The sequence below is a fragment of the Mytilus trossulus genome, chromosome 12 (genome assembly GCF_036588685.1).
Source record: "Mytilus trossulus isolate FHL-02 chromosome 12, PNRI_Mtr1.1.1.hap1, whole genome shotgun sequence".
NCBI classification, from domain to species: Eukaryota; Metazoa; Mollusca; class Bivalvia; order Mytilida; family Mytilidae; genus Mytilus; species Mytilus trossulus.
The window spans coordinates 139262-261157 of NC_086384.1; the positions used below are offsets into that span (position 1 = coordinate 139262).

The 121896-nt window shown below is 35.2% G+C and overlaps 4 protein-coding genes across 5 annotated transcripts; 1 reads left to right on the plus strand and 3 right to left on the minus strand.

Annotated features, from left to right (window-relative positions):
- Nucleotides 1-68418: 68418 nt before the first annotated feature.
- LOC134693508 (uncharacterized) lies at nucleotides 68419-73671 on the minus strand. The gene is made up of 6 exons (XM_063554345.1): nucleotides 73453-73671; nucleotides 72463-72933; nucleotides 71923-72258; nucleotides 69943-70458; nucleotides 69313-69603; nucleotides 68419-68973 (listed from the first exon to the last, which is right to left on the minus strand). The coding sequence occupies exons 1-6, from the start codon at nucleotides 73669-73671 to the stop codon at nucleotides 68419-68421; spliced, it is 2388 nt and encodes a 795-aa protein (XP_063410415.1).
- An 8272-nt stretch (nucleotides 73672-81943) lies between these two features.
- Nucleotides 81944-83053, minus strand: LOC134693510 (uncharacterized). The gene has a single exon (XM_063554346.1). The coding sequence runs from the start codon at nucleotides 83051-83053 to the stop codon at nucleotides 81944-81946; it is 1110 nt and encodes a 369-aa protein (XP_063410416.1).
- A 122-nt stretch (nucleotides 83054-83175) lies between these two features.
- LOC134693511 (uncharacterized) lies at nucleotides 83176-84759 on the minus strand. Its single transcript, XM_063554347.1, has one exon. The coding sequence runs from the start codon at nucleotides 84757-84759 to the stop codon at nucleotides 83176-83178; it is 1584 nt and encodes a 527-aa protein (XP_063410417.1).
- A 1966-nt stretch (nucleotides 84760-86725) lies between these two features.
- Nucleotides 86726-121090, plus strand: LOC134692132 (E3 ubiquitin-protein ligase MIB2-like). 2 transcript variants are annotated; one of them, XM_063552555.1, is made up of 19 exons: nucleotides 86726-86763; nucleotides 90145-90358; nucleotides 90702-90873; nucleotides 92844-92959; nucleotides 94645-94851; nucleotides 95123-95250; nucleotides 96793-96903; nucleotides 97197-97301; nucleotides 97646-97862; nucleotides 104769-104914; nucleotides 105436-105584; nucleotides 106961-107117; nucleotides 107633-107796; nucleotides 113975-114098; nucleotides 117884-117989; nucleotides 118496-118575; nucleotides 118927-119078; nucleotides 119423-119665; nucleotides 120280-121090. In XM_063552555.1, exons 1-19 carry the CDS (start codon nucleotides 86755-86757, stop codon nucleotides 120698-120700), a joined length of 3021 nt encoding a protein of 1006 aa, XP_063408625.1. In that variant the 5' UTR covers nucleotides 86726-86754; the 3' UTR covers nucleotides 120701-121090. The 2 variants fall into 2 exon arrangements, with proteins under 2 accessions (XP_063408625.1, XP_063408624.1); XM_063552554.1 differs by lacking the exon at nucleotides 86726-86763 and adding an exon at nucleotides 86953-87026.
- Nucleotides 121091-121896: the final 806 nt, after the last annotated feature.

Sequence of the window (121896 nt, forward strand, 5' to 3'; positions counted from 1 at the left end):
TGATAATTCATGACAGCACAGAAACTTTATCAGAAGCATATATATGCATCCCCCTGTTGTAAATACCTATATAGCCTACGCCATTTTTTAATTTTAGATTTGCACAAGCGTTTTTGTTTTTGTGTTTTTAATTGTATAAAACTCAAGATAGTATACTTAACTCAGTTAGATTGGTATGATTCATTTTAAATCATAAAATGCTGATGAAGGATATATCCGTAATCCAAATTATTGTTGAAAAACCTATTTCAATGGTTTGATGTTAAAAAAAATGTTTTCACCTGAATCATGGCAGACCTTGAAAGTTTCTATAACTTCAAAAATGGTCATTGCAGAGTAGAATTGTAAAGTCTGCGTATTGCTGTATGACTCGTCTGTGGTTGTTGCCTAGAGTGGTTTCATTAAAAATCCGTCGGACTGAAGAAAACATAGTGTATGCAATATTGTAAAATTCAAATAAAAGTTCTAAAAGATTGATTTTGATACACATTACGATCCCCATCATACATTAGAGGGCTTTAATATAAAAATAGCACAAAGTAACCATAGACACAACTTGTATTGCTACATTCGTAACTAATCAGTTTCTATTAGCCTGATACCATTGATCATTGTCTACGTAACCCTGTATTCCGGCCAATTATTCTCAATGTAACAATAACGTTTTTGATTATTGTGACATTTCATTGTAACCGTCGCCATTTTAAAAAAAACTCATCAAAGAAAACTGGACTAAATTTTGTATATACGCCAGACGATCGTTTCGTCCACAAAATCCTAAAAAGTTCTAAAGGCCATATAAAGTACGAAGTTGAAGAGCTTTGAGGACCAAAATTTCTTAACTGCCAAATACAGGTAAAATAATCTATGCCTGAGGTAGAAAAGCCTTAGTATTTCCCAAAAAATCCAAATTTTGTAAACAGTTAATTTATAAATATAACCATATCAATGATAATTCAAAAAAATACAAAAATACAAATTTTATATGATTTGAATTTATATTATTTTTTTTTGCTTTTGTGCTATACACTATGTTGTTGCGAATTTACCCCCCCCCCCCCAAAAAAAAAAAAAAAAAAAAATAAATGTTACCCCTTTTTTGCTTCTGTGCAATAACACTATTGTGTTGCGTATTGACCCTCCCAAACAAATTCTTTAACCCCATCCTTTTTTTTGCCAAAAAAAATTATATAGGAAGAAATTGTCTTGTTAATTATTATCTTGATATCTTAAATGAGAAAAAATGTCCCCCCCCCTACAATTTCTTCTTTACTCTACCCAAATTTTTTTCACTTCCCTCTTTCAATTTTTCCAAAAAAAAATTCTTTCCCTCAAGATATAGTCTTAATCTCAATTCAAATTTTAATGGAGGTTGCAACCATAATTACCGATTCAAATACATCAGAAAGTCTTATAATAGAAAATGACATACATAATCAGGGCTAAAATTAACATTAATTAATAATACCTTAAATAAATTGACAGCTTATAATCTCAAGGCAATACAACATTTCTTTATACATAATATACTGTCGAGAAGACCGCGGGACCGGTAACTTATCGGAAGTCATTGTATCTAAGGTCAACGTCACATGGCGACGTGACCTTATCTAGGGTTGGTAACTAGTAAACGTCAAACTACAAAGCTGTTGTGTATTTTATCAGAGTTATATTATAAGATATCGTCCCCACATTTATGGTGCTGTGACTAATGGAGCTACCAAAGCTGTAATCAAGAAGAACGGGCAATCGTAGTGCCGTTACCAGACTTTAAGAACATTTGCCGACGCAAAAGAAAGTTCTGAATTCGACAGAGAGGAGCTGTTAGCCAGATATGAAAATCTACAACAGAAGAAGTTACTCGACACACTGAATGAACAAATTGAGAACGCATCGGAAACAGAGGATATAGAGACGGAAATCGAAGACACAGATGAGTATACTACAATTTTTTTTACTAAACTGAGACATTTTAAGATATTCATAGATAAAACATCACAACCTATTTCCAATCAACCATCACATTCGTCTTATCAAGTTTTAAATGTAGACAGTCCACCGTTCATCCCTACTAGTTCACCCGAAATTGTACAGACAAGTTATGCCGCCCCGTCATTGCCACAGTCAAATGATACTGCTCGAATTTTAACAGAGACAAGCCAAATTGCCACATTAATTCCTACGTCAAGCTATGCTATCCCGTCCGCTATATCCAGCAATCACCGTTTGCCAAAATTAACGTTACCTACATTTAATGGCAATATATTAGAATGGCCAAGCTTTTGGGAGTCTTACGAATCAGCAGTTCCTTACAACCCAACATTGACAGATGTTCAAAAGTTTGATTATTTGAAGGCCCAATTAGAAAACGAAGCCGCTCAGACATTTGCCGGATTTTCTCTAACTAACGCTAACTATGCCGAAGCCGTAAATATTCTGATAGAGAGATTTGGACAGACTCATAAAATAACACAAGCACACCTACAGGCACTGCTTGATATTACGCCACCCCGGAATGACCTCAAAGTACTGAGAATGTTTTATGACAAAATGGAGAGTTTAGTTAGAGGACTTGAATTGCTTGGACAGACACAGGACTCATACGGTAATTTATTAGTTCCGATTATAATCAACAAACTGCCCGGAGAAATCAGAAAACATCTCGCGCGGGAGCATGGTTCGACAAATTGGCTATTGCGAGATCTAAGAAAAAGTATACTTAAGGAAATACAAATTATGGAAGCCAGACAAGTTTCACAGACGACAAGTGATATTTCGACTTCAACCTTTTTCGCCGGTGCTAAATCACAAAGAAAACACAACGCAAGACTAGAAATGCAAATCACCATTTCACAGCTAAGGCGTGCATTTTCTGCAAAGATATTCATTCGCCTGCCAATTGCCCAATAATACGCGATTTAGATAAACGCCTCGCTATCGTTAAACAAAACCATTTATGTTTCAACTGCCTCGGTAAACATCACATAAATGAATGCAAATCAAAAGGCTCATGTCGTAACTGCAGTAAAAGACACCACACTAGTTTATGTAGCGAAGTTAAACACACCGCAGACCCTGAAAAGAGAAATAACTCTGACACGAACAATTCTTTAAACAGTTGTAATAAGAACGAAACTAAGAATCTTCAATTGAGTTTCGAGACCACAAATATTACGCAAAGTTACCCCTGGAAAACCGACCACGATGAGTTACCATTAAACTATGCTGTAACAAAGAAAAGAACAGAAAACGTTATAAGAAGACTGCGCCAAGGACCAGGTATGCCATCGTTTTCATATTTGCCATGAAAGAAATTCCATGGAAAGGATGAAAATATATGGCAATCGATGGCAAAGACTTAATTTTTTGGGGGGATGGAATCGATAGCAAATTTGGACTTTGAAATTTTTGAGAATGGCAAACGATGGAAAAGTAGCACTTAGAATGTTTCTAAGATGAAAACGATGGCGAATTGGACTCAGAATATTATGAAGAAAATCAACTGAGAATATTTTGATGATTTGAAACATAAAAAGTTACTGAAAACATTATAAAAAAAATGGGCATATTTTAGGGTTGTCAATAAAAAAAATTAAAACAATATCAAATGGAAGACATAACTAGTTTTTTTAAGGTGTAATTATAATGACTATTGCAAACAGATGCATAGTTCGATCATAAAAGCAAATAGTATCCAGCGCATGATATACATATTTGATCTTTGTCCTGAATATTAACAGAAATTTAGAATACATGTTTGCTTTTAAATGATATGAACATGTATATGCACATTTTGTATCTATAACTCTTTTAAATATGTTGGAAATATAGTACTTCAGAAGAAAAACAATAATATTCAATTGAAATAATTATTCTAGTACATGAAGTAACTGACATGACTAATGTCATTATATTCCAATCCACTCATGAATGGATATTGCATGAATACCATATAACAAAGTGTAGTTTATACGCCATGGTACAAGGGCATTAAGTTCGGATCTGCAAAACTTCAAATTCTTTCCATAGTATTCGGCATAATTGATATGTAGTCCTTTTTGCCTATTGTTGTTTTGACCATAACATCCTGAAGTGTTTCAACCTTTTTCACAATTCATCCAATCCTGAAAAACAAGTCAATTGTATAATATTCATTATGGTATCTTATCAGATACATATACATTGTGCAAGGAATTAAAATTTCAACTGAAAGGTTGGAAATTATACAAAGTATATGTGTGTTTGTCAATGACTTAAACTGTAGTTTCGATTTTGTCTTCCTTAGCATTTCGGTTGCCTTTTTGTAACTTACATAGTCATATACTGTAAAACATTGATGATGCATATTCTTGCTTCATTTAGACATGCAAAGAAGAAAATTGGTTTACAATGCTCACCGTTCCAATTTAACCTGCATGATATGTGGAACTCTGTTATCAAGAGCGCAGTTAAGTTATTTCCAACAGCAAACGCACGGCTGGATGCAGGGTGGAGAAGATAATACTCAACTTCCATGTATTTGGGTGTATTTGCCTCAGAAATCCTAATGCAAAAATAATTTCTTTTCTTCACTTTTGTACAAAGTTTGCTACATGACATAGCCATTCCTTATGACTTTAGATGCCTTCATACAATCATCAATTGATTTGTCTCCAGTAATATCAGCAAGGTGGTTACAAATGTCTTCAAAATGAGGCAACTGTGTATCTTTTTTTTTGTTGCAAGAAGCACATTGCACTGATTCGCTTGAATACTTGATTTTTCAGACATTAAGTATCCAGAGAAAAGGTGCTTCAGAAATTCGTTGGTGTTTGTTTTCCTGGTTTTCCTGGTTTTCCTGTTTGTAATCCTGGTACTTTTGATAACTATTTACTATATGTATCATCATGACCCATCATACTATGAATGTACCTCTCCGCATGAAAAGACCAGACAATTCCTCTACAAACATTGCCTGAGCCATGAATGCTTTTTTTTTTATTTCTCCGTCGAACGATTCAAAACAGAAACAGGACCATGCCCACAATGGACCCCATTTCTTCACACATCCAACAAGATAAAGGAGATGTGCACATTGAGTCCCATAAATGCCTTACCATAAAGACCTTCTGCTGATTTTACAAACATAGTTAAAAGGAAGATTAGCTCTTTGGAGATCTTCAGATGAAATTCCTTCTCCAAAAGTACGTTAGTAGCTTCAACTAATAAACTAAAATTCTTAAGATACACATCAGGGGGAATGTCACTCAAACATGGGAGATAATGAAACAGGAGCCATGATCTCAACTCTGATGCCTTCCAATGATGTAGTGTATTTGACAACTTTCTTGGGAGTCAATTAATAAGGCATAGTGGTTTTAGTCTTTTCCATAATTTATCAACCTCTCTGATCTTGCTTCCAATATAAATAAGGTTTTTGGCTGATGTTGCATTGAACCACATGCCCAACAATTTCTTACAGATTCCTAACAGGACTCCATGCATGTACTCAATCACTATATATTCGCAGATTAAGAAATAATGCAAGTAACTTAACACACTGATTCCCATCATTCCCTTTCTCTTTTTCTGCTATTTAGTAAAATTGAGAATGGAAATGGGGAATGTGTCAAAGAGACAACAACCCGACCAGATAAAAAAAACAACAGCAGAAGGTCACCAACAGGTCTTCAATGGAGCGAGAAATTCCCGCACCCGGAGGCGTTCTTCAGCTGGCCCCTAAACAAATATATACTAGTTCAGTGATAATGAACGCCATACTAATTTCAAAATTGTACACAAGAAACTAAAATTAAAATAAAACAAGACTAACAAAGGCTAGAGGCTCCTGACTTGGGACAGGCGCAAAAATGCGGCGGGGTTAAACATGTTTGTGAGATCTCAACCCTCCCCCTATACCTCTAACCAATGTAGAAAAGTAAACGCATAACAATACGCACATTAAAATTCAGTTCAAGAGAAGTCCGAGTCTGATGTCAGAAGATGTAACCAAAGGGAATAAACAAAATGACAATAATACATAAATAACAACAGACTACTAGCAGTTAACTGACATGCCAGCTCCAGACTTCAATTAAACTGATTGAAAGATTATGATTTCATCATATGAACATCAGGCACAATCCTTCCCGTTAGGGGTTTAGTATAATACCATCATAGCATATATGAGAAGAACATAACCCGTGTCATGCCAACAACTGTTTTTATAATAAATGTGTTTAGTTCCGACGCAAAGACCTTATCAGTGACTCAATATTAACGCCAAAATATGCAATCTTTAATGACTTGACAACAGTATCGTAATTATATCCCTTCTTAATTAGTCTATTCAAATGTTTTGTAAGTTTCTGAGGTGAATACTGACACCTTTGTGCTTTATAAAGAATATTTCCATAAAAAATTGGATGTGAAATACCTGAACGTATAAAAAGTCTGCATGTTGAGCTATATTTACGAATGATGTCTTTATACCGATGATAAAATTTAGTAAATGTTTTGACTAGTTTGTGATATCGAAAACACTGGTGTAATAATTTTTCAGTAATACATAAATTTCTCTCGTTAAAATCTAAAACATTGTTACATACACGAGCGAATCGTACAAGTTGAGATATATACACACCGTAAGATGGTGACAAGGGAACATCACCATCTAAAAACGGATAATTAACGATAGGAAATGAAAAATCATCCCTTTTATCATAAATTTTAGTATTCAGCTTTCCGTTAGTGATATAGATTGCTCACCGTTTCTTTTGGTTTCCATTGTGGTTCTCTTTGGTTCATCTTTATACGGAAAACTACGACAATGTCCCTTTCCTGATCTTACTATAACTCCAGGGTGTAGGCAAAAAATACATGAACATTCACCATTGTACTGAGTCACATTTAGAACTCCAGCTCGTGCAGGCAAATCCATAGTTCCAACTAATAAAATGACCTTGCTGCATATAGGTCTGACTTCAATGTGAAATAAATGTCCTTCACAATAGAGCTTTTGTAGATCTAATACAAGATATTTTAGAAAAAAACAGTCATGTTTGGTTTTCCTGATCCGTGCCAAATTCCCCAAAGTACCATGTGTTTTCTTCAGGAATCTTTGCTTTCCTGGTAATTCATTTATCAAAAGATAGACTGCCATACAGAAACCCCAGAGCTTTTGAATAATGGAATACCGTCAGTAAAAAAGGAAACTAATATGTTGTTATTGTCACTGAGAAACGGGCCTTCCTGTTTCAGTTTCCTGTACTCACCTCCATATATTTACATGTATGTGAACATAATCCACATAACGAAATGCCATCTCAATTCCGGTGCAATTAAAACAGCAAGATGTGAATCACATTTATGAACAATGTTTTGGAAAACATCCATCTTGTAATTTGATACATGTATATGCATTTCTTATGTGAAACAGAGACTTAGATTTTAAAGTCAAAACGTAGATCTATTAACTTTTTCATATTTCCAGGATTGCGTAACGTGGCAAAGCTGTCTGGGTGTGTGTTTAATGAAAAGTAAATTTTAAAAAATGCATTTTCCGTATTTTAAACAAGTTTTGTGGGGACTAAACTAGGACTATATTTACTGTTTTATACATTTTAGAGACAATTGTGTCAAAAAATACATGGCCATAAAACAAGATTTAAAGAACAGATCGCAAATCGAAAATTTCTTTCAAGGCCTCATTGATGTAAAAATACTTGCTATTTTCGAACAATATGTTTTCCCTTTCAGTACCTCAGTGTGTGTGAAACTGTGCGCGTGCTCAGTCTTGAATATTAGAATTTGAATCGCACGTTTTAATCTGCTCCAACATGGATGACAAAATCTTTAGTTTGTTCATTTGGCCGGATGATCGCCCAATTGGAGGGGACGTGTTTTATTCAAGCGTAATTCACCGCCACAGAAAAGGTTATGAGGACTATTTAGAAGGGGATAAAGTTGATGTTAGATATCCTTAATTCGGAATAGTGCCGGGAATAATCGCTATGATTTCAGGTAAGAAATGAGATTTTGATTGTCATTAACGTTTTGTTTGTCATATGTCCTGTCTTCCCGGTTATTTATTTTCGTTCAATAGTCAATGCATCAAGAGTAGGATATAGGCCTAGTATTTCTTCATCTTTTATTTTATTTTATTTTTTTGTGCCAAACCATGAAAAGGCTATTTTACATGCTGTAAGTCCGTAAATAGATCAACCATGAAAATATAAGCAATAGGTAAACTTTATTTAGTATATGATTGCAAGGAGTACATGTATTTCTCGTTTTGATTTATATGACCATGACCTGATTTTTGTGGATCATGTTAAGTTTATGTGATAGTTGTGGTAAAGTTTTATATTTAGGACTATCAACATAATATCAATGGTGAGTAAAGACATGTGCACTCTAGTTTATTAATAAAAAATGAGTGATTTTTCCTGTTTTTGGTCAATATCCTTAAAGTGCTCTGAGTTGTGTTGATGAACATTTGGTGACAAGTTTATATCTATTGAAATAACCTCCCTTTATTTTTTTTTATAAATTTCTGACATGCCATTGAGAAGTTATTAAACTTTTTTCGTTGAAAAAGCGTATCAACTATCATGCGCTCATGGCGCAGCTGATTATTTTGTTTCGCCATGACGAAGTTGAAAGGTAAGACTTGGGCATGCTGTTTCTGACAGTGTCGTAAATAATGTATAAGATTGTGATTAGGTCAATTTAAGGGAATCCTCTAGTGGTAGGTCAATTTATTTTTTGTGCAGTTGTATTAGCACAAACACATCTCATTTCCAAATAGATCATTTGCCATGGTCTTCAACTTCGGCTAAAACTTTAAAAAGTTAGACAGGTGATACATTGTCATAAGGTCAGTTTAAAGGGAACCACTAGTGGTAGGACAATGATAATCATATTTGGTTTGCAGTTATATTAGCACTGGCACATCTTATTTCCAAGGAGATTTTTTAAATACAGTAATTGAATTAAGCTTCATTGGCATTTATGCAAGGTTGATTTATTTGTCAGCAACTATTAAGCTACACGTTACATATGACTTTTCAAAAATTGGTGAATCTGACTGGTTGGTTCTTCAGGAAAAAAATATCTCATGAATGCTTAGATGGAAGACAAAAATAATTGAAAAATCTTGTTGAGTAATTGATTTTTTTTGGATATAAATCTAAGAACTTATCTTTGTGTCAACCATAAAAAGTGACATTGCATTTCATTGTTACATGTAGCTACTTTCTCTCTTGATTATTGATATAACCGTGAAAAAAGTAACCTACTAAATATCTATTATGTAACATTTGTTTGGATACAGATTTCTTGAGCGTGGCTATGTATTATTAAATTTCCCATGCAAAAAATTATTTCACATAAGTAAACAGAGGTACAAGATTTCTATAGTGATCTTATTGTTCAAACTTCACTTTTGTGTTGTGTCAACATTAATCAAAATATTATGGTCAATATTGTAATATTTAGTTCATGTAAAATTTAAAGAGAGATGTATTTATGCCACCTGTTTTATAAATAGATAAATTCCTCTATTATTTATTTATTTTTTTAACTAATGATAATACTTTTTTTTGATAAAATGTTTTTATTCATTGATTCTTGTTTCCTTTTTTTAATACATAGAGGAACACACAAAGTCATAGAATTGACATCCTAAATATGTATGAATAAAATGCATGAACAAATATGATCTTTTTATTTCAATATTTCTACATAAACTCGAAGAAAATTGAAGAAAAACCCAGAACATTATAAAGTTAAAATCCTAAATTAGTATCTTCAGCCATCTCCCTTCATTCTTTTGATTAACTTTTTGGAATTTTTGATCCTCAATGCTCTTCAACTTTGTACTTGTTTGGCTTTATAAATATTTTGATATGAGCGTCACTGATGAGTCTTAAGAAGACGAAGCGCACGTCTGGCGTACTAAATTACCTTTGATAATTATTTACACCACTGGGTCGATGCCACTGCTTGTTGACGTTTCGTACCCGAGGGTATCACCAGCCCAGTAGTCAACACTTCGGTGTTGAAATGAATATCAATAATCTGGTCATTTTTAAAATTGCCTGTTTACAAAACTCCAAATTTTTTGAAAAACTAAGGATTTTCTTATCCCAGGCATAGATTAATTAAATTTTCAATTACAAACGCGTTTTGCAGGATCTCGATATTGACGACTTCAAGTCTAAACCTCCTGATTGCACTTGTGCTAGTTCCCAATTCACATATAATCCTGCTGGCCACGTTATTACCGGTGACCTTAACATTGTTAATAACACTTCTCTACGAAACGTGTTATCGAAATGTCCGAAATATCATGAGCCTAAATCCATCAATTGGAAACACAACTTTAAAATTTTGATGGATTCAGTCGAGGATTATTCCAGGCAATGGGCTAAGCGCGAGAAGGAAGACGTAGACACTCTATCCGAATGGATTAAGGCAGTGAGGTCGTTAATACAAATCAGAATTAAGAAACTGAATGGGTCCATCAATGCCCATGCTACGTCAATCTTCAAAGATCCAAATGTTGCTAAACACCTATCTGATCTCCATGATGAATATGTTGTTGTCCCCGCAGACAAAGCCCCAAATAACATCGTTTTTATCTGTAAAAGTCATTACATTAATTGCTTGATAAACGAATTAGGTATAGACAATTCACTTGGAAACCCAACATATACCCTCACGACACTTACCAAAGAGGAAATCCTGGATAATCATAGATCTGTTCTTTGTTCCTTTGGTATTTCAACCAAAGATGAAGAACTAGATCTTCCATCACTGTATTGGATACCTAAACTACATAAGTGTCCTTACAAACAACGGTATATTGCTGGGTCTTCCAAGTGCTCCACAAAACCCCTTTCTAAATTATTAACATCCATTTTATCAGCAATCAAAGACGGGCTTCAAAGTTATTGTGAAACTGCCTATTCTAGAGGTGGCGTGAATCAGATGTGGATACTTAAAAATTCCAAAGATCTTTTAGAGTACATACAATCTAACTCTCTTTCATCTTGTAACAGTATTAAACCATTTGACTTTTCTACTCTTTACACAAGTATTCCACATTCCAAACTAAAAGACAAATTAAAAGAGTTGGTATTACTTTGCTTCATAAAAAAGAATGGCCAACGTAGATACAAGTATCTTGTCTTAGGGAGGGATAAATCATACTTTGTAAAGAACCATTCTGATTCAAACAAAAAATTCTCTGAAACCGATATTATCAAGATGCTTGATTTCTTGATTGACAACATATTTGTTACGTTCGGAGGACGTGTTTTTCAACAGACTGTCGGCATCCCAATGGGAACAAACTGTGCCCCTCTACTTGCTGACTTGTTTCTTTATTATTATGAGGCTGACTTCATGCAGGAACTTCTTAGGAAGAAAGATAAGAAGTTAGCAATATCCTTTAACTCTACTTTCCGCTATATAGATGACGTTCTTTCACTAAACAATTCAAAATTTGGTGACTATGTGGATCGCATCTATCCCATCGAATTGGAGATAAAGGATACTACAGATACAGTTAAGTCGGCTTCATATCTTGACTTACATCTAGAAATTGACAATGAGGGTCGGTTGAAGACAAAACTTTACGACAAAAGAGATGATTTCAGCTTTCCAATTGTGAACTTTCCATTTCTAAGTAGCAACATTCCAGCAGCACCTGCATACGGGGTATATATCTCCCAATTGATACGATATTCCCGTGCTTGCATTTCCTATCATGATTTTCTTGATAGAGGGTTACTGCTCACAAGGAAGCTTTTAAACCAAGAGTTCCAAATGGTGAAGTTGAAATCATCCCTTCGTAAATTTTACGGACGCCATCACGAGTTGGTTGACCGTTATGGAATAACCGTTTCACAAATGATATCGGATATGTTCCTTACGTCGTAGCTACAATCCCCTTCCCTTTCATGAATTTGATCTACCGAATTAGACTATTTACTGGATTTGTAATCACATAAGCAACACGACGGGTGCCGCATGTGAAGCAGGATCTGCTTACCCTTCCGGAGCACCTGAGATCACCCCTAGTTTTTGGTGGGGTTCGTGTTGTTTATTCTTTAGTTTTCTATGTTGTGTCATTTGTACTATTGTTTTTCTGTTTGTCTTTTTCATTTTTAGCCATGGCGTTGTCAGTTTGTTTTAGATTTACGAGTTTGACTGTCCCTTTGGTGTCTTTCGTCCCTCTTTTATTACCACTGGGTCGATGTCTCTGCTGGTGGACATTTTGTCCCCGAGGACATCATCCGCCCATTAGCAAAACTACAATTGCATGAACTTACGAAGAACTAACAGGAAACTGGCTCGGACGTCGCCCAGTATAAAAAGGTCCGAAACAGACGTCACCATGGACACGGTGTCGTCTGATACGGCAGGTGTCCCCTCATCACCAGACATGACAAATAACCCAAACACGACTCATTCAGATCATCGTCCTAGTGACAACAGCAATATTACACATATACAGCCTTGTTCAGTTCTCCTTAAAGACATTTTGGTTTTTGATGACACAGTACAACACTGTCGCATTTCAAAATGTGAGACCAAAGGCTGCAAAACTTGTGCTATTTTAATTACAGATGCTGAATTCACTAGCAATTTGACCAAGAAGTCATATTTTACCAGAAGTTACGATGATCTGAATTGTAAATCGATAAATGTCGTCTACGGATTAGAGTGCAACCTTTGCGGCTTGGTATACGTCGGTGAAACGAAAGGAAGGCTAAACAAACGTATGTGCGGTCATAGATCAGACATTAACCTCAATGCTAACGACATTCTATACCAGCATTTCAATCAGCCCGATCATTCCATCGTTTCTATGACAGTTCGAATTATTGAAAAAATATACCATAGCTCGAACAATCCTAATCTTTCAACGACTCTCCGTAGACAAAAAGAAGACTACTGGATTAGACAATTGGGAACTGCAACACCGTATGGCTGCAATGACAAAATTGATGGTATAGGTATTCTATCTAGTCCTTCGTGTAACTCGGTGAATGTGATGAATATTTTCAACACGACTCCTCGACGTAGACGTAGTCATGGCCATCGTCATTATACATCACCCTCTCTGCATGATGTCTCTATTAATGACTTGCTGCCATGCATACAAAAACCGTTAGGTATTCATCACATTCGCACGAAACTTTATTCATTACCCCTTTCAAAACTTCATTCTCTGTTCAATTTATGTTTGGAATCCACTGTAACAAACCCTCATTCAAACCAATACAAACTACAAGCTATAATTTCGGATATTGCTAGTCACAGACTTTTCAAGCCAGTTCGCATTGGAAAAGATGAAAAAGAGAAAAGATCTTTTCTAAATCTTTCCTTTGCCAACAAAGGTCTCGATGGCGTCAACCTAGGCAATATCCTTCATCATAAATTAGTTCAATCGAAAATACCTCCTTATTTCAAAGACCAGTCTGTACCAATAATTTCTTATACCTATACCAAACCTATTGCAACTAAAATTTTCAATTACAAACGCGTTTTGCAGGATCTCGATATTGACGACTTCAAGTCTAAACCTCCTGATTGCACTTGTGCTAGTTCCCAATTCACATATAATCCTGCTGGCCACGTTATTACCGGTGACCTTAACATTGTTAATAACACTTCTCTACGAAACGTGTTATCGAAAGGTCCGAAATATCGTGAGCCTAAATCCATCAATTGGAAACACAACTTTAAAATTTTGATGGATTCAGTCGAGGATTATGCCAGGCAATGGGCTAAGCGCGAGAAGGAAGACGTAGACACTCTATCCGAATGGATTAAGGCAGTGAGGTCGTTAATACAAATCAGAATTAAGAAACTGAATGGGTCCATCAATGCCCATGCTACGTCAATCTTCAAAGATCCAAATGTTGCTAAACACCTATCTGATCTCCATGATGAATATGTTGTTGTCCCCGCAGACAATGCCCCAAATAACATCGTTTTTATCTGTAAAAGTCATTACATTAATTGCTTGATAAACGAATTAGGTATAGACAATTCACTTGGAAACCCAACATATACCCTCACGACACTTACCAAAGAGGAAATCCTGGATAATCATAGATCTGTTCTTTGTTCCTTTGGTATTTCAACCAAAGATGAAGAACTAGATCTTCCATCACTGTATTGGATACCTAAACTACATAAGTGTCCTTACAAACAACGGTATATTGCTGGGTCTTCCAAGTGCTCCACAAAACCCCTTTCTAAATTATTAACATCCATTTTATCAGCAATCAAAGACGGGCTTCAAAGTTATTGTGAAACTGCCTATTCTAGAGGTGGCGTGAATCAGATGTGGATACTTAAAAATTCCAAAGATCTTTTAGAGTACATACAATCTAACTCTCTTTCATCTTGTAACAGTATTAAAACATTTGACTTTTCTACTCTTTACACAAGTATTCCACATTCCAAACTAAAAGACAAATTAAAAGAGTTGGTATTACTTTGCTTCATAAAAAAGAATGGCCAACGTAGATACAAGTATCTTGTCTTAGGGAGGGATAAATCATACTTTGTAAAGAACCATTCTGATTCAAACAAAAAATTCTCTGAAACCGATATTATCAAGATGCTTGATTTCTTGATTGACAACATATTTGTTACGTTCGGAGGACGTGTTTTTCAACAGACTGTCGGCATCCCAATGGGAACAAACTGTGCCCCTCTACTTGCTGACTTGTTTCTTTATTATTATGAGGCTGACTTCATGCAGGAACTTCTTAGGAAGAAAGATAAGAAGTTAGCAATATCCTTTAACTCTACTTTCCGCTATATAGATGACGTTCTTTCACTAAACAATTCAAAATTTGGTGACTATGTGGATCGCATCTATCCCATCGAATTGGAGATAAAGGATATTACAGATACAGTTAAGTCGGCTTCATATATTGACTTACATCTAGAAATTGACAATGAGGGTCGGTTGAAGACAAAACTTTACGACAAAAGAGATGATTTCAGCTTTCCAATTGTGAACTTTCCATTTCTAAGTAGCAACATTCCAGCAGCACCTGCATACGGGGTATATATCTCCCAATTGATACAATATTCCCGTGCTTGCATTTCCTATCATGATTTTCTTGATAGAGGGTTACTGCTCACAAGGAAGCTATTAAACCAAGAGTTCCAAATGGTGAAGTTGAAATCATCCCTTCGTAAATTTTACGGACGCCATCACGAGTTGGTTGACCGTTATGGAATAACCGTTTCACAAATGATATCGGATATGTTCCTTACGTCGTAGCTACAATCCCCTTCCCTTTCATGAATTTGACCTACCGAATTAGACTATTTACCGGATTTGTAATCACATAAGCAACACGACGGGTGCCGCATGTGGAGCAGGATCTGCTTACCCTTCCGGAGCACCTGAGATCACCCCTAGTTTTTGGTGGGGTTCGTGTTGTTTATTCTTTAGTTTTCTATGTTGTGTCATTTGTACTATTGTTTTTCTGTTTGTCTTTTTCATTTTTAGCCATGGCGTTGTCAGTTTGTTTTAGATTTACGAGTTTGACTGTCCCTTTGGTGTCTTTCGTCCCTCTTTTTTTAACATAGCCGTATTTGGCACAACTTTTTGGAATTTTGGATCCTCAATGCTCTTCAACTTTGATAACTAATTCCAAATCTCAAATATGACTACCATTGATTTTGATAGTTGGAAGTACTAGAGTTATGCCAAAAAAGTCTGATTTAACCACTTATAACTTGTACTATTGTTCTATCAGTTCATAAATAGGTAATGTATGCTTTAATGGGTTTTCCTGTTTTGTGCCATTGACTTTAAAATATCTTTGTTTACTTTTGTAATTAGTTATTTTCTTTTCTTCCAATCATTTTAATGGTCCTTTGCATAAATATAGTCAACTGAACAATATTTTCTAGAGAGTTCACAATTTGGACACTTTTCGTGCTCATCATTTTGAATTTGAAAAACATATTCAGCCAGTTTTCAATTTTGAATAAAGCAGTTCATGGAATATATGCTACAGACTAGAAAAAAGTCTTTTTGTGTATATAGAAGTTTACCAAGAGGTAATATTGGTTACAAATATTTGGGCACACTCACCCTGCATTACCTATAATATTGCGATAGAAATGTAGGTTGTTTCAAAATTAAAAGTAAAAAAAAATCTTATTCAAGTTTTATGTTTACATGTATATACATTGATATATTATCTGTTCAAAATAAGGATTCAAGAAATTTTGTTGTAGATAAGTTCTAGAAATCAAGTACTGAACAAAAATGGCAGATAATGGTAAGTAAAAATTATTAGATAAATTAGTGTTACACATGTTTTATCATAGGAATGCACTCTCTATTTAAAAAAAATGATGCTGCATAATCTTGTCTAAAGTATTTATTGCCAATACAATTTTCATGCATTTGATGGGTGGACACAAAGTGGGAATTCCCACTTTCAATGGTTTGTTTAACAATAACACAAAACTTGCAGACAAGTTCACTTATTTCATTGATGTAAGAGCCAAGTGAAAATTGCCAGCAATAGTGCACCAGATATTGGGAGTTGTCAGGTTCCCATTGGCTGTTGATTGGTAACCAATTCAACAAAAGAATAAATGGAGAAATAGAATTGATCATTGTCATACGGAAGGAAACACATACATTATGCTTTGAGGTGTCGTCAGATCCAGGTGTTCTCACAACCAGATAAATTACCTGTAACACAGCTGAAGTTGTATGTTTCTAATTAAGGATGCTGAAGTGATTTTAGACAGGTTAGTTTAAATTGTAAAGTTCACTTTGATATTACTCATCAATACCGTAATAGGTAAATCTATATCATGTTACACCTGTCCAAGTGAAAATTTGTATCATTTTGGCAAGAAAAGATTTAATTGCATCCCTATTTATTTTAGTTTTGTATATTATTTTAAAAATGTAAGAAAGTCTTAAATTAAAAATAATTGATGTATTTTTTTTCTTTTCTATTCCATTCTATTAAATTTTCTTATTCATTGTAACCAGTATGTACAAGCTTTCTAGTGATTTGTATGAATTAGAGCAATTGTTATAAATAAATAATGGAAATTTTTCAATTATTGAAATCCTTTTAAAGTGCAGGATTTGATGTGGAACAAACTTGGGTATAACAATAACTCAAATTGAACTAATTTAAAGATAGCTATAACTGCTCAAAGAAAAATGTATACAATTGATCATTTATAGCTTTTTGAATATTTTAATTGGCTTTAACCATAAAAGACCATGAATGAACTAATGACTTTGTATTAATTATATTTTTGTCGCTTGCTTTCTGTATCATTTTCTTTGAAGTGATTTTTCCTGGTTAAGTTTTTTATGTGATTACATTCCCCGTTGCGTATTATTTAAGAAATAAAGAAGGACAATTTGTATTTGATAGATATTTATAAAATTGTGTTAAAGAACTTTTTTATACGACCGCAAAAAAATGTTTCAGTCGTATATTGATTTCACGTCGTCGTCGTCGTCCGAAGACATTTGGTTATCGTACCATTACTTTAGTATAAGTAAATAGAAATATATCAAACACAAGGTTTATGACCACAGAAGGAATGTTGGGATTGATTTAGGGGTTTATGGTCCCAACAGTTTTGGAATAAGGGACCAAAAAGGGTCCCAAATAATCATTTTTTCTAGTTTCCAGACAATAACTTGTGGAAATGGTGTATGGATCTCCCTGAAATTATACCACAAGTTTCCATACCACAAAGGGATGATAAGAATTGGCTTTAGGAGGTTATGGCTCAAACCGTTTAGGAATTAGGGGCAAAAATGGCAAAACAAGGGTGTCCTGGTTAATGGACAATTACTTAAAACCCATGCCCATGTCCATGCTTCAATACAAAGAATCAGACAAAGCTCAGTTCTACTTACTTTTAAAAACCTCTGGATTTGTAATAGTAATACTCACCTTTAGAAATTTCATTGGCTAATGTAATAAGTACTAGAACAGAAAGTAGAAAGTAGGGTTGCCAGATCCTTGTTAGCTAAACATGGACACAAGATCTATATTGTAATCAGATAGATGATGTTTTAAATGTTTCTTCACATGTAAATGTTATTTATTTATTTAAGAGAACATCAGAGCTACACAATAGCTATTGTTCGTATTAAATTTTTACTTTGTTCACTCTTTTCTGTGACTTCCGAAGAAGTAACAAAAGAAAATATCACTTATAAATAACGTTTTATGAGTATCAATGTGCAATCTTGTTTGGAGTTGTTTAGTTACATTATTAATTAGATTCGAATCATTCAAAAGAATTTTGTGTGCAAATAAAGATAAGCATAGCTACTTCATTTTGTTTAATTAGTCTGTCAACACTGAGGTTGTGAGTTCAAACCATGCTCTTAGCAATGTGTGATAGACTTTGGTCTCCATTGACTAGGAGCAAGTGAGTTAAACAGAGATTCAACTTTTTTATCTAAGAATTTACTTATAAAATGAAGGAATAATTATGTCATTGATTATTCTCATTGGACATTTCACAGTTGTCTCTGTCATGAACTGTAAGGATATGTAGGGAATCCTATATTGTTCTCAATTTATAAAGAATAATATTTATAGACATGTCGTTGACTAATCATTCTCATTTTTGATCAAGAAAGACCTGCATTTTCGAAAAAAAAATCTTAAGAGCACAAAATTTGTTTGCCTTATTATAGATAAGACATTTAATATGATCATTCTGTTTTGCAAAAATGTTTTGTGATACAAACTTTAAGGAGTATGTATAAAGGCATTTTAATGTATATGAATGAATGTGGAATAGATTTGTGTGAATATGTGTGTTAATATGCTCAGTTTTGATTTTCATTTTTCTGTATTACATAGAAATTGTTCAAGTTTGATACTAAATATATATATTCATTGGTGGCGATCCGATGGATACATCTGTTGTAGGGTTGTCACTGACTCAGACGTACTTATATATATATATATATATTTATCATATACTTAGCATTTATATGATAGCTTTTGCATATGTGTAACGAACGGAAGTACACAAGCCATAATTTCCCACCCAGGTTGATAACCCATATCAGCCCGGTCTGATAACCCATATCAGGGGCGTCTCGTGCAAGTTACTTCTGGTGTTTCCGGTATCGGTTGTTTATGTTTTCCATTGTGACGTCAGATATTGATGACGACGTCAAAATTTACGGGAACTTTTGTGGGGATAGTTTAGTACTTGCTAACAAATGCCATTGGCAATTATGAATCATTTTATAGTACAACAAACATGGAGTAATAATGGAGCTACCATGTGATTTTTAAGGGGGGGGGGCTAGGATGAAATTTGAAAAAAATAGGCAGGACAGGAGTTTTGAGTAAAACAAAAGTCAGGATGAGACACTTGCAAAAAAAAAAGTCAGGACGACAATTTAGGTAAAAAAAAGTTAGGATAAACTAAAAAAAAAGGCAGGACCCCGAACAGAGTGAAAAATAAAATGCAGGACAGAGATTACAGCTAAAAAAAATGCAGGACAAAAATTTTCATCAATTGAATCTCTTCATGGATTTAAATGATTATCATCACATGTCTAGTCTATTATTATTTGATACACCCGGTGTTTCGGTTTAGGCTTTTGGCTTTTTAAAACACACGGCAAAGGTCATTACCCTGGCTATATATAATGGTCAAAGGAAATAGGCATTGTAATATTCAAACAAAAAGGAAACAACGTTTAAAAAAATGAAAAACCGAAGCATATATTTCAAAAACAAAACTAGAGAAAAAAGGAAAAAGCAATATTTGAAAAAAGTTGAAGAAGCTAGGAAATTTGTTGACATACTTTCCTGCAAACACTTTAGTGATGCAGAACTTCTTATTTTATTTAAGGGGTTAACATTTATAGCTACCCCTACAGACAAATACATAAAACAAAAACTTATGAGGGATTTTGATGAATTTGCATGCAAAATGAGATGCAAGTTCCATTTCGAAACAGGAGTAAAAAAATTAAGACACATCCATTCTTGATGAAATCTGGATATAAACCAACTTTTGAAAACAATGCCTTTGAAATTTACATCTTTGCAACTAAAATTGAGTTAGACAAAATAAAATTAAAACCATTCAAAGATAACGTTGACAGAGCAGAAAGGCAAGGATTAAAATCTCTACGCGCGAATAAAGATTTCGTTATTAAGAAAGCTGATAAGATTACAACGACAGTAATTCCAGACAAACAAACGTACTTAAATCAAGCAATAAAACAGCTCAATGACAACATACATTATACGCAACTGTCAGAAGATAACGCATTGGTAATATCAAAAATAATTGAAAATAAAATAAATGATATGCACCTGAAGGGATATGTTGATGACACAACACAAAACTATATAAATTCAAAAAAGGAAAAACTAACAGGTAGACTATACCTACTGCCTACATTCATAAAATAGACATTAAATTGAAAGAAAATATCCATGGTTAAACAACTAGGCAAAACCATACGACAGCACTGGCTCTTCATTGAAAAAGACGAAGCTGCTAAACAGCATTTTCAGAGACCACCCATTATAGCCTACAAGAAGCAAAATAGCTTGAAGGACATGCTAACATCATCAAAACTCAGATCATTCGAATAAAACAAAGCTTATACTTTAAACCATACTTTGAAAATCTAGGAATACGCCAGGTGTCGTGACCCAGTAATATGATTCAGTATCTTATGTATATAATCATTAAAACTAGACTTTAAAAATACGGATTAGGGGTACCTGATGAGGAATGCCTTGGTCAAAAGCCTAAACCGAAACACCAGGTGTATCAAATAATAATAGACTAGACATGTGATCATAATCATTTAAATATATGAAGAGATTCAATAAATCAAACATGCATATGTACCAATACGGATCAATTAAGCCTCTGCATGGTTCATTGGATTGGTGCAGGACACGTCTTATATTTAAAAGTTTTGGTGGTCAAGTCCATATCTCAGATACTTTAAGCAATAGGTCTAGTATATCTATACCCCATGCGACAAAGCTGCGGAGAGTAATGTCTTTGACCCGTCCGTCCGTCTGATCATCAGTCCGTCAGTCCTGTTCTTGTCATCGCAACTCCTCTGAAACCGCATAACAGAATTTCAAGACCTTGAATATAAAAAGAACATACTATGTAAATGTGCATATCGACAGGAAATTACGATTCAATTTTTTTTCAAGGAGTTACGCCCCTTTGAACATATTTGCCTTAATATACTACTGCAACAGTTTGTCATCGCAACTCCTCTGAAACCACACAATAGAATTTCATGAAACTTTGTAGATAATAAGGACATACTATGTAGATGTGCATATCGACAGGAAATTTTGATTCAATTTTTTTTCTTGGAGTTATATGTGACCCATTTGACTAAATACACTACTGCAAAAATTTGTGGAAAATCTATCTTTTCTCTGAATCTACTTGTCAACTTGTTGAATACGAAAGTATGTGAGCGTGCTCAGAAAGGTTTTTTAATTGGTGAATAAAGGCTTATAAGGTGTACATGTCCATCTGGCAGGTGTCATCTGACCTTGATCTCATTTTCATGGTTCAGTGGTTATAGTTCAGTTTTTGTGTTTTGGTCTGTTTTTCTTATACTGTTTGCAATATGTCTACTATATTTGGTGTATGGAATGATTGTGAGGTGTACATGTCCAACTGGCAGGTGTCATCTGACCTTGACCTTATTTTCATGGTTCAGTGGTCAAAGTTAAATTTTTATTTTGTTGTCTTCTTTTCTGATACTATATGCAATAGGTCAACTATATTTGGTGTATGGAAATATTTTATGATGTACATGTCAGTCTCGTAGGTTTTATTTGACCTTGACCTCATTTTCACGGTTCATTGCTCAGTGTTAAGCTTTTGTATTTTGGTCTGTTTTTCTTAAACTATAAGCAATAGGTCAACTATATTTGTTGTATGGAAGGATTGTAAGCTGTACATATATGCCTTGTTTGGTTCATCTGACCTTGACCTCATTTTCATGGTTCATTGGTCAATGTTTAGTTTTCTTGGTTAAGTCTGTTTCTAAGAAACTATCAGCAATAGGTCAACTATACTTAGTGTATTGAATGATTTTAAGGTGACCATGTATTTCTCATTTGGTTTCTATGACCTGACCTCATTTTCTTGGATCATGTAAAGTTTGCATATGTGTGTTATAGTTGAAGCTTTATATTTAGGACTGTCAACATAATAGCAATGGTAAGTAAAGAAGGCGACACATTTCAACGTGTTAATTCTTTTTGTGTTAGCTTTGCTTTATTGACTGTCATGTGAAAACATGATGGAAGCTTGACATATTGATCTAAAAAGTCAAAAAACAAAAGTCAAAAATACAGAAGTGGTACTGAAAATTCAGAATGCAAAGTCCTTTATCAAAAGGAAAAATCTTAAGCACAAATAGCTCAAAGGTACCAGGATTATAATTTAGTCCGCCAGACGCGGGTTTCGTCTACATAAGACTCATCAGTGACGGTCATATCAAAATAGTTATACCCAAACAAATACAAAGTTGAAGAGCATTGAGGATCCAAATTTCAAAAAAATTGTGCCAAATACGGCTAAGGTAATTTATGCCTGGGATAAGAAAATCCTTAGTTTTTTCGAAAAATTCAAAGTTTTGTAAACAGGACATTAATAAAAATGACCACATAATTGATATTCATGTCAACACAGAAGTCTGACTACTGGGCTGGTGATACCCTCGGGGACGAAACGTCTACCAGCAGAGACATCGACACATCAAACGAATGAATAACAACTGTGATAATACTGACTTGGTACAGGCATTTTCTAATGTAGAAAATGGTGGATTAAACCTTGTTTTATAGCTAGATAAATCTCTCACTTGTATGACAGTTGCATAAATTTTTATTATATTGACAACGATTGGTGAACAAAGCAAACAGAAATGATAGGTACAAATGTCAACAAACGTTATTTTGGCCTCATCAATATTTTGGTGTTGCTCTTTCAAGAGATGAATTATTGGTTAAAATTTACTTTCACTGTTTAGCTATATCCAAAATACTTAAATGAATTAACTTTCAATTAAATTTTTAATTGACAGCAATAATCAAAATACTTGTTCCATCTTATTTGTTCAGCATCAATAAAATTACTTGGTTAAAGTAAACTTCCAAAGTTCAGAACCAATCCAGAATGTTTGGTCCAGCTAAATTCCAAAGCTTAGGACCAATCAAGAATACTTGGTCCATCTTAATTCAAAGTTAAAAATACCGACATAGCTAGATAATACAATTAATTATCTAATTACTAACACAATTTTATATTAATATGTATTATAATTTTCATTGTTATTAAATACATGTAATATCATTATTACCAACCTAATCTTGAATTATATCCTATTTTTTTGGAATTGTTTAGAATTTTACCTGTGACGTCACTGTTGTGCGTCGATCAATTCGGCTGACATACAATGCGTTGTTCGGCTTTGCTGTTTTAATGTGCTGATCTAGGTTGTTTTACGTATTCCTTTTTATTTTGTAGTTAGTCACCACTTCGGTGTTAACATGTATATCTATTACATGTGTATATAATCATTTTTATAGATTTATAAGGATTGTCTTATCCAAAGCAGATTTGGCACAACTTTTTGGAATTTTGGGTCATCAATGCTCTTCATCTTTGTTTGGCTTTCTTTGCCATTTTGACCTGAGCATCACTGGTGAGTCTTGTGTAGACAAAACACGCGTCTGGCGTATTGAATTATAAGCCTGGTACCTTTAACAACTATTAGTTTGTCGTAATGTTCTTTGTTCTATTGTATTGTTTATTTGTGTGTTTATCTGTCCTGTATGTTCTTCTATTTATTTGTATTGTAGTCCTGTCATGTAATGTTTTCATTTTAGTGTTATATCTAACATTGCCATTAAAGCGGGAGGTTTTGCTAGCCACAAAACCAGGTTCTACCCACCATTTGTTCTCAAAATGTCCTGTACCAAGCCAGGAACATGGCTATTGTTATCTTATAGTTCGTTTCTGTGTGTGTTTCTGTTGTGTCGTTGTTCTCCTCTTATTGTTGATGTGTTTCCCTCAGTTTTAGTTTGTAATTAGTAGTTATCAAAAGTATAAGGATTATAATTTTGTACGCCAGACGCGCGTTTCGTCTACATAAGACTCATCAGTGACGCTCATATCAAAAAAGTTAAAACGCCAAATAAATACAAAGTTAAAGAGCATTGAGGACCCAAAATTTCAAAAAGTTGTGCCAAATACGGCTAAGGTAATCTAATCCTGGGGTAAGAAAATCCTTAGTTTTTCGAAAAATTCTAAGTTTTGTAAACAGAAAATTTATAAAAATGACCATATAATTGATATTCATGCCAACACGGAAGTGCTGAATACTTGGCTGGTGATACCCTCGGGGACGAAACGTCCACCAGCAGTGGCATCGACCCAGTGGTGTGAATAGTTATCAAAAGTACCAGGATTATAATTTTATACGCCAGACGCATACAATTCTCCAATCGTGGTATTTATCACATTTAATTAAGAAATGTAATAATTTTCTATCTTTTCCCCCCTCACTTACAACAAATTCTATTTTCTTCTGATATATCAATATTTGCAGGTCACCAAACTCATATGCAGACATTTTCATTCTCAATATCATTCACCCCAAAAATTCAAATCGCATGGAATGAAATAATGAAATCATGTTACAACTTGTTTAATTTAAAATCAAAAAATCAAAAAACAAGGAGTTGAAGGTAATGTAGCCTGCATTTATGCTATAAGGGGTAGGTTTCTTATTCGTGAATTTTAAGAAATTGTAATTCCAATGATTATGATGTATCTACTTGAAAATAGATTTATTACGATTTTGAGACTAAACACGAGTGGCTCCATGTCTGAGTCACATCAAACTAATGAAAAACTTTGTTTAACTTATTTGAATATGAAATGCTACGGAAAATTACTTCTACTGAAGAATGAAATATATTTATCGTATATCAATTAGGCTACTGGCATCCATTTTAAAATCATTTCAACAATTAATGTTTGTATTAGTTTCATTTGAACATAATATTATATTATGTCTCAGGTTTACCAAAAATAATTAATTAACCATCAAAAAATATTCTTGATTGATGGTTAAATACATCATTCTATTATTTTACCATTTTAAGGATTATATTAATAATATCAGACAAAAATTGTTACTGGTTACATATAAGTGTCATGTGCATTGTGAGAAACCATTAACAATCAATCAAATCAATCACGTGTTCCATAGCCTCTATAAGAAGTAATGAACTTTAGTCTCTTGATGCCTTACACATTTGTCGTGTTAGTCTGAAATGTATCAGTGCTATGTGGTTGACGACAGGCAATATATAGTAGGAGTTGGAAGTAAACATTACATATAAAAAAGGGATAAGCATTAGTGTAAAAAAAACTATTCTTTTCAATTGATTATGTTCATTACGTCGTAACTACAATCCCCTTCCCTTTCATGAATGTGACCTACCGAATTAGACTGTTTACCGGATTTGTTCTCACATAAGCAACACGACGTGTCTCACATGTGGAGCCGGATCTGCTTACCCTTCCGGAGCACCTGAGATCACTCCTAGTTTTTTGGTGTGGTTCTTGTGGTTTATTCTTTGGTTTTCTATATTGTGTCATATGTGCTGTTGTTTGTTTGTCTTTTTCACTTTTAGCCATGGCATTGTCAGTTTGTTTTAGATTTATGAGTTTGACTGCACCCTTTTGATATCTTTCGTCCCTCTTTTACACAAAAGTCATCATTTGAGAATATTGTATGATATTAAGAAAGGTTTTGAAACACAAAAGTTTAAAACTTAATATGTTTAATCGAAGTATTAGTGTTTGTTAAAAAAGATTAAACGCATTAAAAGACAAAAACTTGCATCACTACTTTGTAGGCCAAAAGAGATGAACATTTGATATATTTGTATTGTTTTGCATATATATACGTATAATAATCTTACAAGCACATTCACATGTTTGTAGTCTTCTTCCAGCACCTAACAAGTTCAGTATTCATCCATAAAACACAAGAAATTTCTCCAGCCTAAAGCTGAACCAATTGTTATTGTTTTACCAGCGGATCACAGACGTGTGGAAATCATATTGTAAGGGAAAAAAGAAATGTTAGTTAAAGGATTTTTTGTTCTACTGATGTGGAAGTTAATTGGTATGTATTATACAATTGAATTATATTTATAAAATAGTCAGTGTTTACCAGGAACATAACAAATTCAATAACAAAAATACAAGCCACTTTACATTAAAACAATATTTATTAAAAGAAAGTAAAACTCACAAGCACGGATATGAAGGACAATTGTGATAGATATTGATGATAACTGAATGAAATACGCTAAATACTTCGTTTTCGAGTCTGGATGGCATGTTGTTTAATAAAGTGCAGACGTCAACATTTTCTCAAATTCAATTTCAATGCAAATATAGTATCATCATTTGAATGAACATCGTAAATGCCTGTACCATGTTAGGAATATAACAGTTGTGATCCACTTGTTTAATTTTGCCAATTGTTAGATCTTCCGTTTTGCATTTCTTTTGAGTTCGGCATTTTTGTTGTTAACAATTTTATATTACAGTCTGTAGAAGTACATGGTATATCATACAATGAAAACCAGTCTAGGAAAAAAACTCCTTTCTTGGCTTATCAATAATCAGTACCATTTATTTGGGTCATATCTATCTAGGCATCTATCAGAATGTTAGACAAATGTTGAGCGGTATAAGTTCTTCAAATGTTTGCAATAAGATTGATATTTAACAATGTCTTGCTCAAACAAAATTTAATGCTAGAATAACTTTTTCAGTATGCATTCAAGATATGAGATTTAAGGAACTGTATCCGTCCTCATCGTGGATTTTCTCAGATACATCATTCTATCTTTTCCAACAGCCATCAACTACTTTAGAGGAATGTACAGTAATTTGTGTACAACACCCTACTTGTAGAACGGTTTTTTTTTACCAGGACATCTGTTTCGGAATATCCACGTTGACGCCAGACACAAGTATGGGTACAAAAGTACGAGCATTTGTTAAGCAACCAAGTAACGGTAGGTATTGTTTGAAAGAAATTCATATGATAGGCAACAAAGAGGTTGACCGATGTCCCCGCCAATAGAACATGCATAAAGAAAAAGTTTAAATTGGAAAAATAAATGAAAGAGCTTTACTAAAGTCTTATAGACGGCATGGTTTACAAAAGAGACATAGTATAGTCTATGTTACAAAAAAGCTATTAAAAGAATAAAACGAGAATACAATTAGTTGAATAAAGCAAAAGCAAAAAGCAAATAAAAACGTAAAAGTATGGCTTATTAAATAGCTTTTTAACTATTTTGATCTGAGCGTCACTGATGAGTCTTATGTAGATGAAACGCGCGTCTGGCGAATAAAAATTATAATCCTGGTACTTTTGATAACTATTATTACTTCTACGTCATTTGATCTCTGGTAAAAAAATGTTTTATCGGCCATTCGATGATAAAAAATAGTAAATATTTTTGAAAAATAGTTATCAAAGGTACCAGGATTATAATTTAATACGCCAGACGCGCGTTTCGTCTACATAAGACTCATCAGTGACGATCAGATCAAAACAATTAAAAAGCCAAACAAATACAAAGTTGAAGAGCATTGAGGACCCAATATTCCAAAAAGTTGTGCCAAATACGGATAAGGTAATCTACTCCCGGGCGTAAGAAAATCCTTAGTTTTTCGAAAAATTTAAAGTTTTGTAAACAGAAAATTTATAAAAATGACCATATAACTGATATTCATGTCAACACCGAAGTGCTCACTACTGGGCTGGTGAAAACATATTTGTTCTTACAGCCATGTCCATTTAAGCTTAAACGTTTTTTGAACTGGCTGAAAAGGCAACGTTTACCATGTTTACCCGCTGTACCTCCTTGTGTAGTGTATGTAATGTAATTAGTTTTTGTTTGATTTCTTGATGTATATCTCCTTTTGGATGTATTGAATTTGAACATCGGTAGACTTCTGCTGCCAAGATTTTATCAGACTGCTGTTATTTAGCTCCGTGTTGAAGACCGTACGTTAACCTATAATGGTTTACTTTTAAAATTGCTACTTGGATGGAGAGTTTTCTCATTGGCACTCACACCACATCTTCCTATATCTATAGGTATGTTATATAGATATAGGAAGATGTGGTATGGGTGCAAATGAGACAACTTTCCATTCAAGTCACAAGTTATAAAAATTAAACCATTATAGATCAAGGTACGCTAATAATCACGGAGCCTTGGCTCATCCCAAACAGTAAGCTATAACTATTAACCCCCACAAATTACTAGTGTGAAACCTTTCAAACGGGAAAATTAACCGTGTAGTCTATATAAAGAAAGAGAAACGAGAAACACTATTGAACAACATAAACAGGCGATAACCACTGAACATCAGATTGGTAAATATGACCTCGACCTCATTTTCTTGGATAATATTTATGTGATAGTTGAAGTTAAACCTTTAATTTAGGATCATCAACATGCTATCAATGATTAGTAAAAGCAGGCGTGACATTTCAGCGTATGCACTCTTGTTTGTATGTTTACTGTTTCTTGCTTACCCAATCAAATCCTGTTTCCTGTCTGGTCGAAAAAATCCTCGGAGTTCAATAATTGTATGATTTTACTTTTTATGATACTTGTTTTAAAAGATCTATCTAAAGGGTAAAATGACGTAAATACTGCACTCCGAGGAAAAATTCATACGGAAAGTCCGTAATCAAATGGCAACATCCAAAGCTTCAGGTAGCAATACACAGTTAGGAAAAAAACTTAAAATTGACATTCATAATTTTTAAACACCCTCTTTCCCCTCCTTTCAAGCAAATAAGGCTTAATATTTGTGATATGCATGTATACATTTATAGAAAGAGAATCTTCATTTCTTTAGATACTAAATATAGCAAAAAAGGGGGGTGAACATGTCACAAAAGTCTCCAAAATTTGGTCCAAAGGAAAATTTTAATCAATTACAGTGATACCTTTCCTAAAATCACAGGTTTTTCTGCTCGTTTATCCATAAAATTGAATTGAATAGAACTTCTAACTGTGAATTACTACCTTAAGAATTAACATTTTTTTTCCAATTCAATTTTAAATGGATTTCTGTTTTCTGCTAGCTCAAACGAGAAAATTGGCCTGCTAGTTTGAAAATAGGTTCAGAAATAAATATTTAAGGAAGGTTAGCAGTTGACACTGAAATGCAACAAAAAAGTGATTTTATGAAACATGCCATTTTAAAGTGCATTTTCTCCTTTTTAGTCAAATTTCTAAAACTATACTTTCTGTGCCTGTCTTTTCTTGTTTAAAGACTTAAATTAACCTTAACAGTAGACAAATTTTACAAATTGAAGCTATTTCAAAGCTCTAGAATGTCAATTTTGTTGTGTATTAGCATACCACAACCTTGGTTAAAATTAAGTAAATACTGAATTATTTATAACAGCGGGAAAAAAAATAGACTTAATTCATGCTAAATTGTGTCTTTATACTTGCTAAAATAATAAATTTGATTTAGTCGCATGAAAAAATATAAAGCGTTCCCTTCTTAGGTTTCTACATAACGCGCATTCTTTTCCAAGGAGTAGCAAATAAAGTATCAATTTATAACCGAACCGAGTCTTTGTGTCAAAATGTCTATATTGGTTGCTAAGAACAATTAACAACAAAACTAACATATATTGTCATACTAAAGGATGTTTCTCCCTCGGAATTGGATCTATAATCTAAATTTAGATTTGTGGTATGATTTGTCTAAAACTAAGCAATTCTGTGCTTTGTCAAATGTCATAAAGTAGCAATACACAGTTAGGAAAAAAACTTAAAATTGACACTCATAAGTCACTGATGAGTCTTATGTAGACGAAACGCGCGTTTGGCGTATCAAATTATAATCCTGGTACTTTTGATAACTATTTACACCACTGGGTCGATGCCACTGCTTGTGGACCTTTCGTCCCCGAGGGTATCACCAGCCCAGTAGTCAGCGCTTTGGTGTTGACATAAATATCAATTATATGGTCATTTTCATAATCTTTCTGTTTACAAAACTTTGAATTTTTTCGAAAAACTAAGGATTTTCTTACCCCAGGAGTAGATTACCTTAGCCGTATTTGGCACAACTTTTTGGAATTTTGGGTCCTCAATGCTCTTCAACTTTGTATTTGTTTGGCTTTTTAACTGTTTTGAACTGAGCGTCACTGATGAGTCTTATGTAGACGAAACGCGCGTTTGACGTATTAAATTATAATCCTGGTACTTTTGATAACTAATTAAACATTCTCTTTCCCCTCCTTTCAAGCAAATACGGCTTAATATTTGTGATATGCATGTATACATTTATAGAAAGAGAATCTTTCATAGATTTCATTTCTAATGGTCATAATGGTGAAATATAACTCCTTATTGGTGTAACCATGATAACAATCTGCATTTCTTTAGATACAAAATATAACAAAAAAGGGGGTTGAACATGTCACAAAAGTCTCAAAAATGTGGTCGAAAGAAAAATTTCAATCAATTACATTGATAACTTTCCTTAAACCATAGGTTTATATCTATCAAGTGGTCCAAAAAAAGTCATATGCATTTCTGCTCTTTTTTCCATAAAATTGAATTGAAAAGATCGAGCGCAAAATCTTTGTTGATAAACACTTCAATAATTTATGGACTTATGGGCGGTACGGATAGGAAAATGCGGACTGTCAAACAGATAAATGGCCAATAAGACATGCTAAAAACAATCTAAATGGTCATATAAACCCACTAAGAAGGCTATATTATTCCTCAATTATCTAAAAATCAATTTTATTGTACAAAAACTTTCATATTTAAAAAATTCACCGTGGCGATAATGCGAAACTAAACTTCTAACTGTGTATTGCTACCTCAACACACCAAACGAACGGATAACAACAGTCATATTCCTTACTTGGTACAGGAATTTTCTTATGTAGAAAATGGTAGATTAAATCTACTTTAATAGCTAGCTTAATCTCTTAAAAGATTTTTCATATTTAAGCTTGAATTGGAGCGTTTTTAATGAGTAAATCAGTTAAAATCTTTCATATAAACTAATTGAATCAACTGAAACAGACACTTGTGTTTAAAAAGTGTTCAAAATCTTGCGTCAGATGAACCTGAAATTGGTGGTTAAAATCGGCCCTTACCGCACCTACTCCTTTCCTTTTCTATGTAGCAACATTCAAGCAGTGATATGATATAACATTGCGTTTCTGATCGTGATGTCCTTAAAAGAGAGTTACAGCTGTGAAAGACGACGGATTCGTAGTATTTAGAACTGTTCTTTGGAAAATTTTACAGACGACAAGACAAGTTTGGTGGACGTTATGGAATAAATCACACATGACGGTGGATATTTTCCAATTGTCATTACCACAATCCCAATCTTTTTTTCTTGAAAAAGAGGGACTAAAGATACCACAGGGACAGTCAAACTTATAAATATAAAATAAACTGACAAGTGACTGATTTGACTGTCCATCGAGTTTTGCTATAAAACAGAGGCGAAAGTTAAAAATGAGAATTAAAAATCATAAATCGAGAATTGATGACAACACCATTGAATAACAAGAAAGAGACCAAAAGATAAATAACTGTATATACAAAACATAGAAAACTAAAGACTGAAAGACTGAGCAACACGAAGCCCACCAAAAAAATGATCTCAAGTAACACGACTTGTACCACAGAGTCACACGTGGAACAGGATCTACTTACCTTTTCTGTGTACTTGATATCATCACCGACTTTTCAAGGGGTTCATGTTTCCAGTCTTTAGTTTTCTGTGGTTTTTTTGCTGGTTTTTTGTTGTTGTTTTTCATTTTTGACATGTGTTTTATCAGTTTGTCTTCGACTAATGAATGTCATTGATATCTTCCGCTTTTCTATTCTATTGAGCTTTTAAACAAATCTACTTGTCAGTGTCGTTTGCACAAATCAAACTTACGGGCAAGTATTCTGAGTATGGCTATATATATGTGTGATGGCTATAACGGATGATTATTTGATATGTATACTCAGAATGTGATGGCTTAAACTTCGTTTAACTAATATGGGATATGTATGACGGTTAATACTGATGATTATTGTATTTTTATCTTCAGAATGTTTTAGGAGTGACTTCGTTTATTATGACGGGCTATGTGTGATGGCTAGTACTGTTAAACTGAACTGGTATGAAGCACGAAGATATTGTGAAAATAAAGATGGTCACTTACTGGTCATGGATTCCGAACAAAAACTGAACAGCGCAAAGGAGTTTCTACAAACCTACTGTATGTTATGACAATTCTAATGCTCATTCAATTCAGTCAAAATAATCCCAAAAGAGTTAAACTTTAATATTACCCTTATCAGACCACATTCAAAAGGTGCTACTGCAGATTAAACAGCAAAACGATAAACATATGTATTTCTTTCTCTCATGACAATATATATCTGCTAGCTTCTAGTGGCTTATCATTAATTTAAGGTAACAGTAGTTTATCGATTTTGACAACATATTTGTTGAATTTGGAGGTTTGGTCTTCCAACAGACTATTGGAATCCCAATGGGTACCAATTGCGCTCCTCTATTTGCAGATTTATTTTTTTATTCCTATGAAGCAGAATTTATCCAAGGGGGAGAAAAGAAATTAGCCCAATCTTTTAATTTCACCTTTCATGATGTACTGTCTCTTAATAATAATAGATTCAGTGATCACTTATATTCAATATATCCAAGTGAATTTGAAATTAAAGATACTACCGACACAGATAAATCTGCTTCATATTTATACCTTTTTCTCGAAATGAATACTGATGGTAGGTTGAATACCAAAATTTATGACAACCGCGATGATTTTAATTTTCCTATAGTCAACTTTCCATTTCTGTGTAGCAACATCCTAGCGGCACCAGCAAATTGAGTATATGTGTCCAAATTGATACGTTACTCTAGAGCTAGCTGAAAGTATGTTGATTTTGTTGAACGAGGAATACTGCTTTCTCAAAAGTTGCTAAGACAAGGCTATGAATCAATCAAATAAAGGTCATCACTCAAGAACTTTTACGGTCGCCATCATAAGCTGATTGGCCATTAGAACAAAAGTGTGTCAGAAATCATATCTGATATTCTTCCTCAGTCATAATAACCTTCCATCATTACCGAACTGAACAAAGAAATAACACGACGGGTGCAGTATAACATGCAGGAAATGCTCATCCTTCCGGAACACCTGATTTCACTCCCGGTTTTTAGTGGGGTTCGTGTTGTTTCTTAATTATCATTTATAACTGTTGATGTAAATGTCCTTTGGTTTTGTGAGTCTTTGTTTACTCCTTGGTTTTGATTGTTATTGTCTTTCAAATCTCATAAATTCATTTGGACAATAAAAATCACGGTAACTTCAAACGAAAGGATCACCTAATATGCATTATGGTCTAGATATGTTGTTGCAATCAGTGTGGTTCTTCCCAAAGTAAGATTTTTCATTTCTTCAAACAATGAATTGATATTCCAATGTTTAAACGCGCGTCTGGCGTATAAAATTATAATCCTGGTACTTTTGATAACTAATTATACAACTGTGATTGAGAGTTTATGGGTATAACTTTTAAGTATGTGATTGACACCTCTCTCTTAGTAACCCGGGTCACAATATTTTGAAGGCCGTATTCTACTGTAAAGAGTATGGAAATAAGAAATTTATTAAGATGCTCCGCTAAACATCTTGACGTCAAGATTATTTAATCGTATTAATACGAAAGATGAAGTTTTAGAATAAAAATTCCGTCCTTCCATTCTTTGGTGTTAACATACAAAAGGATGACAAAAAATCTCCTGTTTTAAACTGTGCGACAAACTTTCACAATAATTCGTATTAATACGATTAAATAATCTTGACGTCAAGATGTTATTTTCATGGTTTGCTTCAGTTTCTTTTTTTGGAAATATATCACTTTTGCATTCTTCAATAGTTAAGTTTACAGCAATAAACCTCTTAATCTGTAATTATCAGTGTTATTAATTTTTTTTTCCTGATCCTTTTTAGTTTAAGTTTTAATGATCCTCTTTTTTTTAGTCTTGATAATAACCAAATCTCAAATTATTTAAGCCATATAAAGTATGTTGCCAAATTTATAATGCTTAATTGTTTATTGTGTGCATTGGATATCCGTTTACCTGTATTCATTTCTTTAAATTTTTTTTTATTTTTCTTTTTTCGCTATGTGTACCCTGTTTGTATTTTTTTGTCAACTTGTATTATATTGTTTGTTTATGTATACGTTTTGCTCAGTGATCCATAATCCCGCAACATTCCACTTGCTTACCTATGATCGGGGTTGATCAGTATAGAGCGTGTATCGGACGATTTCATACTACTATTGTATCAAAGCAATTACGAATAAACAGTTCTCAATTTTTGAATAGCACCTTGTCACACTCTCGTTACGTGTACGTCTTTTGTTCAGTTATTACTGTTCTTTCTTTTTCTGTTTCACTAAACAAGCTAGCAATGATGATATTTTTATTACTAGTCACATCGGGAACTATTCATCCTAATCCGGGTCCGTCCGGGGATCTATCTGTATGTCACTTAAATGCACGTAGTTTATATTCTTTTGATACCGTATTAAAGTCCAACCGAACTAAGCTAGATGAAATTGAGTTCGTCCTGTGTAACGAACTCCAATATGATGTGATCTGTATAAGTGAAACTTGGTTAAAACCAGATATATCATTTGAAGATATTCAGATTGATAATTATAATACTTACAGGCGAGATAGGGCTGACGGGTTTGGTTACGGTGGTGTAGCCATATATGTTTCCGACCGACTATATTATATGCGCCGTCAGGAGTTAGAAATACAGGGTCTCGAATTCTTATGCATTGAAGTCAAAACCAAGGATAAGTCTATCCTTGTTAGTGTTTGTTACCGACCGCCGAATATAACGGCAAATGAACGTAAAAAAATCACTGATAGCTTTACTGCAGTCATTGAAAATATGAAATCACACAGCCCAGATGTGTGTCTGATTCTAGGGGACTTCAACGACCGGTGTGTTTCATGGTTTGATAGTCATAGTCACAGCGAGCTCGGTCTAACTCTTTTTAATCTGGCCCATAGGTATGGTCTATCACAATTAATTGATGAACCGACCAGGTATACGGATAGCAGTGCGACATTGTTAGACCTTATATTAACTGACAATGAACGTTGTGTATGAGACCTCGGAGTTAGCCCACCCCTACTTAATCTCGACCATTGTATTATTTTCTGTAAACTATCCCTCAAAGTAAGTAAATCACGTGCCTTTCAGCGTCGTGTTTGGGATTACAAGTCAGCTGATTTTTATAGTCTGAATACCGCATTATTAAACGCTCCCTTTGATTCCGCATATGAAATTTTTGACGATGTAAACGACATTGCTAGTTATACGAGTGATCTTATCACCTCCGCTTGTTCTGAATTCATACCGAATAAAATAGTAACTATTCGTCATAGGGATAAACCATGGATGAGTAACGAGGTTAGGCGAGCGATTCGCAAGCGTGATCGTTGCTTCAAAAAATATCAACTGACTCGAAGAGACGAAGACAAGTTATATCACATAGTTGCTAGGAGAGAGGTCAATCGCTTAAAACGAGACGCAAAGCAAAGATATGAAATTAATATCATTCGCTCATTTTCTAGAGAAAACCTCAATCCTAGGAAATTTTGGTCCCTTAGTAAATCTGTGTTAGGTTACAATTCAGATAGAACTATCCCCCCTTTAAAAGATAACATGAATCTGATATCTGATGATCTTGAGAAAGCAGAACTCCTTAATTGTTATTTTTCTGCTCAGATGCACTTGGGTCAACATGAAAATGACTTGCCCGCTCTACCGCCATTATCTTTTCTTACAGTAGAGCGTCTTCAGGATATAGTAGCTGTCGAAGATGTTCTTAAATATTTACGCCAATCTAACCCCCATAAGTCATGCGGCCCAGATGGTATATCAAACCATATCCTAAAGTACTGTGCTCATTCTCTGTATTAACCACTCACTAAACTCTTTAATTTCTCACTCCATTCTGGAGTATATCCATCTCTCTGGAATGTATCTAATGTGTGCCCAGTGTACAAAAATAAAGGCGATAAAAATATAATGTCTAATTATCGACCAATTGCTCTACTATCATCTGTGTCCGAGATCCTTGAAAAAGTCATCTACAAGGCTATCTATGAGTTCTGTGAATTTAATGACTTACTCATCAGTGAAAATTCGGGCTTTAAGAAAAACGATTCAACAGTGAATCAACTAATTACTATTACTCATGAAATTTACAAGTCATTAGATAGCGGTAAAGATGTATGTACAATCTTTTTAGATGTTTCAAAGGCCTTTGATAAGGTTTGGCACAAAGGTCTGATTTTCAAACTTAAACAATTTGGCATATGTGGCTCACTTTTGTCTCTTGTAGAGAATTACCTCTCAGGTCGTACTCAAAGAGTCGTTATTAATGGTCAGACATCATCGAGTCAAAACACCTATGCTGGTGTACCCCAGGGCTCTATACTCGGTCCTTTGCTTTTTCTTATATATGTGAATGATATTAAAGATGGAATTGTCAGCAATATCAAACTGTTTGCTGATGATACGTCCCTTGTCAAACAAATTGATGACATCTCTGATTGTTTCCAAACTCTGAACAGTGACCTCGTCACGTTGAACACATGGGCCCAGCAATGGTGTGTAACATTCAATGCAGAAAAAACTGAGTATCTTATTATTTCTAAGAAGAAGCAAATACCACACTACCCTCCATTGATCTTAAATAATGTAAATATAAAGAGAGTTACATGCCATAAACATTTAGGTCTTATCTTGAATGATAAACTTTCTTGGACCGATCATATTGCTGATATTTGTTAGAAATGTCATAATAAACTGAACACTATCTTGAGGATGCGACATATATTACCTAGATTATGCATTGAAAAATTATATAAAACATTTGTTCGTTCATTGCTAGATTATGCAGATGTCATCTATGATAACTGCACTAGCGCCGATTCTGCAAACATTGAACATGTACAGAGACGTGCCTGCATTATATCTACTGGGGCAATCAGGGTCACAAAACATGTCACGTTATTGAAAGAGGTTGGTCTTGAGCTTCTCAAAACACGCCGTCAAGTTCATAGACTTCCATACTTGTACAAAATTAAAAATCATCTTGTCCCAGATTATCTCTGTAATTTTCATCCATTGTTCCATCATAATACTGAAAACTATAACTTAAGACGACATGCTAACCTGATACCCATCAGGTCAAGAACAGTAGCATACTATAACTCTTTTCTTCTAGCTACGATTAGAGACTGGAATAGTTTGTCAGCTGAACTAATTACAGCAACATCTTTGGCGAGTTTCAAAAGGTTGTTAAAAAAGAATCTCAATTTGTGTAGTAAAAAAATATATTCACGAGGACATGGTTATGAGAAAAAGATTCATACTAGATTACGCTTAGGGCTAAGTGCTCTTAATGACCACTTGTATAAATATAATCTAACATTAAATAGGTTTTGCGATTTCTGCCCAGGTAACTGCATTGAAAACACTGAGCACTATTTAATTCATTGCGCCCGTTACACGAACTATCGGATTACTCTTCTACTTGGAATTAAGAATCTGCTCTGTCCAGATATAAATATAGCAATGTTGCGGGATCTATGTCCCAACTATCTGAGCAAAATATTAATAGAAGGTAGTGATGATTTGTCTGATGATACTAATTTAGAGTTGTTTGAGTGTGTGTTTCGATTCATTAAATCTTCGAACAGATTTTCTCGATAGCTTAAAAACTTTTTTGACCTGATTGTGCTCAAAATTGTCTTTCCATAATCACTATTTTATATTACTGAATCATACATGTTTGTTAATTCGTGTGCATGTGAGTAAGAATGAGCGAGTGATTGGATGGGTGTGTAGTATTTGTATGTCTTGTCCTGTACATATTGTCTTGTCTTGTGTTTAACATGTTTGTATTCAAAACTTTGATAATTGTGAATCTGTATATATCCATGTTGAGGAGATCCACGCGTAGCCTCTGGCTGTTGGCAATCCTCTTTAAATAAATAAAGAATTTAAATTAAATTAAATTAAATCTTTCGTTAATAACGCAAGTGTATATGTAATATTCCCGGTTTTGCTGTTAATCAAAAGCCATAAGTATTTTTGACTACACAACAATATTGTCTGCTGGAGCAAAATCACATGTGTTGTGAAGAAAAAATCCTGAAATTCTTATAATTATAAATTTTGCCAGATGCAGAGGTTTGTCTGTGCACCTGGAGAGATTTTTGTTGTGTACACACAGCCATTGTAGCCAAAAGGGTCCACATGAACCTTAATAGCGTTCTTAGATGGGACAAACATTGAAAAGATCCAGAGTTCAGTGTTTTTACGGGGGAGATAATATTTTGACACTAAATTTCCATCTGTGCGACTCATACAAAAGTATACATTATTGTTGATATGTCTAATTAATACTCCCTCACTCTACTAAAAAACAAAGATAACAAAAATACTCATCTCCAAAGCAAATTCAACTAGAGGTTCTAAAGATCATGTGTTGCTTACCTTGGTCTTGTACATATTTAACAAAGTACAATAGACTTACTTACAAAAATCTCTATTTTGTAGATCTTGTATCAGTGATTAGTAAAATCACAAAAATACTGAATTTAGAGGAAAATCAATTCGGGAAGTCCATAATCACCTGGCAAAATCAAATAAAACAAGAATGTGTCCATAGTACACGGATGCCCCACTCGCACTTTTCTATGTTCAGTAGACCCTGAAATTGGGGTCAAAACTTTAATTTTGAATTAAAATGAGAAAGATCATATCATAGGAAAAATGTGTACTAAGTTTCAAGTTGATTGGACTTTAACTTCATCAAAAACTACCTTGACCAAAAACTTTAACCTGAAGCGAATGGAAGCACGGACGCACAGACGGACGAACGGAGGCACAGACCAGAAAACATAATGCCCCTCTACTATCGTAGGTGGGGCATAAAAACGAATCAAAAACGAATGGACAAGAACTGTCATATTCCTGACTGGGTACAGGCATGATGGTATGATACTAAACCCCTAACGGGGAGGATTGTGCCTGATGTTCATATGATGAAATCATAATCTTTCAGTCAGTTTAATTGAAGTCTGGAGCTGGCATGTCAGTTAACTGCTAGTAGTCTGTTGTTATTTACGTATTATTGTCATTTTGTTTATTTTCTTTGGTTACATCTTCTGACATCAGACTCGGACTTCTCTTGAAATGAATTTTAATGAGCGTATTGTTATGCGTTTACTTTTCTACATTGGTTAGAGGTATAGGGGGAGGGTTGAGGTCTCACAAACATGTTTAACCCCGCCGCATTTTTGCGCCTGTCCCTGTCAGGAGCCTCTGGTCTTTGTTAGTCTTGTATTATTTTAATTTTAGTTTCTTGTGTACAATTTGGAAATTAGTATGGCGTTCATTATCACTGAACTAGTATATATTTGTTTAAGGGCCAGCTGAAGGACGCCTCCGGGTGCGACAATTTCTCGCTACATAGAAGACCTGTTGGTGACCTTTTGCTGTTGTTTTTTCATTTGTTCGGGTTTTGTCTCTTTGACACATTCCCCATTACCATTCTCAATGTTATCAAATGTAGAAAATGGTGGAAAATCTGGTTCTATAGCGCTAACCCTCTCACTTTAATGACAGTCTCATCAATTTCCGATATATTTACATTGATGCGTTAATTAAACAGTGATTTTTCTGTCTGTTTAGTTTCTTTTCTTTATTAAATAATAGATCTTACCGTTCTGAATATTTTTTATGATTTAAATTGTTAACTATCTATAATAATTTAAATCATATAAGGCATAATAGAAAAAAGGAATGTTTCTCTCTAAATGTCATAGTTTGCATTATAATAGACAAAAATGGAAAAAGTGAACAATGACTGTCATGAGAATTTGTCTAATAGTTTTAAGGTAAATGAACAATGGGAAGCGCTCATTATTATTACCATATTTGCTCCTAAGAGTTTTTCTTATTATCTCAGTTAAACAATAATAGACAAACCTTACATTCTACCCTTATGTTCAATTTTAAGCAATGTCAGCCATGTTGGTTGATAAGCGGGGTCATCTGATACATTTTAAAAAAAAACTAGATACCCTTATGATGATTGTGGTTAAGTTTAATTAAAGGAGTAGGTCCGGAAAGGACCGATTTTGGCCTCAAATTTCAGGTTCATCTAACGAAAGATTTTGGACACTTTTTAAACACGTAAGTGTCTATTTCAATTGATTTGATTAGTTATTGTGAAAGATTTTAACTGATTTAGTCACTAAAAACGCTCCGATTGAAGCTTAGATATGAAAAATCTCTCAAATACGCCAAAAAACGTCACTTTTCAGATGGTTTTTGTCAAAAATGAAAGTGGCCGCATCCGTCTTCATCCTCAAACTTGACATACGTTATGTTCTATCATCAAATACAACTTAGGTAGCAATAAACAGTTAGAAAAAATTTGCCCTTATAGATTTTACCATGCCTTTTTCATTGCTTTCTTGCAATATCAAGCTTACTATTTGTGTCATATATGTGCATATGTATGTAATCAGAACCTTCCATAGATTTTATATCCAGTATATAAAATCGTAAAATATCATTTCTTTTAGGTGTATCCATGGCAACAATCTGCATTTATTTGTTATAAAATATTGCAAAAAGGAGGAAAAAGATGTCACATATTTCCCCAAAATTTGGCTAAAAGTAGAATTTCAATCGCTTGAAGTAATACCTTTTCTGAAACTGTGTACATATATCATTCAGCAAATTCAATGAAAATCATTTGTCTTTCGTGTCATTTTTTTGTAAAATTGCGTCAAAAACTTCGTGTAGAAAAAAAAGTGTTTGTAAACATTACTTTAATTTCTGAACCGATAGCCGTTCTAGCTATGAAAATACGGATTGTCAAACAGAAAATAGTTTAAAATTTAACTAAAATGCTAAAATAGTGAAGATTTCAGTAATTTAGCATGACTTAATGCCCGCGTCACATTGTCCCGATTTTTTTTGCCGATGGCAACTCGATTATGGAAATTTTCAAAATCGGGACTGATCGTTTCAAGATCGGGCTATTCGTAGTGCCATCTTTAACCATCGTAGAACCATCGGCCATTTTTTCTAGCCTTCGGGGACAACTTCGGGAAGGGTTCTAAATTTTTTAACATGTTAAAAAATCCCCGAAGGTGCGTCCGATGTTGATGGTTCGTATTTAGTTCGTATCACCATCCTCACCATCGTAATGTCACCGGGAATGCATCTTTGAACATCGTATTGCATTCGTGTTTCCATCGGGCAGTATTGACATTACGATGTCTACACGAATGAATCACGAAGCTACCCGAAGGTCTTACGATGGCAACATGACTTCGTGAAGACCTCATAATCCCGTCGTGTTGCCATCGAATAAAAGTACGAAGGCGACAAGATGGAACCACGACGGCAATAAATCCACTAAATGTAAGTTAATTTTCGCGCTAAAATACATTTAAAGTGCCATGCGAAATATGCACTGGTCAGTCTAATACGACAGTTAAGAAAGAGGTTCACAAAACATGGAGCTCATATCATATGATTCTATGAGAACAAGAAAGGCGACAGCGTTGCTTCTATTAATTCAAATGGAACAAGAAGAGCAGCTATTACAGGCTCAGGATTTACTTTTACCAGCGACATATAATACAATGTATTATATGTATCTGCTTTTACAAGTAAAAAGTAAAATCACAAAAAAACTGAACTTAGAGGAAAATCAATTCGGAAAATCCATAACCACATGGCAAAATCAAATAACAAAACGCATCAAAAACGAATGGACAAGAACTGTCATATTCCTGAATTGGTACAGGCATTTTCAAATGTAGAAAATGGTGGATTAAACCTGGTTCTATAGCGCTAACCCTCTCACTTTAATGTTAGTCTCATCAAATTCCGTTATATTTACATTGATGCGTTAAATAAACAGACACAAAAAATAAAATAGTCAAAATATGGGTACATCAGTCATCATCGTATAACAATTTTAAAAGGAACAATTTAACAGAACACAAAAAAAATCTACTACCTACAAATATTATTTTTTGTCAATTTTCCATATCAAGTAACATATTAAAAATCATAAACGCGCCTCGTACTCCAACACTGCAGGTATATAGGGAAACCAACTTTTTCTTCATTATTCTGATTTTTTATGTATCGTCTAAGTTGTTGTCACACGAATGTTTACTCCATATCCATTTTGTTTTCTATATGTCATATTTTGCCGCATTTGTCGCTTTCCCCACCTCCTTCCTTTCGTCTATATTATTATGATATTCTCCTGGAAAGAGCTCTTTTTGAATAAAAGGGATCAACGAACCTATTACCTTACCTTTATATAAGAAAGATCAGTAAACATGGGTATAATTATGGGTGATTATTCAGACTAGTGCACACATTTTACAGTTCAAACAAGGCAATGCCGAGCGGGTCATCTCCTCGTATGTAACATATTGGGGACAACTATGGACACTATATTGTATATGACACATGCAGAAAATAGTGAATTGAATATAATGTTTTTTTAGAAATCAACTAAAACATTCAGTAACTGGAAATACCTTTAATATTGTCTTTAGAACCAGCAGGTAAAAAAATGAGCAACCAATTTCCTGTGTATTTTGCTATTACAGGGAGAAAAAAACAAGTCCATCTGCATGACCTTTACCTTTGGCCTTGAACGTAAAAAATGTCAGATCATTACAAGGAGGAACAATATACAAAATGTGGTTAAAATCTTTTGAAGCATATTGGTTTTAGAGTGTCCATAAGAGTGATATTGCCTTGTATTACAACTGCCACTGTGACCTTGACCTTTGAACTTAAAAGTCAATAGCGCTTAAGATATTCTGAACAGTAACACCATACTAAGTTTTGGGCATTTTGGTTCTAGAGTGTCAATTACAATTTTATCTACACGCAACTTACAATAATTTAAATGCATCGTAAGCTGTACACGACGTCTTTTAGACATCGTATGGCCATCGCGCCATCATCGTAATTCATCGTGTAGCCTTCGTGATCCATCGTGTAGGCTTCGGCTGAGATATGAAGCTTAAATACCCGTCTTCGGTTAACCTTCGTATGTCCATCTTTTGCTATCGTATATAATTTCGGCGCCATCGTATAGACTTCGTTATTCATCGTGTTTGCTGCTGTCTCTTTTTGGTATTTTAACGAGATCCGGACCAACTTCGTACGAACTTACAATTTTCGCATTCGGGTGTCCATCGTATATAAAAATCGGGACAGTGTGACGCGGGCATAATGACGCTAGTACCCGATATATGTACATTGTATTGTAAAAAACAGCCTATATTTATGTAGCAGAAGCATTCTACTTTTCAATAAATAGCTAAAATATAGCAATTTCACAATTCTGTAAAACTGCTATATTTTGGGACCAAAAAGGGGTCCTACTGGCCCTACACTTTGTCTCAGTAGTTTCAGAGAAGAAAATTATGTAAAAGATTACGAAAAAATTACAAAAAATAAAAAAATATTAGCTATGAAGGGCAATAATTGATTAAAGGGTCACTTGATTATGTTGGTCATGGTGACTTATTTTTATCCATGGCGGTCATATTAGTTAAAAGGTGGGGTCAACTGATATATTTTTAAAACTAAATACCCTAAGGATGATTTAATCAAAGTTTGGTTCATTTTGGCCAAGTAGTTTTAGGGGAGAAGATTTTTGTAAAAGTTTCCAAAAATGTATGAAATAATGTGAAAATGTACTTTAAAGGACAATAACTCTTAAGGGGTCAATTGACCATTTTTGGTTATGTTTGCCTTATTTGTAGATCTAACTTTGCTGAACAATTTTGCTTTTTTACAGTTTATCTCTATCTAGTATGACATTCAAGATAATAACAAAAAACTGCCAAATTTCATGACAATTACCAATTCAGTGGCAGCAACCCAACAACGGGTTGTCTGATGCGTCTGAAAAATTTTGAGGGAAGATAGATCTTAACCTGATGATCATGTTTACCCCATGTCAGATTTGCCCTAAATGCTTAAGCTTCTGAGATATAAGCAGACAAATTGCATTTCACCCCCATGTTCTAGTTTTAGCCATGGTGGCCATCCTGGTTGATGAGCGGTGTTATCGGATACCTTTTGTTAAAATAGATACCCTTAGGATGATTTAGGCCAAGTTTTGGTTTGATTTGTCTTTGTACTTTCAGAGGAGAAGACGTTTGTAAAAGTGAACGGAGAACGACTGACGACAGCAGAAAAAAAGCTAACTTGACCCTTTTGGGCCATGTGAGCAAGAAGGGGAAGGCAAAAAAAAAAACTGGCAAAATCACACGTTATCAATCAACAGAACAAGTGAAAAAAACAACTGCCTTATTGAGATGACAAACATTGACCTCCAAAAAAATTAACATCCATGATATGTTTTGGGGGTATTAAAATAATGCTGATGTAAGTTGAAATTTTGTTTTTTCCATGGGCATTTCTTTCATAACTGTTCCTGAGGATCTTAATATTTTTTATGGAATTAAAATGTTAAAATTATATTAAACTGTTTACATTTTGATGTTTTAGATCGATACTTTGAGTTGTATGTTGGAGCATCTGACGGATCAACGGAAGACGAATGGAAATGGGTTTCCGTGACAACGGCATCAGATTTTTTCTATTGGCGTATAGGACAGCCAAACAATGACGATACTCAATATCCCAATAAGACGGCAAACTGTGGAGCTGTTTATCCTTATAATGATCTGAAATTAAATGATGTATACTGTTACGACGAGAAAAGATTTATTTGTGAAATGTAATCACTTAAACGACTATAGTAGAAAGAGATATGGGAGGTTTCGAATAAGATGACCATCTAAAAGAATACAAATGACATGGATTTAAGAAACTTTAATGAATAATTTAATCCAATATATAAATGTCTGCATTTTCTCCCTCTTTTGCTTTCTTCTGTCGTGCAAATCCTCTTGTTTTTATTCTTAAAATTTTAACAAAAATACTGAACTCCAAAATACATTTTAAAAAGTAGGAATTCCATAGCACCTGACAAAACCTAATTTTAGCCTGGCATTCCGACCAAACCTCTTCTTTGCGTCGAGCATTCAACCAGGGTTCCAGGCTCAATCAAATGATTGACTATATAAACCAACCAAACGAAAGGAAACCTACTGCTTTTTTCTATTTTGGTACAAGATTTTTTCAAAGAAAATACAGAGTTTTAAAACATGGTTTTATAGCTAGCTTAACCTCGCACTTGTTTAACAGTTGTTTATTGAGACAATCCCATATGGGTATGCATTCACATATTTCTACGAATTTTTTTTCTTGGTGATATCTAAGGCTAAATCAAGCGCAATTTTACCAATCTGCTTGTGTGTCAGTGTTCGATTAGACGTTAAAATCATTGGTAACTTAATTCACCTCGGATATTTTTTTTTGGAATTCTTGTAGGACATTTATTTTGTAGCGTTTTTTTTGCACGTAATTTTCGTTTTTTTCATTTAGGCCATCGGGTTTATTGTACATGCATTTTTCTAGTGTTTGTCCATTTGTAGTTTTCATATGTATTGTGTTTAAATCGTTGTAAATTTGCTTTTGTAAATTGTAACTATATCAAACATGGAGTATGTGTAAATGAAGTGCATGTGCTTCGATGGCACCCAAAATAATAACATATATATATATATAGTCGTCAAAATGTTTCACATAGCTCTTCTCATGACTGATGTACATGTTCAAGTATACTAAATAGTCGTCCAAATGTTTCACCTAGCTCTTCTCATGACTGATACACCAGGACAGGTATACCAAATAGTCGCCAAAATGTTTCACCTAACTCTTCTCATGACTGATGTACCTGGACAGGTATACTCAATAGTCGGCCAAATGTTTCACCTAGCTCTCCTCATGACTGATGTACATGTACAAGTATACTAAATAGTCGTCCAAATGTTTCAACAATCATATTTCTGAAATATGTAAAAAGGCTCAAGACAATTAAATATTCTAAAACGTATGGGTAAATATTTAAACAGGCTAGGTAGGTTAACAGCATACTACTCATTCATACTTTCGAACTTTAACTATTGTCCAGTAATTTGTCACTTCTGTAGTGAAAAAAATCTTTTAAAATGGAAAAATTCAAGAAAGAGCTCTAAGATTGATTTATGAAGATTATGATATTCCTTACGAAAAATTGCTAGAAAAATCTAAACTACCATCTTTCAAAATAAGAAGAAAACAATTGCAATAGAAACATTTAAAATGATTCACCAAAAAAGTCCGAGCTACCTTCATGATTTGATTGATATAAAAATTAACAAGTATGATTTAAGATCACAGGAAACAGCAGTACTCCCAAGAGTTCGAACTACTAAATATGGCTTAAGATCGTTTCGCTATAATGCTACACAAATCTGGAATGAGCTGCCGAACCATTGTCGAGTGGAAACATCTTTCGACCAATTCAAAAAATTGGTACAAACATGGGATCCAAGTAACAGCTCATGCCAAGGCAGTGCTTGCATATAGTGTTTATGCCTGTTTTATTTTACTTTTATTTTCATGTATGTGAAGTTAGCAGCCGGTTCGTTATTCGATATTCGATATTCAATATCCAACCGGCTGCTAGCAGTCGGTTGGATATTCAAAAATTTGTTGAAAATCTTGAAAAAAAAGAAATACTTGATAACATTAAAAACATGATTTTCATAGTTATAATGGCTGATAAGATACGTAGGAAATCGTAAAGTGACCTCTCCAAGCTGTTGTAAGTTCTCGTTGTCCTCGAATATAAACCCTTTTCTATGTTGCATATTTGTCTTTATATAATATAGATTGTTGTCAATAAAACAACTTCAAAGATCTACTTTTATACATGATATTTCTTTAAACAAAAAGAAAAACCACTAACTCTAGAAAACATTATGAATTATAAATAGAAATATTTATGGAATGCCCAAAAAAGAAATATATAGACAAGTGAAAACCTATCTGAGACCGCTTAAATGATTGTGAGACCCCCCTGGTCATTCAATGTTCATAAAATTTAATTAAATTATAGACTCTGTATATATAAAGGTTGTATTAGAAGGATTTCCGAGAATATTGTTATATTCGATATCTATGGAGGGCTTTTATTGTCACTTTTCAGTTAAAAATTATCAAAATTTTAGGACAAAGGGCACAGGGCAATGGTGATAGCCCCCTGATCGTTCAATCTGCCTAATATTAAGCAGACATCTAGTCAATAGGTAGATACAAACGTGACTAAAAGGAATTTGGGTACACTTCCTGTCTTTCATGTTTACGGAGCGCCCAAAGTTCCAGTTGGATATTCAAAATATATAGCGAAAACCTACCCGAGACCGCTTAAATGAGGTTGAGACCCCCCGGGTCTTTCAATGTCCATAAAATTCAACCAAATCATTGACTCTGTATATATAAAGGTTGTAATAGATGGATTTAACAGAATAACGTCATCTTCCATATCTACGGAGGGCTAAGATTGTCACTTTTCAGTTAAAATTTTTAAAATTTTAGGACAAAGGGCACAGGGCAATGGTGATAGCCCCCTGATCTTTCAATCTGCCTAATATTAAGCAAACATCTAGTCAACAGTTAGATACAAACGTGATTAAAAGGAATTTGGGTACACTTCATGTCTTTCATGTTTACGGAGCGCCCAAAGTGCCAGTTGGATATTCAAAATATACAGTGAAAACCTACCTGAAACCGCTTAAATGAGTGTGAGACCCCCTGGTCGTTCAATGTCCATAAAATTTAATTAAATCATAGACTCTGTATATATAAAGGTTGTAATAGAAGGATTTCCCAGAATATTGTTATATTCGATATCTATGGAGGGCTTATATTGTCACTTTTCAGTTAATAATTATCAAAATTTTAGGACAAAGGGCACAGGGCAATGGTGATAGCCCCCTGATCTTTCAATCTGCCTAATATTAAGCAGAAATCTAGTCAATAGGTAGATACAAACGTGACTTAAAGGAATTTGGGTACACTTCATGTCTTTCATGTTTACGGAGCGCCCAAAGTGCCAGTTGGATATTCAAAATATATAGCGAAAACCTACCCGAGACCGCTTAAATGAGGTTGAGACCCCCCGGGTCTTTCAATGTCCATAAAATTCAACCAAATCATTGACTCTGTATATATAAAGGTTGTATTAGATGGATTTACCAGAATAACGTCATCTTCCATATCTACGGAGGGCTAAGATTGTCACTTTTCAGTCGAAAAATGTCAAAATTTTAGGACAAAGGGCACAGGGTAATGGTGAGAGCCCCCTGATCTCTCAATCTTTCTAATATTTGACAGACATTTAGTCAATAGGTAGATACAAACGTGACTTAAAGAAATTTGGGTACACTTCCTGTCTTCTATGTTTCCGGAGCGCCCAAAGTGCCAGTTGGATATTCAAAATATATAGCGAAAACCTACCCGAGACCGCTTAAATGAGGTTGAGACCCCCCGGGTCTTTCAATGTCCATAAAATTTAATTAAATCATAGACTCTGTATATATAAAGGTTGTAATAGAAGGATTTCCCAGAATATTGTTATATTCGATATCTATGGAGGGCTTATATTGTCACTTTTCAGTTAATAATTATCAAAATTTTAGGACAAAGGGCACAGGGCAATGGTGATAGCCCCTTGATCTTTCAATCTGCCTAATATTAAGCAGAAATCTAGTCAATAGGTAGATACAAACGTGACTTAAAGGAATTTGGGTACACTTCATGTCTTTCATGTTTACGGAGCGCCCAAAGTGCCAGTTGGATATTCAAAATATATAGCGAAAACCTACCCGAGACCGCTTAAATGAGGTTGAGACCCCCTGGTCTTTCAATGTCCATAAAATTCAACCAAATCATTGACTCTGTATATATAAAGGTTGTAATAGATGGATTTAACAGAATAACGTCATCTTCCATATCTACGGAGGGCTAAGATTGTCACTTTTCAGTTAAAAATTTTCAAAATTTTAGGACAAAGGGCACAGGGCAATGGTGATAGCCCCCTGATCTTTCAATCTGCCTAATATTAGACAGAAATCTAGTCAATAGGTAGATACAAACGTGACTTAAAGGAATTTGGGTACACTTCATGTCTTTCATGTTTACGGAGCGCCCAAAGTGCCAGTTGGATATTCAAAATATATAGCGAAAACCTACCCGAGACCGCTTAAATGAGGTTGAGACCCCCTGGTCTTTCAATGTCCATAAAATTCAACCAAATCATTGACTCTGTATATATAAAGGTTGTAATAGATGGATTTACCAGAATAACGTCATCTTCCATATCTACGGAGGGCTAAGATTGTCACTTTTCAGTTAAAAATTTTCAAAATTTTAGGACAAAGGGCACAGGGCAATGGTGATAGCCCCCTGATCTTTCAATCTGCCTAATATTAAGCAGAAATCTAGTCAATAGGTAGATACAAACGTGATTTAAAGGAATTTGGGTACACTTCATGTCTTTCATGTTTACGGAGCGCCCAAAGTGCCAGTTGGATATTCAAAATATATAGCGAAAACCTACCCGAGACCGCTTAAATGAGGTTGAGACCCCCTGGTCTTTCAATGTCCATAAAATTCAACCAAATCATTGACTCTGTATATATAAAGGTTGTAATAGATGGATTTAACAGAATAACGTCATCTTCCATATCTACGGAGGGCTAAGATTGTCACTTTTCAGTTAAAAATTTTCAAAATTTTAGGACAAAGGGCACAGGGCAATGGTGATAGCCCCCTGATCTTTCAATCTGCCTAATATTAGACAGAAATCTAGTCAATAGGTAGATACAAACGTGACTTAAAGGAATTTGGGTACACTTCATGTCTTTCATGTTTACGGAGCGCCCAAAGTGCCAGTTGGATATTCAAAATATATAGCGAAAACCTACCCGAGACCGCTTAAATGAGGTTGAGACCCCCTGGTCTTTCAATGTCCATAAAATTCAACCAAATCATTGACTCTGTATATATAAAGGTTGTAATAGATGGATTTACCAGAATAACGTCATCTTCCATATCTACGGAGGGCTAAGATTGTCACTTTTCAGTTAAAAATTTTCAAAATTTTAGGACAAAGGGCACAGGGCAATGGTGATAGCCCCCTGATCTTTCAATCTGCCTAATATTAAGCAGAAATCTAGTCAATAGGTAGATACAAACGTGATTTAAAGGAATTTGGGTACACTTCATGTCTTTCATGTTTACGGAGCGCCCAAAGTGCCAGTTGGATATTCAAAATATATAGCGAAAACCTACCCGAGACCGCTTAAATGAGGTTGAGACCCCCTGGTTTTTCAATGTCCATAAAATTCAACCAAATCATTGACTCTGTATATATAAAGGTTGTAATAGATGGATTTAACAGAATAACGTCATCTTCCATATCTACGGAGGGCTAAGATTGTCACTTTTCAGTTAAAAATTTTCAAAATTTTAGGACAAAGGGCACAGGGCAATGGTGATAGCCCCCTAATCTTTCAATCTGCCTAATATTAGACAGAAATCTAGTCAATAGGTAGATACAAACGTGACTTAAAGGAATTTGGGTACACTTCATGTCTTTCATGTTTACGGAGCGCCCAAAGTGCCAGTTGGATATTCAAAATATATAGCGAAAACCTACCCGAGACCGCTTAAATGAGGTTGAGACCCCCTGGTCTTTCAATGTCCATAAAATTCAACCAAATCATTGACTCTGTATATATAAAGGTTGTAATAGATGGATTTACCAGAATAACGTCATCTTCCATATCTACGGAGGGCTAAGATTGTCACTTTTCAGTTAAAAATTTTCAAAATTTTAGGACAAAGGGCACAGGGCAATGGTGATAGCCCCCTAATCTTTCAATCTGCCTAATATTAGACAGAAATCTAGTCAATAGGTAGATACAAACGTGACTTAAAGGAATTTGGGTACACTTCATGTCTTTCATGTTTACGGAGCGCCCAAAGTGCCAGTTGGATATTCAAAATATATAGCGAAAACCTACCCGAGACCGCTTAAATGAGGTTGAGACCCCCTGGTCTTTCAATGTCCATAAAATTCAACCAAATCATTGACTCTGTATATATAAAGGTTGTAATAGATGGATTTACCAGAATAACGTCATCTTCCATATCTACGGAGGGCTAAGATTGTCACTTTTCAGTTAAAAATTTTCAAAATTTTAGGACAAAGGGCACAGGGCAATGGTGATAGCCCCCTGATCTTTCAATCTGCCTAATATTAAGCAGAAATCTAGTCAATAGGTAGATACAAACGTGACTTAAAGGAATTTGGGTACACTTCATGTCTTTCATGTTTACGGAGCGCCCAAAGTGCCAGTTGGATATTCAAAATATATAGCGAAAACCTACCCGAGACCGCTTAAATGAGGTTGAGACCCCCTGGTCTTTCAATGTCCATAAAATTCAACCAAATCATTGACTCTGTATATATAAAGGTTGTAATAGATGGATTTACCAGAATAACGTCATCTTCCATATCTACGGAGGGCTAAGATTGTCACTTTTCAGTTAAAAATTTTCAAAATTTTAGGACAAAGGGCACAGGGCAATGGTGATAGCCCCCTGATCTTTCAATCTGCCTAATATTAAGGAGAAATCTAGTCAACAGGTAGATACAAACGTGACTAAAAGGAATGTGGGTCCACTTCCTGTCTTTTATGTTTACGGAGCGCCTAAAGTGCCAGTTGGATATTCAAAATATATAGTGAAAACCAACCATAGACCGCTTAAATGCGGATGAGACCCCCCTGGTCAATGTCCATAAAATTTAATAAAATCATAGACTCTGTATATATAAAGATTGTTTTAGAAGGATTTCCCAGAATTTTGTCGTATTCGATATCTTTGGAGGGCTTATATTGTCACTTTTCAGCTAAAAATTATCAAAATTCTAGGACAAAGGGCACAGGGCTATGGCAATAAATCCCTGATCTCCCAATCTGCCTAATATTAAGCAGACATTTAGTCAACAGGTAGATACAAACGTGACTAAAAGGAATTTGGGTATACTTCGTATCTTTTATGTTTGCGGAGCGCCCAAAGTGCCAGTTTGATATACAAAATATATAGTGAAAACCGACCATAGATCGCTTAAATGCGGATGAGACTCCCCTGGTCTTTCAATGTCCATAAAATTGAATAAAATCATAGAATCTGTGTATATAAAGGTTTTATTAGAAGGATTTCCCAGAATATTGTCATATTCGAAATCTATGGAGGGCTTATGTTGTCACTTTTCAGCTAAAAATTCTCAAAATTTTAGGACAAAGGACACAGGGCTATGGCGATAGCCCCTGATCTCTCAATCTGCCTAATATTAAGATATATGCAAAAATTATAACCTTATGTTGGAAGGGGGCAACTGTCCCCAATTGGGATTGTGAGAGATTAAACAAGCAGCTGACCACCGTCTTGGCAAAGAGAGAGACCAATTGAGCTCTGCAAATTGTGAGCTTTGGGATGAAAAAACAGACGCACCGGCTATGATTACCACGAGTTTTATACTTTTTGAAAACCCATTGAATTGGGGATACTAGTAGTTGTTTTGGGTGACCTAAAATGATTTTATTTTGGATGGTTAGGATAAAGACATGGATCCTATAGCTTAAAATAGCTGGAATTAGTTGTTGAAAACGTTAGTGCCCTGAGAGGTATTGCCAAAATGAACCACCTCCGATGGTACTCCCGGATGAGGAAGGATCAGTTGGTTCAGTTGATCGAAACGAAGATCAACATTATTTGAGCTTTGTCCCAACCCTATACGAGGGAGGATATTATCACCCAGGCCAAAAAGGATGAGTTGATAGGGGTTAGCAGGATGTCGAAAGATCAACTACTGGAGAAGTTACAGGAAAATTCAGAGAAGATAGGAAAGCCATTGGGGATAAAATTGAGGTACATCCACCATTTGTCCACTTAAGAAGGTATTTTTAAAACTACTTGAAAAATGACCCCATTATTGATATAGATGTGACGACCTACCTTGAGGTCTCTCGGGTGTCAAGAGTGGAACTTATAGACGATTGTGCATTGAAAGGATAAAAAGGATCAAAAAGTCAATGTAATGCTGCACAGTGAAAATTAACCAAACAGGTAAGATGGATGATGAGAACGAGGGATACTTTCACTCGGGAAACCAGGTTTTCACCTTAACCACGGACTTGCTTGAAACCTAGGCCTTGAGGAGATGGATGAAAAGATCGGAGAAAAGATTGCACAGTGGACCTCTGAAAAAAGGGCTGGACATCGAAGGCAATTGTAAAACTTCAAGTCAATATTAACAAACACCGACCGCTGGGTGAGTCCTATTAATTGATTAGCCGGTGTGGATCAGAAAAATAGGCAGAAAAAAGGTAGACCCAAAACAAACGGACAAGGTTACACAGAGCTCAATCGTGTTAGCCTTAAGGATATTAATGAATTTGAGAAGGCAAATTCCACCCTGGCGGTTACTGTATCTAGAATAGATGATAGTGAAGTATACCCGCTCCACATTTCAAACGTTGGTAAATAGCGGGAGAGAGAACTCAACTTATTGCTGATCGAAGGCTACAGGTGCTCGAAACCCTTTTATAGCAAGAAAGTCCTGGAGACCAACAAAGAGTGTTGCGTCAACCGTAAGGCAGTCAAGATCGAGCTGCCTAAAAAGGGAAATACCAGCTGACCTTTGTCAACACCACCCATTCGATGAGAGTCTCTTTCGTGGTGTACGCGGACTTTGAGTGCTTTAATTTACCGATAAGGTTGAAACCAAAAACGATAAGGTAGCAATACACAGTTAGAAGTTTAGTTACGCATTATGGACATGGTGAATTTTTTTAATATGAAAGTTTTTGTACAATAAAATAGATTTTTAGATAATTGAAGAATAATATAGCCTTCATAGTGGGGTTATATGAACATTTAGATTGTTTTAGCATGTTTTATATGGCATTTACCTGTTTGACAGTCGGTATTTTCCTATTCCTACCACCCATAGGTCCATAAATTATTGTAGTATTTATCAACAAAGATTTATCGGTCGTTCTTTTCAATTCAATTTTTTATGGAAAAACGAGCAGAAATGCATGTACACATGTATTTTTTTATTTTTTTTACCTTTCGATAGATTTTTGCCTATGGTTTCAGGAAAGGTATCACTGTTCAAACCAACGCTTAGGGACGTTAAAACAAACGCTTAGAGGTGTCCATACCATCGCCTAGGGAAGTTCACGTCAACGCTGTAAATAAATAACGTTTATAAAGATTACAGACCCTAAACAGTGTGAGGCGCTTGCCAGGGAGTTGCAAGAGATCAAGCGAATGATTTAAGCCAGTTATATGCAGCATCGCCTCGAGAATATTGAACTCAACCGGGACCTTTCCAAGGTGTTAAGCATGTGGTTGAGGCTCTGCGAGAGGCAGCTTCACCGATCACCAAAACGATCGTATACCTTCCTGCTGCAGTGACAGCCATCCCTCCTACACCGCCCAAGTTTGACTACCCACTACCCATAGCACCACCTGCAGACATCATCCTCGGACTGCGAGCACAGCAGTATTTGCAGATCAGTAACAATCCTTCCGCCGACCACACCTGAAACCGATGGTATCTTCATCGGAAGCTAACCAGCATGCAGTTACTTCTGACGGCGATGATATTTTCGTGGATGGTGTAAGGTACAAAGGAACCCTTGACCTCTGGGAACTCATGGTGAAAAAGAAACCAGAATCGTTCTAGCCCGAAGTTTTTAAGACCTTGTCGACTATGCAGAGATCCTGAACAGTTCCGGTGCCATGTATCAAGGCAGTTAAACCTCTCGAGAACCCAAAGGCAATAAAGAATATTGTGTCGCACATCTAAAGCAAGATGAGCAATGTAGCGAACTTCAAACCTTATTTCTACCCTCCGACTTTGACCAGCTACTCCCTCGTTTGCATCTGTGCAACGCTGCCTACAGTGCTGGAAACAATGGTGTGCGCAACGCAATTTTAGCGATCCTCGATGCCATGAAGAAAGGTGAACACATCAGTATCAAGGAATATAAGCAACTCCGTCGTAATATCATGAGTTAAGAAAGGTTTTGCTCGAAAGTATGCATACGGTGGTAGAAGTTTGTTTGACACTATCTGCGTTATCTATCGCTGGTCGCATGTTCACCTCCTTTGCTGCCAAGACCTTGGAAAGTAAGGCTATGAGCGCTGCCACCAATGCAGCAATGATAGGAGTTAAAAAGGTGGTAGGCAAAGTCGTCGACCATGTCGTTGACAAAGTGACCCGCCCTCGAAAACCCAGTGTCCAACGCAGCAAACCCAATCAACAGCTAATTTTTAAACGCAGTAAGCCCAACAACTAAACCCAGTAAAGCAATCTCATCTCTGGTTGTGGCATCGCTATCATCCACAACTTTCTCCAACGCTATAAATAAATACATAATGTCTGACATCCTTACAATCACAGAAGTGTTGACCTTCGATGAAACTATTCAAAAATATAAATACCAAGTTCACGTATTCTTACCTTGAGCCGGCGCCCAACTAACCAACTCTGGAGCGGAGACCCGAATCAACATCGAAACGCAGGACCTGTTCCTCCACCAAACCGAGCGTTATCTCTTGGTAGGAGGGCGACTTCAAAAGCACGACGGCACTCCATATGCAGACGTTGATCTCATTCACAATGGTGTCATGTATCTCTTCAAAACTATCTGTTATCGACTCTCCGGCCAGCAAATTGAACACATTAACGACCCCGGAATCGCCACCACTATGCTGGGAATGTTAACCTACCCCGACGACTTCTCAAAATCGCAGGGTCCCAACTGTAGCATAAGGATTCTTCCACCGATACCGAGACTGAGAACACTGGATTTGCAGCCTGCCATGGATTCATTATCACCAAGATCACCAACAAAGGATCATACTCGTTTGCCATCCCTCTGAAATATATGATGTGATTATTCCAACAAAATATTGTACAGGCACAAACTCCCGCTCGTTCGCAATTTAGATGCAAATGTCATTCTTAGGGCAGCCGCCGTCAATAACGTGGCAAAAATAATCCTGATTTAAATCTCTTGGTTCCTCCCTCACGTCACTCCTGCAGACGAAAACAAGATGCAACTGTACAAAACCATCCAGAATAAATCCAAGATCCACTGTGGATTTTGCATGAGACATCGCGATTTCATAGCCGTTCCCCAAGCCGCACAGTTTAAGTGCTGCCTAGCTGCCAATAGTGGTCGCGAAAAGCCTAGATATACCACCACTGCCTTCCAAACCGACAGAGATAATGACAAAATCCATAATGCTTCCGTGTTCGATCACTGCTCAGTCGTCCACTTTAATGCCGGTTTCTCACAAAACAAGGTTGCCATAGTGTTCAAGAAGGCTGTAGACTTCAGAAAGAAAGTCTACAACATTGACACCCTCCTCAGTAACGGTGGCGTCAACCCTTCTGGTTTCATTGACTTATAGCCGCTGTTTGTCATTGATGTAAGTCATCAGTCCGAGTGGACATCCAGATTCGAGCGGAATTCGAGCGTCATGTTCCCGCCAACACCGAAGTATTTGCACTTGCAATGTCCTTCAGTTCGAATCGAACGGTCAGAAGTTGAACGTCGTGTTTTAATAAATAAATGGACACCATACTGTTGCAACAAATCGTCAACAACACAGACCCAAAACAAGGGTTTTCCATTCTTGTCTCTGGAAACGATAGTCGCATTCTTACCTGGTTTGACCCCCTTACCTAACTACAATTTTAGGAATCGAACACCATATTGGGATTTAAGCGACATCTCTACACATTTGATCGGGCAACAAAGGTTACAAAGAGGGTGAATACATTGTTAGCATCAGAAGCATCAACAGCATCCTGGTGAACAGTAGCATCATCAATGGAAGCTACGTACACGTCACCCAACAGTCCACTATCTACAGCTTTTCCTCCGCAATCGATCCCGGGATCAAGATCATTCAAAAGCCAAAAAGCATGGTGTACTTTCCCGTGACCTTGAGAACCATCAATCGCATGCAGACATACCTCCCCGATCAAAACGGCGATCCTATCAATCTCCGCAGTGAACATCTCACCATCCGCTTCCATTTTCGCGAGGTATGCATAAATAGTCTATCAAAATACCCTGCGACAGACTGAAAAAGCTCCTAGAAAAGGTTCTAGTGGTATGACTCTGAAAATAAACACTACCCAATTGAAGAAAAACATTCAAAAAGAAACGGGATTCCTACCCAAGTCAGCGGGAATGCCTATGCGAGCCCTTCTTATGTTGGCGAACACAATTCTGCCAGCATGAATTGTTGGAGCCCTTATAAGTTGCCTGTGTGAAATATAGCCGTCAATAACGCATTTGGACCTGGAATTTACATCAAACGGGGTGGTTGTGTAAGCTGTGTGAAGGTGCGTGGTATAGGTCTGCATATCTTCCCCCGCCAAGCTAACTTCAACCTATGGTGACGGTTTGTACTTGAAACAACTCGATTCTACTAGGGTTCTGGTTTGATCTGATCTGGATCAGACAGTCCGTTCAAGAACATCCCTCTTTTAATAAAATCTTTATATATATAGAATCTATGATTTGGTTGAATTTTATGGACATTGAAAGACCCGGGGGGTCTCAACCTCATTTAAGCGGTCTCGGGTAGGTTTTCGCTATATATTTTGAATATCCAACTGGCACTTTGGGCGCTCCGGAAACATAGAAGACAGGAAGTGTACCCAAATTTCTTTAAGTCACGTTTGTATCTACCTATTGACTAAATGTCTGTCAAATATTAGAAAGATTGAGAGATCAGGGGGCTCTCACCATTACCCTGTGCCCTTTGTCCTACAATTTTGACATTTTTCGACTGAAAAGTGACAATCTCAGCCCTCCGTAGATATGGAAGATGACGTTATTCTGGTAAATCCATCTAATACAACCTTTATATATACAGAGTCAATGATTTGGTTGAATTTTATGGACATTGAAAGACCCGGGGGGTCTCAACCTCATTTAAGCGGTCTCGGGTAGGTTTTCGCTATATATTTTGAATATCCAACTGGCACTTTGGGCGCTCCGGAAACATAGAAGACAGGAAGTGTACCCAAATTTCTTTAAGTCACGTTTGTATCTACCTATTGACTAAATGTCTGTCAAATATTAGAAAGATTGAGAGATCAGGGGGCTCTCACCATTACCCTGTGCCCTTTGTCCTAAAATTTTGACATTTTTCGACTGAAAAGTGACAATCTTAGCCCTCCGTAGATATGGAAGATGACGTTATTCTGGTAAATCCATCTAATACAACCTTTATATATACAGAGTCAATGATTTGGTTGAATTTTATGGACATTGAAAGACCCGGGGGGTCTCAACCTCATTTAAGCGGTCTCGGGTAGGTTTTCGCTATATATTTTGAATATCCAACTGGCACTTTGGGCGCTCCGGAAACATAGAAGACAGGAAGTGTACCCAAATTTCTTTAAGTCACGTTTGTATCTACCTATTGACTAAATGTCTGTCAAATATTAGAAAGATTGAGAGATCAGGGGGCTCTCACCATTACCCTGTGCCCTTTGTCCTACAATTTTGACATTTTTCGACTGAAAAGTGACAATCTTAGCCCTCCGTAGATATGGAAGATGACGTTATTCTGGTAAATCCATCTGATACAACCTTTATATATACAGAGTCAATGATTTGGTTGAATTTTATGGACATTGAAAGACCCGGGGGGTCTCAACCTCATTTAAGCGGTCTCGGGTAGGTTTTCGCTATATATTTTGAATATCCAACTGGCACTTTGGGCGCTCCGGAAACATAGAAGACAGGAAGTGTACCCAAATTTCTTTAAGTCACGTTTGTATCTACCTATTGACTAAATGTCTGTCAAATATTAGAAAGATTGAGAGATCAGGGGGCTCTCACCATTACCCTGTGCCCTTTGTCCTACAATTTTGACATTTTTCGACTGAAAAGTGACAATCTCAGCCCTCCGTAGATATGGAAGATGACGTTATTCTGGTAAATCCATCTAATACAACCTTTATATATACAGAGTCAATGATTTGGTTGAATTTTATGGACATTGAAAGACCCGGGGGGTCTCAACCTCATTTAAGCGGTCTCGGGTAGGTTTTCGCTATATATTTTGAATATCCAACTGGCACTTTGGGCGCTCCGGAAACATAGAAGACAGGAAGTGTACCCAAATTTCTTTAAGTCACGTTTGTATCTACCTATTGACTAAATGTCTGTCAAATATTAGAAAGATTGAGAGATCAGGGGGCTCTCACCATTACCCTGTGCCCTTTGTCCTACAATTTTGACATTTTTCGACTGAAAAGTGACAATCTTAGCCCTCCGTAGATATGGAAGATGACGTTATTCTGGTAAATCCATCTGATACAACCTTTATATATACAGAGTCAATGATTTGGTTGAATTTTATGGACATTGAAAGACCCGGGGGGTCTCAACCTCATTTAAGCGGTCTCGGGTAGGTTTTCGCTATATATTTTGAATATCCAACTGGCACTTTGGGCGCTCCGGAAACATAGAAGACAGGAAGTGTACCCAAATTTCTTTAAGTCACGTTTGTATCTACCTATTGACTAAATGTCTGTCAAATATTAGAAAGATTGAGAGATCAGGGGGCTCTCACCATTACCCTGTGCCCTTTGTCCTACAATTTTGACATTTTTCGACTGAAAAGTGACAATCTCAGCCCTCCGTAGATATGGAAGATGACGTTATTCTGGTAAATCCATCTAATACAACCTTTATATATACAGAGTCAATGATTTGGTTGAATTTTATGGACATTGAAAGACCCGGGGGGTCTCAACCTCATTTAAGCGGTCTCGGGTAGGTTTTCGCTATATATTTTGAATATCCAACTGGCACTTTGGGCGCTCCGGAAACATAGAAGACAGGAAGTGTACCCAAATTTCTTTAAGTCACGTTTGTATCTACCTATTGACTAAATGTCTGTCAAATATTAGAAAGATTGAGAGATCAGGGGGCTCTCACCATTACCCTGTGCCCTTTGTCCTAAAATTTTGACATTTTTCGACTGAAAAGTGACAATCTTAGCCCTCCGTAGATATGGAAGATGACGTTATTCTGGTAAATCCATCTAATACAACCTTTATATATACAGAGTCAATGATTTGGTTGAATTTTATGGACATTGAAAGACCCGGGGGGTCTCAACCTCATTTAAGCGGTCTCGGGTAGGTTTTCGCTATATATTTTGAATATCCAACTGGCACTTTGGGCGCTCCGGAAACATAGAAGACAGGAAGTGTACCCAAATTTCTTTAAGTCACGTTTGTATCTACCTATTGACTAAATGTCTGTCAAATATTAGAAAGATTGAGAGATCAGGGGGCTCTCACCATTACCCTGTGCCCTTTGTCCTACAATTTTGACATTTTTCGACTGAAAAGTGACAATCTTAGCCCTCCGTAGATATGGAAGATGACGTTATTCTGGTAAATCCATCTGATACAACCTTTATATATACAGAGTCAATGATTTGGTTGAATTTTATGGACATTGAAAGACCCGGGGGGTCTCAACCTCATTTAAGCGGTCTCGGGTAGGTTTTCGCTATATATTTTGAATATCCAACTGGCACTTTGGGCGCTCCGGAAACATAGAAGACAGGAAGTGTACCCAAATTTCTTTAAGTCACGTTTGTATCTACCTATTGACTAAATGTCTGTCAAATATTAGAAAGATTGAGAGATCAGGGGGCTCTCACCATTACCCTGTGCCCTTTGTCCTACAATTTTGACATTTTTCGACTGAAAAGTGACAATCTCAGCCCTCCGTAGATATGGAAGATGACGTTATTCTGGTAAATCCATCTAATACAACCTTTATATATACAGAGTCAATGATTTGGTTGAATTTTATGGACATTGAAAGACCCGGGGGGTCTCAACCTCATTTAAGCGGTCTCGGGTAGGTTTTCGCTATATATTTTGAATATCCAACTGGCACTTTGGGCGCTCCGGAAACATAGAAGACAGGAAGTGTACCCAAATTTCTTTAAGTCACGTTTGTATCTACCTATTGACTAAATGTCTGTCAAATATTAGAAAGATTGAGAGATCAGGGGGCTCTCACCATTACCCTGTGCCCTTTGTCCTAAAATTTTGACATTTTTCGACTGAAAAGTGACAATCTTAGCCCTCCGTAGATATGGAAGATGACGTTATTCTGGTAAATCCATCTAATACAACCTTTATATATACAGAGTCAATGATTTGGTTGAATTTTATGGACATTGAAAGACCCGGGGGGTCTCAACCTCATTTAAGCGGTCTCGGGTAGGTTTTCGCTATATATTTTGAATATCCAACTGGCACTTTGGGCGCTCCGGAAACATAGAAGACAGGAAGTGTACCCAAATTTCTTTAAGTCACGTTTGTATCTACCTATTGACTAAATGTCTGTCAAATATTAGAAAGATTGAGAGATCAGGGGGCTCTCACCATTACCCTGTGCCCTTTGTCCTACAATTTTGACATTTTTCGACTGAAAAGTGACAATCTTAGCCCTCCGTAGATATGGAAGATGACGTTATTCTGGTAAATCCATCTGATACAACCTTTATATATACAGAGTCAATGATTTGGTTGAATTTTATGGACATTGAAAGACCCGGGGGGTCTCAACCTCATTTAAGCGGTCTCGGGTAGGTTTTCGCTATATATTTTGAATATCCAACTGGCACTTTGGGCGCTCCGGAAACATAGAAGACAGGAAGTGTACCCAAATTTCTTTAAGTCACGTTTGTATCTACCTATTGACTAAATGTCTGTCAAATATTAGAAAGATTGAGAGATCAGGGGGCTCTCACCATTACCCTGTGCCCTTTGTCCTACAATTTTGACATTTTTCGACTGAAAAGTGACAATCTCAGCCCTCCGTAGATATGGAAGATGACGTTATTCTGGTAAATCCATCTAATACAACCTTTATATATACAGAGTCAATGATTTGGTTGAATTTTATGGACATTGAAAGACCCGGGGGGTCTCAACCTCATTTAAGCGGTCTCGGGTAGGTTTTCGCTATATATTTTGAATATCCAACTGGCACTTTGGGCGCTCCGGAAACATAGAAGACAGGAAGTGTACCCAAATTTCTTTAAGTCACGTTTGTATCTACCTATTGACTAAATGTCTGTCAAATATTAGAAAGATTGAGAGATCAGGGGGCTCTCACCATTACCCTGTGCCCTTTGTCCTAAAATTTTGACATTTTTTCGAATGATTTGTTTTTGTTTTTTTGGCTTTCCATATATATTTCTATTTATAGTTATAAATATTTCTCGAGTTATGGGTTTTTCTTTTTGTCTTAAGAAATATTATACACAAAAGTACATCTTTGAAGTCGTTTTATTGACAAAACTCTATATTACATATAGACAAATATGTAACATGAAAAAGGGTTTATATTCGAGGACAACGAGAAATTACAACGAGAAATTACGACAGCTTGAAAAGGTCATTTAACGATTTCCTACGTATTTTATCAGTCTTTTTAAATTTGAAAATCATGCTTTTTATGTTATCAAGTATTTAATTTTCTTATATTTTTTTTCACTAAATTTTGAATATCAAACCGGCTGCTAGCAGCCGATTGGATATTGAATATCGAATAACGAATAACGAACCGGCTGCTAACTTCACATACATTTTATTTTCTGTGTGACTATTTGATTTGTGCAATCTTACTATTAACTTGTGCTATATTCTAAGTGTACTATATGCTTTTAACATATATATGTCATTATGGTATCTTACTATGCATTATATGTGTTGTTTTCATGACTTTTGTAAGTGTGTGTATTGTATTGTGTGTGTGTGTGTGTGTGTGTGTGTTTATTGTATTTTGTTATTAAGTCGATTTGAAAAGCTCACAAGAGCTTGTGTTATGTAGTTTATTGAATATCGACTCTAATCAAAACTTTGAATCTTGAATCTTGAATCTGGACAGGTATACTAAATAGTCGTCCAAATGTTTCACCTAACTCTTCTCATGACTGATGTACCTGGACAGGTATACTCAATATTCGTCCAAATAGTTCACCTAGCTCTTTTCATGACTGATGTACATGTACAAGTATACTAAATAGTCGTCCAAATGTTTCACCTAACTCTTCTCATGACTGATGTACCTTGACAGGTATACTCAATAGTCGTCAAAATGTTTCACATAACTCTCCTCATGACTGATGTACCTGGACAGGTACACTCAATAGTCGCCCAAATGTTTAACATAGCTCTTCTCATGACTGAAGTACCTGGACAGGTATACTCAATAGTCGTCCAAATGTTTCACCTAACTCTTCTCATGACTGATGTACCTGGACAGGTATACTCACTAGTCGTCAAAATGTTTCACCTAACTCTTCTCATGACTGATGTACCTGGACTGGTATACTCAATAGTCGCCCAAATGTTTAACATAGCTCTTCTCATGACTGAAGTACCTGGACAGGTATACTCAATAGTCGTCAAAATGTTTCACCTAACTCTTCTCATGACTGATGTATCTGGACTGGTATACTCAATAGTCGCCCAAATGTTTAACATAGCTCTTCTCATGACTGAAGTACCTGGACAGGTATACTCAATATTCGTCCAAATGTTTCACCTAACTATTCTCATGACTGATGTACCTGGACAGGTATACTCAATAGTCGTCCAAATGTTTCACATATCCAATCTCATGACTGACACACCCGGGCAGGTATACTCAATAGTCGTCCAAATGTTTCACATAGATCTTCTCATGACTGATGTACCTGGACAGGTATACTCAATAGTTGTCCAAATGTTTCACATAGATCTTTTCATGACTGATGTACATGAACAGGTATACTCAATAGTCGTCCAAATGTTTCACATAGCCCATCTCATGACTGACACACCCGGACAGGTATACTCAATAGTCGTCCAAATGTTTCACATAGATCTTCTCATGACTGATGAACCTAGACAGGTATACTCAATAGTCGCCCAAATGTTTCACCTAACTCTCCTCATGACTGATGTACCTAGACAGGTATACTCAATAGTCGTCCAAATGTTTCACCTAACTCTTCTCATGACTGATGTACCTGGACAGGTATACTCACTAGTCGTCAAAATGTTTCACCTAACTCTTCTCATGACTGATGTACCTGGACTGGTATACTCAATAGTCGCCCAAATGTTTCACCTAACTCTTCTAATGACTGATGTACCTGGACAGGTATACTCACTAGTCGTCAAAATGTTTCACCTAACTCTTCTCATGACTGATGTACCTGGACTGGTATACTCAATAGTCGCCCAAATGTTTAACATAGCTCTTCTCATGACAGAAGTACCTGGACAGGTATACTCAATATTCGTCCAAATGTTTCACCTAACTATTCTCATGACTGATGTACCTGGACAGGTATACTCAATAGTCGTCCAAATGTTTCACACAGCCCATCTCATGACTGACACACCCGGGCAGGTATACTCAATAGTCGTCATAATGTTTCACATAGATCTTCTCATGACTGATGTACCTGGACAGGTATACTCAATATTCGTCCAAATGTTTAACATAGATCTTCTCATGACTGATGTACATGAACAGGTATACTCAATAGTCGTCCAAATGTTTCACATAGCCCATCTCATGACTGACACACCCGGACAGGTATACTCAATAGTCGTCCAAATGTTTCACATAGATCTTCTCATGACTGATGTACCTAGACAGGTATACTCAATAGTCGCCCAAATGTTTCACCTAACTCTCCTCATGACTGATGTACCTAGACAGGTATACTCAATAGTCGCCCAAATGTTTCACCTAACTCTCCTCATGACTGATGTACCTCGACAGGTATACTCAATATTCGTCCAAATGTTTCACCGAACTCTTCTCATGACTGATGCACCTGGACAGGTATACTAAATATTTGCCCAAATGTTTAATTTAGCTCTTCTCTAGTCCGAATGCAAGTTTTTCTACGGGCTCAAAAGACATTATAACATGTATTGTTAATGTTTGTCCAAAATGTATTTGGACTTTTTAACACATACTTATGCAGCACAACTTGCATGTCCAAATTCGAAGCGAAAAGTCACACAAATCAAGACACAGGTTTGAATTATGAATATTTGATTTAACTATTTTTAATAAAGCATATAGTTCAAAGAAGATTTCATTATTTTTATTAACCAAATAAACTGATCCTTGTAATAGTTTGCTTATCTCAATATTTAGTGAAGTGCAATTCAGAAGAACATGAAATGCATTGTCAAATTTATTATTCAGAGCTTGAGCATCTGGAACTAGCTATATCATCGAAGAATACCTTGATATTATTTTTTTTTAATCTTAAGAGCTTTTTCTGATGCACACAATCTGTTCAATTTGTTTTCTATATATAATATGCTGTGAATTAAAGTTGTAGACATGGTAATATTATCAAAGTCAAAGTCACTTTTGATCAGTTTATAAAAACACATCTGTTCCCATTCTTGTGAGAATTGATATGTTAACTAATTTTTTATGAAAACTGATTTATTTAAAGATTGAAATTAAAAGAAGTGTATGTATTTGTCTGAATCTATACGATACAATAAACTCTCTTTTGGTTTTTTGTCTAAGTCGTTGGGTTTGTCTCATAAATTATGAATAACACATCGCCTATATTTATATTCATAATAGACATTATGTGGCAGTGTTATTTTTAAAATGTAACTCATCCCCAGGAAATTAACCACAGCAATGGTTTTATATCCAATACTACATCAGTATTAAATACGCTATGCGTCAGGAGAAATATATTTTTACATACACTTTAGGCTCAGTTCAGTTCGTTTCATTTTAGATCCGTGCATGTAAAATTGTATTAGTGCACATATAAAATTAACCTCTGTTTAGTCTTGCAAAACATGCATTCTGTTTAATTTGATGTTACTGGCTATGAACTTTGAACTAGCTTTCAGTAACTGTGAGTATTCTTGAGTCGCTACTTTGTGTCTTTTGTTTTTATGTTAGTTGTTTTTGTGTTTCGTGCCAATTTGACGATCGAGTCAATCCATTTCCAACTTATTTTTGTGTCGTGTCAATCTGTCGAGATAAGCCATTTCCAACTTATTTTTGTGTCGTGTCTATCTGTCGAGTAAAGCCATTTCCAACTTATTTTTGTGTCGTGTCAATCTGTCGAGTAAAGCCATTTCCAACTGATTTTTGTGTCGTGTCTATCTGTCGAGTTAAGCCATTTCCAACTTATTTTTGTGTCGTGTCTATCTGTCGAGTAAAGCCATTTCCAACTGATTTTTGTGTCGTGTCAATCTGTCGAGTAAAGCCATTTCCAACTTATTTTTGTGTCGTGTCAATCTGTCGAGATAAGCCATTTCCAACTTATTTTTGTGTCGTGTCTATCTGTCGAGTAAAGCCATTTCCAACTGATTTTTGTGTCGTGTCAATCTGTCGAGTAAAGCCATTTCCAACTTATTTTTGTGTCGTGTCAATCTGTCGAGATAAGCCATTTCCAACTTATTTTTGTGTCGTGTCTATCTGTCGAGTAAAGCCATTTCCAACTGATTTTTGTGTCGTGTCAATCTGTCGAGTAAAGCCATTTCCAACTTATTTTTGTGTCGTGTCAATCTGTCGAGATAAGCCATTTCCAACTTATTTTTGTGTCGTGTCTATCTGTCGAGTAAAGCCATTTCCAACTGATTTTTGTGTCGTGTCAATCTGTCGAGTAAAGCCATTTCCAACTTATTTTTGTGTCGTGTCTATCTGTCGAGTAAAGCCATTTCCAACTGATTTTTGTGTCGTGTCAATCTGTCGAGTAAAGCCATTTCCAACTTATTTTTGTGTCGTGTCTATCTGTCGAGTAAAGCCATTTTCAACTGATTTTTGTGTCGTGTCAATCTGTCGAGATAAGCCATTTCCAACTGATTGTGGTGTCGTGTCTATCTGTCGAGTTCAGCCATTTCCAACTTATTTTTGTGTCGTGTCTATCTGTCGAGTTAAGCCATTTCCAACTTATTTTTGTGTCGTGTCTATCTGTCGAGTAAAGCCATTTCCAACTTATTTTTGTGTCGTGTCAATCTGTCGAGTGAAGCCATTTCCAACTGATTTTTGTGTCGTGTCTATCTGTCGAGTAAAGCCATTTCCAACTGATTTTTGTGTCGTGTCAATCTGTCGAGTAAAGCCATTTCCAACTTATTTTTGTGTCGTGTCTATCTGTCGAGATAAGCCATTTCCAACTGATTTTTGTGTCGTGTCTATCTGTCGAGATAAGCCATTTCCAACTTATTTTTGTGTCGTGTCAATCTGTCGAGTAAAGCCATTTCCAACTGATTTTTGTGTCGTGTCTATCTGTCGAGTAAAGCCATTTCCAACTGATTTTTGTGTCGTGTCAATCTGTCGAGTAAAGCCATTTCCAACTTATTTTTGTGTCGTGTCTATCTGTCGAGTAAAGCCATTTCCAACTGATTTTTGTGTCGTGTCTATCTGTCGAGTAAAGCCATTTCCAACTGATTTTTGTGTCGTGTCAATCTGTCGAGTAAAGCCATTTCCAACTGATTGTTGTGTCGTGTCAATCTGTCGAGTTAAGCCATTTCCAATTGATTTTTGTGTCGTGTCAATCTGTCGAGTTAAGCCATTTCCAACTGATTGTGGTGTCGTGTCTATCTGTCGAGTTAAGCCATTTCCAATTGATTTTTGTGTCGTGTCAATCTGTCGAGTTAAGCCATTTCCAACTGATTGTGGTGTCGTGTCTATCTGTCGAGTTAAGCCATTTCCAACTGATTTTTGTGTCGTGTCAATCTGTCGAGTTCAGCCATTTCCAACTGATTGTGGTGTCGTGTCTATCTGTCGAGTTCAGCCATTTCCAACTTATTTTTGTGTCGTGTCAATCTGTCGAGATAAGCCATTTCCAATTGATTTTTGTGTCGTGTCTATCTGTCGAGTAAAGCCATTTCCAACTGATTTTTGTGTCGTGTCTATCTGTCGAGATAAGCCATTTCCAACTTATTTTTGTGTCGTGTCTATCTGTCGAGTAAAGCCATTTCCAACTGATTTCTATGTCGTGTCAATCTGTCGAGATAAGCCATTTCCAACTGATTTTTGTGTCGTGTCTATCTGTCGAGTAAAGCCATTTCCAACTGATTTTTGTGTCGTGTCAATCTGTCGAGATAAGCCATTTCCAACTGATTGTTGTGTCGTGTCTATCTGTCGAGTTAAGCCATTTCCAACTGATGTTTGTGTCGTGTCAATCTGTCGAGATAAGCCATTTCCAACTGATTTTTGTGTCGTGTCTATCTGTCGAGTAAAGCCATTTCCAACTGATTTTTGTGTCGTGTCAATCTGTCGAGTAAAGCCATTTCCAACTGATTGTGGTGTCGTGTCAATCTGTCGAGTTAAGCCATTTCCAACTGATTGTGGTGTCGTGTCTATCTGTCGAGTAAAGCCATTTTCAACTGATTTTTGTGTCGTGTCAATCTGTCGAGATAAGCCATTTCCAACTGATTGTGGTGTCGTGTCTATCTGTCGAGTAAAGCCATTTTCAACTGATTTTTGTGTCGTGTCAATCTGTCGAGATAAGCCATTTCCAACTGATTTTTGTGTCGTGTCAATCTGTCGAGTTCAGCCATTTCCAACTTATTTTTGTGTCGTGTCTATCTGTCGAGTAAAGCCATTTCCAACTGATTTTTGTGTCGTGTCTATCTGTCGAGTAAAGCCATTTCCAACTGATTTTTGTGTCGTGTCTATCTGTCGAGTAAAGCCATTTCCAACTGATTTTTGTGTCGTGTCAATCTGTCGAGTAAAGCCATTTCCAACTGATTTTTGTGTCGTGTCTATCTGTCGAGTAAAGCCATTTCCAACTGATTTTTGTGTCGTGTCAATCTGTCGAGTAAAGCCATTTCCAACTTATTTTTGTGTCGTGTCTATCTGTCGAGTAAAGCCATTTCCAACTGATTTTTGTGTCGTGTCTATCTGTCGAGTAAAGCCATTTCCAACTGATTTTTGTGTCGTGTCAATCTGTCGAGTAAAGCCATTTCCAACTGATTGTTGTGTCGTGTCAATCTGTCGAGTTAAGCCATTTCCAATTGATTTTTGTGTCGTGTCAATCTGTCGAGTTAAGCCATTTCCAACTGATTGTGGTGTCGTGTCTATCTGTCGAGTTAAGCCATTTCCAATTGATTTTTGTGTCGTGTCAATCTGTCGAGTTAAGCCATTTCCAACTGATTGTGGTGTCGTGTCTATCTGTCGAGTTAAGCCATTTCCAACTGATTTTTGTGTCGTGTCAATCTGTCGAGTTCAGCCATTTCCAACTGATTGTGGTGTCGTGTCTATCTGTCGAGTTCAGCCATTTCCAACTTATTTTTGTGTCGTGTCAATCTGTCGAGATAAGCCATTTCCAATTGATTTTTGTGTCGTGTCTATCTGTCGAGTAAAGCCATTTCCAACTGATTTTTGTGTCGTGTCTATCTGTCGAGATAAGCCATTTCCAACTTATTTTTGTGTCGTGTCTATCTGTCGAGTAAAGCCATTTCCAACTGATTTCTATGTCGTGTCAATCTGTCGAGATAAGCCATTTCCAACTGATTTTTGTGTCGTGTCTATCTGTCGAGTAAAGCCATTTCCAACTGATTTTTGTGTCGTGTCAATCTGTCGAGATAAGCCATTTCCAACTGATTGTTGTGTCGTGTCTATCTGTCGAGTTAAGCCATTTCCAACTGATGTTTGTGTCGTGTCAATCTGTCGAGATAAGCCATTTCCAACTGATTTTTGTGTCGTGTCTATCTGTCGAGTAAAGCCATTTCCAACTGATTTTTGTGTCGTGTCAATCTGTCGAGTAAAGCCATTTCCAACTGATTGTGGTGTCGTGTCAATCTGTCGAGTTAAGCCATTTCCAACTGATTGTGGTGTCGTGTCTATCTGTCGAGTAAAGCCATTTTCAACTGATTTTTGTGTCGTGTCAATCTGTCGAGATAAGCCATTTCCAACTGATTGTGGTGTCGTGTCTATCTGTCGAGTAAAGCCATTTTCAACTGATTTTTGTGTCGTGTCAATCTGTCGAGATAAGCCATTTCCAACTGATTTTTGTGTCGTGTCAATCTGTCGAGTTCAGCCATTTCCAACTTATTTTTGTGTCGTGTCTATCTGTCGAGTAAAGCCATTTCCAACTGATTTTTGTGTCGTGTCTATCTGTCGAGTAAAGCCATTTCCAACTGATTTTTGTGTCGTGTCTATCTGTCGAGTTAAGCCATTTCCAACTGATTTTTGTGTCTTGTCTATCTGTTGAGTTAAGCCATTTCCAACTTATTTTTGTGTCGTGTCTATCTGTCGAGTAAAGCCATTTCCAACTTATTTTTGTGTCGTGTCTATCTGTCGAGTAAAGCCATTTCCAACTGATTTTTGTGTCGTGTCTATCTGTCGAGATAAGCCATTTCCAACTTATTTTTGTGTCGTGTCAATCTGTCGAGATGAGCCATTTCCAACTTATTTTTGTGTCGTGTCTATCTGTCGAGTAAAGCCATTTCCCACTTATTTTTGTGTCGTGTCTATCTGTCGAGATAAGCCATTTCCAACTGATTTTTGTGTCGTGTCTATCTGTCGAGATAAGCCATTTCCAACTTATTTTTGTGTCGTGTCAATCTGTCGAGTAAAGCCATTTCCAGCTGATTTTTGTGTCGTGTCGTTCTGTCGAGTAAAGCCATTTCCAACTGATTTTTGTGTCGTGTCAATCTGTCGAGTAAAGCCATTTCCAACTTATTTTTGTGTCGTGTCTATCTGTCGAGTAAAGCCATTTCCAACTGATTTTTGTGTCGTGTCTATCTGTCGAGTAAAGCCATTTCCAACTGATTTTTGTGTCGTGTCAATCTGTCGAGTAAAGCCATTTCCAATTGATTTTTGTGTCGTGTCAATCTGTCGAGTTCAGCCATTTCCAACTGATTGTGGTGTCGTGTCTATCTGTCGAGTTCAGCCATTTCCAACTTATTTTTGTGTCGTGTCAATCTGTCGAGATAAGCCATTTCCAACTGCTTTTTGTGTCGTGTCTATCTGTCGAGTAAAGCCATTTCCAACTGATTTTTGTGTCGTGTCTATCTGTCGAGATAAGCCATTTCCAACTTATTTTTGTGTCGTGTCTATCTGTCGAGTAAAGCCATTTCCAACTGATTTTTGTGTCGTGTCAATCTGTCGAGATAAGCCATTTCCAACTGATTTTTGTGTCGTGTCTATCTGTCGAGTAAAGCCATTTCCAACTGATTTTTGTGTCGTGTCAATCTGTCGAGATAAGCCATTTCCAACTGATTGTGGTGTCGTGTCTATCTGTCGAGTAAAGCCATTTTCAACTGATTTTTGTGTCGTGTCAATCTGTCGAGATAAGCCATTTCCAACTGATTTTTGTGTCGTGTCAATCTGTCGAGTTCAGCCATTTCCAACTGATGTTTGTGTCGTGTCTATCTGTTGAGTTAAGCCATTTCCAACTTATTTTTGTGTCGTGTCTATCTGTCGAGTAAAGCCATTTCCAACTGATTGTGGTGTCGTGTCTATCTGTCGAGTTTAGCCATTTCCAACTGATTTTTGTGTCGTGTCAATCTGTCGAGTTAAGCCATTTCCAACTGATTGTTGTGTCGTGTCAATCTGTCGAGTTAAGCCATTTCCAACTGATTTTTGTGTCGTGTCAATCTGTCGAGTTAAGCCATTTCCAACTGATTTTTGTGTCGTGTCAATCTGTCGAGTTAAGCCATTTCCAACTGATTTTTGTGTCGTGTCTATCTGTCGAGTTAAGCCATTTCCAACTGATTTTTGTGTCGTGTCAATCTGTCGAGTTAAGCCATTTCCAACTGATTTTTGTGTCGTGTCAATCTGTCGAGTTAAGCCATTTCCAACTGATTTTTGTGTCGTGTCTATCTGTTGAGTTAAGCCATTTCCAACTTATTTTTGTGTCGTGTCTATCTGTCGAGTAAAGCCATTTCCAACTTATTTTTGTGTCGTGTCTATCTGTCGAGTCAAGCCATTTCCAACTTATTTTTGTGTCGTGTCAATCTGTCGAGTTAAGCCATTTCCAACTGATTTTTGTGTCGTGTCAATCTGTCGAGTTAAGCCATTTCTAACTGATTGTGGTGTCGTGTCAATCTGTCGAGTTAAGCCATTTCCAACTGATTTTTGTGTCGTGTCAATCTGTCGAGTTAAGCCATTTCCAATTGATTTTTGTGTCGTGTCAATCTGTCGAGTTAAGCCATTTCCAACTGATTGTGGTGTCGTGTCTATCTGTCGAGTTAAGCCATTTCCAACTGATTTTTGTGTCGTGTCAATCTGTCGAGTTAAGCCATTTCCAACTGATTTTTGTGTCGTGTCAATCTGTGGAGTTAAGCCATTTCCAACTGATTGTGGTGTCGTGTCTTTCTGTCGAGTTAAGCCATTTCCAACTGATGTTTGTGTCGTGTCAATCTGTCGAGTTAAGCCATTTCCAACTGATTTTTGTGTCGTGTCAATCTGTCGAGTAAAGCCATTTCCAATTGATTTTTGTGTCGTGTCAATCTGTCGAGTTAAGCCATTTCCAACTGATTGTGGTGTCGTGTCTATCTGTCGAGTTCAGCCATTTCCAACTTATTTTTGTGTCGTGTCAATCTGTCGAGATAAGCCATTTCCAACTGATTTTTGTGTCGTGTCTATCTGTCGAGTAAAGCCATTTCCAACTGATTTTTGTGTCGTGTCTATCTGTCGAGATAAGCCATTTCCAACTTATTTTTGTGTCGTGTCTATCTGTCGAGTAAAGCCATTTCCAACTGATTTCTGTGTCGTGTCAATCTGTCGAGATAAGCCATTTCCAACTGATTTTTGTGTCGTGTCTATCTGTCGAGTAAAGCCATTTCCAACTGATTTTTGTGTCGTGTCAATCTGTCGAGATAAGCCATTTCCAACTGATTGTGGTGTCGTGTCTATCTGTCGAGTAGAGCCATTTTCAACTGATTTTTGTGTCGTGTCAATCTGTCGAGATAAGCCATTTCCAACTGATTTTTGTGTCGTGTCAATCTGTCGAGTTCAGCCATTTCCAACTTATTTTTTTGTCGTGTCTATCTGTCGAGTAAAGCCATTTCCAACTGATTTTTGTGTCGTGTCTATCTGTCGAGTAAAGCCATTTCCAACTGATTTTTGTGTCGTGTCTATCTGTCGAGTTAAGCCATTTCCAACTGATTTTTGTGTCGTGTCTATCTGTCGAGTAAAGCCATTTCCAACTGATTTTTGTGTCGTGTCTATCTGTCGAGTAAAGCCATTTCCAACTGATTTTTTGTGTCGTGTCAATCTGTCGAGATAAGCCATTTCCAACTGATTGTGGTGTCGTGTCTATCTGTCGAGTAAAGCCATTTCCAACTGATTTTTGTGTCGTGTCTATCTGTTGAGTTAAGCCATTTCCAACTGATTTTTGTGTCGTGTCTATCTGTCGAGTAAAGCCATTTCCAACTTATTTTTGTGTCGTGTCTATCTGTCGAGTAAAGCCATTTCCAACTGATTTTTGTGTCGTGTCTATCTGTCGAGTAAAGCCATTTCCAACTTATTTTTGTGTCGTGTCAATCTGTCGAGATGAGCCATTTCCAACTTATTTTTGTGTCGTGTCTATCTGTCGAGTAAAGCCATTTCCCACTTATTTTTGTGTCGTGTCTATCTGTCGAGATAAGCCATTTCCAACTGATTTTTGTGTCGTGTCTATCTGTCGAGATAAGCCATTTCCAACTTATTTTTGTGTCGTGTCAATCTGTCGAGTAAAGCCATTTCCAACTGATTTTTGTGTCGTGTCTATCTGTCGAGTAAAGCCATTTCCAACTGATTTTTGTGTCGTGTCAATCTGTCGAGTAAAGCCATTTCCAACTTATTTTTGTGTCGTGTCTATCTGTCGAGTAAAGCCATTTCCAACTGATTTTTGTGTCGTGTCTATCTGTCGAGTAAAGCCATTTCCAACTGATTTTTGTGTCGTGTCAATCTGTCGAGTAAAGCCATTTCCAATTGATTTTTGTGTCGTGTCAATCTGTCGAGTTCAGCCATTTCCAACTGATTGTGGTGTCGTGTCTATCTGTCGAGTTCAGCCATTTCCAACTTATTTTTGTGTCGTGTCAATCTGTCGAGATAAGCCATTTCCAACTGATTTTTGTGTCGTGTCTATCTGTCGAGTAAAGCCATTTCCAACTGATTTTTGTGTCGTGTCTATCTGTCGAGATAAGCCATTTCCAACTTATTTTTGTGTCGTGTCTATCTGTCGAGTAAAGCCATTTCCAACTGATTTTTGTGTCGTGTCAATCTGTCGAGATAAGCCATTTCCAACTGATTTTTGTGTCGTGTCTATCTGTCGAGTAAAGCCATTTCCAACTGATTTTTGTGTCGTGTCAATCTGTCGAGATAAGCCATTTCCAACTGATTGTGGTGTCGTGTCTATCTGTCGAGTAAAGCCATTTTCAACTGATTTTTGTGTCGTGTCAATCTGTCGAGATAAGCCATTTCCAACTGATTTTTGTGTCGTGTCAATCTGTCGAGTTAAGCCATTTCCAACTGATGTTTGTGTCGTGTCTATCTGTCGAGTTAAGCCATTTCTAACTGATTTTTGTGTCGTGTCTATCTGTCGAGTTAAGCCATTTCTAACTGATTTTTGTGTCGTGTCTATCTGTCGAGATAAGCCATTTCCAACTTATTTTTGTGTCGTGTCTATCTGTCGAGTAAAGCCATTTCCAACTGATTTTTGTGTCGTGTCAATCTGTCGAGATAAGCCATTTCCAACTGATTTTTGTGTCGTGTCAATCTGTCGAGATAAGCCATTTCCAACTGATTTTTGTGTCGTGTCTATCTGTTGAGTTAAGCCATTTCCAACTGATTTTTGTGTCGTGTCTATCTGTCGAGTTCAGCCATTTCCAACTTATTTTTGTGTCGTGTCTATCTGTCGAGTTAAGCCATTTCCAACTTATTTTTGTGTCGTGTCTATCTGGCGAGTTAAGCCATTTCCAACTTATTTTTGTGTCGTGTCTATCTGGCGAGTTAAGCCATTTTTAACTGATTTTTGTGTCGTGTCAATCTGTCGAGTTAAGCCATTTCCAACTGATTGTGGTGTCGTGTCAATCTGTCGAGTTAAGCCATTTCCAACTGATTGTTGTGTCGTGTCAATCTGTCGAGTTAAGCCATTTCCAACTGATTTTTGTGTCGTGTCTATCTGTCGAGTTAAGCCATTTCCAACTGATTGTGGTGTCGTGTCTATCTGTCGAGTTCAGCCATTTCCAACTTATTTTTGTGTCGTGTCAATCTGTCGAGTTAAGCCATTTCCAACTGATTGTGGTGTCGTGTCAATCTGTCGAGTTCAGCCATTTCCAACTGATTGTGGTGTCGTGTCTATCTGTCGAGTTAAGCCATTTCCAACTGATTGTGGTGTCGTGTCTATCTGTCGAGTTAAGCCATTTCAAACTGATTGTGGTGTCGTGTCTATCTGTCGAGTTCAGCCATTTCCAACTTATTTTTGTGTCGTGTCTATATGTCGAGATAAGCCATTTCCAACTGATTTTTGTGTCGTGTCAATCTGTCGAGTTAAGCCATTTCTAACTGATTGTGGTGTCGTGTCTATCTGTCGAGTAAAGCCATTTCCAACTGATTTTTGTGTCGTGTCTATCTGCCGAGTTAAGCCATTTTTAACTGATTTTTGTGTCGTGTCTATCTGTCGAGTTAAGCCATTTCCAACTGATTGTGGTGTCGTGTCTATCTGTCGAGTTAAGCCATTTTTAACTGATTTTTGTGTCGTGTCTATCTGTCTAGTTAAGCCATTTCCAACTGATTGTGGTGTCGTGTCTTTCTGTCGAGTTAAGCCATTTCCATTTTATTTTTGTGTCGTGTCAATCTGTCGAGTTAAGCCATTTCCAACTGATTTTTGGGCAAATGTAGTACAGTAATATTCTGCCATATAATGTAACCTTATGTGCATGTCTGTTTACAGGTCAAACTAAAACAAAATGATATTCGTCTTCAACAACGTTCATTATCTCAGCACAGACATATAATCGTTATTCTCTTGGATTATTGGTAAATCTACAAACTTCGATATTTAATTGAAGTGTTCCGCCACGTCGATTTGTAAGCTGAAAGCGAAAATCTGATTCACACAAAATTTTCAAGACATAAATCTATCCATACAAAGTTTTCTCAAATCATATAACCTTGTTGAACACTTTTATAAACATTTATCAATAATTAATTTTGGATGTAACGCATTTTCTAATCGGGTGACGTTGTTTTGTTTATAAGCTCATATACATGATTTAGTCATGTGACCGTGACGTCATCAACGTGTTTTTTCATGGTTTACTCTGGTTTTAAATGTAATTTAGAATTAGATTATAAGAAATAACGGTAATACGTTATCTGTCTATACGCGGGTTTTTCAGTGTGCACCACATTTTGTATGTGATTTCTTCATAGACAGACAAAATATTACAGTCATTCCTTTAAAAGTATTTACGTTTTTAACAATATTTAAAAAAACAAATACAAGGCAAAGCCGTGGCTTTAACTCTTCATAAAACATAACCAAGTATTGTCTGACCAATTTAGAACATATTCACACTTTCGAGTGACCTTACAAAATTAGCCTTTTCCATTGTAACATTCAAACCTAAATAAGAGTTCACTTTTAATAATGAAGTGAATGTAAAACATAGGTAGTCATCATTTCAATGAATGGAATAGCACTGACATAGTTTGTGAGGACAAAATATTTTTTTGCCTCTGCTTCTGGTAAAATTCAAAATTTGTATATCTTATTCTTTTAATTTTAAAAGGCACACAATGTAATATAATTCCGTTTTATGAAATTTGATTTCTTTTATAATTATAAAACTTACTGTATAAATATTTGAATTCAAACCATTCGACATTAGATGCTTACATTTTTATTGATAAATGTAAATGTATTGACTTTTTCGTAAAAAAAAATCCTATGCTTTATGTCTGGCATTGTTTTCTTGAAAGAAAAAATATCTATTTTCTCAAATGTGAGGTATTATACATTAAATAAATATTATCTTACGTACATCTTTACCTCCCCACCCCCTCCCCCTATTTCATTTTTTGTTTATTCTATATATGTGTACCATAACAAAATGAATAAAAATTTGCGTTTTTTTTTTTATTATTATTCTTTTCTGTTTCATCTTTGATCGATTGGATATGTTTAAATATTCCTCACAGTTTAAATATTTGAATTCAGACCATTCAACATTAAATGCTTACTTTTTATTGATAAATTTTAAATGTATTGTGTTTCTCCAACAAAGAAATCCTTTGCGTTATTTGGCATTTTAATCTGTTTTGGATTCGAGCGTCACTGCTGAGTCTTTAGTAGACGAAACGCGCGTCTGGCGTATATACTAAATTTAGTCCTGGTATCTGTGGTGAGTTTATTTACAACCACTGGGTTGATGCCACTGCTGGTGGAGATTTATTTCCCCGAGGGTATCACAAGCTCAGTAGTATGCATTTTTTGTGTTGACATGAATTGTCATTGATATGGTTATATTTATAAATTCACTGTTTACAAATTTTTGATTTTTTTTTTTTTAAATACTTAGGATTTTCTACCTCATGTATAGATTAACTTAGCTGTATTTTGCAAAACTTTTAGGAATTTTGGTTCTCAATGCTCTTCAACTTGAGTTCGTACTTTTTTTGGCATCTTAAACTATTTTGGATTCGAGCGTCACTGATGAGTCTTTAGTAGACAAAACGTGCGTCTAGCGTATATACGAAGTTAAGTCCCGGTATCTATGATGAGTTTATTTATTTATCAGCAGTCTGGCATTGTGTTTTTGTGAAAGAAAAAGATAATAATTTTCTCAAATGTAATTAAGGTATATAAATTAAAAAAATATCATTCTATTTATCCTTACCAATTAGAAAATGCATGAAATTTTTCAAAATTCAAAACGTTTTTATTCTAATATTTGCTCTGTCATCTTTAATCAGTAGGCGTTTTTCACAATGAAAATGCCTTAGGTGATTGTACACTTCATTAGTGCAGCTATTAAGAGTTCACTTTAATAATTATCTGACAATGAAAATTTATTAATGTATAGCATTTCATAGTGCATGAAAAACCATGTACTATGAAAATTAGAGGGCAAAACACTGACTTGTCATTGGACGAGAAGGGGTGAGTATGTTCTAATTCAAATTATAACACGCCTTGAAATAAATAAAATACAAATGTCGTTCCGTGAGACCAGTTCATCGCATAGAAAAGTAAATAGGTATTTTGATTTAACTCACTTTAACAAACATTTACAGAAACGATTAACCAAAGTGTTTCAGCTTTTGATTTTTTAATTTGCTGGGGACTTACTGTTTTCATCGGAGTTCAGTATTTTTTTATGATTTTGCCTTTTACTATATATAAATGATAAAAAGTGTATAGTTCAACACTAATAATAAAAAAAGGATAAATATAATGAATTTTCTATAAATATTTTGGATAACAGATATCCTTCATCAATGTTTATGATTTCAAATTAATTCTGATAACTATAACACTCTTGAAATTTATACAATTAAAACCAAACACAAAAACGCTTGTAAAATTTCAAAACATGACTTAGGTTATATAGAATAGATATTTACAACATCAGAGACTGCATAATGATATATGCTTCAAATTGAAAAATAATGTGCGATATGAACTGGTTCAATTCTAAATTTCAGAAGTGACGACAGATAAGATGTTACAATAACGACTGCGTAGAATTAGATTCCCAATAAACAACACTGACCAATCTTTAATATCTAGTCATATTTAAAAATTTGACAACGGTAAAATATTTACAACAGAGGTAGTATATTAAAATGATTTAATCATCCAAATGAATAGCAGTAAGATAATGATTAAATTAAATAATAATAAACTTTGACAAAGATTATAAATAATTGAACGTGGCTGCGTACTTAAAAAAAATGAATAGAAGCCTAGCTGAGAGTTAACCTGGTATAATTCAAGAATTTTAGATTTGACAAAGATAAAGAAACAGTAACATGGACTGTGAAGTAATACGTAATATACCCCCAGATGAAAAGCATTGCTTGAATTAGAACTACATCTTTTCATTTATGATATTTGATGCCAAATTTTTTAATTTGATTACCCAAAATCTTTCCCGAGTGGTTCTATCCTCCTTAGACCGAAAACTATTGTGGTCTTTGGTTGTAATAGTCAGTCGATTGAGATAGGACTTTGTGTGGTCATGTTATTTCATATGCCGACTGACAGGTAGGTCTGGATTGCGTTCATTATCAGCCATTCGTTTGTGAAATGGCTGTTCTGACTCGCCACCATATTGTTCTACACATTGTAGAAGCCTGTGATACCCAGCATTTGTAGTCTTTTATTAACATTGCAAATTATGTTGTGTTCAGTACCAGTGGATTGACTGTAAACGTCTGGGTATTCAGTTTTTGTTTGCAAGTCAGACATCCTTTGTTTCCGCATCCCATTCAAGAGCCCACTGCTTGGTGGAGGATATACTCACTCGGGGGAAAGATTTTGTATAAGAAAATTAAAAAACTTATGCACCAAATGGAATAAATAAAAATGTGTAGTTGTAATTCGCACAATGATTTCCATTTGGGTTATATAAATATTACTACACACTCTCTATTGCTATTTTTTTTACCTTTATTTATTCTAGAATTCTTGAACTGTATCAGTTTGAATAGCTAGATTCTATTCATTTTTAATAGAACAAGTATGAAGTCGCGATCAATTACTCAATCGTTGTCAAAATTTAATATTTTTGAACCAGTTCATTATTATCAAATTGTTATTTATTTGGATTTAAATATGCAGCCTCTATTGTGATTGATTTAACGTCGCCAAATTTGAAATAATATATCATCTTAGATCAGTCAGTGTCGTTCTTTTGGAATGTATTCCCACGCAGTCTTTGTTGTTTAGTCTTCATTGTCATCACCTTCAAAATTTCAGAAATGTACCAGTTTGTTTCGCACATTGCAATACTCATCATAGATACCAAGATTGAACTTTGTATTTACGTCAGACGCGCGTTTTGTCAACAAAAGACTCACCAGTGACGCTCGAATTCATAAAAGTTAAAGAGGTCAAATAAAGCAAAAGTTGAAGAGCATTGAGGACCAAAATTCCTAAATGTTTTGCCAACTACAGCTAAGGTAACTATTCCTGAGGTAGAAAGCCTTAGTATTTCAAATATTCAAAAGTTTTGTAAACAGTTAATTTATAATTCTGACCATATAAATGATAATTTATGACAGCACAGAAACTTTATCAGAAGCATATATATGCATCCCCCTGTTGTAAATACCTATATAGCCTACGCCATTTTTTAATTTTAGATTTGCACAAGCGTTTTTGTGTTTGTGTTTTTAATTGTATAAAACTCAAGATATTATACTTAACTCAGTTAGATTGGTATGATTCATTTTTAATCATAAAATGCTGATGAAGGATATATCCGTTATCCAAATTATTGTTGAAAAACCTATTTCAATGGTTTGATGTTAAAACAAAATGTTTTCACCTGAATCATGGCAGACATTGAAAGTTTCTATAACTTCAAAAATGGATATTGCAGAGTAGAATTGTGACGTCTGCATATTGCTTTATGACTCGTTTGTGATGACTGCCTAGAGTGGTTTCACTAAATATCCGTCGGACTGAAGAAAAACAGTGTATGCAATATTGTAAAATTCAAATAAAAGATTTCAAGTTTTATTTTGATACATATTACGATTCCCAGCATACATAAGAGGGCTTTAATATAACAATAACACAAAGTAACCATAGACACAACTTGTATTGCTACATTCGCAACTAATCAGTTTCTATAAGCCTGATAGAAATTAATAGTTGTCTACGTTACCCTGTATTCCGGCCAATTATTCTCCAATGTAACAATAACGTTTTTAATTATTGTGACATTTCATTGTAACCGTCGCCATTTAAAAAAAAACAACAGAAACCTGGACTAAATTTTGTATATACGCCAGACGATCGTTTCGTCCACAAAAGACTCATGAGTGACGCTCGAATCCTAAAAAGTTCAAAAGGCCAAATAAAGTACGAAGTTGAAGAGCTTTGAGGACCAAAATTTCTTTACTGCCAAATACAGGTAAAATAATCTATGCCTGAGGTAGAAAAGCCTTAGTATTTCCAAAAAAATCCAAATTTTGTAAACAGTTAATTTATAAATATAACCATATCAATGATAATTCATGTCAGCACAAAAAGTTCTGACTACTGGGCTTTTGATACCCTCCCGAAAATAAATCTCCACCAACAGTGGCATCGACCAAGTCGTTTCCTTTTTATCTCACCTGGCCCAAAAGGGTCAAGTGACCTTTTCTCATCACTTGTCGTCCGTCGTCTTTTAACTTTTACAAAAATCTTCTCCTCTGAATCTACTTTGCCAGGTTACTTACATACAGTACTGGTGGAATTACTGCAAACACCGCCAATGTCCTCAGCCGAGGCCATCCATCATCATGTGTTTCGACCCCTAGCTCGGTACACTCTCAGGATGGGGGGGTCCACAATGGTGATCAATCACTGCGCATTGGTGGTGGGTTTCCAGCTACTACTATCTCTCTTCATCCACATCCAGCAAGATGCTTTCTCTGCTGCTTGGTCCAGTTTCTGTATTGCTGTTCTTCTTTGCCGGCCAGTCACTCCTACTGCAGAAAACATTCTCCACACTGACTGTGCAGGGAAGCCTCTGCAGCCAACCTCAACAGGAAAGTTCCATGTTTGCCATCCTCTATCTCTGCACTCTGCCAACAGTCCATCATATTTTGCCCTCTTTCTTTCATTTGCTTCGCCACATCTCTCCTCCCAGGGAACTGTCAACTCTATGATTACTACTTTTTTACTGCTTGTAGACCAAAGTACCATGTCTGGTCTTAGGTTAGTTGGTACAATATCAGGAAATTGCATCTTCTTTCCTAGATCAACTTCTAACTGCCAATCCTTCGCCTGATTAAGCATTCCTGATATGTTCTTTTTACTTTTCTGGCCTACTTCACCCTCCTTCACAAACTGGATCTTGATAGGTTTGTCTCTAATGTGTTTCGCATCTTTCCTCTGTTTCTCTATAACTTCAGCAAGTTCCCGGAGTACTTGGTTGTGTCGCCATGTATATCTACCCTGTGTAAGAGCGATATTGCACCCTGAAAGAACATGTTGTAGAGTTCCTCTGTTTCCGCACAAGGGACAGTCTGGTGTTTCTGATAGTTTCCACCTGTGCAGATTTGAAGGTGTCGGTAACACATCATACACTGATCTCAGAAGGAACTGCAGTTGGTATTGCGGATAGCGCCATATATCTGACCATGTAAGGGATCGTTGTTCCAAATCCCATCTCGACCAAGCACCTTGGCTCCCTAATTCTACTGTCTTTGCTTGTCTGTTTTCTTCTTCTCTAGATTTTATCTCTCTTTGGACAAGACTTCGTCTTTCTAGTGTGTTAGCGTTCTTCCAGTAGCAACTTTTTGATGTACCAAGGCCCTGTCGTCCTACTGCCACTGTTCCAACAATATATTTATGCCTCAATCTACTCTCTGCCTCTGAAACTGATTTTGATGCTGACCATTTTCGTCCTGTTCTTACTTGGACACCTGCTGTTCTTACTTTGTCATCTCTAGATTCTTTCAGTGTCATCACAAGGCGACTTTTGCTAACTTTAAATTCTTCCACTAGAGATGTAAATGGTAGCTGCAACTTTGCGGTCCTGCTGTATAGTCCTACAGTTGTAAAACTTGGAGGGACACCTAACCATTTCCTTAGATGTCTGTTGATGGTTCTTTCAAGCTTCTCAACTGTTTCAACGTTATTTCGTACAGCATAAGTGGCCATGATATCCTTGGCAGGAGTCCATGTTGGTATATCCATGCCTTTAATTTCCCTGGTAGACCTGTCTTGTCGATGTTCCTCATTCCCTCTGAAACCTGTTGTTCTATTCTCTTGATATTGTTTTTGTCACTTAGAGAGTCATCATACCATTTTCCTAAGCACTTGATGGGATTGTCTATTATTGAAGGAATGACTTCTCCTTGCACCTTCAGTTCGACTTGGTGTGTTCTCTTCCCTTTCCTTATAATTAGAGCTCTAGACTTCTTTGGCTTGAAAGACATCCTTGCCCATGTTACTGTCTCTTCCAAGGCCTTTAACACCCATCTAGCCTGGACATGGGTATATGTAGTGATGGTTAAGTCGTCCATGAACCCTCTATTTGGTGGTTGCCTGATGTCAGTTGATGTTTTCGGGCCTCTAGTTTCTCTCTCACCAGATTTAATAATCATATTCATTCCCATGACAAACAAGATAACTGAGATGGTACATCCAGTAACTATTCCTTTTTGTAGTTTCTGCCATGTTGTTGTAAATGTGCTTGTTGTAAATCGCAGCTCAATCCCACTGAGATAACTTCTTATCACTTTCTTAAAGTGGTCGGGAATATGGTAATGATCTAGTGATTGTTGTATCAGCATGTGAGGAACAGTACCATAGGCATTGGCCAAATCTAGCCATACTACTGTCAGATCTTTCTTGTTCACTTTGGCCTCTTGAATAAGTTGTGAAATGATGCTTGTATGTTCAATACATCCTGAGAAACCTGGTATTCCGCCCTTCTGTACTGAAGTGTCTACATAGTTGTTATCTGTCATATATGATGTCATCCTTCTAGCCATAATAGAGAAGAAGATCTTTCCTTCTACATTTAGGAGGGAAATTGTCCGAAATTGTGTGATGTCCTCCGATTTTTCTTCTTTTGGAATAAAACACCCCTCTGCTTTCTGCCAACATGATGGTATCTTCCCTTTCCTCCAAACTACTTTCAGTAGCCTCCACAGGTGTTTCAAAATTTTTGGGCACTTCTTATATACCTTGTACGGGATGCCATTTGGTCCTGGTGATGATGCTGACCTGGCTTTCTTCACTACATCTGACACTTCTTTCCATGATGGTTCCTTAGTGTTCATTGGTATTTCTGGTTCTTGTACATTTTCTATCCTATCGCAGTTACCTAGATGTTCCCACTGCCTTTTGTCGCTGTGTGTCTCTGATAGATGTTTTTCCACTTCCTCTTTCGTGCTTTTTACTGAACCCGCCTTTGTTCCGTCCAGTGTTGCTTTGGTAAACTTGTAGGGGTTGGCAACAAACATTGCTCTCTTCTTCCCTCTTTCTCTCCTTGCTTTTCTGATTCTGTCTGCTCTTTGTAGATTGTTTCTTCTTTCCCTCAGTATTGATCTTAACTCATTCAATCCTTCTTTTTCCTCCTCATTTGCTCTTTTATACTGCTTTGTGACATCATTTATTTCGGTTCTGAGTGTTTGTATTTCTTGTTGACGTCTGTTGTGTTTCATGTTACCCTGAGTGCCTTCTATGGTTTTTGGTGTTACTAACTCCAAATCTATCTTGTCCTACTGCATATACAATTGTTGACAATGCTGATATTCCTTTGTACGTCTCCTGTAAGTGTGTTATCCAAGATCTTGTCTAGGTCTTCATCAAAGATCTCCCATCTCCTATCATCTGTTGGTGGCCATTGTATCTTTTCTTTCCTGCTGTCTGCTGAAGGTGTTCTCGATGTTCTCTGCTGGTTTTGATTCCCTTGCTCCTTCTCAATGTTGATCTGAGTAGCTTCATTATGTAAAAGGTCCTCAGCACTGTGGTGTGCTTCCTGGCTGTGGTCCTCCGTCGTCTCATCAGTGTTAACTGTGCGTTCCCTTTGCTGCTTCCCAGATCCACACTTAGTTCTTGCCTGGTGTATCTTCAAACCTTTTAAGTTCTTGCAAACCTTCCCACAATGACACTTGGTTTCTGCCGTTGTTCCAGTCAAAGTCCGTTGGATTAGCCGAGTTGTTACCGTTTTGTCCTGCTCAATGGGTCTCTCATCCTCCCCCCTCTCGGAAGACCCTGGGGGTATTGCTCTTTATTCTGTTCTGTAGCTTGATATGGTGTTCCTTCACAGGAACAGTGTTGGGATGCCAACCCTTCACACCCTGATTCCAGTCTTCCCTGAATGCCATCTGTCTCTCCAGACGTCACCATTCTATTCTTGGTTGTCAGCTAGTCTTGAAACCAAATTGAACCAAACTTTGCCTCTATCATCCTTAGGGTATATATGGGTTTAAAAATGTCTGATGACCTCAACAAAGATGGCCGAACATGGGGGGGGGGGGGGGGGGGGGTAAAATGCAGGTTTTGCCTATATCTCTGCAACTAAAGCATTTAGAAGAAAGAAATGTTCATCAGGTCAAAATCTATCTGCCCTGATATTTTCAGAGGCATCAGACAACCCGTTGTTTGGCTGCTGCCCCTGGATCGGTAATTTAAGGAAATTTTGCAGTTTTTTGTTATCTTTTTAAATATGATATTAGCTAGAGATAAATTGTACTCATTAAAATTGTTCAGCAAAGTAAGAACTACAACTAAGTTAGCATGACCAAAATGGTCAATTGAGTCATGTAGGAGTTAATTATTGCCCTTTATATTGATTTGTTAACAACTTTTTGTAAGTTTTTGTAATCTTTTACAAAAAAACTCCTCTGGAACAACTGAGACAAATTTAACCAAACTTGGCAACACTCACTCATTTTGATATCGTGTTTAAAATAAGTCAGATGACCTGGCCTACCAACCAACATGGTTGACATGGCTAAAAATAGTAAAGGGATACAATGCAAGTTTTATCTGTTATTTTTTTCAGCCGTTATGAATAGAGAAAATCTAAAACGATGTAAATATGTTCAGAATAATGATCAATAATGAATAATTAGAGCCTACTGTATATATCCTTATAGAAGACACATTTTTACCATTTATTTTCATGTTTGCCTATTATCATCAAAACTATGATATTTAAAGAGAAACATTTGTTTACGTTATACTTTATGATTTTCCTTTATACAATATAATTATAATAGATATATATATAAACAATTTATCTTACAAATAAGAATGTGTCCCAAGTACACGAATGCCCCACTCGCACTATCATTTTCTATGTTCAATGGACCGTGAAAGTGGGGTAAAAACTCTAATTTGGCATTACAATTTGAAAGCTCATATCATAGATCATCATAGGGAACATGTGTACACAGTTTGAAGTCGATTGGACTTCAACTTCATCAAAAACTACCTTAACCAAAAACTTTAACCTGAAGCGGGACAGACGGACGGACGGACGAACGGACGCACAGACCAGAAAACATAATGCCCCTCTACTATCGTAGGTGGGGCATAAAAATGATCAGAAATTTGTTATCATATTTGTGTAATTTGTATTTACCGCCAAAAAAAACTCATTGTTAATGCGAACTCCTCGGGTTTTATCTTTCGAATGGAATGAGGAAGAAATGAGTGAGGTTTGTTCTGTTTGTTGCTAATATAATATCTATAAGTATTTTGTTCCCCATGGTTCACTCAATTTTTGTTTAAACTTCCTGGAATCTAATTATTGATTTTACGAAGAACTGATATAAAAATGACAGTTAACAAACGTACGAAATAACCTAAACTAAATTTGACAAAACAAATCAGTCATGTCAGTATCTATGTTCTAAAATTATTAGAAAATTAAAACATTTCTATAATAATGAGCTCTGAGAGTGAGGAAAAGAACTTTAAAGTGAGTATTGGTGTATTTCTAAGTCTGCTTTTGGCTATAACAATATTCTTTTTGGGCAGGTCTGATTTAATGGAGAGTTATTTCTCAGGCTAATGCAAACCCAATGGAAAGTGAAAGTAGAAATTTTTGCTCTTAGAACTAAAACTTAAATTGCATGATCCCTATTAAACATATTTTTTCTGTGTATTGTTTAATAAGACCCCAAAAAATAAAAATTGAAATGACAGTTGGCAGGTATGAAGGTTGGGATTGACTTTGGTGCTTATGGTCCCAAAGGTTCAGGAATTAGGGGCCCAAAATAAGCATTTATCTAGTTTCAGGACAATAAGTTGTGTATAAGTATTTCAATTGCTCTGAAATTGTGCCACAATGTTTTAATGCCATAAGTAGAAGATTTAGATTTATTTTAATTTCTGAAATCTGAAATGAGAAAAAATTACTGAAAACTACAAAAATGCTTATTTGGTCCAAATTGTGGCCCCTAATTCCTAGGCTGTTTGTCCCATAACCCTCAAAATAAATCTAAATCTTCTACTTATGGCATTAAACATCTTAAAAAAGAAGATGTGGTATGATTGCCAATGAGACAACTATCCACAAAAGATAAGTTCATTAGACCACATTCATTCTGTGTCAGAAACATATGCTGTGTCAACTATTTAATCACAATCCAAATTCAGAGCTGTATAGTATAAAGTTTGAATGTTTGCATTGCGAACAATGAATATTTCGTGATTTTCCTTGTTTTTTCATCAAATTTTAAGTATATTTTAGACTCAAAAAGTATGTGCGCACCCAAGAAACAACTTTATATTTGGTGCGATAATGCCAATATTTATAATAAAGCTTTTGTTAAATTATTTTGTTGTTTCTATGCTGCGCAGGATGTTTCCACAACGGAAATTAAGTCAGAAAACTGCATAAATTCTGTATTTTTCATCGTTTTTGTTAAAACAGTACCTTTCATGACATAATTGGGACGTCATCAGATAAAAATCTTAATGTTTTCCATTTATATTTCTTGACCCCATGCATTTCTAAACATTATGTGCCAATTTGAAATAGTTATCAGACATTTATTTTTTTGGGGCCAAAACTAGGCCTTAATGCCCCCACTCCTTTCAGAGAATCTCTGAATAAAATAAAGTTTTTGCTATTTCATTTTAAAATAAAGTTTTTAAAGTAGGTGCTATTTCACCTTAATCAAAATGTATGTTGATTTTTTTCAAACATGTATGGATTTAAGAAAGACAATATAGTGCATGTAGTGTGTAACTCTTTAGTTTTGAAAAATCAAATCATTTTATTGGTGTTTAATCCAAAAATGACATGTCAATTGTGTATTTGATGGTTAATGAAAACCATTTAACAAAAATGAAAACATTACTAAAGTTTGTTAAATAATAGCACTGTGGTCATATACTGCCATGTCTGGTGTTACTTAGGAAGCAGTTTACCAACAACTTTATATTTAGTTTACACTTTCCATTGTACAGAGATCACACCATTCCAGTGACTTAGATTGTACTGTACCATATAAAAACTTAGATTGTACTGTACCATATAAAAAGAGAAAAGTTACCACAGAAATTTGGTTGAAAGTTTCTCAGGTAAACTGTCACCACACATGCCAATATTGGTGGGTGGGCAGTAGAGGTAGGGAAACAACAAACATGCCAAACACACAAGTTTTAGTAGAAGTTTTGTAGAAGTTTCTGAGGTAAACTGACATCAAACATTGTCAAACAAGAGTAAGGGTCACACCAAAACATTGCAGACACACCAGGTTTAATATAACGCATGTAGAGTAAGGGAAATACAAGAACAAAAGAATAAAGTTATAGTCATACTCAACACTTATCAAAGCTGGTATATATTAAAGATAGAGAGAGGAGATATAACCCCAAATAAGTAAACATTAGATAACCAAAATAACTTACAGATTGTATCAACAGGTCAAATTAACAGGAAAGTACAATTTGAGGAAACTCCCAGTAACAGAAAGCCAATTAAAATAAAGTCAAAAACAATTAATAAAAAAATCATGCATCAGAGACTATGTTCATGTAAGATATAATTCATGCATGTGGGAGTTTGTTACTTCACAGTAACATGTGATATACTTTTCAGATAAAACCTGGGTCTCGTGTAGTAACAGTAACATGTGATATGTTTTTCAGATAAAACCTGGGTCTCGTGTAGTAACAGTAACATGTGATATGTTTTTCAGATAAAACCTGGGTCTCGTGTAGTAACAGTAACATGTGATATGTTTTTCAGATAAAACCTGGGACTCGTGTAGTAATAGTAACATGTGATATGTTTTTCAGATAAAACCTGGGACTCGTGTAGTAACAGTAACATGTGATATATTTTTCAGATAAAACCTGGGACTCGTGTAGTAACAGTAACATGTGATATGTTTTTCAGATAAAACCTGGGACTCGTGTAGTAACAGAAACATGTGATATGTTTTTCAGATAAAACCTGGGACTCGTGTAGTAACATGTGATATATTTTTCAGATAAAACCTGGGACTCGTGTAGTAACAGTAACATGTGATATATTTTTCAGATAAAACCTGGGACTCGTGTAGTAACAGTAACATGTGATATATTTTTCAGATAAATCCTGGGACTTGTGTAGTAACAGTAACATGTGATATGTTTTTCAGATAAAACCTGGGACTCGTGTAGTAACAGTAACATGTGATATGTTTTTCAGATAAAACCTGGGACTCGTGTAGTAACAGTAACATGTGATATGTTTTTCAGATAAAACCTGGGACTCGTGTAGTAACAGTAACATGTGATATGTTTTTCAGATAAAACCTGGGACTCGTGTAGTAACAGAAACATGTGATATATTTTTCAGATAAAGCCTGGGACTCGTGTAGTAACAGAAACATGTGATATGTTTTTCAGATAAAACCTGGGACTCATGTAGTAACAGTAACATGTGATATATTTTTCAGATAAAACCTGGGACTCGTGTAGTAACATGTGATATGTTTTTCAGATAAAACCTGGGACTCGTGTAGTAACAGTAACATGTGATATATTTTTCAGATAAAACCTGGGACTCGTTTAGTAACAGTAACATGTGATATGTTTTTCAGATAAAACCTGGGACTCGTGTAGTACGAGGTCCTGATTGGATCTCAAAGAAACAAGATAATGGCGAAGGCTTCCTGGGAACTGTGATATTTGTACCTAAACCTGGGTCAGATGACAAAAAGGTTACGGTCATATGGGACTCTGGACGTGAGCTGAGATATAGGGCTGGGGAAAATGGAAAATATGACCTACGAGTGTTTGACACAGCACCTTCAGGTAATAAAGATAGATACCCAGGGCTGGGGGGAATTGAAAATATGACCAGGAAAGTGTGGCTGTTTAGAAAAAAAGTCTGGTCAATGAAAGATCCCATTTACTTCAATTTTTTTCTGAATTATGTTCAGACTGACAAACCATGTCAAATGTCTGTTTCAGGCTCAGCATTACAAGTCAAATATATGATTTTTTGGTCAATTCTGGACTTAACAACCTTTTATGACATTTCAACTTGTATAAAATAAATGATGATTTTTACATTAGTATGTATATATGCAGTCTTAATATAACTTGTAATGGTAATGTTGAGGAAGGAATTATTATTAGTTGAATTTGTTTGCAGGAGTTTGTCATCCTAACATAACATGTGATATTTGTGGGGAGAATGGAATCCATGGATTGCGATGGAAGTGTTGTGATTGCCATGACTTTGATATGTGTAGTCCATGTTATATGGCTGATAAACATGACCTGAAGCATGCATTTGTTCGAGTGGACACCCCTAACTCAACAGCGTAAGTACTGATTGTTTTACTTGGTGAGTGATTAAAGCTCTCTGGAGCATCTAGTTTATTTTACATAAAAAAGAATGAAAACAATAAATTCAGTTTTTTGTCGAGCCTGTGACTTTTGTTGCAGAAAGCTTGACATAGGGATAGTGATCCGGCGATGGCGCTAGCTTACTTCTTAAATGCTTTATATTTTAGAAGGTGTGAGACCTGGAAGCTTCATACTGTGTATATGTATGCCTCATGTTACCAAGTTTCCGTCAGTCAGATGTCCAATGTCAGGGTTTAGTGACTACTTATAAAAAAAAAGTTAAGATTTTTTGTAATGTAAAGTTCTCCCTCAATATAAGTAATAAGATAACTATATTTGGTATGTATGTACCTTGCAAAGTCCTCATACCTTTCAGACAGTTTTCACTTGACCTCGACCTCATTTCATGGATCAGTGAACAAGGTTAAGTTCTGGTGGTCATGTCCATATCTCAGATACTATAATCAATAGGTCTAGTATTATATTTGGTGTATGGAAGGACTGTAAGGTGTAAATGTCCAACTGGCAGGTGTCATCTGACCTTGACCTCATTTTTATGCTTCAGAGGATATAGTTCAAGTTTTAGTGTTTTTTGGACCGTTTTTCTTATAATGTATGCAATAGGTCTACTTTATTTGGTGTATTGAATGGTTGAAAGGTGTACATGTCTTGCTGGCAGGTGTCAACTGACCTTGACCTCATTTTCATGGTCCAGTGGTCAAAGTAAAGTTTTTTTAGTTTTGGTCTTTTTTTTCTAATACTATAAGAATAAGAATAAGAATAAGAATACTTTATTAATCCAATTATGGACCCTTGCGGGTTTTAAATTTCATACAATGATTACAATGATTTGTTATAACAATGAAATAATAAAATGAAATACATGACAATAGAACTCTGAACAGTTATTGCATGCACGTGGAATAGAAAGTAATATGGGAGACAATCAATCAATTTCTGTAAGGATTATTCCCCTTTAAACAGATATGGTGTTTTGAGTTGCATACAAATGATATGCAGCCCCAACTGATTAGATATAAGGGTATTTTTCTCCCATGTACACACAGCAACCAATTACTAGATATTTATGTATATAATTATATTTTTTGACAATTGCAGGAATATGATAAGCACCTTAGAGTTTTACTGCAGTTTGTTTATAAGCATTTACATATTAATAGAAGAAATATGCATACACATAGAGAAATGTGCACTTAAATTAAATTTTTGAATTTAAAATATATATATATAGATAAACTAAAAGAGATTTAGCCATTAACAGAATTTGTGGATCTCAATTGAAAACTCTGGATAAGAAAAATGCATAACTTTTTCAGTATATGTTGATCTTCAGTGGTCATTAACCATAAAAATTTTGATTTGCAGTCCAAGTTATTGAAATTTTGACAGTGTTCATGAGCTTGTGCAAACAGTGATTCTCTACATTGATTATACAATGGACAGTTAATTAAAAAATGAAACTCATCTTCAATATCAAAATGCAATAGGTCATCTATATTTGATGTATGGAAATACTTTACGATCTATATGTCAGTTGCTCGGGATTTATTTGACCTTGACCTCATTTTCACGGTTCATTGCTCAGTGTTAAGTTTTTGTGTTTTGGTCTGTTTTTGTTAAACTATAAGCAATAGGTCAACTATATGTATTTTATGGAAGAATAGTTAGCTGTACATGTCTGCCAGGCATGGTTCATCTGACCTTGAACTCATTTTCATGGTTAATTGGTCAATGTTTAGTTTTCTTGGTCAATGTTAAGTTGATGTGATAGTTGTGGTAAAGCTTTAATTTAGTACTATCAACATAATATCAATGATTAGTAAAAGAAGGCGAGACATTTCAACGCGTGCATAGAACCATACCATTCAATACAAGCTAAACTATTTTATTCATGAGAACTCATTTTCTCTTTGATCTTTTCTAGTTTCAATGTACCTACCAGATCAAAAAGTGGCAGTAGTAGTAAAAGGACAGCCAAGGGTATATTTCCTAATGCTGAAGTAATGAGAGGTCCTCACTGGAAATGGAAAAATGATGATGGTAAATATACATTGTTATTCACTGATATAATGGGTTCATAATATCTCCCTTGATGTAGGGGGGGGGGGGGGGGGGTGATAATGGATCCTCACTAGAAAAGAAAAAAAATTATAGACAAAATCATACACTTTATAATGGGTTATCTCCCCTATTCTAGGTGATAAGGGGTCCTCACTGGAAAGGGAAAAGTGATGATGGTTAATAGACAGAATTATACACATGTAATGGGTTATCTCCCCTATACTGGAATGAACAGGAGTCATAACTGGAAACGGAAAAGTGATGATGGCACGTAAATATATATTATATACACTTATAAAATGGGTTATCTCCCCTTTACTGGAGTGATAAAGCATCCAAATTGGGAATTGAAAAATGTTGATGGTAAATATACATTATTGAGGGGACTCCAGGATCGGGTGTTTTTAAGATAGGGATTTCGCAATTGACCCTTTCTGGATCCGGGAATTCTTTTTTCGAATTTTGGGATGTCGGGATTGAAATTTATTTAAATAAAGGACCGTGGGATTTCGTGATTTTAAGCCATGGATTTTTTGGGATTAGGACCCCTCCTTACCCCCCCCATTATTGTAGACTAAAATAGTTGGTTAGCTCCCCCTGATTCTTATCATAAATAGACAATTCAGCACAAGCTATATCAATTATATACAATTCAGCACAAGGTATATATCCATTATCTGAAGTAAATATGAGGACCTTATTTTCAGGTGGTGAGGGAGGTGTAGGCCTTGCAAAGGCACTGGAGACCTGGGGTATATAATGGGTTATCTCCCTTTAGCACAAGGTATATACCCTCTCTGTAGTAAATATGAGGACATTATTTTTCAGGTGGTGAGGGAGGTGTAGGCCTGGTGAAGGTACTGGAGACCTGGGGTATATAATGGGTTATCTCCCTTGAGCATAAGGTATATACCCTCTCTGTAGTAAATATGAGGACCATATTTTTTAGGTGGTAAGGGAGGTGTAGGCCTTGTGAAGGCTCTGGAGACCTGAGGTATATAATGGGTTATCTCCCTTGAGCACAAGGTATATACCCTCTCTAGTAAATATGAGGACATTAATTTTTCAGGTGGTAAGGGAGGTGTAGGCCTTGTGAAGGCACTGGAGACCTGGGGTATATAATGGGTTATCTCCCTTGAGCACAAGGTATATACCCTCTCTGTAGTAAATATGAGGACCTTATTATTTTTAGGTGGTGAGGGAGGTGTAGGCCTTGTGAAGGCACTGGAGACCTGAGGTATATAATGGGTTATCTCCCTTGAGCACAAGGTATATACCCTCTCTGTAGTAATTATGAGGACCTTATTTTTCAGGTGGTGAGGGAGGTGTAGGCCTGGGAAGGCACTGGAGACCTGAGGTATATAATGGGTTATCTCCCTTGAGCACAAGGTATATACCCTCTCTGTAGTAAATATGAGGACCTTATTTTTCAGGTGGTGAGGGAGGTGTAGGCCTTGTGAAGGCACTGTAGACCTGGGGTATATAATGGGTTAGCTCCCTTGAGCACGAGGTATATACCCTCTCTGTAGTAAATATGAGGACATTATTTTTCAGGTGGTAAGGGAGGTGAAGGCACTGGAGACCTGGGGTATATAATAGGTTATCTCCCTTGAGCACAAGGTATATACCCTCTCTGTAGTAAATATGAGGACATTATTTTTCAGGTGGTGAGGGAGGTGTAGGCCTTGTGAAGGCACTGGAGACCTGGGGTAAAGATTCATACAGAGGAGCTGTAAAGATTTCATGGAAAGCTGATAATTTGGTTAAGAATTATCGTGTTGGCGGAGAAGGTTGTGTAGATGTGATTTACACACGGATGACAGAAACAGCCTCTGGTGGCAATTACTATGCAGATCATCTTCCAATTGTTGGTAAGTAGTGTAGGGTTTAAGAATTCTTCTTCCTAGGAGAGGAATTTAACATTATTTATACATTCATTAATGAGTGGATGATTTGTAATAAAGAGAAAGCATTAAAATAGAGCATTATAAATATTGTTTGTAACTTTTCTTTATCAAAAGAAACTTAAAAACAAGTTGGATCGAAATTAAGATTTTTCAAATTATCTTTAGTCCAATAATTTACAAAAATTTATAAAGCTTTGTGATGATTGCCATCTCATCATTGTCAAATTTATTTCAGATGTGGTCAATCCTGGACAGATTCTGTTGAAGATTGGTGACAAAGTAGTTATCACTTTGCCATTAAAAGGATTCAGACAGTTACAGGACAACCAAGCCTATGGGGGATGGGATGATGATATGAATCAGGTAAATTCACTGTGTATGCTAAGTGTCTAGACAACCATGCCTAGAGAGGATGGGAATATGATATGAATCAGGTAAATTCACTGTGTACGTTAAGTGTCTAGACAACCATGCCTAGAGAGGATGGGATGATGATATGAATCAGGTAAATTCACTGTGTACACTTAGTGTTTAGACAACCATGCCTAGAGAGGATGGGATGATGATCATGATGATATGAATCAGGTAAATTCACTGTGTACACTTAGTGTCTAGATAACCAAGCCTATGGAGGATGGGATGATGATTTAGTTCAGGTAAATTCACTGTGTACACTAAGTGTCTAGACAACCAAGCCTATGGAGGCTGGGATGATGATATGGATCAGGTAAATTCCCTATGTACACTAAGTGTCTAGACAACCAAGCCTATGGAGGATGGGATGATGATATGAATCAGGTAAATTCACTGTGTACACTAAGTGTCTAGACAACCAAGCCTATGGAGGATGGGATGATGATATGAATCAGGTAAATTCACTGTGTACACTAAGTGTCTAGACAACCAAGCCTATGGAGGATGGGATGATGATATGAACCAGGTAAATTCACTGTGTATGCTAAGTGTCTAGCCACAAAAAGATGATGGAACAGACAACTAAATAAACAACAGTGTATAGAAGTGTACTATTTTTTAATACATTTGGTAACCTGCTGGTTTAAAACCAGATAGGGTGAGAAATTCAGAGGTTTTCGTAAATAATTTTACAGGAACTCTTTTTTGTAGTATGTGTAATGGCAAATATTTTTATGCCCCACTTACAATAGTAGAGAGGCATTATATTTTCTGGTCTGTGTGTCCGTTCGTTCGTCCGTCCGTCCGTCCTTCTGTCTGTCTGTCTGTCCCACTCCAGGTTAAAGTTTTTGGTCTAGGTAGTTTTTGATGAAGTTGAAGTCCAATCGACTTCAAACTTAGTACACATGTTCCATAACAAACAGTTATATTCCTGTTAACAGAAAAAGGGTTCAGATTAGACTGGATTAGAATATGTGCTAGCATTTGTTAAAACATGGCTTTAAAAACATTATAATTCTTATTATCGAAAGGGTAATTATTTTTATGCCTCACCTATGACAGTAGGAGGGCATTATGTTTTCTGGTTTTTGCGTCTGTTTGTTCGTCCTTTCATCTATCTGTCCCACTCCAGGTTAAGTTTTTGGTCAAGATAGTTTTTGATGAAGTTGAAGACCAATCAACTTGAATCTTTAATAGTACACGTTCCCAATGATATGATCTTTTTAAATTAAAATGCCAAATTAGAGTTTTTACCCCAATTTCACGGTCAACTGAACATAGAAAATGATAGTGTGAGTGGAGCATCTGTGTACTATGGACACATTCTTGTTTTCCTTTCATATGAAATAATTTATATATGTTGCGTATATGGAATGTCTACACTCCCAAAGACGGGTTACAGTGCTAACTGACAGTAACTGGTCCTTGACCAGTAGTATTTAGAAGAAACAAATACACATTGTACAGTAAAATTATTTTTTCTGATTTTAGTGTTTGGAAGAAACAGGAACCATCGTTGGCTTCCTTTACAATGGGATGAGTGTTAAAGTACAGTATGAAGACAGTAAAACTTGGGTCATCAATAAAGTGGCTTTAACCAGGGTAAGTTAACGTTTAATGAAATCTTAGGTCATCAATAAAGTATAATTAACAATAGTGAGCAACTTAATGACATTAAAACTTGAATTTTTATAAAGAAGGGAACTAAGTGAACAAATAAAAAAAAAGGTAAAAAAGAAAAAGACAGGATTAGACACTGCCTTTAGAATAAGATGAAAAAAATAACACTTGCATCATTTGCTTTTTTTGAACAAAATAATATTTGTTTACAGAAACACACCTTTAATCAATATTTGTTTACAGAAACACACCTTTAATCAATATTTGTTTTACAGAAACACACCTTTACCCAAGGAGATCCTGTTACGATTCTGGATAATTATAATGCTGTCAAAGAGCTACAGAAAGGTCATGGTGGATGGAATGATGAAATGAAGACTGTAAGTCAAGGTCAAAGTTTACAACATAATAACTTTGAGAGAAGTCGTATGGTTGAAAGATAAAATGACGACTATGTCAAGGTCAAAGTTTAAAACATTATAACTTTGAGAGAAGTCATTTGATTGAATGATCAAATGAAGACTATGTCAAGGTCAAAGTTTACAACATAATAACCTTTAGAAAGTCATTTGATTGAATGATCAAATGAAGATAAAGTCAAAGTCAAAGTTTAAAAAGATAACCTTTACACAAGTCCAATGATAGAATGATGAAATGAAGACTAAGTCAAGGTCAAAGTTTACAACCTTCAGATGTTATTAAAAGATTATGGTTTTATTTCTAGGCTCTTGGAAAGAATGGTAGAATAGTTCGCCTTGATAGTGATGGTGACATGAGAATTAAGATAGGAGATAAGACCTGGATATTTAACCCAGCCTGTATAATGCCAATAGACGATGCCAGCACAGCTAAATCAATACCAGTCTTGTCTAGACAGGACACTAGAGATCATTCGGATGATGAATCAGAGACGGGATCTGAAGGGGATGAGGGTGGACAAGGTATGTGTATAATACTGTATAGCGGGTAATTTTGTGTTGTGTTTATTTTTAGGCAGTTAAGGGTGCAATCAACAGTTTTTTTCTATGACGTCATATTTTGAGGGACCATCTATAATTGACCCTTAGTGGTGTTAATGTTAATGAAGATACTTGTATAAAACTAGATATCATTAGAATCAGAATTTTCTCTAGTTTAGAATGAAATAAAAATAAATTGTACTTTTAATAGTACCAAAAAGTTTTATCCAGAGAAAATGGGGAAAACATTGCCTAATCTATGCATAAAAAACCTGAAATCAGGCCATGTGCACACCCATGCAGACATGATACATGCACATTTTTCATATTCAAAACTGTATGAATTTCATAGGTTTTTACCTGGTCTTTCTAAAAATTTATGCTTCAGGCTACGTTCGCCTGCTCCGAAAAGAGCTACATTGGGTGCAAATAAGTTTTGCACTTTTCACTGCCAAAAAAACAGGATGTTTACAGTTTGTCTCCCCTTAAAACATGTGTATTTAATCTAATTTTTAAAAATTATTTTAATCATTCAACCTGTTTTAATTGAAGCTAATTAACTTATTTTTACAATCAAATATAAAAAACATGATACTTTTTTACCAATTATGTTGATAAAAAGGGACTTCCCTCCAAGTCTATTTTTAGTTGGGGAATAACCCCTAGTTTTTTATACGAAACTGTTTATAGCACCCTTAATTAAGCAAAACCTTGTATGCGATATATAAAAACTTCTCAGCTTTTATGAATCTGTACACAATACCGATTAAAATGATGTCTTACTTTAAGGATTGTGACCCCGAATGGTGAAACTACAGCTAATTTTATATGTTGCATAGTTGTGGTATTTTGGCCAGTGGCAAATAGTTTAACTGGCATATTCCAAACTTTTCCTGTATTCTATTGTCATCAGTTTATTTAAAAAGAAAAAACATAAAATTGGGTTTCTTTTGAATAAATAGAATAAAAACTGTAAAATAAGCATAAATAAAGTTACTTTAAACATATTTTGTCCCTATTATTATATGAGCTAAGTTGTAGCTGAGTTGAGAAAAATATTGAAATAGTGTATTTCTTATATATGATACTTGGAGCCTTTTAACTATAAAAAGTACAAAAAATATAAATTAATGAAAAAAAATCCATGTTACACTAATCAGTAGTACAGGCCAAAGAAGAAAAAATCAACACTTTGCATGTGCAACTTTTGGTTCCATATATAGGAGAGAATTAATAAAAGTATCATCACGTCGCAAAAAGCTGAAAACTTCAAAATTTGAACAGAGTCTGGTTTTCTTATATCTGGTTGCTATGTACAAATCTGTAATATTTGCATTAAATATACCAAACTGATGCTTTAAAATTAATGTACACATGCTATACAATATTTTTCAGAATTGTTTTAGTCCATTCACTAACACATTTCTATGTGAAAACCTCACTATATTATATGTTTGTCCCTTTAAGGGTGCAATCAACAGTTTTTTTCTATGACGTCATATTTTGAGGGACCATCTATAATTGACCCTTAGTGGTGTTAATGTTAATGAAGATACTTGTATAAAACTAGATATCATTAGAATCAGAATTTTCTCTAGTTTAGAATGAAATAAAAATAAATTGTACTTTTAATAGTACCAAAAAGTTTTATCCAGAGAAAATGGGGAAAACATTGCCTAATCTATGCATAAAAAACCTGAAATCAGGCCATGTGCACACCCATGCAGACATGATACATGCACATTTTTCATATTCAAAACTGTATGAATTTCATAGGTTTTTACCTGGTCTTTCTAAAAATTTATGCTTCAGGCTACGTTCGCCTGCTCCGAAAAGAGCTACATTGGGTGCAAATAAGTTTTGCACTTTTCACTGCCAAAAAAACAGGATGTTTACAGTTTGTCTCCCCTTAAAACATGTGTATTTAATCTAATTTTTAAAAATTATTTTAATCATTCAACCTGTTTTAATTGAAGCTAATTAACTTATTTTTACAATCAAATATAAAAAACATGATACTTTTTTACCAATTATGTTGATAAAAAGGGACTTCCCTCCAAGTCTATTTTTAGTTGGGGAATAACCCCTAGTTTTTTATACGAAACTGTTTATAGCACCCTTAATTAAGCAAAACCTTGTATGCGATATATAAAAACTTCTCAGCTTTTATGAATCTGTACACAATACCGATTAAAATGATGTCTTACTTTAAGGATTGTGACCCCGAATGGTGAAACTACAGCTAATTTTATATGTTGCATAGTTGTGGTATTTTGGCCAGTGGCAAATAGTTTAACTGGCATATTCCAAACTTTTCCTGTATTCTATTGTCATCAGTTTATTTAAAAAGAAAAAACATAAAATTGGGTTTCTTTTGAATAAATAGAATAAAAACTGTAAAATAAGCATAAATAAAGTTACTTTAAACATATTTTGTCCCTATTATTATATGAGCTAAGTTGTAGCTGAGTTGAGAAAAATATTGAAATAGTGTATTTCTTATATATGATACTTGGAGCCTTTTAACTATAAAAAGTACAAAAAATATAAATTAATGAAAAAAAATCCATGTTACACTAATCAGTAGTACAGGCCAAAGAAGAAAAAATCAACACTTTGCATGTGCAACTTTTGGTTCCATATATAGGAGAGAATTAATAAAAGTATCATCACGTCGCAAAAAGCTGAAAACTTCAAAATTTGAACAGAGTCTGGTTTTCTTATATCTGGTTGCTATGTACAAATCTGTAATATTTGCATTAAATATACCAAACTGATGCTTTAAAATTAATGTACACATGCTATACAATATTTTTCAGAATTGTTTTAGTCCATTCACTAACACATTTCTATGTGAAAACCTCACTATATTATATGTTTGTCCCTTTAAGGGTGCAATCAACAGTTTTTTTCTATGACGTCATATTTTGAGGGACCATCTATAATTGACCCTTAGTGGTGTTAATGTTAATGAAGATACTTGTATAAAACTAGATATCATTAGAATCAGAATTTTCTCTAGTTTAGAATGAAATAAAAATAAATTGTACTTTTAATAGTACCAAAAAGTTTTATCCAGAGAAAATGGGGAAAACATTGCCTAATCTATGCATAAAAAACCTGAAATCAGGCCATGTGCACACCCATGCAGACATGATACATGCACATTTTTCATATTCAAAACTGTATGAATTTCATAGGTTTTTACCTGGTCTTTCTAAAAATTTATGCTTCAGGCTACGTTCGCCTGCTCCGAAAAGAGCTACATTGGGTGCAAATAAGTTTTGCACTTTTCACTGCCAAAAAAACAGGATGTTTACAGTTTGTCTCCCCTTAAAACATGTGTATTTAATCTAATTTTTAAAAATTATTTTAATCATTCAACCTGTTTTAATTGAAGCTAATTAACTTATTTTTACAATCAAATATAAAAAACATGATACTTTTTTACCAATTATGTTGATAAAAAGGGACTTCCCTCCAAGTCTATTTTTAGTTGGGGAATAACCCCTAGTTTTTTATACGAAACTGTTTATAGCACCCTAAGCTGCCTTATGCGAGCACCCTGGGTTTGTGTTCTACCCAATAATGCTGAAATACATGCCATTGTTATCATCTAGCTGGCTACTATATTATTTATAACTTATTGGACAGTATTTTCATACTTTTCATTCTGGATTACAAAAAATATGACCAGAAAAACCTTAAATGAACATCGATTTTCCCAAAAGTTTTGAAGTTGCACATAGGAAGTAGAGCACATTAGGAATCCTTATGTAGTTTATTCTCCCCTGAGCTTTTGGCTAAGATGTCAAAGAACAAATGAATGAAATATTTAATCCCCGAAAATCTCTAAAGACAAGAACTTAAGATTTCCCAAATTGCAAAAGTCATAGGAATATTGTTTGTCGTCAATACGTAGTCATCTACATCAGTAGTCTATTAATATAAGTTCAACTGATCACGCTGTTGGCAGCAATTTTGAATTGGAAGACTTAATTTTCGTATCTTTTTAATTTGGATGCAGGGGTTAAATTAGCGGTGGTCCGAGGTAAGCGACCATCCACTTTTGTAGTCGGACATTCTACTTGGTTACTAGCTACACCCGACGGTCCTTTTAAGAAAATAAAAAAATAAATTTGCAAACATTTTTACCAAAGTTTCCTAATAAACGATCTCAACCTTATTTTCATCATTACTATTCATGACAGCCATGTTCAATTTGTTCAACCGCTAAATAATGTGTAAATCCAAGTAAAATTGTATCTCACTTGCTATCTGTCAATAACATCATTGAAAACAAAATGGCTGCCATGGAGGACAATTGCAATATCAAATCCTATTCCTGAAGCGGATAGGGGTAATCCCGGGTTTTGGATATAAAACTAATCAAATCCAGACAGGTGACAAAATACATCTATGCATGGTAAATAAATATAAACACTAGAATTGAAAACCAAAAGATATATGTAAAAGAAAGAAAAAGCAGATTTTTTTTTTTTATCAGTGATAAATGTTGGTAATGCATACATTAGAAGCTTTTCCATTTAAACATATTACTGCAATTTCAAGGGGTAATTTTTTTCTTCTCAATTTTGATAGTTCAGTTAAAATAGCTGGAAGTTTCTTATATAAAAAAAAGATGTGGTATGATTGCCAATGAGAAAACTATCCACAAGACATTAACAACAATAGGTAATCGTACACCCTTCAACAATGAGCAAAGCCCATACCGCATAGTCAGCTATAAAAGGTCCTGATAAGACAATGTAAAACAATTCAGTCAAACGAGAAAACTAACTGCCCTATTTATATAAAAGAAATAACAAAAAACAAATATGTAACACAAAAACGAACGACAACCACTGAATTACAGGCTCCTGACTTGGGACAGGCAAAAATAGTGCAACTATATTATATGATACCTGAATGTAAGCAAATCATTTGATATATAGGTGGATTCCATTGGGCCACTCTACCTCCTCCTGTTAGATAACTTTGAACCGGATGAGATTCCCACCCCTCAACCATATACATTCATGTATGAGACTAAATAACTAATCAAATGAAATATAGGGGAGGTCCCTAGTGTCACCCCACCCCCTCATATTTTAGAACTTGTAAACAGTCTAGATCCCCACCCCTAAATCATATTTATTCAATATATATATATATAATCAAATGAAATATAGGTGGAGTTCGAGGGGCCACTCTTCCGCTCCCATTTTGAAAATTTGAAAACAGTTGAGATCTCCAATCTAAAACCATATGTATTCATGTATGGGACAATATTACAAATCAAAGGAATAATTAGGGGTCCCTAGGGTCACTGTTAACCGTCCTGTTTGAGAACTTGGAAACATTCTAGATCCTCAACCCTAAACCATATTTATTCATGTATTCAATATAGCTAATCAAATGAAATATAGGGGGATTCACTTGGGGTCACCCCCACACCTCCTGTTTGAGAACTTGATAACGGTCAAGATCCCCACCCCTAAACCATATATATTCATGTATGGGACAATATAACAAATCATATGAAATATAGATGGAGTTCGTGGGGCCACTCTATTGAGAATTTATGACGGTCGAGATCCACAATCTTAAACAATAAATATTTATGTATGGGACAATATTACAAATCAAATGAATTATAAGGTGGTCCCTATGGTCACCCCTTAACCATATATACTCATGTATAATACTATGACAAATTAAATGAAATATAGGGGGAAATCATGCAGTCACCCAACCCCTCCTGATTGAGATATTGGAAACAGATGAGATCCCCACTCCTCAACCATATATATTCATGTATTGGACAATATAACATATTAAATGAAATATAGCGGAAGTTACTAGGGTCCCCCACCCCCTCCTGTTTGAAAACTTGATAGCAGTCGAGATTCCCACCCATAAACCATATATATTCATGTATGTGACAATATAAAAAATCAAATGAAAAATAGGGGTAGTCCCTAGGGTCACCCTACACCCAGTTGTGTGTGTTTTGAGAACTTGTAAAAGATTGAGATACCAACGCCTAAACCATATTCATTCCTGTTTGTCATTTCAAAAAAGATTGAATGACATACGAGGTCAATCTCATAGGCGACACATATGCATATCACTTTGTTAGACCCTAACACCTGTCATTTTATTCCAAACTTAGACATCATGGACTTGGGGTGAAGTTGGGAGTCATTTTCATTTACTATGGACAGGTCAGTCAGACCTCACCATTGATCCCTGTAGTAGTAAACATTTGTCTGATTTGTGTCTCATAACTTTTGTACTGTACAACTCAAACTCAGTTTTCTTTCCAGGGAAGCAAGTCCATTCATACTTTCACAAGCTTGTACTAAAGTCAACTTGAACTACTAACTGTCAACTAATACGAACAATTACGATCAACTAGAAGAACTGCAATCATTACAAATTTGTACCACTGCTGACTCATGAAAGACTTGTGACCATTCACGGTCATGTGGGTTGCTATTGAAAACCTTGATAAAATATGAATTAATAAATTAATTGAACATAAATATACAATTATATATGACTGTTTAATGTTAGTTCTTTTAAATCTTTAAAAAAAAGTTGAAGCAACATTGCCACAGTTTTCATAATTATGTTTGCCTTGGTTTTTGGTTAACTGTCTACAGTGCTTACAGCGCTTTGATTTCGATTATTTTGGCAGATGAAGGTAAATTGTGAAAGAAATTGCACAAAAATTTATGCATACATTAGCTTATAGTTAAAGCATTTTGGATTTTTTTTAGGTCGACTGGTCAATAACTGTTTGATAGTTTAACCAAAATTTGTCTGTAAACTCCTCTCCTCTTGAAAGTTGTCATATCTAAATAAGCTTTCTCTTTATTATAGCTGTTGCTGAAGCCATAGCACAGCTGTTTGTAGGCATGTTGAGAGAAGGTCCTGGGACAGAAGATGAGAATGATTCTATAGTAGAGGCTGCAGCCAAAGGAGAATTTGATGTGGTCAAAAAGATTGCCAAAAAACACCCAGATAAGGTAGGATGTTTTTCAAAATATGACATCCATTTGTTTATTATTTTTTCTTTATAAAAATAAGGTGATGTAATGTGGTATGATTTTCAATGAGACACTAACCACTAAAAATAATATAAAGGGGTAGTAATCAATTATAGGCCACCGTATATACCTTCAACAATGAGAAAAACCATACTGTATAGTCATCTATAAAAGCCCCAAAAGGAAATATGAGAATCAGTTCAAACAAGAAAACTAATGACCTGTTTTATAACTAAACAATTTATAATAAAAATATAACTGATATAAACCAATGACAACCCTAGTGAGTGTACAACATGATTGGGACAGTCTCATCAAAAAGTGGCATGATTAAACATGTAAACATGTTTGTGAGTGCTTCATCTGTTGCAGGAATGTCTGGTTTGATTTATTCTTCAAAAAAAAAAAGGTGCTAAATTAAAGCTAAAAAGATATCAAAAGTTTTGATGAATTCCTGACTGTAATGTTAAAGTTCATATGTTACTACTTAATAATTATAGATCAATACAAAGATGGAGGGTAAGACAGCGTTACAGTTAGCATGTTACGAAGGTCATTACGATATCGTTGAATTCCTCGTGAAGAATAAAGCTGATGTAAACATAAAGGATAGCGAAGGAGATCCAGCATTACACTATGCTGCTTATGGGTAATTATATTTCAATCCTTCTTAGGAGCACCACCAAAAGAGGATACCTCAAATCCTAAGATAACAGATATCAGAAAGATTATACAACCGATCTCAACTTAAACCCTAAGACAGCAAATTGGTTACTTTGATAGTTTCTAACATGAATATTACTACTGTGAAAGTACTTTTATTCGTGGGGTACCAATTTTCGTGGTTTTTGTGGCTGACTTTAACCACGAATTTAAGTGTCCAACGAAATAAAACAACCATTGTTCAAATCAAGTCATGGTATAAAGATCACCATCGGTAGGTTTGACTATTGATATGATCTAGAGAAATATTGAATAAACGCCAAATCTGCGAATACTTTGATAGCAGTCACAGAACTACAACCGCATGCAGGATTATACCCATTTAATCTTTAATAACCTAAACTGTACAACGTTTGATCTTTTTATTCTCATAAAAAATATTTTTGATCGACGAAAGTCAGATTTCCGGTATTGATATGCCAGTATGATAAAGTGTTCATTTTATTTCCTCATAGTTCTTGTACATATGGGAAATAATAATTTCATGCTGGGCTTGATTTTGATAAGATTTATTTGACAATTGAAGATACGTTTAAAGCATTTGTTTATGTTACTGTTTTCTTTAGGTGACATGTGTTATCACTACGATTTACATGGGTCAATGTTTACTTTGCAATTTCCTTCAATCAAGACTATTTATGTAACCTTCGTTTAATTTTTCAATTATTTTTTTTTATTAGAAAACTAAAATCCACGAATTTAAAACCCCACGAACATGTTAATATTGATCAAACCACGAAAATTGATACCCACGAATTAAAGTACTTTCACAGTAATTGGTTTGATCAGATGAGCAAACCCTCTCTCAACAAACCTAAAATTTGAACATCCTTCGTGAATAACTCATCATGTACTGAAAATGTAGTAACATTAGTTGACAATAAGGAAATTATTATACACATTGGCGGATCCAGGGGAGGGGTTCTGGGGTATGGAACACCCCCTTTTTTTGGCCGATCAATGTATTTGAATGAGGACATTTAGTTGGAACCCCCCCTTTGTCCTGGGTTGGGACCCCCCTCTTTTTAAAATGGCTAGATCTGCCCCTCAATACAGTTATTGAATTGTTTCTAAATTCTAGAACTGCACTGAAAAATGGTAGAATGTAAACATAAAATAGACAGTCACAAATTATTGACATTTACAAAAATTGTTTTCTGATTTCATTGAAAAGAATTTTTCATATCTTGTATTTATGAACTCACCGTGTATACAGATTGCTAACAATTTATAAAAAAAAGTCAGAAACTACTCATATTTATGAATTCACTGTGTATATAAAGTTAGATGTTTCTTTTACAGGAAGGAAAGTAAAATACTCCAAGTTCTATTAGACAATAAAGCTACAGTTAATGCTGTTAATGCCAAAAAACAATCAGCTTTACATATAGCAGTCAACAAAGGGCAACCTAACTGTTGTAAAGTGTTGGTAGACAAAGGATGTGACCCCAATCTAAAGGTAAGAGGTCAATCTAACTGTTGTAAAGTGTTGATAGATTAAGTATTACAACCATGATAACCCAATCTTAAAGTTAGAGTTTAATTTGTATTTGTTTTCCTGGAAACATTATTAACTAATGCTTACCCTTCCGCAGCACCTGATTTCACTCCTGGTTTTTAGTGGAGTTTGTGTTGTTTCTTAATTCTTATTTATAACTGTTGATGTAAATGTCTTTTGGTTTCATGAGACTTTGTTTACTCCTTGGTTTTGATTGTTATTGTCTTATAAATGATGCCATTTATTATATCAGTTCCTGATTTTAAAAATTGTTTATGCAAAAATTGAAAGTTTTGTCAAATACAGCTAAGGTAATCTATTCCTGAGGTAGAAAAGCTTTAGTATTTCATAAAATGCAAAGGTTTTGTAAACAGTAAATTTATAAATATGGCCATAACAATGATAATTCATGTCAGCACAGACAATACCATTTAACAATACCATTTGTAGATAGAAGATCTGTTTGTTATTTTCAGGATGATGACTTTGACACAGCTATGCATGATGCCATATCACAACAGAAAGATACTTCTAAAGATATATTGAAATATGTCCTGGGATCTAAAATGGCAAAGTTTACCACAGATAATAGTCGTGGATTTAATGTACTACACTGGGCAGTTTTAAAGGATAATAAAGAGTTAGTTGAAGTTTATAATAAACAATTTGAGATCTGCTATGAAGAAATTTACAGGACAATTTATAAGTTTATTATTATAATTAACTATTTGTTATCGGTCATGTATAATTTCCTAGCAGAATGTCATATCAGAACCATTTTAAATTGTCTTAATTTTTATATGCCCATCAAAATTTTGAAGGGACTTATTATGGTATACAAATGTCCCCATTCTGTCTGTCTGTCCGGCCTAAACATGTTGTACCTTAAGTTGAGAACAACTTATCTAAATTTCATGAAACTTAAAATAGTTGTTCCTTATGATGGTCAAACGATCTGTATACTTTTTGGTGCAAATAAGATTAAAACTTTTGAGTAACGGGACTTTGTAACTAAAACAGGGGTGTGTTTTTTGTTCACATGTTGCGCCGTATCTCAAAAACAATTTATGATCATTGCTTAAAACTTTACACACTTACTTCTTATTTATATTAATCTTAAGGTGAGAGGTACGTAAATGAACGCCTCTAGCGGAATACGGGAAAATCGACGTCTGTTGTTATGGGAGTTATCTCCCGTACACCAGAAAAAAAATGTTTTCAAGATGTCGGAATATGTACCGCTTCGTCGGAATAATGGTCAAGTATTGAATGCACCTCATCAAAATATATCAAAATTTATTAAAGTATATAAATGAAATATCTTGTCACAGTTAAACAGTGCTTCCCTCTCATGAAAATAAAGTAACTTGGCTTTACATGATAGTCGGAGAGTGAGCTGACCAACGTAAAGCTTGCAAGAACTGCTTTTCACCATAATGTTTCTACAAAACTGTTCAAAAGAACAAAGAATCGGTCCCGGAAGTATTTTGTATATGCATTGGGGTAACTGTACATTAACTTACTACATGCTGGTAAACGGCAGAGACCAGAGACTTGACTTGAAAATCGGGAATGTTGATACAGAACGTAAAAAACCAAATGTAGTATTGATAAGAATATTATAAGCACGTACCGTGATGCATTACACACATACACTCATACAATAACAAATTAAAGCATACTCTATATAGTATTTGGAAATTCTATAGCTAAAGTAGTCCGGCACAGACTTACATTCAGTCATGCACTTGCATTCAAAGAAATTAATCTATATTTCTCAAATCATTTGCGAAAACGTCTAGGACGTATTCAATCTTCGACAAAAAAGAAGTTAACTCTGATACTCTTATTTTGATATTCCTGTTGTATAACTATTTTCGCATTTAAATATAAACATATGGATGTTCATACAACAACAAAAACTTTCTTTACAGTGCTTTCTTTCACGTCCGCGATATGGTTTATAAATAGAATTTGAAAATGAAAGTACTAGTAAAAAATGTTTCACATTGCTTTCAGTCACTCTAGTTGAATTGCAGGGAACATTTTGAATAACAAGCTTCCAGCATGAAAACCCGGTAAGGGAAAAATAAAGCTCCGCTGCATGAAAATTACTCTTTATACCTCCACTTGAAAAATAAAATAATTTGCTAAGTATATATATATTATACTGTTTAAAAGATTTAGAAATTTTTGCGTGCATCAATCAATTCATTTAAAAAAATTCGTAATAACTTATTTTGATTAAAGTTGATGCTGTTTGTTTACATGTGCAAATGCTGCTATTAAAAGTTAGAATATGAGCTTTTAATTTTGCTATACGTACTTCTAAATTTTCACAATTATTATATTATTAAATATTATATTTAAAACTGCAAAAAAATTCTGAAGTATGAACAGAAATATTGTTGGCATAAATTACAAGGCACATAATGCCGTTGGCGATGTCCAATCGATGCAAAAGTTAATATACTTTTAAACTTGGAGATCGTTATACTTACATTTAAAGATGTCATAGAGAAAACCTGAGAGAATGTGATTGCTTTAAACAAATGTATATAGGAGTGATTCCAGAACAATAGCGAGTACATGTTAACTGTGAGGAATAAGCCTAAAATCGAAGTGAAATTGATGATTTACCCCCAATTTACCTCATGGAGGCAAAACGCATTCGGAAAAAATGTTATATCAAACTTGCTTGAATGAAAAATACTATATCAAACTTGCTTGGATGCATTATTTTCAAGTTCTACTACAACGGAGATGTATATGAACATACTGATATGCCATGACTGTGAATAAGACACCAGGATTGGGGTACCCCCCTTTTCAAGTCCTGTTGTATCTAATACACATTTTTTTTCTAAAACAATCTTATCGAAAACAAAATCCTACTTTTGGGGACAGGTTATATACACGTGCCTGCCCTTTTCTCTAATTTCCTATGAATTAAAAAAAATTAAGAACAATTTAAATGAAGAATCGTGCATAATCATATGGGGCCCTTCCTTTAACCAAACTTCACAGAAACAATAAATTCAGGATCTTTTGGAATCATAGATAAGGCCAATAATGATTGGCCCGACTATTTATCTTACATGAAATTCATAGGCAGAACTACAAAAGAGAGAATCATCCCCCATACCCAAATTCCTTCAGAATATTAGATGATAAAAAAATCTAAATCAAATGTTTAGTTTTTTAGCTCACCTGGCCCGAAGGGCCAAGTGAGCTTTTCCCATCACTTTGCGTCCGGCGTCCGTCGTCGTCCGTCGTCCGGCGTCCGTCGTCGTTGTTAACTTTTTCAAAAATCTTCTCCTCTGAAACTACTGGGCCAAATTAAACCAAACTTGGCCACTATCATTATTGGGGTATCTAGTTAAAAAAATGTGTCCGGTGACCCGGCCAACTAACCAAGATGGCCGCCATGGCTAAAAATAGAACATAGGGGTAAAATGCAGTTTTTGGCTTATAACTCAAAAACCAAAGCATTTAGAGGAAATCTGACATGGGGTAAAAATGTTTATCAGGTCAAGATCTATCTGCCCTGAAATTTTCAGATGAATCGGTCAACCCGTTGTTGGGTTGCTGCCCCTGAATTGGTAATTTTGTGGAAATTTTGCAGTTTTTGGTTATTATCTTGAATATTATTATAGATAGAGATAAACTGTAAACAGCAATAATGTTTAGTATAGTAGGATTTACAAATAAGTCAACATGACCGAAATGGTCAGTTGACCCGTTTAGGAGTTATTGCCCTTTATAGTCAATTTTTAACCATTTTTCGTAAATCTTAGTTATCTTTTACAAAAATCTTCTCCTCTGAAACTACTCGGCCAAATTGAACCAAACTTGGCCACAATCATCATTGGGGTATCTAGTTTAAAAAATGTGTGGCGTGACCCGGTCAACCAACCAAGATGGCCGCCACGGCTAAAAATAGAACATAGGGGTAAACTGCAGTTTTTGGCTTATAACTCAAAAACCAAAGCATTTAGAGGAAATCTGACAGGGGTTAAAATGTTAATCAGGTCAAGATCTATCTGCCCTGAAATTTTCAGATGAATCGGTCAACCCGTTGTTGGGTTGCTGCCCCTGAATTGGTAATTTTGTGGAAATTTTGCAGTTTTTGGTTATTATCTTGAATATTATTATAGATAGAGATAAACTGTAAACAGCAATAATGTTTAGTAAAGTAGGATTTACAAATAAGTCAACATGACCGAAATGGTCAGTTGACCCGTTTAGGAGTTATTGCCCTTTATAGTCAATTTTTAACCATTTTTCGTAAATCTTAGTTATCTTTTACAAAAATCTTCTCCTCTGAAACTACTGGGCCAAATTAATCCAGACTTGGCAATCATCATCTTTGGGGTATCTTGTTTTAAAAATGTGTCCGGTGACCCGACTATCTAATCAAGATGGCCGCCACAGCTAAAAATAGAACATAGGGGTAAAATGCAGTTTTTGGCTTATAACTCAAAAACCAAAGCATTTAGAGCAAATCCAACACGGGGTAAAATTATTAATCAGATCAAGATCTATCTGCTCTATAAGTTTCAGATGAATCTGACAACCCATTGTTGGGTTGCTGCCCCTGAATCGGTAATTTTAAGGAAATTTTGCTGTTTTTGGTTATTATCTTAAATTTTATTATAGATAGAGATAAACTGTAAACAGCAATTATGTTCAGCAAAGTAAGATTTACAAATAAGTCAACATGACTGAAATGGTCAATTGACCCCCTAAGGAGTAATTGTCCTTTATAGTCAATTTTTAACAATTTTCATAAAATTTGTAAATTTTTATTAACATTTTCCACTGAAACTACTGGGCCAAGTTCATTATAGATAGAGATAAATGTAAGCAGCAAGACCAGTAAAGTAAGATTTACAAACACATCACCATCACCAAAACACAATTTTGTCATGAATCCATCTGCTTCCTTTGTTTAATATTCACATAGACCAAGGTGAGCGACACAGGCTCTTTGGAGCCTCTAGTTTGTTTTTTTTTTATTATTAGAATGAGTTCTTTTCCATAAAACGATGTAAGACAATATAATTTTTAAAACAACTCGTGCTTTATTTAAAACCTTCAAAACACAAAGCTATATCTTCATCATTATATTTTTGGTCGGACAAATAGCGAAAAACCGTAAAAATTATATTTGTCCGGCTTGCCGGATTAATAGACATTTTTGACTATTTGTCCTGCTAGCCGGACGAATAGCCACTGCCTATAAACAACACGTAGCTGAGAAGGGGGGTAGAGTAGACTGTTACCCTGGGAAAACAGTATCAACCGCGGAGAAGCCAGGGTTGACAATGCTTTTTCAAAGGGTATTTTTTTGGAAAAAAAGGAGGTGTTGATGGTGTGCACGAATAGCGCACAGAACAGTTTGACGGAAACCCCGACTAACAAAAAAATCAAAAGATAAATAAGTTGGAATGTATATACATTTGTTTTTAAGTATTCAGATTTATGCATAGCGGTTACTATAATAATGGAACACAACCGACGATAGGGAAAAAAAGTAGGGATATTGTTCATCAAACTTCAAAAACTATTTTTGTTCTGCTTTTGCCTAACATTTAATTTTATCCCACATCTCCTTTCGTGTCATAAACACATCAGTTAGAGTACTAGTTTATTGTGATTGAAGTATATGTGTTAATGTTTGTGTTCTGTTCTCGTGCCATTGAAACATAATTTTATATATTTTATATTCATGATTTTCTGCAACTCTCGGGTGAATTAAATTTTACTGTAGTGTTTTATTATGCACCCGTCGTAGCGGAGGAGCATTAAGTTTTACACTTGTCCGTCAGTCCTTCCGCCCCAAAATTGGTTTCCGTTTTTTTACTTTACTTTGCCTCAAACAAATGTTAGGAAACTTATACACAATGCTTAAAAAAGATTTAGTTTAAACTACATAGATACAAATAAATAATAGGATCTTGTATAATCACTGAAAAAATAATAATAGGTAATTCGTCCTTTTTTCAGACATGATAATATTCTCTATAGCGCATTAGTAGTGCTGAAAAAAAATAATGAAGCGGTCGTTGTCTTGACAATTCTGCTGATATAGCATTGACGTTGCGTAATCCTTTCGGCGACGTCATGATCTCCCCCTCTTTTCTCGTCAGCAACACCCTTTCAACGGATAATATATGAAAAAGGACTTCGGTGACCCCTCGAAAATTATATATCAAGAGAAAGGAAAATAATACCTTAAAAACATTTAATTTTTATAGAAAAATCGTAGGATTGGTTTTAACTTCAGAATAAATTAAGCTTGAAATTTCTAATTTTTTGTTCAAAATTGACGTTATGTCTATGTACTTTATGTTGTTTCCTTACCATTTTCAAATGTCTAGAACTCGAAAACTATATCGGTTACCATATTAAACTTTTCGATTTTTAATTATCTTTTTAAAAGTTCTACGTGTACACAATTTCTTTAAAAAATCGCAGGACACGCCATTTACGTACCTGTTACCTTAAGATCTGTATTCTTTTTGGTGATGATTCAAAATTTTATTTTAGAGTTTTTGAGTTTCTTGTAAAACAAAAAGGAGGGGGGTTCACATGTCGCACCGTATGTCAGAAACAATTGATGATAATTGCACAAAAACTCACACACAGGATGGAGACGTATCATGCACTCATGGCACAGCTGTTTATGAGAAGATTGAATTTAGAATAATGTTTATTTATACAATTATATCACTTGTCCTCCTAAAACCTGTCATATTTCATCTTGTTGTCTGAAACTGCATGGTAAAAATTATAATATATATTTTTGTTGACAGCTCTGTGGAGATGATTATAGGCAATGATAGAACCTGTGTGGATTCCAAGATGAAAGATGGCAGTACAGCTATGCATATAGCTGCCGCTAATGATCGAGTGGAGATAGCCAGTGTTCTCCAGTCTGTAAGTAAGATTATACAATAGGTGCCACTGTCAACGTATATTTGTTCCACCTAACAGAAGTTCCAATGGAAACTTTGTTATAAACAATGTCATAATATCTGTTCCTGTTGGAACAAATATTCTATACCATTTATTCCGTTAGGAACATTTACTGTAATATTTATTCCAGTGGAAATAATATTCCAGAATATTGTTTCCATTTGGAACTTATATTATGAAGGAACTTCTATTCCGTGACACCACATGTGGAACAGGATTTGAATACCTTTTCGGAGATCCTGAAATCAACCCCATTGTTTGGTAGTGTTGGTTTCTTTAGTTTTCTGTCTTGTGTTTTATGTACTATTGTTTCTATTTTTGTATTTTTTCATTTTAGCCATGGTATTGTCAGTTTATATTGGACTTATGATTTTGAATGCTCCTTTGGTATCTTATGCTATTAACTACAACAACAACAACAACAACAACAACAACAACAACAACAACAACAACAACAACAACAATACTTTATTTTAAGAGGGTTACACAGTTAGCTATATAACTAATCTTCCCTGAGGCCCTCGTAATGAAAAATCAAACAAAACACAAACATATACTAGTACATTGCATACATACATTAGCATAAAAAGTCAAGTGTGATAATAATGTTCAATACAACTTGATAAAATGTGATGAAAAAATAAACATGATGACATGATCAGTTTTTTATATTATTTATACAGCTAGGTTGATTTCAATAAAAGATCTGTTATTTTGTATTTGAAAGAATTAATATTTGTAATATTTCTTAACGGTATTGGCAAATTATTCCACAAGAATGGTCCAGAATACATAAAAGATTTTTTGAATAATTCTGTTTTTGGTTTAGGGAGTATGAGGTTTCCTTGAACAGCATTTCTCAAGGGGTACGGATTTCTGTCTGAAACATAATGAAACTTGTTAGTAAGATATGATGGGGCATCATTATTAATACACTTAAATGTCATCACTAACTTATGATATTTTATTCTCTGTTCAACTGTCATCCAGTTTAAGTGTTTGAATAAGGGTGCAGAAGGAGCGAATGGGTCTGTTTCTAGTATTAATCTAGCAGCCCTCTTTTGTAATTTTAATATCCTTTTTAAACCCTCACTGCTACAACTACTCCACACTATACAACAATAATCAATAAGTGGCAAGATATAACCATTATAGAATAATTTTCTGCAGTCTAGATTTAGAAATTTTTTAATCTTTAATAGTAGATATAGTCTAGATGATATTTTTGAGCAGATCAAGTCAATTTGGGTTGTCCATGTGAGGGAAGGGTCAATTTTAATGCCTAAAAGACTTTCGCATGTGGAAGATTGTATCACTTGATTGTTAATAGTTAAACAACTCTCATTGTAATGTGGCATTGCTCTTTGCTTCGTTCCAATAATCATATATTTTGTTTTATTTTTATTGATGAACATATTGTTATCATTGCACCATGCCTCTACACCATGTAAATCTTCTTGTACCTTTGACTGAAGAGTTTGATAACAATTACCAGAAAGATGTAAGGTTGAATCATCGGCATATAAATCAGTGCAACAATTTTTCATATAAATAGGAAGGTCGTTGATGTATAATATAAACAGAAGGGGGCCTAATATGGAGCCTTGCGGAACACCATACTTGATATGAAGTTTTTCAGAATGAGCATTACCAATTTGTACTTGTTGAGTTCTTTCATTCAAATACGATTGAAAAAAAGAAACAGCAGTATTATCAAATCCATAAATTTCAAGTTTTTTACAGAGGATATCATGATCTACTACATCAAAAGCTTTCTTAAAATCCAACAGGACTGCTAAGTTGATATAACCATCATTCATATCCTGTATCCATTTATCTATGATATTGATAAGGGCAGTTTGGCAAGAGTGTTCTTGTCGAAACCCAGACTGTGCTGGGTGTAAAAGATCTAATCTTTTAAGATAGTCAAACAAATGTTTTGAAACATGCTTTTCTAAAAGTTTTGATAAAACTGGAAGTACAGAAATTGGTCTATAATTTGTTGCCATGAATTTTTCACCAGCTTTAAAAACAGGGGTTACTCTTGCATTCTTTAAAACACAGGGAAATGTACTTGTATCTATTATTCTGTTAAAAATGTAAGTTAAAGATGAAGTTATGAAAGGAGCACTCAATTTTAAAATTTTTGGTCCTATGTTATCAGATCCGGTGGATTTATTAATGTCAAGTTTGATCATCTCATTAAATAGACCATTTATTGTGACTGGTGGAATTGAAAATTTTACTTGTTCTGACTTAGTAAATTTCTTTTGTACAAAATTATTTAATTTTGCATAATCATTATTTTTGCTCATACATCTGTCAGTCCTCAGGTTTTCAACACAAGATGTAAAAAACTTATTAAAAACATTACAAATGTCCCTGACATTATTAGTTTTAATACCATCTTCATTTAAAAGTTCATATGGCTTTTCTTGTTGGGATGGGTTAAGACTGTGAATACATTTCCACAAATCTTTAGATGCTTTTGAATCTTTTACCATCTTTGAATAAAAATTTCTTTTTGATTCATCGATTATGTGCTTTGTCCTGTTTCGCCAAAATTTGAACTCGGACCACATTTCTAATTTATGGTATTTTTCTCTCATTTTTCTGGCATATGCAATTTCATTATTGAACCATTCAGGTTGTCTGTCTCTTTTTACTCGTTTAGTAACAATTGGTGCATGCTTATCTAGAACTGCATTAAATATGTCATACCACATCTGAATACATGTATTTGGGTGACTTTCATGTTCAATTTTATCAAAAGGTGCAATAGCTAAGTCACTTAGAAAATTAGCCTCATTGAAATTTTTAAAATTTCTGTAAGAAATGGTAGTATGAATATCTTTTTTGATATAAGTGGAATTTTTTTCTTTTCTAGTTAAACAAACTGGATAATGATCACTTATTGAAAATTTAGCAACATGTGATTCTAGTATCAAATCTTTATTGGTGACATAAACATGATCAATTAGTGTACTAGAATCAGGTGTAACTCTTGTTGCCTCTTGAATTATCTGGTTGAGGTTGTAGGTTTCTAATAAACTTAGCCATTTTTGTGGTTGTTTATTAGGTTTTAAAAAATCTATATTAAAATCACCAACTAAAATAATATCTGAATTATGATTAATAACTGTTTGATTCATACTATTTACCAAAAATTTATGCATCCTCACCTTAAATAAGTATCTTTAAAATAACTCAGTTGTAAAATAAATCAAGGAATATTAGGCCAAAAACAATAATATGTCTGTTTCCTGCTGCCAAGGCAAATAAATCAGGGTCCGTAGGTCAGGATTCCTTTTTTTTTTTTTTTTTTTTTGCACTCCCTGTCAGATTTGCAGTTGGTTAAATGGCATGTTTGGTTAGGATCCTATACCCCAAAATGATTTAATGTCTTTAAAGAAGCTTTAATTGACCTATCCTCCCAGTGCTGACATTTTTTAAACCTTAATTGTAGCACATTTGTGCTGGGAGCAGCCATTTTAATTGTTTGGGCATAGCAAGATACGGATCTGGATCAGACCGGAAATGACTTTTTTCTGGACCAGAAACGATTTTTTTCCAGAATTGAATAAAAAGATCCAGGGTCTGGGTTTGAGTCAGGGGCGGTCGGGAAACAGGAAACAGACATATATTTTTGTTTGGCCTTATTCAAATTCTATGGAAATATGAATAAAATTGAAGAATATTGTCATATAGCAAACAATAATTGAAAATTGCTTTAATGATCTTTTCAGAAAGGAAGGGCAGACATTAACATCAGAGACAGTATGAAGAGGACACCTTTGATATTAGCTGTTTCTCAAGGCAAAAAGAAAACAATGGAATTACTCATAACTGTTGGTAAGTCTTATATCTGATTCATAGAGCTAGTTACATTTTGGAAAGTTTTTTGGCTTTTTTTTGGTGGGGGGGAGTGAGGGTACAAAGAGAAGTGAAAACACCCACTTTTATAAATGTTATCTCTATATTAAGGCAAAGTGGACGTCGTATGATTACTAATAACTGAGTTTTGCATCTGTTTCTTAAGGGATACAGGGAACATGTTAAGAGAACACTTCTTATGTTGTCTTCCCCAGAACTAATAAAGGCAGAAAGAATAACTAAAGAATAGTTTTAAGAAAAGAGGGGATCCTTTAATAGATGTTATTTTATCTTCTTGATTTTATTGCATCAGCTGTTTTGATATGTTGGCTTCTTTTAAAAATTTTAAACTCAAGTTTACCTTATGATACTTGAAATTATATTATGGTAACTGCACTGAACTCTGTTTGATATATTTATTTCTAACCAACTTCTCTAGTTCTTTATATGTTGTGTAGTATTTATATGTTAAATTTATATTGTAGGCTGTGACGTAAATGCTCAAGATAGTAGTGGTAATACTGCTCTTCATGTGGCACAAGTCAAGAAAAACTTAGGCCAAGCGGTAAGTTACATAGAGACACAAGTGAAGAAAAACTTTGGTCAAATTATTTCATGTGGCACAGGTCAAGATTACAACTAAATTTGATAAGTTTACATATGGATAAGGTTAAACCTAAGGTAAAGTTGGAAGACCCATGTTCTCACTTAGTAAGACAAACTAAGGCCAGACAGTAATATTTAGCACTATTAAAAATAATTTAAATAACATATTGCAGAGATCTAGGAAACTTGAAGCTAGGGGATGAATTATATCCAGCATAGTTCAACAAAAATGAGTGAAATCTCTAAGTTGCATGTGACATGGGTACAGCTAGTTATGATATGTATATAATTCCTGATATTTTAATTCCAGGTTGCATTAGACAAGGCAGCTAGTAGCAGTCAAGATACAGCTATTATATGTTTACTGCTAGAAAGTGGAGCAAGTATAGAAATAAAGAATGATGAAGGCAAAACACCATTAGACTTCGCTAATGATGAAATGGTCAAACATTTCATGAAAACGTGAGTTTGTACAAAATATATGAATTTATTTTGTCATTATAATTTTTATGTGAGACGGCAATTATTAACCTATAATCTGTATATATATATATAAAACATTGGTTACTTCTATGAGCCCAACCATAAGTACAAACTAAGCAGCAAAAAAAATGTTCTCTATACAGTCTTTAATGTTTGACACATGTCATAATTGTCTTAATTGTTCAAGCTTTTCAGGAGACAATGTTTACTTTTTGCCTCCAATGTGAAATTATAGTTTGATTTGGAAAAGATGACTGACAACCTATTTACTTTTAATTTCAAGACTTAAAAAGCAGAGTGAAATATGCTGCTTTCTGTTTTAGGTTGGCTAAGAGAGCAAAAAAGAAAGATTTTGCTACAACTGCTAAAGGTATTCCAGCTCCCTCTAATTGGTCAGACATGCGTGGGGAAACAATATTGAAAATTTCTATTGGTCCAACAAAAGGTGGAATCATGCAAATAGAATTTGACAATGTGAAACATCTGTTTGAGAAGACCCTACCTCAAGCCAGAATTGTATCCATCCATAGGATGCAAAATATGTTTCTATGGGAAATGTATTACTTGTAAGTATAACTTTATTATAGCCCTGTAAACAAATTTTGGGGATTAAATTGGAATCACTTTACTCTGTCTGTTGGTCTGTCTGTCAGAAATTGGTTTACACTCTTTCATCTTAAATCCATTTATCGTAGGTCATGAAGAAAAATCTGTTAGTTCAGAACAAATCTCAACTTAAGTAGCTTTATGCATACATTTTTATTTTTCTAAAAGATTGATTTTTGTGTTTTAAACAGATTAACTCCAACACTTAACATTGGAGAAGAAAAATGTTACATAATTTCTTTACATGTCAAATATGCTTTTCATATATAGTTTTGTTTAATTGGATAATTTCTTGAGTAACAGAAATTTACAAGCAAAATTTGTCAAGCTAAGTTTATTTTTCTTTCTTTTGGCTCTAGAAATTTTGAAAAATTCTGTCGATAGTACTAGACACAATAAAACTTTACTCATGCCAAGTATTTCTTTTAAAATTGAATCAAAGAAAAATTCTGAATAATTTTTTGAAAAGTGCAAATTTAACAAAGATTAATTAAGGAAAATCAAGGGTGGTATTACACCATTATATTTCAGTTGTGTAACTAAATACAACTTTAGTTTCATTTTTATTTTGCAGGAGAAAAAGGCAGTTAGAGCATGCATATGGAAATGGATGTGCCAATGAGCTAACCTTATTTCATGGCACAACTCCAGATAAATTAGGTGTTATTGCTGAACAAAATTTAGACCCTCGACTAGCCGGAGGTCGTGTAGGTGCATTGTTTGGTAGAGGTACTTACTTTGCCACAGATGCTAAATATTCTGATTTGTACGCCCAAGCTGATCAAAACGGACATAAATTTATGTTTCTTGTGAAGGTGTTAGCAGGGAAGACTTGTATCGGCAGACCAGAATATTTAAGACCACCCCCTCAAGATACCAAGAATCCAAACAGTCCAATATTTGATAGCTGTGTTGACAATGAGAAGAACCCTAGAATATACTGTGCTTTCCATGACAGTCAATATTACCCAGAATACCTTATTGAATACACATAAACATTTATAACCTTTTATGGAAATGATATTGTGCTTTTTCTTAGTTTTGTAAAAATTGCAGAAATGCATAACTTTAACCTTAACAAGATTTGCAGCTTTAATGTTGTTAAGGTGGCTGAACCATATACGTGCTGAGAGTGATATGTCTTGTGATGTCTATTGTCAGCTTTTTATATATATAATTTTGACTAATTGTCATACATGTATGACAGTAGTTGTTGGATGTTATTTATTTATCACAATTGCATAAACTGTGGATTCATTATTTTTTGTTGGGTACCAATTTGTTTGGGTTTCATGTGTACAGGTAAACCATGGATTAAAATATTCAACAAATTACAAATTTTCTATAGGTTTTTATGCAAAGATTGATAAAACCTGGAAAATCGAATATCTGTGGAAATGCATGTTTTCTTCAATCCACGGAAAATAAATGAATCCACAGTAGTAAAGGTATACGTGGTAATTACTGTTGAACAAATATCATACACTGGATGGACTTGATGAAAAAGATGGTTAGATATTATTTTTTGTTTATCACTGTGTAGTTGGTTTTGAAAAATGACAATGTATTCTTGTCATATCACTTCTAACAACAGCAGTGCACATTGATCATAATGATATATATTTTATGCTCAACTGAATACAATTGGGTTTTATATGTCTCTTGAATTTTCTGATATTTTGATAACTTCTTCATCCTTAAGTAAACTTTCTTTTTTTACCTAGTTATGAAAGTACACCACTAATTTATGACTCCATTGCTTTCTTTGTTAAATTCCAGAGTTTCAAGCAGGCAAAACTCTTTTGTTTTAAGTTCAAATAAAGTGGCATTCATTGCATGTCAAAGCAACTTTTTATGGTGTCTTGTACTGAAAAAAGCAACATACCTTTAAAGGCATATAAGAAAGAACTGGTTCCTGGAACTTTGGATGTTAAAAAACAGGTACTTCAGATCTGACAAACAGGCAAAATGTACCCTCTTTTTAAAATAAATAAATGATTTTTTTATTATTCAAAATTATAAGTCAAAAAGTGTTCTACAATGATCACCAGTCAATATGCTAACCTAAATATTCTACCTATTTTTAAAGTTACACCAATGGCTAGGAACTATTTTGTGTTAAAAATGTACTATTTTCTGACAGGGCCTTTTTGATAAGAATGACAATTTTATATTGTATCAATATTAATGT

What these genes read in the sequence shown, in the direction of transcription:
- LOC134693508 (XM_063554345.1), bottom strand. Translation starts at nt 73,671, where the DNA reads ATGGCTTATCTCGACAGATTGACACGACACAAAAAATCAGTTGGAAAT. An exon ending in TTGACACGACACCACAATCA is followed by an intron (nt 72,259 to 72,462) that starts GTTAGAAATGGC and finishes TTAACTCAACAG; the next exon opens with ATAGACACGACACAAAAATC. An exon ending in TAGACACGACACAAAAATCA is followed by an intron (nt 68,974 to 69,312) that starts GTTGGAAATGGC and finishes TGAACTCGACAG; the next exon opens with ATTGACACGACACAAAAATC.
- LOC134693510 (XM_063554346.1), bottom strand. Translation starts at nt 83,053, where the DNA reads ATGACACTGAAAGAATCTAGAGATGACAAAGTAAGAACAGCAGGTGTC.
- LOC134693511 (XM_063554347.1), bottom strand. Translation starts at nt 84,759, where the DNA reads ATGAAACACAACAGACGTCAACAAGAAATACAAACACTCAGAACCGAA.
- LOC134692132 (XM_063552554.1), top strand. Translation starts at nt 86,994, where the DNA reads ATGAGCTCTGAGAGTGAGGAAAAGAACTTTAAA. An exon ending in GACACCCCTAACTCAACAGC is followed by an intron (nt 90,874 to 92,843) that starts GTAAGTACTGAT and finishes GATCTTTTCTAG; the next exon opens with TTTCAATGTACCTACCAGAT. An exon ending in AGAAAAACTTAGGCCAAGCG is followed by an intron (nt 118,576 to 118,926) that starts GTAAGTTACATA and finishes TTTTAATTCCAG; the next exon opens with GTTGCATTAGACAAGGCAGC.